This window comes from Anguilla rostrata, chromosome 1 (assembly GCF_018555375.3).
Source record: "Anguilla rostrata isolate EN2019 chromosome 1, ASM1855537v3, whole genome shotgun sequence".
Taxonomy (NCBI): domain Eukaryota; kingdom Metazoa; phylum Chordata; class Actinopteri; order Anguilliformes; family Anguillidae; genus Anguilla; species Anguilla rostrata.
The window spans coordinates 67,951,967-68,066,245 of record NC_057933.1 but is presented as its reverse complement, the minus strand read 5'-3'; the positions used below and the strand labels follow the sequence as shown (position 1 = coordinate 68,066,245).

General features: G+C 42.6%; 5 protein-coding genes across 13 annotated transcripts; 4 read left to right on the top strand and 1 right to left on the bottom strand.

Moving 5' to 3' along the window:
* Positions 1–23,732: 23,732 nt before the first annotated feature.
* On the bottom strand, positions 23,733–30,456 carry creb3l4 (cAMP responsive element binding protein 3-like 4). Of its 3 annotated transcripts, none has more exons than XM_064352473.1 (10): positions 29,998–30,456; positions 28,369–28,500; positions 27,932–28,193; positions 27,523–27,659; positions 27,056–27,145; positions 26,399–26,505; positions 26,135–26,203; positions 25,927–26,011; positions 25,648–25,744; positions 23,733–24,925 (listed from the first exon to the last, which is right to left on the bottom strand). In XM_064352473.1, the coding sequence occupies exons 2-10, from the start codon at positions 28,495–28,497 to the stop codon at positions 24,588–24,590; spliced, it is 1,314 nt and encodes a 437-aa protein (XP_064208543.1). In that variant the 5' UTR covers positions 28,498–28,500; positions 29,998–30,456; the 3' UTR covers positions 23,733–24,587. The 3 variants fall into 3 exon arrangements, with proteins under 3 accessions (XP_064208543.1, XP_064208555.1, XP_064208535.1); XM_064352485.1 differs by having other exon boundaries at positions 30,129–30,456; XM_064352465.1 differs by lacking the exon at positions 29,998–30,456 and adding an exon at positions 29,803–29,988.
* A 2,967-nt stretch (positions 30,457–33,423) lies between these two features.
* LOC135263934 (zinc transporter ZIP1-like) lies at positions 33,424–37,770 on the top strand. 3 transcript variants are annotated; one of them, XM_064352452.1, is made up of 4 exons: positions 33,424–33,702; positions 36,232–36,424; positions 36,660–36,790; positions 36,969–37,770. In XM_064352452.1, exons 2-4 carry the CDS (start codon positions 36,244–36,246, stop codon positions 37,692–37,694), a joined length of 1,038 nt encoding a protein of 345 aa, XP_064208522.1. In that variant the 5' UTR covers positions 33,424–33,702; positions 36,232–36,243; the 3' UTR covers positions 37,695–37,770. The 3 variants fall into 3 exon arrangements, with proteins under 3 accessions (XP_064208522.1, XP_064208513.1, XP_064208504.1); XM_064352443.1 differs by having other exon boundaries at positions 33,425–33,702; positions 36,136–36,424; XM_064352434.1 differs by having other exon boundaries at positions 33,426–33,702; positions 36,176–36,424.
* Positions 37,771–39,636: 1,866 nt separating this feature from the next.
* On the top strand, positions 39,637–65,083 carry LOC135263913 (CREB-regulated transcription coactivator 2). Of its 2 annotated transcripts, XM_064352391.1 has the most exons (15): positions 39,637–39,857; positions 47,297–47,398; positions 47,900–48,013; positions 48,473–48,534; positions 49,611–49,679; positions 50,296–50,396; positions 50,728–50,754; positions 51,718–51,797; positions 51,953–52,002; positions 52,690–52,922; positions 56,595–57,058; positions 57,422–57,943; positions 58,567–58,653; positions 60,132–60,336; positions 61,177–65,083. In XM_064352391.1, exons 1-15 carry the CDS (start codon positions 39,690–39,692, stop codon positions 61,377–61,379), a joined length of 2,487 nt encoding a protein of 828 aa, XP_064208461.1. In that variant the 5' UTR covers positions 39,637–39,689; the 3' UTR covers positions 61,380–65,083. The 2 variants fall into 2 exon arrangements, with proteins under 2 accessions (XP_064208461.1, XP_064208470.1); XM_064352400.1 differs by lacking the exon at positions 49,611–49,679.
* A 566-nt stretch (positions 65,084–65,649) lies between these two features.
* Positions 65,650–104,799, top strand: LOC135263896 (DENN domain-containing protein 4B-like). Of its 3 annotated transcripts, none has more exons than XM_064352368.1 (29): positions 65,650–65,946; positions 78,800–79,117; positions 80,210–80,462; positions 81,936–82,005; positions 82,477–82,646; positions 83,390–83,631; positions 84,502–84,568; positions 85,118–85,176; positions 85,484–85,628; positions 86,774–86,949; positions 87,357–87,457; positions 88,559–88,774; positions 89,321–89,466; positions 90,798–90,931; positions 91,280–91,394; positions 92,833–93,039; positions 93,894–94,022; positions 94,146–94,290; positions 94,431–94,586; positions 95,529–95,757; positions 95,898–96,183; positions 96,990–97,085; positions 97,632–97,807; positions 98,174–98,330; positions 98,829–99,076; positions 99,338–99,441; positions 99,699–99,864; positions 100,914–100,972; positions 101,243–104,799. In XM_064352368.1, exons 2-29 carry the CDS (start codon positions 78,822–78,824, stop codon positions 101,386–101,388), a joined length of 4,494 nt encoding a protein of 1,497 aa, XP_064208438.1. In that variant the 5' UTR covers positions 65,650–65,946; positions 78,800–78,821; the 3' UTR covers positions 101,389–104,799. The 3 variants fall into 3 exon arrangements, with proteins under 3 accessions (XP_064208438.1, XP_064208429.1, XP_064208448.1); XM_064352359.1 differs by having other exon boundaries at positions 65,651–65,946; positions 78,803–79,117; XM_064352378.1 differs by having other exon boundaries at positions 65,652–65,946; positions 78,803–79,117; positions 98,829–99,068; positions 99,342–99,441.
* Positions 104,800–105,324: 525 nt separating this feature from the next.
* Positions 105,325–110,298, top strand: LOC135263923 (protein JTB-like). 2 transcript variants are annotated; one of them, XM_064352423.1, is made up of 6 exons: positions 105,325–105,475; positions 106,027–106,167; positions 106,288–106,328; positions 106,553–106,641; positions 107,047–107,126; positions 107,430–110,298. In XM_064352423.1, the coding sequence occupies exons 2-6, from the start codon at positions 106,094–106,096 to the stop codon at positions 107,584–107,586; spliced, it is 441 nt and encodes a 146-aa protein (XP_064208493.1). In that variant the 5' UTR covers positions 105,325–105,475; positions 106,027–106,093; the 3' UTR covers positions 107,587–110,298. The 2 variants fall into 2 exon arrangements, with proteins under 2 accessions (XP_064208493.1, XP_064208483.1); XM_064352413.1 differs by having other exon boundaries at positions 105,397–105,568.
* Positions 110,299–114,279: the final 3,981 nt, after the last annotated feature.

Genomic DNA, 114,279 nt, shown 5'->3' with positions numbered 1-114,279 from the left:
ACTTGCACAGAATGTACACCATTCCTTGACGCTCAACAATCCAGACAGCAGACAATGAAAGATCTGAATTCGGTCTTTTACAGTGGTCTTCATGATCTAAAACACAAGGTGAGGCAAAGGGGCAGGAAGGTTATTCAGGTTTATAGACTAATAAAAGTGCTGAGGACTTATTTTATGATGGCCACTAATAATTGGGATGGGGTGAGAGTAAGGGACTTGTAAAGATAACTGATAGGATTCTCCCCAAGCAGAGACACTGATATCATCGATCCACGCTTTTGCATGTGTGGGTGTGTGTGAGTGCATGCATGTGTACTTTAATTATTTCCCATTAGCAAGCTAAAAGGGAACATCATGCAACATCTTTAAAGGGCATCGCCATTGTCCTGTCATTACTGTAAAAAATCTACCCCAGGTAATAAATAGGTTAACGAGCACCATCAATTACATAGAGACATTCATTGTGGAATGAAACACAGAGGCAGTTTTCCTTTTGATAGATTTTTCCAGAACAAAATTACCTCAACTTTGTCATTTAAGCCCATCACCTGACACCTAACTCAAGTTAAATATGTTGTGTAGACCTAGTGCAGAAAGTGCAGTTGTGATTCTTTTTTTAAAAAAAGCTATTTTTAGACTAACACTTTGTGAAATGTGTTCCAAGCCTTTATTTATATTCCTAGATTCTGAGAAAATCTGTAGCTGAGTGTTTTATATCACGCAGTAAATTTCATACCATCATTAAATGAGTATCTCTTTCCAAATCAATAAAAATGGCATATTTCTCAACACAGGAGACCCCTAATGAGCCCTCTGAGATTATGCATGCAAACTAGTGTTCAAGGCAAAGGAATGAAAGAAAATTAATAACCTACAAGGAGGCCTTCTTCCTTGCAAATAGCTCTTGGTTTATATCTCTGCCATGCCTTGACTTTGCGGCAACCAGCCCCTCATTTGCTTAATAGTGCCTTAATTACAGCCGAAGATCAGTCATGTTAATTAGGGATTAACGGGAGAAGAGCACCCTGTGAAAAAGCGGCGATCGCTCTCTCCCTCCCAGCGCCGGCCCGCGGTACCGCGCCAATGGGAGCGAGGCCGTATGAAAGGCGATGGGAACCACATGGAGGCCCAGCAGAAAAGTGGGACACGGCAGACACAGCGGTGAGGCCGTCCCCTCCTACGGAACGGCCCCAGCGCTGTGTCTGCTGGTGACAGCTTCATTCTTGGGAGGGAAGAACTTTGTGAAGAAGCGAAAAAAGCAGGAGACAACAGCGCAGGAGGGGGCCCCCCAAAATGGATGGATGGCGTTGGGGACAGGGGGCTGTTTGAGTAGATTTTTCAGGGTGAACTTGCACTTGACATTCCCTGGGCTGATTGATAGCTCTGTTAGTGTTCCTCTCTTCTGTGCAAGATCTACGGCACCCCCCCTTCCCCGACTCCCCACCCTTTCACAATGGGGCAGAATGCCATGGAGTCATTGATCCAAAGAGGGCCACACAATACAAGAGTTTTTGGAAGAGGAGAAAGGGGGGTGGGTTGGGGGGTTATGTTGGGATGACTTCTATTGAGTTGGAGCGGAGGAGTAGTCTAGTGATGGCACCCCATCCCCCAACAACCCCAAAGTGTCTCCCCCAACCACCATCCACTCTCAGGGAACCATCTGCCCCCCTTTTACCAACCCCCCCTCACCCACCCCGCCCCCCATCTCAGTCTCCCCTTTTCACTCGAACTTGGAGGTGACTTTCCCATGCCACCCGATCACTCAAATCATGCGCTCGTCCCATCTCATAGTCCACCCCGCCGACACGCCCGTCTCCCCATTCTTCTCCCCATTTCAGGATCTCCAGACATGGTCTCCCCGCCATGACCTCAGTAATGTCCAATACCCCCTCTCCCAGCTGTTATAAGGGGAAAAAAACAACACTGGGTAAATCAAAATTCGCACTTGAACTTGGGTGATGGGATGTGAAATTGAGACGCTTTCAGCCACCGCATCTGCCTCAAAGTCTGCGGCATGTGAACGCCCTGACCCCACCCCCCCGTCTAGGCTAAACTTCATAACGTTGTCTACGACCAGCAACCTGCTCAACCACAACATACTAAACTCATATGACCACATCAGCCCTACCTCTGAATCTCAGTGTCTCCATCATCGACTGTCCACCATTTTCTCCCATGTACAAACACCAGCCCATCAGAGGCCTTAATCTCCCACATTTGGCTCTTCTCCAATGCATGCTGTGTAGCACTGATTGCCAGAACTTACTCAGTGTGCCAAATTAACTTCCCTTTTCTGCCACACCACTCTTAATCCAGTGTCATGGCTTTATTCTAAATCCAGCAAGGTTCTTATACAAAAGCCTTCATGGTAGCACTACTACATGCTCATTTTTTGCAAAGCAGCATGTCAAGAATGAAATAATAATACCTTAAAACTGTCCAGCACCTCAGCACTAAATTACAACCTTTATAAAAAATGCAATAATTTTACTTGAATTGAGATTTTCATATAGCATATAGTGGGACTAGGTGCCAATTTTAGGACCATATTCAAATATTTACCTTGCGTCAAGCACCAGAAGCTCATATTCACAAATTTACAATGTGTTAATGAATTACCATTCACCTCAAGTATTATTTTGTTGTTTTTTCACCAAAGTGACTCTATCCAGTTGGAAATGGTGATTGTCTACTAGACAAGCCTAGAACAGGACAAATGTTATATTGTGCGTTTGCTTTGTTTTCGCATTTTGAATTAATGGATTTTATTTTTTAATGGATTAAATGAATGGATTTTATATTTCAGTGTAGAACATTTATAGTTAACAAAATCGCCGCTTTTATTCTGACCTGAGATTTTAATGTATCTGCCGCTGAGGAGTCAGCATTTAGCACTACACATCCCACCCTACAGTCTGCACCTGGAGCACACTGCTATTCTGGGGGCAGAAAAAAAATCTCTGCTCTGCTGTGTTCTAAGCCAGAGCGGCTTCCCGTGTTTCTGTTCTCTGGGGTGATATCCAGCAGATGGAGGGGCTTTGACTCAGCAGAGACCCAGGCTGCAGACTCCCGAGGTGCTAACGACAGCCTTTGTGATTCAGCGGTCCCAGAGGACGCCTGCACCACACGGCAGACACCGCAGACTTCAGCGCACCCAACGCCTGACACTGTGAGGCCCCAGCAGCAGCCTCTTGTTGAGGAAGTGTTGGCTTTGGATACCTGGAGATCTCAGCACTTATAATACAAGCAGAGTGTACAGGGAGCAATGAATTACAGGGGTTTTTTCCCCACACGATGGCCTTCACCAGACTATAAAATTTCTATTCTTAGATATATAGAAACAAAGCAATGAACTCAGCAATGATCCTTTATAAAGGATTGGTATGAACCACGGCCATAGCAGGTGCTTTCAAAATGATGAAAGTCACCATTTGAAACCTATTACTTTTCCCACCTTGATTATGGAAAAGCGATAGAGCACTAGTTCATTGGGTTTTTAGGAACCTTTGCTCAAGGATAACTATAACAAAATCAATACCACTGGTATAGCCAGCCTAGAGCACAGGAAAAGGCAAAGGGTTAGATGGGTTCTTCATTAAATCAGGCCTTTTCAGTTGGCTTTCCCAGATGTATTTTTGCATCACGAATGGCGGGCCATCTCTCCCAGACTTTCTAGTAAAGTATTGTGGGACCTCTGTGCCCTTGGGTGTGACTGAGTGTTCAAGTTTAGGGATGAATTTGCACCCCATCTGGGGATGCATAATGAAAAGACGGGTTTGGAAGGCTGTCCAGAACAGTGGGACCCACCACCCCCCAATCCCCAAAAAGGCCATCCTTCCCACCCTACCCCCAGACTGTGACCCCAGCCCCTTGGGGGTCATGAGAGAGTTGGCGGCGGAGCTGGGGTGGCGGACAGCTTGCGTTTGGCCACCAAAGCCCCCCGTCACCGCCCCCCTTTGTCTATTGTCCCCACGGCTGCCCGTGAACTTCACAGTCCATTGTGACCGTTGTAGTGCTAAGCCCCCCAAGAAAGCAAAAGGGTTTTGGGGAGACCAGGATAAGGCAAACACAAGCAAATCCCTTCATTGATTGCATTCCCTTCTCTCTCTCACTCTGTCTTCCATGGATGTTGGGGGGAACCAGTAAACCCTGGATGCAAGTCAGGACCAGAATCCTAAATTGAAATGTCCCGTCCTATTCCGCTCACCCTTGAGTAGTGATGCATGGAGAGAAAGGCGAAAGAGTTCTCGATCTTCATGCTCAATATACAGAGACCAAGACAATCCCTATATGAGCAGTGAAACACTGTTGGGATGTTCTTATATTCAAAGCTTGGTCTCAAAATATAATAGCAGTGTGCTATTAACTTCTCTTTGGGTAAATGCGTTAGACAAATGGGATGGTCAGGTTTACAGGTCCATAAAACTTTCAGGGTGCAGACTGAAAATCAACGCATGCAAAAAGAACACTGTCCTTTTTGGCTTTAGTATGCTGCATATGGCATTTAACTGCCTTAGCACCTATATGAGTGCTCCAACTCAAAAGTGTGGGATGCAAGTATCTCAGCATCCTGGTCCCAGAACTGGCTGCATGTATTTATTCACAATATAACCCCTCCCCCCCCAACCTCCTCCAAATAAACAAATAAATAATAGAACAAAAAATGAGAAAGCCTACGTTGAAAAACTTTTCTCCATGCTTGGAAACACAAGGCCTTTGTGCAGGATTACAAATGTATACGCGGCCAAAGAACCCCTCCCCTCCCGCCACCCTATTATCTCCAATAAAGCTGGAGAATTGGAGGAAACAATGGCTGAATACAGACCATGCAGGGAAGACACTGAGAACCCAGGAGAAGGATTCGAATCCGGGGGCAGCATGAAGCGCAAAGCCCAAAGCTGCTCCTTTGTCCCACTAATGGGAGTTAAACTCGCTCACTTTTGGGCAGCCATGAGCTCCTTTGAGGCATGCAACGCAAACATGCTAATATCGCCCAACCGCCTTTGTTTAAAGATTGATCGTCATTAACTGGCGTCTGCCAAATTAGGAGTCATGTAAACATGCAACCGTTTCCGATTGGGAGCTAAACAAATGGTTCCAAGCCATACATTTACCTCCCCCATCCCCACATGAAAGGGCTGGCTAATTTCTCTGTTTAGTACAGTGCAAGTGCTGCTGTTGCTTCACATGATATCACCAACAAACAAACAGAGCTGTATTAACTTTTATTATTAATATGCTTGAAATGCCAATTGTCCTGTTCTGTGGTAATATTTCCGAAACCGGCTAGCCATCCTGTTAACCAGGATTTCTGCCCTAACAACCAAGCATCAGAAAGTGTAAGATTATGGGTTTGCTTTTTCTATCAGTCATTATTTATCTCTCATGCCGTTGATGGTCTCACAAAACTCATTTATAAGACAAATTAAGTTGAAACGTAGAATGCAGGTGTATTATCCAAGATAATACAGACAGCATGAGCGACCTGCATTTGCAGATTGGATGGCCCTTAGTGTTCAATACTCAGAAAATTTACCGGCCTGCCAAGCCTGTTACTTAGCAATCAATACCCAAGGATGTCTAATATGAGTGAGAGAAAACCACATCTCTCGCCCCCTAGTCCTTAATTATTGAAGTGATGAGCACCCTAAGGGACAGTTATTATGCCATTAAGGTTTAATTAAGAAACTGAGGCACCATGGGTCAAAGTCCCACTGAACCAAGGACTAAGAAGGTCGACATAGCCAGTGCATACTGTTCTTCCCATTTCTGTCGCCTATACTTTAGCTGGGTAATTTTAAACATTCCATAGCTTTTGAATACCACATTCAGACCTCATTCAACCTTTTTTAAAGGCCAATATCGGTTGATCAAACTGCATCATGAACCATTTTATCATTTAAACTCAGAGGACCTACATGATTGGTTTGAGTGTCAATGCAAGAAATATCCATTTGATTTGCACTATGTTTTTGTTATTTGTCAAGTGTGTGAAGACTGATGGATTTCAATTCAAAGAACATGGAAAGGGGTTTGACTTTAATTAAAAACAACACTGGTATAAAGGTTACTCAAGTTTTTTTTTCTGATCACTCAGGGGACATAGGTACTGTTTTAATTAAAATATCTGATGTATTGCAGTGAAATGGACATGTGTTCTTTAAAATGGGATTGTGTGGATTAGCATTCAATCATGTAGGCTTCTTTGGAAATCTGTCAATAAACACATCCATCAATAAACACACACACCAAGACCAATACAGTACATAAAGGAACCTGAAGGACAACTGATATAGCACACATGGGTCTAGCCCTTAGAAAGGCTGTGTTGTGTGTCTATCTACTCTACCCACACAAGACACAAATGAAAAGGTGATTTAGAATCATAATGATTCACTTCAAAAAATGGCTTGTAATTGTGTTACATCGATACTAATGACAGCTTCTGAAAAATAGATGTTTGGTGATGTTATCAGCCTAAGGGGTTGTGACTGTAAATTATGTCTCCATATCTGACATAACATCCACAACTACCACAGAAGATGACAAAAATAAAAAATGTGTTTAGGGTCAGAGACGGAAAAAAAGACACAGATATGTTGTCTACCTTTATATCGAAACCTGAAACATTAATCCACAGATGTTTACCTGTATCATTGGTAAACAAGAACATAAAAATATTGTGAATACCAGCGTCTCAGCTTGCCTGGTTATGGTCTAACAGTACCTTTAGGGCCAATTCGTCCACTGTTCAACTGGTGAATGAAAACCCTTAATTGCACCTGTTGGAAAATCTCCTGTGTTCATGTTTAAATACTTTATAATGTTGAAATGAAGACAACACCCATCTTCACCCCACTTCATGGTTATATTTTCTAAACTACAAGTTCCAGTTCAACAACTTATGATCACTAATCAAATCAGTGATCACTGGCTCAGAGAAAGACATGCCAAATAAAGTGGACTGCAGTAAAGTGGAGTTTTCTATGTGCTCCAAGGTGGTAATCAGACAAAATGGTCACATTTGTCAGCAAATTCACCATGTGGATAGTTATTAGCATAGATATTTAACATTTTAAAACACAAAACGTGTACTTCACTGTCTGTGAAAACCTACCACACACAGAATTTTGGGAAGATTACCCATGAAGCTACCATTGTTACTTCTACGATATTAGAGCAGTGAAAATAAATGGGTTTTTCTGTGGGAAAGACACTCTGCACCCCTCATGCATATGCCCTCACAGCCATTCCCACACTTCAGGACAAAGTTTAGCCCTGATTGTGTCGCTACACGGATCCCTGCCATGGCAGCACACAGTCACATCAGCTCATAAATGTAGTGTCGCTGGGTTCCCCCTGTGCCGACATTGAAACTCTGGCTCCCGTCCTGGCAGGATTCAATTTGACTTAATTGCAGATCCTTCGGATTAGCCCCCTAAATCAGAGGGGTGTCTTGCTGGATTAAAACGGTCCTATCTGTGCCAGGACAGGGTGTGTGGAGGTGTGAGCAGGGGGTTTGGTAGTCAGGAGCATGGTCCCAGGCAGCTGTGGAGGGATTAGTGTCCCCCCATTTAATAAGATCTCAATCAGGGGCGCTCCGCAGAAGGCCAGGCCAGTCTCATGGAAATGAAGGCATGAGGGCTGGTCCGTGTGGTGGCTGGGGTGGGCTATTGTCATCGTCTACACGGCTTTTCCCGGCTGGTCTGTTGACCACGAGGGGGTTATAAGGGTTAATCTCCCCAGTCTCGGCCCCCCCACCTCTGTCTTGGTCAGGCCCCCAAACCCTAGTTTCTCTGGTCCCCATCACAGTGGGTACACTGGTTCTGTCCCTCTTGGTTCTGAAACTACAATGGGAATTCCAAAAGGTCTGTTCTGGGGCTCACGGCAGCTACGGGACAGCACAACGGCTTTTGAGAGTTACTGGGTGGAGGTGTCACCAGGAACCAAAGTAAATGTGCTAAATGAGCTCATATATTGCCTTTGGTTGGAAATCACAATTTTTTATTTATACCGGTCTAATCATAATGTGACTGACAAAATAATCATTTGAAAAACTAAGATGGACAAAATATCAGTCAGGATGTTCTAAATGATTAGGGGAGGACTTAAAGTCAATCCACAGTAAAAGTTCATTCAACTCTCGAGTACTTATGAGAATAATTGGGACCATGTGTACCTTGTAAAAGTGAAATTAACACTGAACATTTTACTGTGTGCCCCTTCCTCATTCATAACTGGGCATAAGGAGAGGGGGATGATAAGACACATTTTGATTAAAGTCCTGCCCAAGACAGAATTAGACTAATGTAGTCCTTTAAACTTGCAGTCTGATCATTAATGTGTGAATGGAACTTGTGCATGCCTTGCATGCTGTCCTAACAACCCTGCAATTATGTGCCACAGCTTGATCAGTTTGGGTCTCATTATTTACTATGAGCATCAACTCGCCCACAACAGAGCTGATTAGAATCTTAACAAGAGCTGAAAAAACCAGGAGTTGGATCATTGTGCACTGATATTTCTGGGGGTGCACTGTTAAAAAGTTATTTTATAAACGCAATATCAATGCCCAACAACATTACTCCCTGACTCAATCTTCAAGTGAATCTAATTTTTAAAAGAAACACTTTTGGAAAGAGAAAAGCCGGTGCATACTTGAAACATGACTTGGCCACTGGTCACAGATAAGCCTCTAATTGGATAATATGGGGATGGGGAATGAGTTAGACATATGATGTTATGATATTTGATAACTGAGCTTTACTGGCCTTGACTTACACAGACAATTGATTCCCTGGAACACATATGCCTGGTCAGGTGGGCAAGTAAAAATTTGCCAATGCCATTAAAAGATTGTTTTGAAAATTCACAAATATAACTGGATATTTCTCTACAGAAATATTGTTTGCCCACTATGATTACTTGAGGGCTAGGTTTATACCTCAGGAAATAATCTCTATTTGCCCCTGCATTCATGATAAAATTAAATATTGATATTCAAACTATAGTTGCCAATGTCATTGAGTGTAGGTTCATTAAGCTTAAGTAATAATTATTAAAATATTTAATAATTTAAATATTTAACTTAATTCCGCAGTTTGAGCTTTAAAAAGTGCAATACAGACGAAAATTTCATTAAAAGGTTATATAATTCGCTGTTTAAAAAACGGGAACTGACTGCTTTTTCAATGCCCATTACAAACCATAAAAGGTCAAAGAAATATGCACGCCCTGTCTAACCAAACTAAATAAAAGCCATATAATTCATATGAGAAGAAATTGGCGACTGCTCCTGATTGCTAGTGTTCCTGCAAGTCTCTTGTAACCAAAACAATGTTGTAAATAAATAATGACCCCCGTGATGCCATGTTTATCTTCATACAGGTTTAATTGCCTCGTTAATTGGGTCAAATAAACTTCCTGGTTTCCCATGGGTTGTACACAAAGCATATGCAGTATTATCAGCGGTAATTGGGTTTTATACAAGAACAGCTTCCACTTATTACAGCTCCCATTGTTGGAAAAACGTGGAAGTTACAGAAGTGGTTCGGAGCAGTAGAAGTATTTTCACGTCTCCAGGTAAGTTGGAACGTATCGGTCAAACAAATTTGAGAAAGAATTCTTCAACTACTTACGCATTTTCTGGTATCTCGAAAATCCAAGACATAACTAATATTCAAAAACTAGTCTATCATATGAACAGTTTCTTGAGACCTGATTGTCCCTAAACGTCTGACAAAACGTAGCCTACCAAGTGTGCACAACTTAATTGCGTAAAACATACTGCCAAATTGCGTAACTCCAATGTAAAGGAAAGCGCAAACTCCAATCCAGCGATTTACACCTGACAAACGGCACAGTTTTCCATTTAAACTGAAAACAGAAACAATTTAAAAATGTGCACAGCGTCAGTCTTAAAGGGTTGTCTTCAATAAAACAGAAGGAATAATCGGAGCAATAAACGTAGTACAAAAAAATTCGTGCGCAATTACACATGAACTTGAACTTGTACTTTGCCGGACAGTATGGAGGATTGGTGAACTTCAACATTGTGAAAGCCACGCATACGGTGCAATTATTTGAGCCCCCACATTTCCACATATTCCTCAACATTTCCAAATATTTTCACCAGATACAGCCTACTAATTACCCGGTGACAATGCGATAGATATGTGCACGCGTACCTTCATTTGTATTCCAAGCAAAAGCAACGCATCTTGGATGCTCATGATCACAATGAGATTCTCTTATAAAGCATTATAACTCATACTTCACACACAGAATAGACTTCAAAAGTACACACTCACTTCTTTCATTATCATTTTTCAGAAAGGTTATATTGCATGCAACATCTTTCAACACATACCCTAAACATACTTCAGTTTATGATGTAGCCTAAGATCAAGTTGGACTCAATCAATCTTTAAAGTTTACATTTAACCCATTACGTACTTCCCAGCATAAACTGAGCCTTCCTCTTATTCTTGTTTTACGTCGGCTGCAGTGGTAAACATTTAACTACGCCACCACTTGACTCTTAGCCTCGCCGTACTCTAGTCTAGAAGTTGTGATGTCGATGTTAAATCTTTTTAATAGCCCATTGCCATACCCATACACCGTGAAAATGTCTTGTTCGCCGTGATAAGAAACAGGGTTCACTGTACTATCACGTAACACGCGGTCAATCACTAGGCTACTACCTGTAATACTGATATTCAAACCTTAATGTCGGTTATTCGTGACCTCTACAGTGAACAAATATAGCCATCGGTTTGGGTTAGTTCATAGAGCCATAGGGCTTTTCAATAGAGTTATAATAGCTAACATTCAAGGCACAAATCAAGAGCTTGCTGTGATGATCTTCAAATAGCAACTGTCTCGTATAATCACTGCAAAGCACAACCTGACACAGTCAACGTGACATTTTAGCCTACATCTCAAAGATGAGTAAAATAAAAGTAAAGCATTTCAACACACTGCGTCGGTAAATTTAACAGAATCGTATCCAAAGATCTGTATAGGGTGTTTCCCTTTACATATGCTTACCAACATTTTCTTAGCTTTTAAATTAGGATTTTCAGACAGCCAAGCATCACTAATCAGCCATCTCCAAAACTAAAAAGTTTCTGGTTCTAGAGACCATCGTAGCCCGCTAATCAAGATGGTATTTTAAAAAGCACCCTTACTTGAACAGGTAAGCATCACCAAAAAGGCAAATAAAATCCGTGCCATTTTCAAATAAATCCGTTATCAATTCGCGGGGTGAACAAGGACCTGAAGAAACACCGGATGTATTTTCATTTGCCCAGAGAAAGTACAGAAAGATTTGTAAAAAAAAAAAAAATAGAAAAAAATATTTATCTGATATTTCCAGAGGCGAAATGTTCAGTAAACTTTCTTATCTGAAGAATTTAACGGTACAAACTCAAAGAGACATATCAGCTTTTGTCCAAGTTTTCTTGTCCAGCGTACGCCGGGACAGTGAACTGGCCTCGTCCAAAGCTACTTTGAGAATAGTGCTGGTTTTTTCGTTATTCTATAGCTTAGGACCCTCACAGAGGACAGCAGGGATTAGTTATGCGGCGTTATTGTTGTCTCCGCTGACACCCCGGTCAATGAATGGACATTGATACAACAGCTTTCGCCACAGAGGCAGGTTTGGGTACCGTGAGCCAATGAAAGGCCAGATGGACACTAAAAGGGCGGGACCGTGTGCTTCTCCACTGCGCGAAGCTACAGGGATGTAAATTCATTCATTTGAATAGAACCCAGACCGCTTTCCTGCACCAGTATCTGATTTGGTGGACAGGATTTGAAACATCAACATAGCTTTACCACGTGCAGGATATGTAATTAACCGCATTTTCCCGCGACAACAACAATAATAATAATAATAATAATAATAATAATAATAATAATAACAATAAGAAGAAGAAGAAGAAGAACCTTTTCCATCCTCACTATTAAGACATCCTGGTGGTACCTGACACAACTTTGTATCTGTTAGTTTTACCAGTTGAGTTTTATAAATATTTTAATATGAACAAAATATAAATTTGTGATAACTTGTCTGTTATGGTCTGCCAAGCTCTTTTCAATAGGCTTAAATAGGAAAGGACACTGTGATAACTGTGGCTAGGGGTCTGCTGGAGTCACAGCCAATTGGCCATACTCTTGTCTTGAGATGGGGAGTTTCAGTTGGCAGGCCAATTTCTAAGCCCATAGTGCATACTCCTTGTGCTGCAGACTGAGCAAAAGCATTGCACATACACACACTGTGCCTTAGGCTGAGGTTGCAGCAGTTGGACAGTCAACGAGTATGTATCCCAAATTGCATTCCAAATAAGTTTGAAAGTGAAAGATAAGGGGGAAAAGTAATACAACAAACCATACAAGTCTGCTGTGCTGCTTTGTCTGAAGACTAACTGGTAAACTATTCCCAACAACTCCATGAAATGTTGTCACCCAGTGAGCACAAGCCCACATCTAGATGGAATATCGACATCTAGAAAGGTGGAAATTTAGTTTGAGACACGTTATGACATAAATGGACGAGGTGAGTTAAATTTAGCTCCAATTTAGCTCAGGTTTTATCCAGACATAGCCTAGCTATGTCCTTGCTAGAAAACTTTCATTTTTGCAACCAAACTTAGCCAGGTTTTCCCCGAGTGTCTAGATGGCTCTTTATACAATATATCATCATTGCATTCACAAACAGAACTACAGAGGCTACACTGCAAGTTACAAAAACAGGAGGGCCAGTTACAGTTTGCAAAGAAGTTCCTAAAAGAGCCTGCAGATTTCTGGATAAAGGTCTTGTGGACAGATGAGGCCAAGATTCACTTGCATCAGAGTGATGGCAAGAGCCATGGGAAGTATAGTGGCCAAAAGGATCTGCCCAAGATCCAAAGCACACCCACTCATCAATGAACCATGGTGGTAGGGGTGTTATGGTTTGGGCATGTCTGGCTGCCATAGATATTAGTTCAGTTGTCTTCAGTGATGATGCGACTGCAAATGGCAGCTGCAGAATTAAATCTGAAGTGTACAGAAACATCTTATCTTCTCAGGTTCAAGCAAATGCAAAGTGAAAAACTGGAAAATTCATGACTGGTGAAGTCATTCACCGGATCTGAATTCAATTGAGCATGCATTTCATACGCTAAACAAAAAACTTAAGGCAACTAGCCCCAAAACAAGCAGGAGCTGATATCTTTTGAAGTCTGTCAAGCAGTCAAAGGATGCAAAGGATAAGTGAAAAAGTACTACACATGGCTACTTTCAATTATATGACATTAATCCCAAACATTACGGTGTACTAAAATTGGACGCTATGTATAAAAAGGGCTATAATTTTTACGTGGTGAAACCAATAAAATAAAAGCTAAAAAAGTGCGCTTTAACCACATGTGAATTGTTTGATTACAAATCTAAAATTGTGGAGATCACTATATGTCTTTTTTTGTGGGGGAGGAGGTCAAAACCCACTCCCAGACAAATCAAGTAATGTGACAGGAAATTATGTTTTAGATTTTTTTTTTGTTCTTAAAGGAATATCCATCAGAACTTATTTGAAAATTTTCTATGCTAAAACACGGGTGGCAGTGTAGCACAGTGGGTAAGGTATTGGGCTTTTAACTGAAAGGGCCGTTGTGCCGTTGAGCAAAGTACTTAACCTGCGTTGTTTCAGTAATATATCCAGCTGTATAAATAGATACAATGTAAAAAATTCTATTTAAAAGTTGTGTAAGTCAATCTGGATAAGAGCTTCTGCTAAATGCCTGTAATGTAATGTAACATTCCACCTTACTGCAATTAACATATGACAACCCTGTTCAACTGAGCAATAAGCCATGTGTCACAAAAATAAATAAGCAAGCTCACAATTTGTTTTGATACCAAGCTATTATTATCATAATTACTTATGAACAGAGCCTGATACAGTGCAATCAAGACAATTGTTTGACATGTAGCTTGCCGAAGTGAAGAATATACAAGAACATACAGGCAGATGCAAACTGCTAACCCTAGCTAAACTGTACAAATTCACAATTGGCCCTGGGGATCCGGGAATCCTGGGATTCATTTCAACTAAGCTTTTAATTAAGCTGCTTTGTCTGAACAGTTTGCAAAGTATGCAACTATTTCCCTTCATTCAATATGAATTATTTTCAAAATAATATATTGTTGGAGGGATTACTGTGTTTTCTCTGTTTCATTAAACATGTACACTCACCAGCCACAATATTAGATACACCTGTTCCACTGCACGTTAACGCAAATATCTAATAAGCCAATCATGTGGCAGCAACTCAATGCATTTCGGCATATAGACATGGTCAAGACGATCTGCTGAAGTTCAAACCAAACATCAGAATGGGGAAGAAAGGTGATTTAGGTGTCTTTGAACGTGGCATGCTTGTTGGTGCCAGGGTTTTCATCTCTAGGGTTTTCAGAGAATGGTCCGAAAAAAAGAAAATATCCAGTGAGCGCAGTTATCTGGCTGAAAATGCCTTGTTGATGGCAGAGGTCAGAGTAGAATGGCTAGACTGGGTCGAGCTGATAGAAAGGCAACAGTAACTCAAATAAACACTCGTCACAACCAAGGTATGCAGAAGAGCATCTCTGAATGCACAACACATTGAACCTTGAAGCAGATGGGCTACAGCAGCAGAAGACCAACCCGGTACTAGTAAGGTGTACCTAATAAAGTGGCCGGTGAGTGTATGTTTGCGTCTTAAACAGATTATGTCTGGCTGTATCTAAGAGCTTAAGATCAAAGGCCCCAGTGATAAATGAATTATTTTCAATCAATAAAGATGTATCTGTTAATTTTACTAATTTGTTTGAGGGGCTCTAATGAATAATTACCTTACAGAAGCACCTTTAGATATGTATTGCATTTATAAAAAGCAATTACAAGTTCAATAACACATACCTGTAGCAATAGAACAGACAGGTCCTACCTTTAAATGAGGAGTTCAGCATTAGTTACACATCCAGCAGCATGAGGGGCCTCAGTGCCAGTGTTGTTCTATATCTGGATTTCTTCAAAATCCATCTTCAGCATTTACTATATGCAGGGTGCAGCAGATCTAAGTTGAAAACTCCATTTGTGCAAGCCAAGCATTCTAAACCTGGCATTAAATTTGCCCTCACCACCTGTTTAAGCATCCAGGCCTTGGCAACCCCCCGTCGCCCCACCCCCCATCAGCATCAGTTCTCATCTAGCAGGGACTGAAAAGGAAGCCAAATTGTTGGAGGACTGTGCGCTGCCCAGCATGACACAACAGCTAATTAACAAGCATTAACATACGCAGTGGGGCACCCCCGGACACACAATGGGGAGCCCCTTAAAAAGAACCACATGCCAACGGGTGTGTTTCATTAGGTGGCCTTTCTGTTCCTTTACAAAAGCCATGCAAAACAGATCTAATTAGGGCTGAGATCAATCTGGTACAGTGCATCCATTGTGTACATTGTGTATAGGGTATCAACATGCAGAACCAGAGGCAGATAGGGATAGAGTATTGAGAATGTGTGTATGTGTATATGCTTGTGTGTGTGTGTGTGGGTGTATCCCCTCTGCTCACGCTCTGTTTTTGGAAAGGTTACAGGTTAGCTTCCGTTATGATCTTCTTAACAAACCTATTAACTTCCTGTTCAGGGGTTATTCCAGGCATCCAAGCATGCAACTGAATTCAAATGATGTTAACCCACATGTGTACAATGTGCGTGCATGTGTGAATGGTGTGTGAGCAAAAGGGGGAGAGAGAGATCTGTGCTGTTTTCTGATAGGAATTGTGCGTATATAGTTTCCATTACTTTTTGTTCAAATTAAGTTGATATATTTTGGCTTAACTTTCAAAGTTGCATTTTCTTTTAGTTAAGAGCAACCTTTAATCTGGAATTGTTCATATTTCAGAGGTTCTACTGGACAAACACACTTATGCTATCCATTTAAAATGTTCAGATCTTTATTGCGATTTATGTCCAGGGATACAGTATTAATAATTTCTCCATTGTAGATACTGTGCTTGACCTAGGCCATTGTGTTTCTAAGGGTGAAAATATGTTAAAAGACTTCGTATTAATACTCTGTAATAGCCTGCCTGTCATCAAAAATCATTCATGTGATGGATAAGGAATGGAACATTTTTGCCTCAGATATCTTTCTAATCTTTCTATTAAGACCACGGTGTGTGGGTGATTGAAAGAGGTGAGATTGAGGATTTTTGTTGAAATAGATATCTGTCACCGATGTCACAACCCTGAATTATGTAGGCCTGGGTATTAGAAAGCGTCTAGCTCATTGATTGGACTGGTAGCAGGGTTCAGTACAGTATCACATCCCCAGGCTCACTCTGACACGTTATTTGTCCCATTAATTATGATGTAGCTATGGAACACAGGCGAACCACAGTCTCATGAGTCTCTGCCTCCTCCCGTCTACTCCTGACTGTATAAGCTGGCAATGAAGCTCAGCGGCACTTGTTTAACAAACAGGCTGTCCATTACAGCCATCCTGTTCCCCTGGACTGGGGCAAAAGCCATTGAAGGCTCCAGTTTTTCAGCATGGCAGGTTTAACACTTATTGACAAGTGTATGACATGCAAATCTCACACGGTGAGTTGGACCACAGGTTTGCTGCTCAAACACAAGAGTGGGTAGGCTACTACAGTATAGCCATACATTCAGCTGCTTGTTTTAAGACATTACTTTAACATTTTGTATAGTGTGTCTGACATATTGTGGCTCCATAGTTAGATGTGTTTTGATAGGCTAAGAAGTTTACTTATAGTAAATAATTTTATATACTGATAAATTCTGGTAAATCATAATAAATACATGGTTACATGTTGTGTTTACATTTTAACAAATAATGGTAAAGCTGCTTATAAACACAAAATGAATTCTATTTTGGTTTACCATTTTGGAAGTAAACTACTTAAAATTTAATATAGTAATGTTTATTACACAATAATTCAAAATGAGGAATCTAGACAAAAACTAGATTTTAAGGTCACCAATCTATAAATGTAAAAAAAAAAAGTTTTCAGGATTGCTGTTTGTCATAAACATTTGCTTTTCCAAGTACACATTCCTAATGACATTAGTATGCCTGAGTTCTGTCCTCAGTGACAAACCCATCTGGAGCTGTGAAGTTCATTTCCAAAGTACTGGAATGGTGTCTCAGGCCTGCTGTCTTCAGCAGTCCTCAGCTGCAGATAAGGCTAATTTAAATGGCCTCCAATTAGGCTTACAAGGGCAAATTAAACGTTATCAAACCTTTCGCCATACAACTGCAAACCAAAGGTATTTCATCATGTGTGCAGTCCAGGATAATATTCAAAGCTGAAATGAAAGCAGTCAGTTAATTGTCATTGTTCCATTATAAGAAAAAGGAAATGTAGTTCAGTAGTTCAGTTTTTTTGCACTGGATTACTGTGATGCATATTGAGTGCACTGCTTCAAAAACACAATTCTTATTTTTATATTATATTCTTTTATTTATTTTTGATTGTATTGTTTTTAATTTAAATTTTTTTCATATAAAGATTATGTGCCAATATAAAAAGTTAACAATGGACAGTAAACTGTGGAAATAATGGAGTTCATATCTTTATGACAGTGTTATTATCACTTTACAAAGTGCACAAAATAAGTCTCCAGCTGATTATCTACTTTGTTTAATAATTTAGATGATTGCAAATGAACATGAAAGGTATTTATAATGATCTATAGCAATTCACTGAAATTGCTTCTGTTTATTGCAGCTTTAACTTTTTCATCTAATAATGTGTGAGGGTTTTTAAATTGATTATAGGTTTTCAATAAACCATGCATAAATAATTTAAAACATCCCTATGGATAACAGCTTATATGCTGGATGCTTTGATATTTTCATGATTATAAATGGTTGAACATAAGGACTGCAAAAGAATGACTGTTTTACTGGCCATATATTGGACCAGAAGGATTCCTCTTCAGTATTTTCATAACCATGTCAGAGAAATAAAACTGGATCAGTACAAAACCAGACAATTATGGCTCTTGGTATTGCCACCTTGGGATTGCAACAAGGGAAACTATTTGTTGTGATACTTTTACAGTTAGACAGTGATTATCCATGCATTATTTAACCCACTTATTCCTTATCTAACCTGCATACCTCTATTCCTGGTCAGGGTCACAGGGGGACTGGAGTCTATCCCAGGCATTGGGTGTCAGGCAGGAATATATCCTGGAGAAGTCACCAATCCATCGCAGGACACACACACTCACCCTTCGCTCTCATACTATGGGCACTCACATATTATGGGCAATTTAGACGTAGGATGAAACTGGAGGAAACCCACACAAACTCAAGGAAAGCATACACACTCCATACAGAAAGGCTCCCGGCCAGGATTCAAGCCTGGGACCTTCTGGCTGTAAGGTGACAGGGTTATTCACTGCACCAGGATGTGGATTCAATTAAAGCATGTCAAGTCTCGATAAAGAACTGAAAAATGCAATTGGTTCAGAGTTTAAAAAAATTTAATTACTGCATATGATAGGAAATTAACAACAACAGGAATCCATAATCAATATTTGTTACTGATGAAAATTTAAGGACATTCAGGAAAGTGTTTTAAGGAATTCGTGTAAGATGCTGACTACAGGGGGAAAACATAAGCTACTGGAAGTGGGAAAATCACTGAAGACACTTGTGACATCACACACACGCACACACACACACACACACACTGCGCTTGAGAGAAGAAGTGCCTCCTGATATTAGCATAGAGATTGTTTATACTGAAAGCCATAGGGAGACAAGCTTTCAGTATAAACAATGGACTTAATGTGTTCATGGCTATGAATAACTGTTACATAATGAGTATTGTACCTTATTTGACCTGTGTTTTGTAGTTGTTCCAATGACCTTCGGTATGCACCTATTGCACGTTGCTTTGAATAAACGCATCCGCCAAATAAATATAATGTAATGTAATGAGACAGTTCCACAGAACAGCTAATGTAAAAGAACGAACCTAACAAATATTTACACACATTAGCCAGACAAGCCACTTGTGCACACGCTCGCACGCACGCACGCACGCACAATGTAAATATCCACGTATCAAAAGTTCAATAGATATGTCTCATAAGCAAGAATTTTCCTGGCAGACATTGGACAATGCAGCAGATGTGGAGATAGAATCCTGCAGCTTCTACTATGCCCATTGGATTCAACTGATTTAAATTAGAAGATTAATGTGAGGCAATTAACACATGGGCATGTTATAGTTTGAGATACAACAGGATAACTGTTAAGAAATAGTATTGCAGAAATGAAGAGTGTGTGTTTTAATTTTGGTTAGCCCCACCTAGCATAGGTAAGATTACTGTACTTTGCACTAGTATTTGTATTGAAAGTTTCCCTGGATAATATCATCTGCTAAATAAAGTAAAGTAAAGCAAGAAATAGATGCATACCTGTCAGGAGTCTTAAAGATCTAATCACCTTTTTGGCCATTTTAATATGTCCTCTCTTTTTATGGTTTTAAAGGCTCAACTTGAAACATTTTAAAATAAGGCTTCATTTTTTGTCTTTTGTGTTATTTGATGACAAATGAGATACTGCCTGGCCTCATTATAATAAATATCTCAGTAGAACACTGAAAAAACTCATGTACAAATGGGAGAGGAGCCATCAGAAAGGAAATGCCTTTCCATACAGTTTGTGTTGGCAACAGGACCAGGGTAATGGAGCTGTTTATTAGGCCTTTAGAGTTAAACGGGCTGGGCTGCACACTGCTATATTAAGTGCCCTTGGCTGCCCATTGCCAGGCGAGCCGCAGTCCCTTATCCTATTAGCTTCATAATGGCCTTTCGGTTACCCATGGCGACGATCACAGTGTCCTAATCCGGGTTCGCAATCAGTCCCCCACACGCTTTTCACGCTATCACTTTCACAAGCTGTTGACTCAATTATCTCCAGGGAGAGGTGGAGGGAGGTGGAGGGAGGGAACAAGCAGGGAGAGCAAGAGAGAGAGGAGTGATGGAGAAGGGAAGGCTGGAGTGATGGAGAGAAACGGGAAACAGAAGGGTGGTAGAAAGGGAGGAGAGGACAATGGATGAGCTAGGAAGTATGTAGAAAGGCAAAGAAGGAAAATATGAAAGAAGGGATGGATAACTGAGAAAAAAATGTGTGTGTGGGAAAGAGAGAGAGAAAAAAATGGGGGTTATGTGATTTGGGAGATAGCTATCTTTCCCTCTCTTGACAGCTCATGTTTTACAAGAACTGCTCTACCCCTCCTCCTGGCCCCTTTATCTCCATGGTGAAAATGACAAGAGTGCCAATTGAAATGCCCTTAACCCTGCGAGTTATTAAACATGTATTTGTTAATTGAGCCCCGCTTCCCGCCCCAGCCTCCCGCTCTTTACAGCTGTGTTGAATAAATTAGTGCAGGGCTGAGTGACAGCACAAAGGGCTAGTGCGAGGGGGCGAGCTGGTCAGCCTCTCCTCTCATTCCGCTCATTAGCTGAATCCCCCTTCGCTCATGGCTGTGCAAAAGGGAGAAAACTTTTTTTAAAATGTCAGCCTTAGCACTGTTTCTCTAAAAGTGAAATCTTTCGCTCTCTCAGGAAAACAAATGGTTATCTCTGCAAGCAGCAGCAGACAGACTGCACCCTGTGCCATCCATAATATTTTCTCTAATATCTCAAACGTTGATTTGTCATTTTAGATAATCCCTTGCCTTTCAGAGAATCCTGTAACTGATGACTTCTTGTCATTACAGATCCCCCGGCACCATTCACAGTCTTTTCTTATCCAAACACCACAATCTGTATCTCCTATTTGACTGTTAAAACATCCACCAGTTAAATAACCCAAATCACTTATTTCTGGTTTACAACAGCTAGTATATGTTGGATCATCTAGCTGTGTGCCATTTCGGTGGGTGCTCTGTTGAAGCACTTCTGTGTAAAAATCTGTATAAAACTGAAATGCATTGATTGAGATTGTAAATATAATACACCATGCTGATTTTTCATGTGAAAGACAGAGCTCTTGTGTCTGTTCTGCTTACTTTAGGCTATATAGCGCCTGCCTGAGGGTAGAAGCTGGAACTGAAGAATGGAGTACCTGAGATGGGACTGAAACAGGTTTTTTGGCCTCTGTGATGATTGTCTGTTCATAGATAGTTTGTTGGGAAGGGTGCTGCCTTAACTGTCACAGCCATCTGAACCAGGTGGCCAATTTATGCGTGACCCTCAAATTGCCAAACCAGACTGTGATGCAATAGTATATGATGCTTTCTCTGACTGCTGGATGGAAAAGGAGCATGGCTATGGTAAATTCCAAAATCCCTGTGCACATGTAAAGGTGTTGCACAGGCTACTATCAATATGTACAGTACACCACAACATTTGTAAGAATGTACTTGTGCTCTGCCTACATTATGAATAGCCACAGTGGTCCCCAATAGATTTTGGACAAAAATCATTTTTCTTTACATTAGTACTGAGGTGATGGGCATCGCACTCCTGCACACACATCTCTATCTCTGACCGATACACAGTAACAGCAGACTCCTTATGCATCAGACCAAGGTTGGCAGTATCAGTAGTAAACATGACAATGTAATTATCAGGATAACTGCTCACACATTTGTGAGTGTAATATTTTCCTCCTGTTCAGTTAATCATAAAGGCCAGCAAGAATGTGGCAGTCTGATATTTGGCAAGGTACTCTTAAATTAAATGTAGCAGTGCCCCATCACTTTTTTCAGTGCACTGCAGCCAATCAATGCACAGAATGTTGTGCCAGGCATTCCTGCAGTTGGTGGACCAGCTGCAACCTTGGGAGAGGTTGACATGGACCAGGACAGCTTGCTCAAAGTTAAAGTTGGCAAGGTATTTTGACATGACTAAAGCAGTGTATGGAGTTGGTAATTATTGCTTATTAAATCAACCGAGTGCACGTTTGATTTTAATGTGCTAATTTTGTTGAAAACATACATTACATCAAACATTGCTATGTAAGAAATTAGGCTTGCTAAATAGCCTGGCATATTAGTTTGCTAACACTGACCCATTTGAATGTATGCTGCGAGATGGTAGTCATAATTCAGCTACAATATGCCAGTCCACTATGGAAGAGACCAGGCCTACAGTTCATCAGATCAATCAAAAATAGTGTAATGGCTTTTACTGGTGTTTTTTGCATATTCATTTTTAACATGGTTCACTTGGTGACCCATGTAATTAGAATGCATGATTGTAACAGACGGTAAAATTAAATGCCCATGACCTGGTGTAGTATTATAAACATCTAACTATTGTAGACATCTATCTAGCTAAAGTAATGTACTAAACAAAACTGTCAGAATGTATTATTTTCTTGTATTGCCTTTCATGTTGTAAACACTGTCCTGAAATTATCCATTGACATATACAACTTGCTACAATCACGGCAGGTATAGAAGTGATCAAAAGAACAAATTTGGACAGTGGCTAAGACATCAATATCTGTGGCTTCTCCACTCTTTATATCCTTCAATCTAATTTGAAAGTGTGTGAATGAAAATTGAACAAAAAAATTTCATTAATCCCATCAATATCACCCTATCGATCAGGGATGCAACAAAGACAAACAGAAAAAGCATAATTCAGGCTTTGAGACATTTAAACGGAGAGCATGCGTTTGATCAAAAAATATTATTATATTAAATTACAATTGAATAATTTCTTTTAAATTATGGCTCCTTACTTCATCATAATGTACAGATTAAACATAACCACACAATATTTAGCCAAGGTGAAAATAAACAGTAAATATAACACTACAGTAAAGCCTATTGAAATTTTGCTAATTTAGTTCAATGTATGTTGCTTAATTGCACCTTTGAATCTATCTATATAAGGTTTGACAGTTTTGCTACAAGCCAACATGCGAGTGGAAGATCATTTTAGGGATCCTACTTTCTTTCCTTAAAAAACAGAATTTTGTATTTAAAAAGTAAGTTTCACCACATACAACTACAAGAAATTACACAAAATGAGGCCCCACTGAACATGCTTCAAGGTCACTTCATATTATCAATTCAATTTTTGCATGATCTGATACACTGTAAATATTTGCAAGATGTTTCATAGAAAGTCTACCTGTACTGGTTACATTTACATCGTACAAGTAGAATGCGTTGATTTCAGGAGCGCACGTCAATGTAAAAATCTTGACTAGCGCTGTAAGAACTCACTTGTCAAACAGTTAAGTGAACGATCCTCAGTCTGTGAGAAATGGGCGCCATCTGGTGGAGATAATGTTATCTGCAGTAACAGAACAGTTGGAGCATGTTGACAATAATATGTTGACAAACTGGACTTTCCACTTTCTCATAGGCAGGCAGGGGAACAGGGCCTTCATCTCGGCACTCTCTATCAGGATGAAAAGTGGACATACAGCTGATCCCCAAGCCTCACTATAGCCCAAGCAGGCACTTGAGCACATGCCTGACAAACAAGAGGGCAACATCATCTATTTTCCTGCCTCTAGTTCTGGTTTGCAAGTAATTTTTTTAGCTACAGCATGATATAGCTGATAAGTAAAGCATGTTTGCCCAGAATGTTACTTTATGTTACAGAATGTGACATTTCATGTTTTGTCTGTTTTGCTTGAAAAGGGATACACCTTATGGACAATAAACACATAAAATCAATGATACAGATTCCAAAAGGAAAGTTATTTAGAAATCTTTAATTAGAAACTGTACAAGTACCATTTCAAAGAGAAACCCCCCAATTTGATTCTGCAGTACCTAACTTACAAAGTGCTCACTAGGAAGCAGTTTAAAAAAAATTAAATTAAAGCTTTTCTCATATTCTTCCCTTTGTTTATAAATACAAACAACATAAATAATAAATTCAGAACAAGATTACACATGAAAGAAGCCACGTGTAGCACAGATCCATGTTTTTGATACAATGTTGTCAGGGAGATAAGAAATGGTGCCAATCATGAACCCGGTTTGACCAAATGCCTTCTTTGAAAAGCTCTGAAAAGATAAAGATAGTTTGCTTACAGTTAATAAACCTGTCTGAATTATGGTTATGTACTGAAACACCTACCAGTATTCAAACTACATAGATAATTTCAATTATCTACAGATATTGTCAATTAAAGCTCTGCAAGTGTATAAACTATTTATGTTCTGACTTGATGAAATCCTGTAGGAATCCTTATAATCTTGTGAAGAACAAGATAATGATTTCATTGGTGAGAAAAGCCACCGTCGGCTTAGTTTGAACCATATTTCAAAGCACTTCCTGCCACATAATGTTATGATTAAGGAACTACGTCAAACAAACATTTGGCATGATCGGTCATGCTCACTGCAAAATAGACAGCAAAAGTAAATTGGGCAAGGCAGCAATCAGCCTAGTTAACTAAAGCATCGAACAGTACCAAAAAAAAAAACCCCAATGTGCTTTCACAGTTCCCTACAAAGCTTGGCCACCATTGTTCCAGAACTCAAAATGGTTCCAGAATATATGCTGATTTCTGCCACTGTACAACAGCCTACATCAGCCGTCTACATCTCGTCAGCATGGGCTGGTTTAGTAGGATCAACATTGGCACTCCCTTGTCCTTCGGCTGATATCAAGCCCAGAGCCAGCGGGTCAGTCCTTCCTTCAACCAAGTTTGAGACATTTCTGGGTTCACTCTGCTCCTGGGCCAGTCCCTCATTGATAGCCATCTCTGGGCTATCCATTATCTGCTGCTGTAGCCCTGAGTTCAGTTCCAGCGAATCAGCTTTGCCCGGGTCAGGATAAAAGGGTGGAGTATTATCTTGACTGAGGGCAGGGCTATCTGTATCCTCTGACACTTGCACAGATGAAGCAGGGTCAGTGAGGATGTTTCTGGAGATAACTGCACCAAAAGACAACAGGACACATTATTCATACAGCAACTATGGCCCGCAGCACAGCAGAACAAAGACCAGAGTGACATTTGAATCCCCGACAACCTCTCTCCTAAACAGCAGGAAGGACTCCTCTGAAAGTCTAGGTATACAAGCAGAAGAGAGCAACACCAGTAGACCCAAACTGAATGCTTACTGTAGATTTAGGGCAGGGGTGTCAAGGTCAGGTTTGGAGTCTAGAGTAAAACCATGTGGTGACAAAGCTATGAAATATGATGTTTCATTGAAAAATCATTTGTAATCATTTAAATTTTCCTTCTATGTGCAATACAACGAAAAAGATAAAATAATTTCAAAGTTCAAAAAGGACCTAAATCCTAAAGTCTCCAAAACAGAACCCTCAAAGCTTTATTCACTCTCATGTTGCACTTTCCCCTCGTCTTGCTTTTTATGGAGAAGAAACTCAAAACTGTAAGTTCACCTGTGTCCCATGAATGTGCTACAAAACCACATTTTTGATGCAGGAAATAGACCTGCTTAACATTATTGGTAACAGTTGAAGTATGGTTTAAGTTACTGTGTAATAACAGTCAAAACTATTTCAAAGAACACAGACCAAAATGACAAAGGCCACTGTACATGGCCATACTCCAAGACTTCCAAGATAAGCACATTCGTCAAACATTGTTTTCCAAGTTAAGAAAAGGATAAACACAGAACAACTTCTGACCTCCAGTTGGTGCGTAGCCCTCCTCCACCGAGACAGCATCCCAACTGAACGGGCTGTAACTGGGAAAGATGATGAGAGCCAGGGAGAAGAGGAAGATCTGACCCAGAAGAACACATGCACATCCAGTTAGGTTAGTCTCTCTTTCTAATATAATACACGCAAGAGCCCTTTGTGCATGTGTAGTTAACATACGCTACAGTGATGCTGAGACACAGTGATCGGGAGGTAGACAGAAATAGTGTAACAGAGACAAAGAGAGGCTTGCTTTGCTGCTCTCACCAAGATGCAGGTGCTTGTCTGTGCAGCTTTGGTGGCCGTCTGCTTGATCAGCGACTGCAGCCTGCGCAGCTGGGCCAGCAGGGACCTGCACCCAGAGACGCCGCTTTAATACGCTCTCCTGCCACTGCGTGCAAAATCTCATTGCTGCAGTCCACCCGTAGTGCATACGAAAGACCTTTCAGAGTGGCTGCGGGTGTGTGATACCTACACGTTGTGTTTCTCCAGCTGATCCACAGTCTTCTGCAGCTCCTGATTCTGCACAGAGCAAGCTGCCACCCTGGGGAACAGAAAGAAAGCAGGCAGCTCACCCAGCGGGCTGGGATGCAGATGCACACAAATGCCGGCAGCAGCGTGAAAAGTGACATGATGTCAACAGTGAAGCAGCAGCGACATGAGCTGTGACGAGTAGCATTGGCGCAGGCGCAGGCACAGGCGATGCCGCGCGCGAGAGAGCGCAGGCAAACTGCTTCACCTGCTCTCCAGCCCATCGATGTACTCCTTCTTCCTGCGCCGACTGTCCTGGGCCGACTGCTTGTTGCGGATCTTGCGTCGCACTTTCTTCAGTATCCTCTCCTCTGCCTGCAAAGTTGCCCTGTCAGTCACAGCTCCAAACGCTACACGTTCTGGCCCTCGCTACCACTGCGCACTGTTTCATTTCTGCAAAGATAGGATCTACAACTATCGAGTCAAAATCTTTCGTGATATGACACTTAAATTCAAACTCTAAATCTAGCCACATCCTGCAATGATGCAATCACACTATGTGCATGCCAGTTTATTGGACTTTAGAAGCAGGACATCTTGCAACTGACATGCAACATGAATTGGGGCTCCTAATTTTGGGTCTCTACACATTTGTACTTTACAAAGCTAAAACAAATATATTCATTGAATGTAACCGACTTGCACTTTTTCATGTAGCTCAATAAAGAAACTTGGCATCCAACATGAAATGAAATTATTATCATTATGCCTGTATTATTTCGTTTCAGACAAACAGAGCAACTTACACCATTTACATGGCATGCTGTATTTTATGCATTGTCTGAAACAGTCACACATGGGAACTGGCACTGCAGTATAACCCGCGTTTGGTCTGTGAGTGAGAGCGGTTAGAGGACTTTTGTACCTTTGTCAGAGGCAGGTTGTTGGGTAAAGATATGCCTTCTTGGTTCAGCAGCTTCTGTTCCTCCTCAGTCAGACGGAGTTCAGGGTAAAGCTATTGAGTGCGAGAGAGAAGAACCTATGACTTGTACTGTTTCAATCACGTAGAGCCAGAGCAGCTGAATACAAAGTCTAGGGTAAAATACAGAGCATTCAAGCAGACTGGGAATAAACAAGTGCCAACTGATAAGCCTGTATCTGTGAGAAAAGGTGCACTTAATACAGCCGCACAAGCATTCCCTGGACAGGGTGGAGATCTGTATGTATGATTATAAAGCAGGCGAATCCTGTGATTACTAATATTGCTGGGCACAGGGAATCCCATCTTTTCTGACACTTTGTTTCCTGCTACAGGATAAAACTGGAAAAATATGCCTTTGTTATGGTCTTCAAAATGGCCACTACCCCTTTCTGCCTCCTGCGGTACTTAACCGGTATGTCGTCCAGACTGTGGTCATCTTTGGCAATGGTGGCGGCAGCAAGGACACTTTCAGATTTTGCAGTGGGAACCACGGGAAGCTCGTTCACAATGCAGGACTCTGAGATCAACATCTGTGAGCTCCACTGATCTGTCGAAAAGACCCAACGTGTGAAAAGCAGAGTCTCCCACTGCTCAAAGCCACACACTAGCATGGCAGAGGAATATTAAACACATTAAACACGACAGGAATTAGGATTTCAAGAGCTGGCATCACTGGGCCATTACAGAACTGGACCTCCTCACAGGAGAATTTGTTTTATTTTGCAAATGCAATTTTCAAATGTATCACCTGTGAGTTCCGTTACATACCAAGAACCACGGAAGTTTCGAGAAAGCCGGCCGTGCAATCATACGACTCACCGAGCTCTATAGATATGACATCCACATTGTGTTGCTCTGGTTCAGCCTTGATGGTGCTCAGACTGCTGATGTCATATACCACCTGGTAGATGGTGGGAGGGCCTTGGAAGGGCTCAGAAGGCCCTGATGGGGGTTCAGAACAGGGGTCCTCAGAGATACCACTGTCACTCTCAGACAGGGACTCCGCAGCGGGTCCTGAAGGAAACACGTCATTTGGGTTGATTGCATGGAGGACGTCTTCTGTTTCACTATCATTCAGACCCTATAAGAGAGAGAAGTTATCAGCTTTATTGAAATGAAAGAAGCAACTAACTTCTGAAATCATAGAAGACTTCATAGAATTTGAAAACCAAAAATTTTGATAACAAAATACACTGAGCACATATGGCCTATTCTAACTGGCCGACTTTACTATAATACTATACTATAAAACGTACACAGTGCGGTTCCAGAGCCCACTCCTCCAAGGTTTTAGAAGAGAACAGCTCTTCCACACCCAAGGCACCATCTACTACCCCTTCCTCATCCCTTTGCCCAAAGAAAACTTCTCCATTCTCTGCATCCATCTCCTGGAATAAAAAAAGCAGAATGTAAGGAGATCGAATGAAGCTTTGTCCTTCAGAGTCCTGTTGTGGCAGTCTTTTCATCTCCCATTAATCTGCCTTTCTGTCCTTGAATATGAACACATATGAATGTATCAGAGCTGATGTACACTACCGAGGTCTGAACAGAAAAATAGAGTGGTGGAGAGATAGCTGGATAGCTAGCTCCTCTTTTATGTACACAAGGTTTCATGTCAGCCAAAACAATATAAAGAGGTTAACATATTAACATCTCACACTGAAATTCAGCTTCATTATCCCCATGGTGAAATTCTTGTTACAGTTATTCGTGTCCTTGTATTAATTCTATATCTGAATTATACGACTGGTTGTTCCTTAGTTACAAACAAATGTGCTAGACTTGCTACTCTACGCTTCTGTGTTTATGTAGATACAGTATGGAACAGGTGCGCTGAGTTTCAGTGTGTGTGGGTGTGTGTGTAGGGCGTTCCTTTAATTTTCTATTTGAACACTGCTTCAGAGAGGATGTCTGTATCCTGGTGGGGGAAGGGGGGGGTGGGCAAGGTGCTTCAAGGATTCAGTTCCACAGTATTATTGTTCTCAATATACTTTCTTAAACCCCACACCCTTTTGGAACTTCAGCCCACATTACAGCATTTCTCAGGAGCCCCCCTGAAGGTGAATCCACACACATGCCCCATCCCCCCCATCCCCCCATCCCCCCCACCCCCCCCCCCCCCCCCCCCCCCCCCCCCAACAACTCAAGGAAATGAAGCCTACTGATGTTTTCATGCACTCTGCATCTCATCTGACTACAAGGTTGTGTGTTCAAGGAAACTTCAGTCCGTAGTGAGTCAATGCGGCAATGCGTTTGTTATCATAATTGTCAACCTCAGTAAAGGGTTTCAGTGACAATAGAAAATTACGGGTGTATGAACATAAAATATTCGAACGGCAGTTTAAAAGAAAAATGTTACACTGTGCATGCCACAAATTATCATAAAATCACAAATCATAGCATTAACACAGAGAGAACAAGAATTGATTATTTCAACACATTGAGAATTTCAGATTGAACTAACTTGACGAAGGTAATTCAAGAAGCATAGGTAGGAGACCATTACCCCCTTAATCTACAAATCCGCTGTCATTCCCATGCTAAATGTAGGCTAATCGCTGTTAATTTGTGCCATTTGATAAATTATTAAACGGCACAATATTACATTGTTACGCACATACACCTAATAATCGCCGCTGTCATTGTTATCTGTATCAGAAAATGGTCTGTAAAAGTGAGCAGTAGCCTACCATAATGTAGCCACAAACATCCATAACCTCGTTTCCTTTCTATTGCGCTGTCCCTCGATTTTCTACCATTCCGTCCGGTAATAGCTTTCTTACAACATGCCCGCACAGACTGTGAACTCGATTATCTTCTCAGCATTTTTCTATCTAACCCCTCAACAGGATACAAACCTTAAATTGCGACAGTAGCATACCTACCTCACTACTCCACTTCTTTCTTGCCTATATGTGGGTGGAGCTTTCGTTGAGCCGGATAAACAAGACTTGCATTGTAGTTTGAAAGCTTCTCAAGCTGCTAATTATGTTTAATATCAGCGCGTTCTACTTACTTGTTATGTGGTTATGCTGTATTCAGACTTGATTGTATATAGTATATATGCATGCCGTACAATATGCATTCAAACGGATTATTTTCCGACACATAAAGTCTCTCTCTTCGCTCAACCGGCTGCAGGACAACGCACTTCAGCCTCTTTAATCCAGCTGGCAATTCCTATGTCAATCATTCCACCAACATCTGCGTACACCTCCCACTTCCTGATCCTGGTTGGTCACAAGCAGGGCTCTGGTCCGAACAATTTTATGTAACCAATAAGCATGCGTAAAATGGTAATAGGTGGGGTGTGAATATTTTCTTTAGTTTACTGTCTGAAGAGCAGTGGTTAAGACGGCCCGGAAGCAAATGAATTATGGGTGTGGCAATAGTGGAATTCTCCGTAATGATTTTTTTCTAGATGTCGCTGCTACGCTGCTAAGCATTTTATTTTTTTTAAAAAGGCTGATATCAAAATGAATTGTTCTTTTTGTGATACAATATTTACTGTACTTCATATTTTTTGGTATTGTTCTCACACTAGAAAGCTTTGGCAAGAGCTATCTGCATTCATGATTAACCACATATATTCAGATTTTAGTCTGTATTACAACTACGTTCTGTTTGGTTTCTTTGATTGTGATTAAATAGGTCTATCACAGAACAAATCATATTTAATGAGTCTTATTATTATTATAGCGAAGTAGGCCTACCATGTACATAAATGTACATTTTCAAACAAGAGACCTCTTTTTCTGTTTTTATTAAGTAATTAAAACATTTTTTGGAGTTTTCCTCTAATTCAAAAGCTGTAAAAACTATAAATGTATATACTCTTTTCAAGGCCTTTCTTTAATTCATTTTCTTCTTTTTATTTTATTTTCATCTCATTGCTATACATATCAACCCACTTGCCTTGTCTGTAGTGTTCGGGATCTTTATGTTCTCCTGAACCGATCTGTAGCCTACGCAATTGTCTTTTAATAAATAAATAAAAATAAACATTTTTATAGCATTAACAACTTCACACTTCAGAACTACTCTTGCATTTCTTGAATAAATGATTGAGCAACTTGTTCCCGTAGTTTCACTTTACAGGCCGGTCCAATGAAATTGTTCTCATTGTCAGGTATGTTTCAAGAGACATGGAGCCGGTATGACCTGAACTAGATAACCTGCAGGCATGCGAGGTCAGAGCATTGTTGGGGCAATCCAGAGACAAGTCAGGAATCACATCCAGGAACACGTACATGAGACATATCAGGCAACACATCCCTTGCCAGTCTGTGTGAGGACAACCCAGTAAATGGAGCCAGGCAAATACAACATGTTAGCTCATTGCCATATGTCTATAGATTGTTAAGATAGTTGTTTTCTCCACAAACAGTGAGGAATAAGATCATGGGAACATGCTTTATCTTTAACATCAAACACATATGTACCAGCCATAATTCCATGGAGTGAAATCAGTGCCAAAATATGTATGTGAATTTAACATTTATAATTTTTATCCCCAAGTAATGTTCTTGAATGCACAATTTTAATCCTCAAATGTACTATTTGAATATTTCATATTTTCTTATTCAAGAATTCAAGTGCAAAAAAGGAGGAAGAAAACAAGTCAAGGCTATAGTGAATGTTGATTTCATATTCAGGTATTGAAATAGTACTTTAAAATCACAATATTCAAAACTTTCACATTCGGACAGTTCTGTCAAGGATGAGCTGGAGAAAGATGGCTTCAAACCTCAAGCAGCGAGGTTGTGTGTGTCATTGTAGGAATGACTAGAGTTTATCATTTTCACCCAGAACCGCTACTAAAAACTTCTTCTTGGGCAGAGTTTAAAAGTTATTCCAGCCAAATATGATGATACTATAATTAACTATAATTAAATATATTTCATAATATAACCAGTTTGCTTCCACTTAAACATGTAGGACCATGTAATATATAAATAAATAGTAGTGAGCTATTTTGACACTAATTTCACCCCATAAAATTATTCCTGATATTATAGAAAAACCAAAGAGGCTGCCAATATTTTGTAGCCTCAAATGGTCAATACATGCCAGCATTTTCAGAGAGCACCATTAGGAAGGGGACCTAAGTACCTGTTACCTTGTAGGCCACATTGTCCCTGTGTTGTGACATTGGTCCCTTAATCGTGGAGTTGCCACAGAAGCTGGGGAAGCAGTGAGTAGCTTCCAGGGATGCAGTGGTCCTGAGCCAGGAGGAAGCAGAATGGCTGATCCTCAGTGATCACATGATGTAAACCTCGCTGCCAGGTAGCACCAGTATCAATTACATGGGAACCACTGAAGCCCATTGGGGCCAACCTGGAGGTCCCTGTGCAGGAGGGGAATTACAAAGCAGCGCTCAGTCTGTGCAACCCACTGTACTCCACTCCACTCCACGTGGTGCACTGAACTTCAACATCAGAATGTTTTAGTGATCTTGGCCCTCTTGGCCCACCCTGTGCTGTTTTCCTGAAGAAGCTCGTACTACTCCAAGCTCAGCTGGATATCTCATCTTCCATACCTATGTTTACCCCAGCATCTTGCCTTGTTGAGCCCCGTCAGATTTCAACCAGTGTCTCATAATTTTGGGACTATTGGGAAGAGCTGGAAACTGATAATCTGAGTGGAACAAACAGTCAAAATTCCCTGGACACTCCCTGATGGGAGTGTTTATTCTATTCAGGGGGTGACATAGCTCAGGAGGTAAGACCAATTGTCTGGCAGTTGGAGGGTTGCCGGTTCAAACCCCGCCCTGGGCGTGTCGAAGTGTCCTTGAGCAAGACACCTAACCCCTAACTGCTCTGGCGAATGAGAGGTATCTATTGTAAAGCGCTTTGGATGAAAGTGCTATATAAATGCAGTACATTTACCATTTGCCAGATTATCAGCACACACCTTATTATTATTGTTGTTGTTGTCTAATTAGGTTCTACTATAACCCTGTGGGAAATATAAACATTTTTAAAAAGGCTAAAACAAACAAAAAATCAATGTGTCAATTACTATGCATATATTGCACTAAACATTACCATAAAATCAGGGTGCATACATTAACAGAAATATCTACATTAATCTCAAATCAAGGTTCTCTTTTTTCTTTCTTTGAACATCGGAAACGGATTATGTTATTATGATATACTTTGGTGTACCAATCAGCCACTGTTCTATTGGAAATCCCCTGAGTTTAAAACCGTCCAATGCCCCTGATAATAGGGGAGGGGCCTGGAAGAGGTTGCTCGTTGCTGAGCAAAACTCGGAAACTGGCAGCTCAAACCTCCGTTCAAAACTTTGAAAAAGAATAGCTTTGAGCCAATATGGTGGATGTGCAAAGCTGATTTTGTATTGGATACATTTTGTTCCGTTTCCACCTATCAGCTGAGTGTTGTTGATGGAGGCGAGTGAGTCACAGACGCGAGTTCCCGCATAGGGAACAGCATGTTTCTCGGCACTATCGAGCTGCTGACATTAAATTACAGTAAAGTTTACAGCTCAGTGGATCGCTTCAGAAGTGATAGATTTCACGAAACTGAAGTGCTGTGACCTGTCGCCGATTGTTAATGAAGATGTTCAAGGTAATATCGCCAATACCAGAATATAACATTAACGTGGCTAACAGCTAGCTGTACCGGTGTTTGAAATGTATCTGGTGGGATTCATTTACAAAATAGTTAGTTGGTTAAGCAGGCCTAGCCATTACGACGACGTTTGCTCGCTATGTTACCCAGGAGACAATTAATGTCAGCTAGCGATTGACTAGTCAAGAATTGGTGTTTGTAACTGAAAATATTGGCTAAAGACAGTTACGGAGCATTCTTTGCAGAGTTGTGAAAAACCACAGGAAACTGAAATAACAGCCCAAAATGTGTGTGAGTGTTTCTTAAAATAAAAAATAAAACAAAAAAACATTTAGGCTATTTATTGTATTAACCAGTAGGTCTCACGCGCAGCATTGTGGATTTAAATAGCATGTGCAACTTTTTCAGTAAAAAAGGGCTTGAAACTTCAGAAAATTTGTGACAAAATGCAATGCCTTTTGAAGTAATATGGTTAAATGTTTAGGCATACAAATCGCACTGTACACTAATTGGTTAACAGTTACCATCTAAAACGGTAGAAAAATCCAGGTTCAGAAAGTAACGTTAAAAGTCCTACCCACTATTTTGTTAAAATCACATGGATTTAGTAATTAGCACAATTCTTCAGACATGAGGTAGAACTAGCCTAATTAGTTAAATTAGCTGGCTGTATTCATAGGTGGAAGAAACATGGCTGGAGGACGTTTGCTTTCTAATCCCTAGACTTTCCATCTCTGGAAAAATCACGGAAATCACTGGAGCAAATGACCAAAATGGCTAAATAAACAAACAAATAAATAACCAAGAAAGTCACGGAACAGCAATAAATGTAGTCAATAGATGTTTGAAAACTATTTAGAAACGCATTTTAACACTATATATGTATTATTATAGATAACTTATTTTAGGATTCCATGCCTGTTTGCTAAAAAAATTCTAAATGACAGATATATCCTTTTTCGTACTTATGGAAGCACAGATTGTTTCCCCCCGAAGTTGGATTAACGTTAGATTAAAATATAATTAAAATATAATTCGTTCATTGAAGAAGATAAGCCAACGCTTTTCCTGAAACTGCTGTTAACGGGAAGCTGGGGGCTGCAAGGCTGGTCTTCCGCAAATTTGGAATCATGAAAGCATGTGGTTCGATTAAGCAATTACAAGTTGTGGAATCGAGCTGCGAAATTAATATCATATAAACAACTTTCTATAAGACACGACAAAGGCGATGATGATGATTATTATTATTGTATTGTTATTCTTGTTGTTGTCGTTGTTTTATTTTAGGCTATTTTGTCGTTATGTTAACGGTTGAATTCAAATTGGGAAAACGGTAATACTATATTTATTCTAGGGTTTTGTTGAGTATCATACTGTAAATATTTAGGCATGATAAAATAAATTATTAGTATGACAAAGGTGAAAGTGCAGGCAGGTTATGGGTTTATCATGGTATAGGATGTTTGACTGTGCATTAAGATAATATTGTCCTATAACCTAATTTGGCTGTAAGAGAGAGGCTGGTGGGACATGGTTGTTGTTGTGTGTGCCGCTGTATTGTGGTGTAGCTGTGTGATGCAAGTGCATGTATGCGTATGTCAGTGCCTCTTAGTATCGGCTATACATGAATGAGTGTGCTTCTTTTTTTAACAAAATGTTTTTTTGAGAAAATGACGTTTTTAATAGAATAAGCTGTGGATTGCCTCGAAAGGGTTTTGCATCCCTCTTTAGGGTACCTGTATGTTATGATTGTTTTTATTTCTGGAGTCATGTGATTAGCCTGGTGGGCAGTGTTGAAGCTTCCCAGTGGTTTGTATCAATTTGGTGTACTAGAGTATGGAGGGCGGGAACTTATTGATGTCACCTCAGATCATGCAAGAAACTGTATTGGGACATTTTAAGTGGATTTGGACTCAAATTACCTTGACCTCTAAGGTTTTGAGATTTGGATCACAGCCTACTTTTTTCGAGAAACTTGCAAATCAAAGTTCTCATTTTCGGGCATTTTTAACCCTGTAGGTACATCCTGTAAGACACCATAATGTTTGATATGTACGTTGCACCAACAATATCTTTGTATCATTGTAATCATTTTCTAGGTTTTCTACTGTTAAGAATGATGATGAATGATAATGATTCTGTCAATTATTTTTGTACAATAATGTATTACTTTGCATTGAGATAGGGTATTATTATTACATACAAGTATGTACATATAAGTATGTTATTGTTTAAAAGGGCAATTTTTGATATGTTGTTCTATATACTGTATTTTATAAACACAGAAAAATGCAGGGTTGGATCTCTGGTGCCTCTTAAGATACATCTCATTGTATGTGTGGGAGGAGCCAGGGTTTCATCAGATAATGCAGACTGCAAAACATGTTTTTATGTAATACTGAATAATTATTAATTTAGAACCTATTTCAGGATTACATTCCTGGAAAGCATTTTTTGTGTTTTGTTCTAGACCCCTTTGTGATTGTGTTAGCTTTGGACTGATTTCATGGATGTGGCTGTCTGAAGGGAGTCTGAAAGATGACTGGGACAAAGACCCAGGGGAATTCACTAAGATGGGAATCGGGGGTGGACTACAGCCAGGGCCTGATGAATGGACTAGAGGTCAAGCTGGGCTCGCTGGTTGTACTACTCTTCATGACTCTGTTGTGTGGTTTTGCCCCATTATGTATTGTGAGAAGGAGGTGCAGCACTGGCCCAGGTGAGATCTTTAAACTCTTTAAGGCCGTTTAAACTATGGTCAATTACTTATTCAATGTATGTGTAACAATAATGATAATAAGTATATGCAAAGATCTTTTGTATTTGTATCTGAGATTTTTCTGAATTGTATAGTTTGCATGAGAGGCCTGTATATTTTTTATTCGTTTGGCTTATACCTGGCTGCTCATTCAACTGTACATTTCTTTCCTGTGTGTTGCATGTGAATGGCACAGAAACAAGGCACAAAGTTCTGAGTTTGGTGAGCTGCTTTGCGGGCGGGGTGTTCCTGGCTACCTGTCTCTTGGACCTGGTGCCTGACTACCTTGTGGAGATAAATGAGGCATTCAAAAGCCTTGAGATCACAGTAAGGATTAATTTTTGACATGTTAATTTATGTCATTACAGATGTTTTTGATCTTCTCCTGTCAATTGCACGGCATGGCAAACTTTTAACGGTTTCAGTAAACTTTCAAATCTTGTTTCTTTAATGCCAGATATGAGTTATTGTATTGACTTTCACACTCTCTCCTTGTTTACTCTAGCTGAAATTCCCACTTCCTGAATTCATTATGGCTATGGGCTTCTTCCTGGTCCTAGTTCTGGAACAGATTGTTCTGGCCGTCAAAGACCAATCAGGGCGATCCTTTGAGGAGAAGCGGGCCCTGTTGGTGGAATCTAATGTCCAGTCCCATGAAAGGGAAAGCCAGGGGTGTGCCCACCTGCACTCTCCCTTTTCCCAGGCCACTGAAGAGTTGGGCCGGTCAAGAGTCCCAGGCAGGGAGCATGTTCACCTTCACGTGGACTTCAACTCCCATTCAGCTATTCGCTCCTTCATCCTGGTTTTCTCGCTGTCACTGCATTCTGTGTTCGAGGGACTGGCCGTGGGTCTGCAGCGGGACAGTCAGAAAGTGCTTGAGATCTGTTTAGCCCTCCTACTCCACAAAAGCATCATTGCCTTTAGCGTGTCGCTCAAGCTTACCCAGGGCCGGCTGAAGCGGACGGCGGTGACTGCATGCATTCTGCTATTCTCCATAATGTCACCTCTGGGCATTGGGCTAGGTATTGCCCTCACAGCAACTGAGTCCACGCCACAGCACCACTTAGCATGTTACACCCTGGAGGGCCTGGCTGCAGGCACCTTCATCTACATCACATTTATGGAGATCTTGCCTCACGAGCTGGGTGCCCCACATAATCGCATCCCCAAGGTGGCACTTCTGCTCACTGGTTTTGCAGTGGTCACTGGTATCCTCTTCATAAAGGTCTAGGCCACCCACGTCTGTATTTTGCCTGTATTTGTGTAAAGCAGATGTCCAAAAAATAAATAATAAAAACTTACGTATACCAGTGTGTTATGTGATCTGATATTATCTAATTTGATAAATTGTATTTGAGATAACATGACCTATTTACTCATTTACATATGATAATATTTTTGTATAGAAATTGTTAGTCTTCAGCTTGATTACACTTTCTTAGTGAAAACCTTTTTTCAGAAATTCTATTTTCATTTAAGTGTATATGCCATTGGTTTTGGCAATGTACATATTAAAAATAAAGGCATAAAAGGACCAGCTACTGTATTGCTGAACAAGCATTAATAGTACAGAGTACAGGTTAATGTGACCAGATAGGTAATTGTGGCTTAGCCTTGTAGGCTTAATATTACTAAACTGAGTCTGGTCTATGCCACTACCTAACTAGTACAGTGTACATAAAGGGATTTCTTACTACTGTATATGAAACTTTTCCATGTGGATAATCAAAATCAATAACTAGCTAAGCACTGCTGTGTTTTCAGGTTTGTTTTATTAAAGTCTTTCACTGTTTATCACTTGATTATTTTACAAAGGAGAAATGCATCCCTTGCAGCTTTCCAGCTTTTAACTATATAGCTCATCATTTTGAGTTAGCAACACTACATGACTGATATATACACTATACACGTCAACCTAGAACTAGCGTTGATCAACAACTTTTTTGGCAGCAAATTTTGTGGCCTTTTCGGCTGGTTTCCCTTCTCTGCCAGCTTTGCACTGCTGAGACTCTTTAGAAGTAAAAGGTTATTTTATTTTTAACGTGTCTACTCCAAAACCAGAAGGCAGAAGGTGCGGTTAGCCGCTATTATCTTAACTTTGCTGCCCATCAACTGAATTTTGCAGTCATTGCACCAGTGGAAACTGGTTATGCTTGTGCAATGACTGCAATTCAGTTGCTGGACAGTGAGTGTAGATGTGTGATAGCTGACTGCACATGCTTAAAACGACAAGCTAGTGCATTCCTGCTTGCCCAGGCAGTCCCGATTGTCTACATAGGAACATAAAGAATGGATGACCAAAATGATCATACTTGTGCTAAGTGTCATGACTTAGTTGACAATGATAACATGCTGGCTAAAGAAAATGTAGGCCATATTTAATGCATGTTAGTATAGTGATTTATGGCAAGACGAGTAGTGTTGAGTACTGTATTTCAGAAAACATCTTGATGGGGAATAATCTTTTTTTCACTGGAATCAATTCGGATTTCACACACCCCTCAGGTATTACCTGTTCTATTGTGACACTCAACTGGGTGTTTCCTGCTGACTTCCTGCAGTCTAATGTAAGGAAGTGTATAGAAATACACCTCTTTGGATAAACACAAATTGCATGTAAATCTTTGATATCCCAGTAAATAAAATCTGTATCTAAATTTTGCACAGAAATATTACAAGGTCACTCTAAAAGTCTGGCCTGGTAAACCAGACTGTGGTACTGTACACTAGTTTGCTTTCAATGGCCAAGAGACTGATAAAAAAACAGATTAAATGTTTCTATGTTCTGATAAATCTGCTTAATTGAATGATTTGAATGGATAGACATACAATTAACCTATATACTTAAGTATAGTCTAGTTCTACATGTAAATATATGTATATTTATCTATATATATACGTCATTTATAATTCCAAAACAAAGGAAAAAGTGGGGAAAACCTGTTAAAAATACTTGTGGAGTTCATTAGCGCATTCGAAATGTAAATAAACTACCTTTCCCAGTATTATAGACTGTTGTTTTAATGCGTCAGTGACACCGCCTTGCGGAAAGCAGGGAACTTGTAGTTTATCATTTTATGACCTTTGACTCTTGAAGCCACGCTCTCTCTGGTAAAAACTACACGTCCCAAATTGCGTTCTGGGCAGATGTCCAGAATGCCCCCCCAGCCCCTCCCGTTTTGCCCTCCTCCCATCAAGTCAACTCGGTTCACCAAAGTAGCAAAAGATGTCTGCGACGGGCACGGGAGCGGGCGGTTGCGGAGCCGGATCGGGTGCCGGCTCCGGTGCCTCGAATCCCAGAAAGTTCAGCGAGAAGATAGCCTTGCACACTCAACGACAAGCTGAAGAGACAGCCGCCTTTCGAGCGGTTATGATGGATATCACATCGACCCGGGTAAGTCGGGGTGGGGAGAAACCCAAAGAGGACAGGCCTCTCGGGGGATATGACTGGCAACGGGACTCGCTAGCTTGGTTACCGATACCAGGCAACAACTTCATGACTTTAGGTACTTGGCTAATGTGCAGAGACAGTCTGCATTTGTGACTTGGCCGACGCTAGCTGACTAGATATTTGGCTACCTAGCTACACCGCAACAGAAACTACTCAGTGGACAAATTGGCCATCATCTGTCATTTGACAAGTTTGGCGATCTAACGTCACCTAGCTAGTTAGTTCTCTCTCGGGTAAAGGTACTTGGTTGCCAGTTTGCTAACTAGTTAACGTCTAGTTAATGAATGTTAAATTGAATTTTGATTACGTGGCTATCTAGATTACATCATACGACACAACAAGCTGATTAGCTGAAGAAAGCCTTGCAGCCGGCATTAGCTTGCGAACTACCTGAAGTTCATCACTTAGCTAGCTAGCTAGCAAGCTTGTTGAATAAATGGTGTAACTGCGTTGCATGGGCTAACTGTACAGTTTAACTGATTATCGTATATTTTAGCTAACTGTTATGTTAGTGTGTTGGCTAAGCAGATGCATTTGACGTTTTTTCATTTGTTGGCTAGTCTACCGTTAGCCAGAATTACAGCCAATGTTGGCGAGGTTTTGACAGTGTAATGTATCTAGTCTAACGTTACTGCGTGCCGTGACAAGAGTACATTTTGCAGCCCACACAGATGAGTGAGTAGCTAAACTAGAACAGCTAGTTTATCGTCTTCTTCGAAATGTAATTGTTGAACGCCTGGTGATCTTGCTGGCACGTCAAAACTAACGTGACTACCTAACTACGAGTTAATGCTTAGTCTTTAGCAATGTTTACTTTTGGTCTTGCTTACTAGCATGTTAGCTATTAGTTTTCTTGTCAGTTCCTTGCCAGAATGGCACTGTAGCCTTCTAACTAACTCAACAGGATTATTTTCTAGTTCAGTTATTTTCGATTAGTATTAACTTATGGATTCAGGTTGCTGGCTAAAATAACGCAACGATTGCTTGCATAAAGTAACGTTGACCGGTTTAAAAGTGCATTCGACTGAAATAATTATTTAAAAAACTGACGATTTTCTCCTAAAAAATGACAAAACAGCATTGGGTTGGTTAATAATTTCCCGGAACATAAGATTTAGCCAAATTGTCCGATGTCTGAATGATGATAATACACACAAGTACCACTCAGGCACTCATGGATAGGCTTCCCCAGAGGATGTGAAGGACAATGATACAATTTGTGAGCCCATTCTAATATTCAATCATTTTGTTACAGAGACTAAGCTTTAGCATACACTAAATTGACTTACCAGTAAGCACCTGGAAAATGCCACCTGCTCTGCTTTTCTGACCTTTCCAAACTATTAAGAGAAATGCATGAAACAATGGTGCCTGTGATTTAGTCGGTTTACCTATTTATTTTGAAGTGTAGCCTGATTTGGCATAATGTATGCATGATCCATTCATAAGGAAGGTTTGAAAGGGAAATTATGTTTTTGGGACAACAGTAGCCTGAACTTTGCATAAGGCACATATTTTGGTAGTTGTAGACCCTGCTTTCTTATACCCTCACCTTTTCTCTTTTATAAAAAAAAATCCCCAGGTTGACCAACTTGTATACCTTTTAGCATGTGAGGTGTTGGAAAACAGACACTCAATCAAGCTAAGAGCATGTGGCATGGGATGGGGGTGGCCGTGGTTATCGGTAAATGATAGTCAGGCTGCTTCCTGATCTGCTGACAAGGCAGTGGGCCGTTACATGCTGAGACATAATTCCATCACACACAAGGTTGTATTGGGAGGTTTTTAGTGGATACATGCCTCCTGTGCAGTTACTCTTCCGGATGTTGATTTGGTGGGGCTGGCTTTTCACGGTGGAATGGTTGACAAGAAAATATCAACTACTGTGTGCATTATGCATTCAAATGGGCCAGTTGTGCTGTATAGTAGATGATAGTGGTCGATGCTTATCATCTCCTGGGTTTGAAACCAGGGTGGCTCGCTGCAGTTTATTTGACCCTAGCTTAAGGTTGCAGCAGTAAAGACAGCATTGTAGTAGGTCAAGTGGATGTTTGAAATCTGGCTAACAGAAAACCTGCTATGTAAAAAGTTGTGTAAGTGGCTCTGGATAAGAGTGTCTGCTAAATGCCTGTAATGTAATGCATTGGTTTGGCCAGCTGTGATAATTTTTTGCATGCAGATATGAAAACAGAAGCAAAATTAGCTGTCTTAAACTGAATGAAGCATTTTCATGTTGGTGGAACTACAAGTGTAATATTAACCTAACAAACAGCAGTTTGTATTGTAACAAGAAGGTACAATACAATACTGCCTCACACAGCTGTGCCCATGATGGAATCCAAATAGAAATCCATGGAAAGAAAGACGGAAAGGGTATATAAAGAAGGTCTCTGAGTGAAGTCTATGCTAGTTTCAGTGTCACATCATTCTGTTGTGGTTTACTGATGTAAAATTTGTCACATTGGCAGCAGTACAAAAGGCTGTATTGTCACTCTCATTCCAGAAAATAATTCATGCAAGTCTCTCAAACTATGGAATGCTTAGTAAAATGGGTCTGGGATGTTTATTACAATGATTTGTTTGTGATGTGGCTTGAGGCGGCAAATTAAGGCCACGCAAGAAAACTGGGGTAACAATGGCACCCATTTCAAGTATTGAAAGAGTGACATCCGCCACAGGGGAGGATGAAAAGGCAGTTGTTTTTGATTGGAGAAATGGCCCATACATCCAGCCTTTTGGTCGACACGAATCCCTTTCACATAGCGGCTGAGGCCGCCCTTTTGCTGGAGTCGATCCGCTGTTGCCATAGCCTTTGGTGCACTTTGTAAAGGGTCTGCCCGCAGCAGCCCAGATGGCGCGTCTGTTGCCTATTTTCATATTCTCTCCGAGCTGGTTTAAAGCTGCCTACAAGCTGGTGATTGTAGAGTGTACAGGTAGAGTTTCTGAGTCCCTGCTCAAATACAGTTTCCCATACATCTTTAGCTACCAGTACACTTGCTGAGCTGTATTTATGCAGTGAAACTGCTGCTTCCTACACCTTCTCTCCGCTTTATTCAGCCTCCCATTTTAAAACTCACTCTCTCTGAAGGAATCTCTGTTTTCTGTGATTCTGTTCCCATTATTCCCCAAATTGGAATGGCCAGTAACAGATGTAAGACAAGCCAACGGCATCGTTTTCACATCCTACGTCACTTTGGTAAAAACACAGATAGTGCATGAGTGCTCCAGAATGTGTGCAGCCAACAGGTGATCGTCTCCCCTGCAGTTCACTTTCAAGGATGGTACATGTTGCAGGTCTTATGCAGGCAGACCACAGGCGTCCAGTCGACCAGAGGTGCTGCTATTTTGTAAAAAGGTGGGGATTACCCTGCTGACAGTAGCCCTACCTCCATGGGTGATTCTAAGCGCACGTTGTCCACAGGGCTCCCAACCTAGAATCTTTTCCACGTTATCTGACCTACCATTGCTTAATGAGTGCTCGTTTTTAACTTGCATATTATAAATGTTACTTAATCCAACTATGATCGTTTGTGTTATTCAGCAGTTCATGGAAGAACTCACCGGAGTATCTAGATGGTCGACAGTTGATTGGGTGATGAAAATACCTGTTTAAGAGTAAGAGAAAGGGGAAACAAAAGACAAGAAAACTGCATAATTTACCACACGTATAGGCCTGCATGCACTTATACCCATCGAATCTGTCACTACAGCTGCTGTCCAATCTCTACAGAATAAGATAAGGAAAAACAGCGAGTCCTTCCTGTAATGGTAGTACTAGAAAGGTGCAGGATGCTGGCAGCCAAAAAATCTGTTGCTCTCTGTCCTCAATATAATCTAGCAGTGGGAACCACAATTTTACTAATATTGACTGTCTGTTACGCAAGTCGGTAAGTTCCTCTAATGATATAAATACAGCTAATTTATTAATCTTCAGCCCTTTATTCAGTAGTCAGTTTTCCTGTTAAGCTTATGGTTATGAGTTTTGAGTTTTTCAAGTTAAACATTAAATTTTATGTGGACATAAAAGCAGGTTGTTTTGCAATATAGATTTGTTAATATCGTGAATAGATTGCTTTATTGTTACATATTAAGCCATCACTGATTCTGCTTGCTTTCCCAAATGGTTTTAAGTGGTTGAGATTTTTCTCAAATTGTTGTTTTTCTGGAAAGTGAACAGATTTTTCTACTAGTTGGAATATGAATAGGAAGTTATTTTTAGCAATGTGTAAAGTAATCTAGGAAAATCAAAAATATTTGTTGTACGTATGTTAAATTCAGTCACAATTTCATTAGAATTATTTGTGTTTTTTGCGTCACTATGAGATGAGTCTGAATATAATTTCATTACAAAAGCGTTCAGTTTTTGGAAGTCTGTATTAGATATGGCCTTTTGCTTTTAGGGTTAGCGTTTTACATCTGGGTTAAAAGATAACGCGAAGCATATATACTTTTTTTTTTTTTTTTCCCAAAATGACCATTATTTTTCCAATCCTGCTATGCTTATAAGCCATCATAAACTATAATTGTATTTGATATATCTTAACTATTTAATCTATTTAATCTTTAAATAGTTAATGGAAAAAACACAGTTAAAGGTGACAGGTTTAAAAAAAAAAAAAAAAAAAACTGAACTTCACACAGGATCCCATTGAGATTCTTAGCCTTCCATAGTCCATGTTGGTAAATTTTGAAGTAGAATAGTGTTGGAGGATTGGCAGAGAAAGACCTCCCAGTCCCTTGGGTTTTTAGTTTAATGCTTATTTTTTTAGTTCCTGATGAACCAACAAATGTGCCTATAGCATAATTTAAAGAAATTGTGCTGCTGAATGTTTACTGAAGCTTAGGTAATGTGCCTACTACATGTACAGCAATGGTGCCCCTTGAGAGATTTGAACTCAAAACCTTCTGGTTCCTAAGCTTTCTAACCAATATGACATGCTGGTGTTTGACATTGTCTTCCCTGGGGCTGGGCCGTGCTGTTCAGGTGGGGCCACTTCTGTATAATGCAGCAGAATACTGCGATAATACATTGGGTCTTGCAGGTTAATGCAGCCTCGCAAACTAATTTTAGTCCCTGTTCTCAGAGGGCAAATTCATTTCCCTGTGAACCAGAATGATGCAGAACTGTGTATGTCCTTTCACCTGACTTATGTGATTTATGTAGCCTACTTCTATCATTTGGCCTGTTTACTTTCAGCTGTTTGTGCTTTCTCATGCTATTAATGTTTGTGGTTGTTTCATTAATTTCTCAACAGCAGGACTGTTACTTTGGTTTGCTGTAATAATGATGTAACAATGAAAAAGGAGAACTGGTGAATGCTCAGAAAGTGCAAAGTCTTAGCTTTTTCCTGTCTTTCATAACTTATGTCCGGCTTCACCTTATCAAAGAAACTCCTCCCCTTCTAAAAACATCCTGTGCGGTCCATTATATTTTGAGGGATTGGTGAGGGCAGGGCCTTGTGTTGATACAGCTACCTGGAGGAGCCTGCTAAAAGGCACTAATTTCTAGGAGTAACAATAGCACTGCGTACTGCTCGTGGAATTTTTTGGAATGGGCTTGTTGGTTGGACACTCCTGTGAAGTTTCTGTGAATTTTAAATGTATTCACAGATATTGTGTTTCTGGGCCCTGGTTTTAAGCTTTTCTTCTGTTCTATCCCATCCCCCTGTACTGAATTTTACATGGACATTTTTTGAGCTGTATAGCAGTAACACCTGAAGCTGAATGCTTCTGTCAAATACCAGTACTTAAATCTGTCCAAATGTACTTTAATCTCACATGTTTGTTAGTTTGTGCATCTCAGTTTCAATGTACATTAAATCAATCAAGTATTTCTAATTAGTATGCTACTTGAAGAATTCTGAACATTTAATGTGGGATTTGGTTGATGTCCGTCATTGCACAAAAAATCTATGTATAATTATGTTAATGAACCTATGTTTTTTGCAGTTATCACTTATTAGCTTATGTAAATCAATCAATTTTATTTATATAGATGGACAACTGTCACTTTACGGAGTAGAAGAACAAGGGCAAGAAACACAGCAAAAGAAAGAGCAAAAAGAGCAAAAACCAGGCCTGAACCCCCAAATAGCAAGCACATGAGGTAAAATAAATAAATAAATAAAAAACCTCCCTGTGGGGAGAAAAACCCTCAAACGGTGGCGAAAAAGAATTCCCTGATGGGAAGAAATCTCAGGAGGAACTCGGCATGAGCCCCTCCTCCGCAGGCTGGCCTGCTGTAAAGTAGTGGTAGAATGGAATGTAACAGAAATAATAAGGGATCTATGACAACAAGTAAAATGGGTTGAGAAGGTTACAGTTGAGGTAACTGGGATAGGAGAATTGTATAGTTCAGTCTAGTGCAATTTAGAGGGTCCACGGAAAATTAACTCTGGTCAACACACAGAGTAAATGTAGTCTGTGCCAAAAAAATAAAAGCTTGGATAGAAGCTTCATCTGGCTACAGTTCAATCCTTGGCTACCAGTGTATAACCTATGATGCTAAGGCAGTCATTTTTGAGAGCCCTCCTACTGGAGCCTCGACTTGATTTTAGTTTATGTTCTAACCCTGCAGGGCTAACTCAGACCATACATTCATGAACTAAGCTAAACTACCAAGTGTCAGCTCCTTTAAGACCAGCCTGACACTTGACGCTAAGCTACCTTGTGTGTAAGCACCGTTAAGGCCGAAATTGACACTTGATGCTAAGCTACCTTGTGTGTAAGCTTCATTAATGCCTGCTTGACACATCAGATATGTATAAACAGATGATGATACTTGACAATTTAACAGGATATAGGACTACAGGAGTGGCTAACTATAGGATTGACTAAAGAGTTAGGTTTTATATCCTTAAAGACGGAAAGTGTGTCATAAGCCTGCACATGTATTGGGAGATTGTTTCATAAGACAGGAGTTCTGTAAGAGAAGGCTTTACCTGTCATTGTCATTTTAGATATACATGGAGGAATTCATGTATATCATTCATCATGAACTTTCCACTTCGAGTCCATCCTGCTGTGTGCTCCCTACATCTTTTCCTAGAAGTTGGGATGTCAGCTGGTTTCAAGGTCCACAGCTGTGCTGCACTGTACGGCACTGGAGCTGTGTGTCCGGTTTTTTTCCTCATTTAAAGAAGGGACTGAACGTGAGGATTTCACCCAGTCCCTGTGCGAGCAAGGTTGCCAAGAACGATTGACTCTGGGTCAAGGAAATGGTACAGTGTCCTTAGGAAAGAGGCGCAACACAGGAGCACTGTAGGCGGCTTTACTGTGCTTTGTTTTAATCTGTTGCCTTTCATAAGCAATGACGTGTTGAGAGCAACACGACAGAGATGTCTGTTAAACCTGTAATGACTGGTTTTTCCCCATATTTTCAGTTACAGGCCCAGAAAGTGCGCTTGGCTAGAAGCCAGGGCCCATATTATGGAGGCTCGTTGCCTAACGTCAACCAGATTGGGAGAAACGCTTCTGATCTCCAGGTATGTCCCTGAGCCCCGCCGCTGTTGTCAGTGTCTCTACTGTGCTCAAGTGAATACTTCACCTCCAACGGCAAGTGTGGATGTGTTCTCACACCACATTATATTTGATGAGATTTAGGATATGCAGCCTCTAATCGTTCAAAGATCATGTGCAGTCACCTTTTAAATCACTTTTTATTCTTACGTGTAGTATTCAGTAAGACACCAAGTAGAGACATATTTCCTTTTTCCAAATGAATCAACAGGAAAATAATTGTTTCAGTGTTTATGTAGCTTTTTCTCACTTCTGATTATCGCAGAAGTTTTTTCACATTGCATATTATGTCTCATAAGAATCACATCCTGAACCCTGATCTCCTAAATCGTGAAGTTATTGTTGGTCTTCTGTCTTTCTCTTTCCATTTGACTCTATCTCCTTTTCACTTTCTCTCTCCCTTTCACTCTTGCTCTCCCTTTCACTCTTTCACTCTTCCTTCCGCCCTGCTGCTCACCCCTTCGCAGGGAGCGCTTCACTCCAACCTGGACTCGAGTCGATCCACGCGGCACCATGGGCTCGTGGAGAGAGTGCAGAGGGACAGGAGGTTCATGTCCCCAGTACGCCCCTACAGGAGACAAGTATCCTTCCTGGTGCTGCGCTGAGCGCGCTCACCAGCTGGCCCTGCTGGTGCATGGGATGGAAGTGGATTGGCTCGTGAGGCAGGCTGTCACACCCTTCCATCTGCCAGCTCCAGACTCAGGGCATTGAAAAACACAGCCATGCAGTTCAGAACTGAGGAATGACTGACAAAGTGACCTAAGCTACAAAGCCACAAAGCTTTTAATTAATTGTTGAAATAATTATGCATTTAAATCATTTAAAAGATCAGAACATGTGTTTTAAATATTGTGGGCAAGTTTTTAGTTTACACCACACTTGCATTTAATGAGAAGTGCACTGCCAAAGTCATTGTCATAGTGAACGGTTAGGGGGGGTAGGTGTATTTCACTTTTATAGTTGACATAGTTTTATAGGTGTCTGTGGCCCTTGCTGATGATCCGTAATATCAACATTTGTACCTTAAACATGGTCTGCAGATGGAGAGCTCTCCATATAACTCAGCGTATCTGTCTCCACCCCCCGACCCCAGCTGGAGAAGGTAACGTTCAGGTGCCCTCCCGGCAGAGACACTGCTGCTCTTCGGGGCGCCTATTTTTGTCTTATATTTGCTTTTCCATTTTAACCCTGGTCACTGGTGCATATAAGCTCTGTCTTGGGTAAATTTCACACTAACTGGACTAACACAGGGAAGTTTGTTTCCCAGGCAATAGTCTTTTCTGGTCTGGTATCCACCTCTTGACCTCGCTTGCTTATTAAACTTCTGGCACCTTTTTTTATTATTATTTTATTTTTTTTAATGGTTTTTGCACATGCTTGAGTTCTTTCACTCATAGGGCAAGAGTCCTTTTTTTCCAATCCACTCTCAGTTTTTGCTCTTCTGCCAAAATCTTCCTGCTCCTTAAACTAAGAAGAATGGTGGCAGTCTCAGAGGTGGGGAAACTGACGTGTGTGGGCCGTGTGAGAAAGGGCTGCATTTGGCACGTCTGTGTCTGTCACCCCGTTGCAGATTCCTGCTTGAGACCTTCCCTTTCATTTGCTCGATTTCGTTTTTCACTTAATCTTTCTACACCAGTTGGGGAAGTCCTAAACGGAACATGCCTTTGGATTAAAAGAAAAATGTTCATGATATACCAATGATGAAAATATCTCCACTGCACAGTTCTGCTTTACTACATTAGATGCAGCCTAATGTGTTTTTGGAGATGGGTGATACCAATCCGATTCATTGAAGGAATCCCTGCTGAACTGTTTTCCGGTGTCAGCAAAGTCTGTCCATTTTCTGAAGTCAGCGCTGGGCTAACACTCGATAAACAACACTGTAAATTCCACTTGCATCGATCAATAGCTGTCTAACTGATGCTTCGGAGTCTGGATGGAATTGGATTCCACAATGTTGTGTAATTGAGAGGCCTCACAGGAAAGAGAAGATTGCTGCAGTATTCCTAATCTAAGGAATTGCAGCCGCGGCAAGGTTTGATTTCCATTTTGATGTCAGCCTCCCTCTCTCTGACCCTCCTTCTTCTCTGCAAACTGTCTGCTATCAGTCATTTATGGCTGCCGCCATTTTTGTTTTTATTTGGAGATTAATGGGAAATTTTTCTGTCGATCATGAAGGAACTGGTCCAACAACTTCCCCATGGACAAAAACCAGTCGTTCCGACTTCCCACTACTGCACTCAACAGGTGAATCCAGACCTCCCTCATTCCCCCCCGGTTAAGTTACCATCAGCACCTTTTGTAGTGTGGCAGTGACAGATCTGCACTTGACTTCAAGGGCTCCGTTCTGTACAAGATTAAGGAGTCCCTTTGTCGTCATACCATTGATCTTTCAGATGGTCATGATCAATATGTCTCCAGTGATTGGCACTGCTCTGAATATATTGCCATGTGTGTCAGAGATGTAGATGTTTCATGTGGGATTTGACTGCCTAGTGATGCATGACGTGCCATTTCTTTGGATCATTCATTGGAGGTGGACTGAGGAGTGTGCAGTCGCTGGCTTGGTGTGTAAGCTCACTCTTCCTGGTCCAGGGAAGCTATTCAGTATAATGTCTATTTACTGTTATTGTCTGAAAAGCTATTGTACATCTCGGTAGGGTTTTAACTGGGTTTGAAGGCATGAAGGCAACTCTCTCCAGATCAGCTTGGAACGTTCCATCTGTGAGAGATGGCCTCGCACCCGTATTTTGCGCCATACTGTTTGGCCACTTCCAATATCAGTGGCCAAGTCTACACGTGTGTTCTGCCTTCCCGTTATTGTGTCCTCATTCCTTCTCCATTTTCCTCTTCACCTCCACAGAACAAACTCAGATTCCGCCCTGCACACCAGCGTCATGAACCCAAACACCACTGAAAGGTTTGGCTCGGGCCACTCACTGACCCCTCAGAGCAGGCTCAGCGGTGAGTACCGCTCACCCACACACCCCTGTGATGGCCTTAAAAATCATGGGTGCAATTAACATGAGATCCAAGAGCAGCCTTAGGAATAGAATTTCATTGTAAATCTGTTCTGGTTTCTGTATTAATTAAAGTCGCCCATGGTGGAGAATCATGTGTGGCCTTTGAACTGCAACATTTGTAGTCATTAGACAGATGGGATATGAGCCCATAAACATGTATTCGATTCTCCTACCTGAACCAATAGTGTCACGATTTCTATGCCATTTTGTTGGAGAACGTTGGGTCCCTTTTGTTTTCTGTGGTCTAACCGCGTTCATTTTCTGTTTTGTAGGCATGGCTGAGACAGAGGGCAGAAAGAGTGAGTCTACATTTAACTCCTGATTCCATGTCAGTGTCATGCTCGATAGGGGTGTAACGGTTCACGGTTTCATGCTGCACTGCCACTTACAGCATATGTGTTTCTGTCCTGCAACATGGTTCTGATTACGTCTTTGTCTCTGAGTACGTGAAAATATTTATCTGTGAGTACATTCATATTGTTATGCTTTACCAACTGTGCAGCAGACTGCTGCCCTGGTTTTTAGCTTTGAGGTCAGAAATTCCAGTCTCCTGTATGTTGTCTATATGGCCGAAGGTCCATCTAAATGATCAATTATTTAAATAGCCAACCTGTAGGTACATTTGATATCTACTTTTGTTTGTGCTAGTGTTTCAAATAGGATGAAATTCCAGTGTGAAGTTGGTGTTTTGTTAATCCAGAATGGATTGCTGGCAAGATATTCCCTATTAATTGCAAGCTTATCCATTGTTATTGTTGAAAATACAATTTATAAGCTCAAAAGCCGTTAGTATCACATTCACAGCAACCGTTCCTCATCAGTACAGAGACTTTACCCATATTAGTTCCTCAGTAGGTGACCTTAAGTATTCTGAGGGAAATGTTTGTGCAGCCAAATGTTTGAAATTTATTTTTAAACATTTCCTTGCAGCATTCTGCAATAGAAATCCTTTATTTTCTGTGTGTAGACAGTGTACTGTGTATCTAAATAAGATGCATTCATTGTACTCCCAGTGTTGTTTTTTTTTAAACGGTGTTTATTGCAACAAGACCAGACATATGAACCCTAAAGCATGACTCACAAACTGAGAATTGAACCGTGGAGTTCAGGAACCCTGAAGTCTGGTTATGAGTGTAATGGCCAGTAAAACGCACAGAATAGTTGCTGTTTTTGGTAAATGTAGGTTGACCAGGTTTTGACCTAGGTGTGGATCTCCTGAGCAGTTTGCTGTACCAGGATTCTCTCCTTCTGTCTTCCTCTAGTGTTCCCATACCCAGTGCCCCCAATTGAGGAGAACATTTTAGATGAGGGGAAGCTACCGAAGCCCTGGGACTCCAAGAAGGTACCCTTTAGCATGTCATGCTATGTTGGGCCATATGTACTACGGTCTAATTACAATCCTTGTAATCACAATCAAGTCGTTAACACACTGCTTGCACATGCTTAGTGTTTTTGAGCTCTGTAAAGAATGGACCCTTGGTTCTCTCTTGTTTTTAGTTACCAATCCTTTCCTCGCGACCAAAATCCTGTGAAGTCCCTGGTATCAAGTAAGTTGATGTCTGTGTGTTCCATCCTTACATTTCACAGTAAACAGTTCCATAACTGGCTACAGGTTGTTTGTTCTGTACAGAATCATAATTCCAAAGATTTGCATAGGGGATGTTGTCATGGCCTCATCTGTTGGGTCGTATTTGGATTTTGCATGCATGTAAGGCAAATTTCGAGCAAGGTGTTTTGCCTGAAACTGTGTGGTGGATTTTTATAAGCATGCTGACATAGGAGCCACACACAGTTCTCATTAATTCAATTCTGAAGCATTTGGTTATTAATGAACGCTCTCCCAGTCATCTATGACCTTAGTTTCTCTTTCAGATTCATATTTTGCCTTGCCTTAATGGCATGACCAAACATGCCAGTTTGCCAGAGGGTTGCCATAATGCTATCACCTCCCCTCCTACAACCTTCTGTTGTTTACCACGTCCATGCTTATCAATTTCTATCTCACGTCCAGTATAAATATGAGTTTTATTTGCTGTCTGCAGGGCATTTCTTCCTTCTGTCTTCCTCTCTTTACTTTCCATCTCTCGCCTTGTCTCCAAGCTGCTGCAGTATGAGTCACCTCACATTACAGCACAGAAGGCACCTCAAATGTTCTGCCTTTACAGGATATTGTCTCACACATCTATTCTCTCTTTCTCTCTTTCTTTCTCTCTCTCTCTCCCCCTTTCCTTCAGTGTCTTCCCCTCCCCGGACCAGCAGTCCAGCAGCCCTCATATCCCCCTGGCCATGAACACGGGGGGCTCCCTCCCAGACCTGTCCAGCCTGCACTTCCCCTCCCCGCTGCCCACGCCTCTGGACCCGGAGGAGCCGGGCTTCCCCTCCATCAGTGGGGGCTGCAGCACCGGCAACCTGACCAGCACCCTTACCCAGCTGGGCATCACCGCCGGCAACGCCTTCCCCTCAGCAGGTACCGTCAGACATGGAAGCATGCGATGACAGCTTCGCCTTCTGGGAAGCTTGTTTATGCTGGAAGCAAGGCCAAATGCAACACAGGTGGTGGAAATGGTCAGGTTCACCACTCATACTGTATTTGTTTGGTGTGAGAAGCACACGTGAATGTGTGGTGTGTGTTCATTTTGGAAATAATGTCTCAATTAAATTGTCATATTTAATTTCACCTGAAGATGGGGGGAAAAAATTCTATCTTCTATTTTTATGTTATTTTTCAAATTTAAAGACTAATTAATTGCAGATTGAACACTGTAAAGTATGGTCACACTGATAGAATGATCTCGTTTGAGAGATTTTGGCCGAATACAGGGATAGTAGTATAAAGAATAGGGGAACACATTCTGTGGCCTTATTTACACTAAACCTTCAATCTAATTTTCTGTCATGTTCTGCATTTTAGGTAGTGAAGTAGTGCACTGAAGAAGTGCAAACACAGCCCGCCGTCTTATCTGTGCTGCTTGCTTTACCGAATAGTGCGTTGATGCTATCAATACTGGAGTGTTCCACTTTGCATTGAGCAAAAGCATCACTGCACCACTGCAAGATGTATGGGCACCATTACTCTAATACGCATATTGCTATAATGTCTTTAGAAAATAATGCCTTATGTCAGTGTCTTTTTAAATTTTCACTGGTTGCACAAACCAAAACTTAGCCTGGGTGGAATTTATTTTTTTAAATTAAGCAGGCAGCAATTAGTATCTAGCAGCACTTGTTTTTTAGCTATCAGCAATATCATCAGAAAACCCCCACTACTGATATGATCACTCTCGTTTCCCCCTGCTCCCGGGATAACATGCGAGGGGAAACCCTGTATTATATTAACCCAAAGAGCTCTTTATGCTCTCTTGAGTGACAGGCTGGACATAGACACTTAATAAGCATTCTCAGTTTATTTATGTAAGGTTGTGTGGATTCTGGTGGTATCGCTGTCTTGAAAAAAATCTTTCCAAAAACCCTGCTTTGCAGGGAGGCGTATTGGCATTTTTCATGCCAGATTTACTTTTAAAAGATGTTGCCAAAATTTGTTTCCATCTCTTTTTCCATCTCACCAGCAAATGAGCTGTCTCTTCCGTTTGCTGGTGTTTTTCCAGAGTATTGCTGTGGGCGTGATGTACGGTGGTGGCCAACGGGGTCGGTTCAGGCTGGTTAATCAATGCAGGATCAGCTTGAGGGAGCAGTTCTTTCTCTGGCTTCAGACAGGGATGGCTAACAGATGTGAGAGCAGCACGATGAAGTGGTGGCAAGGGGCTGCCTGTTCATTTTTGAAGTCCTTGAGTCAGGTCTTCAAGTGAATGCTCCTGCTATCAGTTAAACTGTCTAAATGGATTGTACATACAACACAAGCAAGGTTAATGGGAAATTTGATGTCTGTTAAGCAGGTCTTATAAAGTACGGTGTGGTGTGGTTTGCTGTGGACCTTCTGAAAAGTTCTTAAACTTGAAATCTTGTGGCCCAGTTCCTGAAAGAAGTTTGTGGTTGCAGTGGAGCATTTTTTTCTTTCTTTATCTTCATCATGTGCCAAGGCACTCTAAACAGGAAGTAGCACATCCACTGAAGGCTGTGTGTAGAGGCTCTTAGTTTGAAACCCAACCCTGTTTAACTGCTCTTGGCTATTCGATGGATGGCTATTCACTTTGGCTGATTTTAGTTACCAATGTGCCGCATTTGCACTTTCACTGCACAATCAGCAAACAAAACAGCAATATCACCCATGTGAAAAGGTAATTACCCCCTTAGTTACTCAATCAAGCAATTAACAAAATTTAATAGATAATTAGATTAAACTGAACACATCCAGGATTGATTTAACACATCCTCATTCATATTGAACCTTGCCATCAGAGTGAAGTAGTCACCATAAAGTTTTTAGAAGCACACTCTGCCACGATCAGAGAAAATTCCACAAGAGCTAGAAAAAAAAGGTGTTGAAATATGTCTGGAAAAGGTTTAAAAGCCATTTATAATGTCTCTCACCACAGTGAGAGCCATTATTTGCAAATGGAGAACACTTGGAACAGTGATGAATCATCCCAGGATTGGCCAGCCTGCCAAAATTTCTCCAAGGGCACAGCAACAACTCATCCAGGCAGTTCCCAGAAGGAGAGTAGCAAGGCAGAAACCACTGCTAATCAAATGAAACATCAATGCTCGTCTTGCTTTTGCACAATTGGATGATCCCCAAACCTTTTAAAATAATGTTCTATGGACAGATGAGTCAGGAGTGGAACTTTTTGGATGACGTGAGTCCCATTATGTCTGGCGTAAAGCAAATACAGTATTTCACAGTAAGAACATCATACCAACAGTGAAACATGGTGGTGGTAGTGTGATCGTGTGGGGATGCTGGACGACTTGCCATTATTGTTGGAACCATGAATTCTGCTATGTAGCAGAACATTTTTAAGAAGAATATCATTTCATCTGTCTGTGAGCTGAAGCTGATGTGTAATTCAGTTATGCTGGAAAACAAATAGAAAAATCCACATCTAAATGGCTCAACATAAACAAAATGAAAGTTTTTGAGTGGCCTAGTCAAAGTCCTGATTTGAACCGTATAGAGATGCTGTGGCAGGACCTGAAACGAGCAGTTCTTGCTCAAAACCCTACCAATTTGTCTGTATTAACAGTTGTGAAAAGAAGAATGGGATAAAATTCTTTCACAGAAATGTAAAAGACTGATATCAAATTATAAGAAGCATTTGATTGCAGTTATTGCTACTGAAGGTAGTGCAACCAGTTATTTTTAAGGGGCAATTACATCTTCACATGGGTGATACGGGTGTTTGATAACTTTTTTTAATTAAATAAATGTGTTTTGTGTTTACTCTGGTCTTTGCCTAATATTACATTTTGTCAAAAGAAGATGTGCATTAATAGAGGAAATCAGGAAGGGGGCAAACATCCTTGCTATGAGGAGAGACTTAGCTAAGATGTTGCTGCCTTCATGAGATAACTATCAGTGTTCATGGCTTTCCTGGTTTTAATGCCTTTATGTGGTCACCAACTACAGATTCACCCTCTGTACTTTCCTGGTATTACAGCAAGCTTCCAAATCAAGAAGTGAAAGTTGGCTACGTTGCATAACACACTTTACTTTTTTTATTCAGATATTCAAGTGCACATGTGTATAGCGCATATGGTCAGTATTACATAATGAGATTTATTGAGACAGTACTTGCCTTTCATACTGAATTGCACCGATTTATGGAGGTGCCATGAGTATTTTATGATGCTTAAACTGAATACAAACTGGCTTTGTAGGACCAGTTTGTATTCAGTTTAGTTGTTCTTCACATGCATTTGCTGTTTTCATGCGAAGGCAGGCTTGCCAAACAAGTTTTAAACCAAACAGATTTCTGCACTCTAGCAAATGTGTGTGAAAAATCAATAAATTGTGTTTTTTTGGCATTGTCTGCAGAGGTATACAGCTTGTAGAGGTTTTGAGTGCTCTGTCTTTGTTTCAACATCACAGTCTGTCCACTCACTATACTTGAATGATGATGCATCTAGAACGTTATTTGTTTTTCTGGGAAACCAGTTTCTGCCACAGTGACAGAGTGAAAAGTAGATGAAATAAGTTACCAGACAATGTGTTTTTTCTTATTTTTTGTCCCCCTCTGCATAGGTCTGTCAGCATCTCTACAGGGGACTGCATGTCATTCCTTCCTTCAGTCATCGCTTAGCAACCCCAACATCAAATCATCTCTCAGCAGCCACTCCTTCCCTACGTCCCTTAGCTCCACCTCCCTGCACTCCTCCCTCAGCAACCCCTCCCTTCAGTCCTCCCTCAGCTCCTCCCCTTCTTTACAGTCTTCTTTCAGCAACCAATCCCTGCACTCATCGCTCAGTAACTCCTCCCTGAGTAGCCAGTCCCTCCCATCAGCAGCCAGTATTACTAGTTACAGCAGTGGCGTGGGAGGATCAGGCTCCTGCTCCCCCTACTCTCCACTTCAGCCGCAGCTCAGCACGTCGCCACGGAGACGGGCTCAGCTCAGCCCACTCTCACTGCCCTTAAGTGGAGAGTCGCGACGCCACCACCCCAAGCAGTTCTCACCTACCATCTCCCCCACACTCTCCTCCATAACACAGGTAATGTTATCAAGATCCCAAACTGGTACAAATAACTGCACAGAATGGCAATGTCTGTAATAATGAAATTGTTCAATTGCATGTTAAATCTTTCATTTGAAATATAACTCCTATGATTGCCTATCAGTGTCTCTTCACCAGTGTGTTAAACAGTAATTTAATATCATCCCTCTTTGAGATGTCTTGGGGCCATGAAGTATTTTAACTAAGACATTGTATTTTTGTTTGGTATTCTTGAGGGTTTGACCTAAGGTGCAGCCCTAAAGATACGTCTGTTTAGCATCTGGTCTTCACTGGTGATTAGTCCTGTTGAGTTTAGTTTTCATCACAAGACTCACCAGATCCTCCTCTTTTCATCCTCAGGGTGTTCCTCTTGACACCAGCAAATTGCCTATGGACCAGAGGCTACCTCCTTATCTCTACAGCCAACCCCAACAGCCACAGGCTGGTCCTCCAGTGTCCCATCAGTCCATGCAGAAGGGTCCGATGTCCTCTCAAACAGGTCAAACAATGCAGCAGCCGCAGGCTTCTCAGCAGGCTATGTTACACCATTCGAACCAGCAACAGCAACAGCTGCATCATCATCATCAACAGCAGCGCACTCACATGCACCTTCAGAATATGCAAGGCCTGCAGTGTGCGCCAATGCAACACATCCAGAGGTCGACCCAAAACCAGAACCAAAACCAGAACCAAAACCAAACCCAAACCCAGACCAAGGCCGAGGTTTCCATGGACACACAGGGCCAGAACTCTCAGCACTTGCAGCCGCATCTTCGGGAGCAGAACATGCAGAACCTGGGCACCCAGGAGCAGCAGCTCCAGAGCCTTCCACAGCTCCAGCACATCAGCCACTCTCTGGCTGCGGATCTGGGCCTGTACAGCGTGAGTCACTGGCTGTTATAGCGCATTGCCCAGGGATATAAATAACACCGCTAATGTGGGTATTATCATTTTTGTAGCGGTGGATGTAGCAATTTAAATGAATTATTGCTATAGAGGAATACAGTTGTGATTTGTGACAAAATTCTGATCTTATCACAGTGTAAAAATTTTACAGGAAAATTTAAAACTAAGAAAATTGGTAAAGGCTTGGCCTGAACTTGCAAAAAGCCAAAGATGGGGTTAAAAAGACCCTCTCAGGAAGATCTTGGCTGAGAGGAGGAGGAGGAGCCCATCCTCTGCTGGCCAGCCCACTGTCAGTACTTCTGTGCTAAATTGTAATGGGGAAGTCATGGGAAATCAACTAGGTAAACAATCATACTGTTGCGACAGAATACGGCCAGGTGTGTATTAATAGGCCGGTCAGAAGAGCAAGATGAATCATCCAGGCCTCCAGGATGTGAACCTACGTTGGGGACAAAGGGCAGAAGCCCCAGGAAAGGGAGAGACTGTCCTAATGTATACACAAGCAAGCTCAAAACATTTTAGTCTGTGAATCCAAAGGAATGCCAATAAAATTTAAATTAAGCTGCTGTGCTTAGCATGCTGAATATCGTCTCTTGCAGGATTCCTCGCTGTTGAACTCTCTGCTCGATGACCCATATCTGAGCCTGCAGCTCACACCCAGGCAGAGCCAGACCCTCTCCCAGCAGGTAGGACATCTCTAGTACAGCATCCAGACCACCGTCTAACAGATAAATGTTTTAGTTTTAGAGCTTCACTAACTTTTAGGGATACGAGTGTTTAAATGAAGAAAACACTTTGGCACGCTAAGACGATTGCAAGTCTCTTTCAATGGAGCTCAGCTTTCAGCCAGTCAGAGCACCTGTGTGTATCTGGATGTCAGATGTAAGGACGCTTACTTTATCTCCTTTAAGGATACGAGTATACCCAGTGCTACATTTTTAAAAATATGTAGTCATTTCAGTTCTTGTATTAGAGTGTACCAGTTCACGATTCAATCTTTATGTTTGTACAGTTAAGTTGAATTTTTACAATGGGCATAATCATTGTGAAATTAATTTGTTATGCATGACATTGTAAAACAAATGTCATAACTTGCTTGCTTTCAAAACCTATATATAAATTCAATCTCTAAATGATTTTGAAATAAATCTGAGTATAATGTAGCAATGGATATAAATAAATCATTGCTTTATTCTTTCACAGCTGTAAAAATATTTTTATTAAGATCTGAATGGCAATATTATGCCGTGTAATAGCTCAATCTCTGATGCTTGCTTAAACCCTGTGCATTTCAATATTTTTGAGGATGGAGAGTGTCCTGTGGGTGAACCTATAATACTCATGAGTGGGTGACTACAGAAGAGGAAATCTGGGTTGACTCACTACACAGATTGTGCAAATAGGGAAGTGTAGTACAGTGTGTGTCACCACAGTTTGTCCACAGCTCCAGAGCCGTACAGTGCCTGGCGTTGTTCACTGTCTTCCGATGAGGTCTTGGAGCTCTTGTACCTGAGGTCTGCCAGTGTTTCAGAGATGCTACGCAGCTCTTTCAGCCCTCTCATTGTGCCACATGTTGTTTCAGCTTTGTCTTCAGATCTGCTTCTTTCTTGTTCGGACGTTCTTGTCGATAACTTCTGGTAACTGTTTTTGTTGGCACGTTTTGTTACTGAATGGTTATTTTTCATCGGTTGTCGACTATCCTCCTCCATTTGTGAAACCCATTGTAAACAGGAATTTTGGGGATGGAAAATGCCTCAAAAACACCTCATTTTGACTTGAAGCTGCACTGTGGCTGCACATGAGAAAAGTCAAAAAGAGGGAAATAACATAGTGTGTAATATAGCCTACGTGGCTTTGCATTAATGATAATTCAGTTTCCTTTGGCTGTCAGGTGACTCATCCAGATTACACATTGGGTTTGGGTAGTGCAACCTCGCTGTCTGGTGTCGAACCCTAATTCATAGTATGCCATATTCATACCAAGTTACCTAACTGAAAGGTGTTCAGTGTTGCATTTTGGTACAAATACATACTGTTATTTTCATGTCTTGCATAACTGTGACTCATCAGAGTTGGAGTGCCCAATAACGAGCTGGATTTTGCACGTCTCTGTTTCTCCCCCCCCCCCTCCTCACTCGCCCCTCACTGCTTCTCCATTGGGTAGTTCAACATGGAGCACCAAGCAGAAGGTCTGTCCTTCACCCACAGCTCGGGCTCCAGGCCCCTCCCCAGTAAGGGACAGGACGGGTCCTCTGCTGACCAGGGCTCCGTGGACTTTCAGAATTTGGGCGACCAGCAGCTCCTGAACACCCCAAACCAGAACTGTAGAGGCGGGGGACACCACAATGTTCCTAACATTATCTTGACTGGTAAGATGAAAGCTGTCAGCCCAAAGGGTTTTTGCAAGCTCTTGCCAAAATAAGCATCTCACTTGCCTTCTATTAGTCCGTGGTTGGAATGTTAATATAGCAAAGGTGATTTTTTTAAATGCATTTAAATTTTCATTTATGCCATTGTTGGCTTGAATATGAATTTCATATACGTACTGTTGTTGGGTATGTTGTAGCTTCTGCTAGAAATGGTTTAGCATGATTAAAATACATGTAATAGCTATCTGCAGCAGATACCGCAAAATACTTCTGAAATTTTAGAAAAGTACTTAATGTATTTAAAATGCAAGTCCCAACAACATCTGACCACATGCAGAACTAGAAGTTCAAAAAACTCATGAAATTGTACAGGGAAAAAACCTGGAAAACTGATTATAAGAGACTTGAATGCATAATGAACTCCCCCCCCCCCCCTAAAAAAAGTGGAATGAAATGAAGGAGCAGGGTTTAAAAGCAAAAATCATCCCATAGTGGTGAAGAAGTGAATGTGCCAAATTAATTTATAAAAACATTTAAAGTAGTCTTAAGACCTCTACTAAATCATTTTTGAAAATTAATCAAGTGCTCTTTCAGTGTCCACTGGGATGCAGATTGCTCAGTCTAACAGTAACTTGATTTAGATTTAGGGCCTTAGGTTGAGTGTTTTTTCAACCTTAAACATGGCTTGTGAAAATGTAGATGTACAGTATTTGTTAAAGCAGCTTGTGCGACTTGACTGAACAGAGGTGGTGAGGACATATTCCCTTCTGACGGATGGGAAAATGTAATTAACTTCCTGAGTGCAGCCCCGCCCTCACCCCTCTTCTCTCACTGGCTCAGGTGACTCCCCGCCTGGGCTGTCCAAGGAGATCACCAGCGTCCTGTCAGGAGTTCCGGGGTTTGAGGTGGACCCCTTTTCCCTGGACGACCCCCTGCGGATGGACCCCTTGGCACTGGAGGGGCTGGGCATGCTGGCCGAAGGGGACCTCATGCTAGCCGACCCGGCTGTGGAGGACTCCTTCCGCTCTGACCGGCTCAAGTGACGGAGGCGGGAGGCGTAGGACAGGATCGGGGTTGGTTAGGGGAAAGCCTGGCTCCTCCCCGATTGGCTGTTGCAGGATCCGTGCAGTATGGATGTTTGGTGAATGTTTGAATCTGTCTGTTCGGAACAACAGTCGTTCTCCGAACGGAGTGGCCAGTGAAATGACTGAACAATGCAAAAAGAAATGGGACCTCAGGAGGTTTTTCAGCCGAGAAGTTGGATCCTGTTGAGATTTTTGTATGCCAGCACCGAATTTAATTGTCCTTGTGTCGCTTGAAAAATATTTAGGCCATATGGTATGCGTTTAACTGCATGTTAACAAATGCACTTGAAGCAAGGCAGAAAATGGTAATTATACAGCATGTGATGTTGGCTTTTTATTTATGAGTCTACATGGGGTAAACGCACCACTCTGACTGCTATGCGATTAATCTTCTTTCCAACCCTATCAAGTGAGGTCTGTTATCCGAAATGTTCTCTTGCTGCTGGTTCTTGCCATTAATAATTTCGCTAAACGGAGATTCAGAGCATAGCAGTGAGGCTGAAAGACAAGCAGACATTGTCTGTTCCTGGACCAACAACAGGATTGGGATGAGTTCTTTTGAACATGCCTGCTTATAGCACCCCTGCTCTTGCTATACAAAATTAGCTGGTCTTCAATGCATGTTTCTAGGTTTTTCTCTGGGAACCCCATCTCTGACCTGCAACAATATTGATTCGTCAGCCCCTTCTGACAGATCGGCTGAGCTCGTCAATAATGATGAGCTTAGGTGGGCTGAACAGCTTGTTCTTGCCATTATGTATTATGTTCTGTTCTTATTCAGAGAGCCAGTGACAATATGTAAAAGTTGTGAAATGCATACAAATGTAATTGTGTATGCTTTGGAATCGATAGCATTGTGGGTGTTGGCTTGTCTCTTTCTGTCTGTGGAGATGGGACCTTGGGGGGGGGGGGGGTATTGGGTAATCCCCACTACTGTGACCTGCTCCAATGCTCCCTTTCATTTATCTGTACATTTTGCACTCGGGTATTCCAGACTGAAGGCCATAAAGAGATAGTGTAACATTTTTTAAGTAACAAAATAGTAATTATTATTCAAATCTATATTTTTTAACAAAGTTGGATATATACACAGTATATATGTAGAGATAGATACAAAGGAAGAAAAGCCTAATAATTTACTGTTGCGTGTAATAACTACACAACCAAGCAACTGCCTTCGAAAACAGAGCTTTCGTCTGTGGTATTTAAAGCAGCCGTTTTGAATGGCTGCGTCTGCTATGTCAGTTCCCTGCTATGTATGTTGTGTGAACACATGTTTTGTGATGGTCCTTTGCTGTTGTGGCACAGCGCCAGCCTAGACATTCTCAGTAGTGTCACGTCCCCATGGCTCAGTGGAATTGCCTAAGAAGAGCTATCAGGGGGATTGTGCTTTCAAACTGCATGACCTCACCGCTGAAGCAGCGAATGCATGTTTTGAAGCCATTCCTTTCTTTCCATGTTTTCTGCCTCTGGAATATATTAAAATGTGCTGGTGGAAAAGCTTGCATTCAATTGAAATGTCAGACAGTGGCATGGAAATGTATTAAATTCCCTGTCATTTAGAAACGGGATGAGAATGGGCTATGGCCCTTCATGTTTGGCTGAAGAGCTAAGTTGGCACTCGTGCAGAAACACAATCCATCCATAAGCTATTGTGATCGTACCGTACCATTTCTTTCTCTTCCATCAGTCAGTCAGATGAAAAAAAAAAACCCTGTTCAGTGCAGCAATTAATGAAAAAGTACCTTTAATTACCTTCATGAAATCCCTGCAACTAGTGACCAGGAACTGTGTGCTGTTTCTGATGATTGTCTATAATGAATGGGCTCTTGGAAAATAATGCCAGTAGCAGTAATGGTCGTGGCATTAGAGTGCCAACTGAGCTCCACTGTGCAGCCCCTCATCCCTTCTCCATTCTCCCAACACTGCCACCACAGTTGTGTTCCGCATAATTTCATGTGAAAACCAGTATTGCCCCCATTACCCCTGTGCATCCCTGTGTCGCTGCCTACTGTGTAGGCAAATATTCTGGCGAATCATGAGTTAATGTTGTTTATGTAATGATTGTGATTTGAAATGTGTGTATGGAGCTTGAGAGAAACGTCCGAGTCATAGATTCAGCCGTCTGAGAGAATACAGATGTGGTAGAAGAGGTCAGGGGGCATGTGATGAAATGCGTAGGCGATAGAGTGTCCTGCAGTTTGTTGCTAAGTGAGAGATTAACGTCAGAATTCTGATTTTAAAAGATGGCAGATCAACGAAAATGGTTTTAAATCGAATGGAAGCCTTGAATCGTCTGCTTTACTATCTGCTTGACATTGTCCTGTTTCTCCCATGTTGTACACTGTGAGTTTTTCTTTCGCTTGTTGTTTCAATCTTAACAGCACTCCCTACCTGGAATATAGTAAATGTACTAAAGCTGGGAGGATTAGCTTAGCATAAAACTGTGGAGCCAATTATTGTTGCACTGTGTTAGTAGCTTGACCTATCCTTCATGAACAAAGTGTTCATAGTGAACTCTCTGCAGGACTAGAGGAATGGGGCATGTAGTAGAAACAGGGTTGGGATCTTGCAGGTTGTGGGGAATGACAGCGGTGTGGAAACCGAGGAAGAGGCACAGGAGAATATGAAGTACTGTGTGAGGTAGGGCTCAGCGCAGGCAGCTGGCCTCATACCTTGACTGTGTTTTGCAGCTGATGTGAAAGCAGACCCTGAGTGCAGAGGTTTCTCAGTACACTTTTATTATGCATTTTCCAGTACCGTATGCTGAAGGGTGAAATTCTGCTCCACAGAATCTAAACTTGTGGCCGTATAGCCTATTGGCCACAGGTGAAAATATAAGCATATTGCTTTACGTGATTCTTGCATGCCGTCAGCTTGTTCATTCTGTGATTGTGCTGAATGCCAAGACCTGTGACTGCTGGTGTCACAGTGCAGGTTTTTCATGGTATTGTCATTTTCAGGAGGCTGCGTATAATACAAAGTGACACACTGCCAAATTTGTGTTTAAAAAGACCTTGAATAACCTGAATGATTAAGTTACTGATTAAAAACAAAAACAACTCTTTAATGGCATTAACAATCACTCTTAAAATAGGCCATTATGTCTTGTGTAAATTTGGTACCATATTAGATTCTGGTGAATTGGAACAAGTGGCTTATAAATTTATGTGAAGACACAAGAGTACCCTGCAGTTTAGGGTTAAGTCCCCAGTAACTCCTTAGTCCTGAAAAGGCCCTAGGGATATGCAATGATTTAACTGTTTCACCCTGTACTACAGTGAAATAGAATTTCAGTACCTATTCTCTGCCAATAGATGTAGCTGTTGAGCAGCAAAAAATGTGATTCATGGGATGATAAGACAATGGCCATGTTTTCTTTTTTTTACTGACGTTATTATTAATTGCTGTAATTGTTATTTTGTATTGTTTGCTCATGTATTTTTATAAGTTTCCTTTTTGGTGGATAAGGAAAGTGCTTCTGTGAAAACTATATTTTCATTTGTGTTAATTTTTGAATTTTAATAACCAGGGAAATTATGTCTGTTGTATATAATAATCTTGAAACATAGGTGCTTCTTAAACCTAACAAATGTTTTTTTTATTAAGTAAATGCTATATTCACAATATTTTACAAGAAAAAATAAATTCGATAAAAGATATATGTATGGTTATTGGAAGTGTTTTGGAATTAATCTCTTGCATCTTTGTCAATTTGATTTTCATTCATACAGCACTTGTTCATGACATGACATTACATTACTATCATTATCCAGAGTGATGAACAGTAGTGGAGAATATCAGTGTTAACAGTTTAGAAAGTGGGGAGCCCTGTATTGAGCGCTGAAGGAGTTAAATGAACAGCGGCGCTCAAATTTGCATTATTATTGGACAAGCCAGAATGAGCGATTGATTACGTTTGTTCACATTGTGTACTCCACCCACCTCGGGGCCTCTGTTAAAATGTTTTGGAAACTTCCCAGCAGCAGCACAAATTTGGACCTTTCGATTAAAATGCAAGTTTGACACATGTAATTAATTGACCTAAATAAACATTTCACATTGACAAATGTGATCACGTCCTTAATAGAATTTCCCCTTTTAAAGAAATCGTGCATGCGCCGCATATTTCTTGGTGTAATTTTTCTTTTATAATACAGGACATAAATTGTATAGCTCATCCACACCGACAGTAGTCAGTGTTTGCTCTGCCGCAGCGCACCATGTATCTATCTCACATTATTGACGCAGGCAGAGCCCAGCTAGCTGGCTAGCGGATAAACGTTGGATGAGGTACTTTTGTTAGACCCTCTATGGTCGGCAGAAGGAGGCCCGTGACCCCTCCCAACTTAGCTGCGACCGACCAGTCTAGTCTCCCGCATCCTTTAGAGTTGAAGAAATAGGTTTTAGTGGTAATGAAGACACCATAATTCGTTTATGGACGTAAAATACTTCATCATGACCTAAACCGTTAGAGAAATGACATTTACAGAGCGCCACCGAAGCTGCCAGCAAGCATTACGTGGTAAGACGTTTGTCATTTGATATTTATCATAAGCCAGTTCAAGTGTTGTCGTCTGTAGACAGTGCAATACAGTTCGGTAGCTCGTGGTAGTATCCCATTTCATTTGCAGTGTTATTGCTAAGCTAATTTAGCGGCGCTCAAACGAGGAAAGAAGGATTTGCTGTACCGCTAACGTTACAGAAATAGCTAAATTCACGTGCAGCGTAACGCTATCTAGCTAGCTGGCTATCTAGCAAAACATACCCACATTTCTTGTTAATATCAAATGAATACCGCGGTGCCGCTCTTTATTTTTCCTGCTAATATTAGCTGTATAGCTGGCCAGGTTATGATACGAGATCGGTTTATTAATTTAATGCAAAAAGAGCAACTTACAGTTAGAATACGTTCGTGATATCTTGGATGTTATTTCAATTCAGAAATCGATAGGTAAACGCTAAAACTGTAAATATCGGCATGTAGTTGGCTTGCTTATCATTTTTTTAATTAATGTTTTTTGCTGGGTAGATATGCAGCAAACAACCTCTTATATTGTCATACTGCACATGTGCATGAAGTTAGAAATTCGCAAAATGTAATGGAATGCATGCAGTTCAAGCGTGTGTTCGCGTGGGTAGAATTACATGTGGTTTGTGCTACGCTAGTGCTATCCGTTTGCTCGGTCTGTGGTAAATGCGTCCCATATGCGTTTTAATAATGATACAGATCGTGCAACAAGCAGGACATACTTGGTGTGAGCTTGTTCAGACTAAATTTGAAATGAGATATTAGGAGCTTGCACACTGGGTTTCAAGTGAGAAGTTTGGCAAAAATAAATGTAGTTCACTAGCTAACGTAATGCTTTAAGCTAATTTATCTGTATGTTCGATCCCCATGCAAATATGAGATGCTTCTTTGATTCGGGGTAATATCGTAGTTTAACATACATAGCTGCTGTTTTTGAGCAGTATAATGCACATCGCATTTTAAATTGATATCTTAAATGAAATGTTTAGAACATTATTCACGCTTTTTTAAAATCATAGAGTATGCAGTGTTGGAAGGGATACTCGTTTATTAGATGAACCCAGAAATGTAACTAGCTTGCCTCTTATTGAAGAGACTAGCCTATAGCTTACGAAGCTTCGACGCTCTGTGTCGTTGATCAGTCCATGGAGTCTCCACGCGCCCCATTATATGGCAGGCTACTGCTTTAACACTGGATTACATAAACATAATGAAGTACTCTTCTGGTCATTGATATTTTTGAAAAAGAAACGCAACAACACGTGACTTTGTAACCCTTGTACATTCCTTGACATTTGTCCTGAATAGGCACTGTATCTGCTGGCTTTATTCCCAGTCAATCACTGTTCCTGTCTTAATGGTTTTGTTTGAACTTTTGATTGAAGTAATAGGCTAATACAGCGTGTGGTTAAAGTAGGTGAAAAAATCTGTTGCTTTAGGGATCTTCCAAGAGATGTATACCATTAAATTTGTTTTTGGATTACTTTTCAAAGTTTGGTCATGCAGACATGATGTAACAGTATCTCAGCGTTAAACAGAAACATCAAGATAAGAGAGGACTTAAATGTGAGTGCCACGTTCTGTGCATTCTTGAGATATCTTCCAGGTCTCCCTTAGATATAGTACAAAGTTAGATAAATTTGAACTGAACAGAGAATCCTAATCATCGTCATGAATACCACTATTTGGACCTGCATTTTCATTTTCATCATGTTCATTGTTAGTGTTACAATGTGAGACAATGTGTCCCATGTGAAATGTAGATATTTAAAACATTACATAAACAACATAAACAATGTGGAGAATGTGTATTTACTCTGTGTGTTTCTGCAACTAAAGGGTGTCTACAGTACATATTCAGGCATAAAATGACATTTTCGGAATATTCTGCCTTCAACTAGCCTATGTGTACCTGTTTAAAGATAATGGGAAGCGAATGCTTCAAGGAAATAGCTCTTGGTGTTATTACAGTGAATTTAAAAAGCCTCCAAGGAACAGCCTTGCTCTGGTGTGATTATCGACGGACATTTTTGACCCGCGAATGCTGTTCTGCTGACATGCGGAAAACGTAGGGGGATGGCGACTCGGGTGCTGAGCCGGTGAGCCGCGAGACTCGGACACACTTGGGCAATCTGACGTCCTCTTCTGGATGTGAGAGATGAGATTACCATTTCGTGTGTGGGGGATCAATAACACAACGGCATTATAGAAACAATATGTTACAAATACTGCACTTTGACCTGCTGGGAAGTGAATCCCATGAGTTGTAATGCAATTCCAGGGGGGAGTGCCTTATGTCAGAGGCAGTTGTAGTGGTGCACAAGACCAGCTCAGGACTACCGGCCAGCTTGTAGTTTCTGCTCAGCTGAAGCCTGTCATTACTGAACAGTGCATTTCCCCAAACACAGTCTTACTCTACTGAGGAATATTACCAGTGCAGGTTCTTAATTACAGTTTCCCCATAGTTCTCTTAATTAATCATCTACCATAATCTGAGCACCTATTAATTGAATTGATGGATTGAAAGCCTGGAAATATACATGTGGATGTTTGATTATTTCATGAATCTTGTGAAGAGAAAAATCCACCATACTCGCATCCTGCATTGTACTACAGAACCAGGACTAAACTCCACTACCCTTATTAAATTAATTGCTTATTTGAACAGCCCTGTTAATTTTCCTTGCTTGTTCTTGAGAAGCTAGCAATTAAGGATCTTGTTACAGGCAGGACTGACCCACTGATTGCACATCTCTCTGAGGCATTTACAGCCACTGTGATTCTAGCCAGCTGCTTCGTTGCAGGATTTATTTCCCTTTATCTAAACCTTATCTAATTTATGAACAACCAATCTTGTTTTCCTAGGTGTTGAATTATGAGGTGGTTCTGAAGAGGTCTGAAAGGATGGGTCCTGGGTCCTCAGGCATGGGGCTGCTGTGGTCCGAGGGTACTGAACAGGATATGCTAAAATTAGGGGGGGGATTTCATTGGGTACTTTCTCTCTGACTCGTCACCACGATCTTCGTGACAGACGAGTTGACTCGCTCTCCTTTCTTACCTATGGTTCAGATAATAGCTGTGCTGTGGCATGTCCTGTCTCGTTAGGAATTGCAACTGTACTTGGGAAGCGTTTCCTTACGTTTGATAAAGAATTGAGCCTCCTTGCCCAAATGAATGGACACATGTTGACTCAATTGTAATTTGAGTGATAATATTCACATAAGAGATTAATTTGGTTGATGGCTAAAAAAAGGGTTTATCATGAATTAGGGGCTGTAGGCCTATTTATTGATATAAGGAAAGGAAGCAAGCATGGTTTACTTATTTGTTTTAGTTCTGACTGCCAGCCTGCCATCAAGTTTTAGCATGTTTTTTGTGTTCTCTGGAATATTTTTTAGGGCCGATTGTTCATTCATTGTCCATTTTTATCATGCTCAGAAAGGCAATGTAGTTAATGTTAGTGTTAAAGATGACTGGTGGTTATGTGGGTACATAATGCAGATCACAGTGGCAAAGTCACAGCGACTGACTGGCCCAGTCAAAATAAACAGCAGTGTTTCCCTCAGAGTATGCTGTGCAGTAATCTGACTGAAATTTGATGAAGACAAAACTTTGTCAACAAAGTGACCATTGTGTGGTTTCTTGTTTTCAAAATAATATGATAACATAGTCAGAAATGATAACAAGGACACTTAAGGTAATGAATATTGATGCAGATCATTTTCCAGTACAGAATCAACAGTAGCAAATAGATTTTTTCACCTTATATTATTTACATTTTTTTTTTTTTTTTTTACAAATAGAATGATACAAAATCAAAATATTAATTCATACCCCGTGGCAGCATAATGCTTAATGTTTCTATCTAAAAGGGTCTGTATAAGAGTTTCATTTTTGATATCCCTATCTGTACTTGTTTGAAAATAGGTGGTGATATTAGGCTAAAATTTATCTTGTAAATAAAGAATTAAAGAAGTCTGGTGCTGAGTGTGCTTACAAATGAAATGACCGAATTAACTTGGATATTGTGCACACATGAACAAAAGGAAAGGAAAATGTGCAGGAGTGGCATGGACTTCAGCGGAAGGGCCAGTTTGATAAATAAGAGCTCTACTGCAGGATGATGACGGATATTGTGCTGATATTCTCTGCTGTAATTGGCTCAGCGTTGAAGGCCAGAATTGACCTCTGACCTGCCCCTCCTCCAGTTTCCCTGTTTCAGGGGCACTGGCTGTGGGACAGAGCCTCTTCCCTGGTGTGGCGAGTCACACAAGCTGGCCTGTGCTCCGGGTCCAACCATTTTCCCCAGCTGTTCCTGACCCTCACCAGCTGAGAAGGGCTTTGAGGAACTGCTTTATGTATCTGTCAGCGAAACCGCTTAGCCAGCTGTGAACTGCTCAAAAGAAGGCAAATCCAAGCCATAAATACCCCAGATCAGGAAGTGGGCGTGCAGATGGAGGATCCGAGCTGTGCTGTGCGGCTGTGTGCCTCCCCCTGCGTGGTAGAGCACTTATCCCAGGTGCACACTCAGGGGGGCGAGTGGAGAAGAACACCACTCATGGCTCCCATCACTGTCACCTTCAGCAAAGGGGTGACTGCATGCCTGTGTGACCTTGACGTCCTTTATTCTCTCTCCGGCCTCATACTCCCCTCTGTCCTCTCGCTTTTATATAACATCTCTGTTTGCTTCTCCACATAGTCTAGACCGCATATCTGTGTAGTCTTGTGCTCTGCTGTTGAGCACACAAATAAGTCACAGTCCCTTTATGTTAACCTCATGACGTTGACCGTGATAATAGTATTTTAGCTGCTCATTGTAATGTCAGACTGTTTGCCGTGACCATTAATTTTATGTTATGTGCAGTCAGCCCGGGCATGCATCCGTTTATTGTTCTTGCGTAGTCGGCCAAGTTAGCGCTTGGACATCTGCTGCTAAATAAAGGTGCTGTCTCTTATAGAATACCTGCCTACCTCCCCGGCCTCAGTAGTGAGGTCACTGCGTTTCTGTTTCCATGAAGCAGTGTTGGAGACTGGTTTGGAGTGGGTTAATGCATCACAGCCACGTGTCATCAGGTTATATGTTCTTCCTGTGTTACGCAGCTAAATTTCAATCAGTATGCACACAGTCTGCCTTTATTTCATTGTCAGAACAGTTGATCACTGTTCCTTGTTGAACTCGTATTATGCCATTTGTGTTTGCTGTGTAATAATTCAACAGCCACACAAACATTGCTTCCTTTTTTTTTTAAAAAAAGGCCTTATTCTGTTTCCAGAGGTCAGTGACCTAATTCTATGTATAGAAGCTCAGCACAACAATGCTTCTTTGAGTCTTGATTCAAAGTGCCCCAGGCCTGAAATTGCACTTTATTTGCTGGGATTTGACATTGTCTAATGCGTGAAGTGGCCAGCCCTCAAATCTGCCTCTGTTTTCTGCCATTCGGTGCAATAGCCTCTGTCCCAGGGCGCTAAGAGAACGTAGGTCTATTTATTACGGTTTTGTTATTAGTGCATTTCCACCACGCGGAGGCCTCCGAGGAGTAAATCTGAGAATGCTTTTACCTCAGAGCCGTCATCCGGTAACCGAGTGTCTAATGCATGGGTTTGGCATCAAAGCCAGAGCTCTCTCTCTCAGAGTGCTGTGTACAGAGGGAGCTCCATCGCTGCACGGGAAGCGCGCTTCTGCTGTTGGGTTTCTGGGTCCGAGTCTTCGGAATCGCTAACCATGTCCCACGCCCCCGGCAAGACTGACTAGCAAACGGCCGATTACGCGATTCTTTGTCACCGTCTGCTTTGCTCCCTTATTTCGCATCCAGTCATTGTATTTGTATCTGTACGTCGTCGCCGTCCTCCTGAGCTGAACTGAATGGTCTTACGGCCTGCTAGGGAAATTCCTCTTGCATCATTGGGTGTGTGCATGTATGCACGCGTTAGTAGAACATACGTGGACATGCATGCACACGTTCGCATGCATGCAGGCGCATGTCCTGATGGATGCGTAGAGAGATTTTACAAGCTCCCCCCTGCTCGGCATGGGGAGTATATTTATCCAGCGTACTGCTGTGATTGCACGTCTGCTTGCCACATCAGACCTGGCGACCGCTCAAAATAAACCGCTCTCCCTTTCTCTCTCCTCTTGCACTGTCTCACGGGCTCTCTCCCCCTCGCCTTTCCTCCTGTCATCCATCTCTTTAATCCCTCTTCTTTTCCCATTGGTGGCTGTGCAATGGTTTTCTCTCAGTGTGAGGATCATGGACACGCTGACAGACATATGGGCTCACATCAGCTAACACCAACACTCGCACAGGGTTTAGCAGTGATATACACACTGGGTCAGAACTGAAGGACCCTGTGTCATGGTCTGTTTTTCACCCACTACCTCCTCTTAAGTTTCAGTGGCTTCTCTGTCTCTGCTAGCTAAACTCAAGCCCTGTGCATCTCTGCCTGCTCTAGTGCCTGGAGCAGGTGAACACAATCTACCCTTTAGGCCTGATTTGTCTCTCTCTTACATGGGAAAAATTAGAGAAGGTGACTATTGCTGTATTTGTATCTTATTTTCGGCCCATTTTCCCAGCAGCTGCTCTTGACCTGGGTGCCTGTGCTCCTTGTCTTTAGAATAAGCATGACTGTACCTGGCGTGAACAATGAAAATTTAATGCCTTGCTCATGCAAGCGTCCCCTCTGTGCCGGATTCAAACCCGCAGCCTCCTGAGCGCGTGTGCTGTGCCTGAAACATTACACCATGCTGCTGTCTTGCACGGCTTGCCAAATAGTGATCTCATGAGGGCAGTGTTAGACTAAGGGCATGTTCAGCATCAACATAGGAATTGCTTTTGTGCACTGATTTGGTTGCTAGCTTGGAAGGAAGTTGTTCATTGCTACCTAACAAAACCCTGGAAATCCTGGGACGGTTTATTGGCAGGCTTCTGTAGATACGATCATCGGACTGCTTATAAATATTAGCGTGAATGACCCTGCAAGTCCTTTGAATACCCTGCTAGTAAAGGGGTGGATGTTCCGTTGTTTCCTGTGATGTAACCGTAAACACAGACTTTATTCACTCCAGCTGTTCTGCGGTCACACAGCAGGCTCCACCCACCACCTCTTACGGATGAAGAATGATCTCTTTCTGTCTGCTATTGTATTTCTGTGCCCCATTGTGTTTTGCGACGGTCTGTAAAACTGTGACGAGGCTGCAAGAGCGAGTGATGTCACAGTGGGGAAATGGAACGCTGATCAAACGGTGATGGAGCGCAGGCCGCTGCCTCGCCTCCCGTGTTTAAAGCGCGGGGGTCCAACGCAGCGCCCGTCTGCCCCTGGCCGTGTGACCCAGGGGCATTTCTGAGCGCCCTTTAAATAGCGCTGCCCGCTGGAAATAGCCCTTCCTCAGGAGCGCTGACAGCCGCGCAGACACCGGAGCCACGTGCCCCACCGAGCGCCGGCGGCGGTTTCGGGCGAAGCCGGGCCGGCACGAGCACCGGCGAGGCGGGCGGCGCTCCACAGCTGGCCTGGGACCCCGAGACCGGCGTCCTGCGGTGACACGGGGGAACCACGCTGCTGTCCTGGGAGACCGCGGGAGTCCTCAGAAGCTGCATGCAGGTCACATGGCTAGCGGCTAATTGGGGCTTTCCTTTTAGTGTTTATTGTTTTTTTTTGTCATTGTTAAAGCTTGATGGAAAGTGTGTTGAAGTTCATTAAAGAAACACATTTACTATCGGGAGTATGGGGCATTTGTGTTGTTGAGCCTGCATTACTGAACGTCTGGTTGTTCCCTGGTGTTGATATTTAATGGCTGCAGTGGGTTTTGTGGTTGTGTGCTCTGGTTTCATGTGTGAAGGAGAAGCCTTTGTTGTGGTATCATTATGATGAATGAGCCAACATTAAAATGGTCTTTTCTGAACCTTCTACCACCGGTATGGAGTGGTCTTAAGTGGGTGATTCATTGTTGACTGTTAGCCTTACCTGCTTTATGCTGAAAATGCGCCTTTGCCAGTTCATTGCGACATAAGCGAGACGATGCTCGAAGAGCGTTTGGAAAGGTCTGTGCCAAATATAGATTTAAGTGTTGTGCTTCTAGCTGCGTATGATTGAAGTGGGCAGTGTAGTTCTTAAACGGGTCAGGTTTCAGTCGGGGTGTTTTTTTTTTTTTTCCTTCCTTTGGGTGGAGTTTTAATGTGTATTAAATGTATGAATAGGTTACATTTCCAATGAAGGCATTTGTTGTCTTTGACATTGGGTGACAGGATGTTTGTAGTATTTGTTTTAAACAGGAAACATGCACTGTTTCAGCTAAATGTATAAGTATAGCTTTTGGACATTTTTTTCCCCCATTTATTTTCATTGGTGTGGACAATTGGTTTAAGGTTCACTTAGCTATAAGACTGATCAGCGGCTAGTGGCTACGTGCACATAATGGATGTAATCTCCTATACGAGTGAGCTGAATTTAGCAATGTATTGCTTTGTGTGTTGTAGTAGCCAAACATTGCTGAATGCAGCTTACTGTGGGGATTTACTCGAGTGAATCACAGGGGAGAACCCAAAGCTGGAGGATTAGATGTGTACGAGGCCTGTGAAGTGAGCCGATCTCTGGCCTGGCGTCGGGGTTGTGGACGATGCGCTTTCCGCTCGGCCTGTTAATGGCCGCCGTTGTTCGCCCCCGGGCCGCGTTTGGCTTCCAGCGCCCGGCGCTGTTTTTGTGTGAGTGCGCGCGTGATGACATCACATGCCCCGCTCTCAATGAGCCATTGTAGGCCGGCCCAGTCTCCCATGAGAGTGCCATTGTCGCGGTGCCCCCGCGTTGGCGCGGGCGCCGCTGTACCAGCTGGGCATCTCTGTGGGCACCTCTGTTCACCCCTCACATTGGCGCTCTGAATGCCCGTGCTGTCAGCTGCCTCGGCTGTGGCGTAGACGTGGGCGCAAGCGGACGAGTCGGCATCACTAACATTTACCCTGGAGAAGCGGAACCTGGCCACGTTCCACTCGTATTATACCACCATGGCAACGGTCATTACAGCAACCAGTTGGTCATCAGTTGTTGTTTTTTCTTTTCTTTTTATTCAAGATTTTTTAGATGGTGTCCTGGACTACGGACTGTTAGAGAGGCCTGATGATTGGAAAAGACGTTTCAATGAGGGGTTTAAAATTTCTGTGGTTTAGGTTTGGTTAACTTGGTTTGAATTTGAAAATCCTGACTTTCATAAAGCTTCAGCTGTGTCATGCTGTCTGGTTGAGATTGCACCATGCAGTGTGAATGTGCTCTAATTTCCTTTAAAATTAGACTTGCTCCAGGGGTAGTTCATTCGGGTTTCAGAGGCGGGAATCGCTTTCAGCCGCTGCCTTCCAGGCAGTCCAGAGGTTCTTGGCTGATTTTTATTCATGTTTTTTTTTCGGTTGAGGTTCTGCCATCAGTAGGCATTGATGGATCTGAAGGGGATGCATTTAGAAGCAGTAATCAAAGGAGATGCTCCCGGAGGCATCACGTCCATGGCTCTGTGAAGATGGATGATTCTGAGATGCATTAGGCTGAGGATGAGAAACTATCTTTAAAAAGTGGCTGATATGTGAATGACACACCCAGTACCAGAGACAACGCCAATGCTGGCAGTCCTAGTGAAGGCTTTACAGGTCCCGTTGAGTGAATGAAGGGCAGTGGACAGGGTCAGGTTCTGGAGTGGGCGGGGTCAGGCGCAGGAGTGGGTGGGGTCAGGCACGAGAGTGGGCGGGGTCAGTCTGGTGAATGGGAATGCCTCTGTGGAGGCGGCTGCTGAAACGCCAGGGACTCCAGATGGGCGCAGTGCTGAGGGGTGGCGGAGCGCTGGGTGAAGCAGACAGGACCAGTACAGGCCACTGAGGCAGCTGGGACCTGCGCTGTCCGAGGAGCGCAGGGGCTTATGGGTAACTGGCAGGCTGAGTGGCGCCGTGGTGCTCGTCTCTGCCGTTTCTGCGCAGTGCTTATCGGCTTCACACACCTGGGGGTGGATTCTGCTGCCTTTCTCAATGGGCTGGACGAGGCTTCTGTAATCTGCACACAGACAGACAGATACACACACACATATTTATACACATACCGGCATGCACATATACACACACACACACACACACACATATGTGCGTATTTACACGCACACATATATATGCACACATTTATACACACATTTATACACAGACGTACACACAAACAGTACATGGCACATATACACGCACATGCACACACACACACACACACACTCTCTACACTTTGGAACTGAAGATATCCTGGAGCTGAAGAGCAGGGTAATAATTACTGCTCTGTCAACACACGCTATTTACAGTAAATTGGGCCTAATGAGACCCTCGGGCCTCGTGAGTCCAGCTTTGCCCCCAGCTCATTTCTCTGAGTGTTCTTTTCCTGGTCGTTTCGGTTTTTTAAGGCCCGTCAGTCTGAATGAGAAGATTTAAACATCACGCCCTTTGCATTCACACACTCGTCTCAGTACATTTTCCTCTGTTTATTTTTCGTGCTCATTGTGCTAAGTATTTAGCTGAGGGAGGCAGAGTGGTTCAAATTTTTACTCTTGTTTTCATCTTCTTTGACCCACAATTGACTCGGGTTGCTGTTATGTAATTCCTTCCTCCTCGGGGCATGAATGCCAATTTATTATGTGTCGCGTAGTGGGTTTGTGTTGTTTGTTTCCATGCCAACCACCTGCAACGAGGAGGAGGCAGTTCCCAAGTGGAGGCTAAAGAGGACAGTGGGGGTGTGGCTGCAAGAGTAACTTTTTTCTTTTTCTTCCAGTGGTTTCTGTCGCTGTTTTGATCCCTTCACAGTGAATAGCTGATGTCAGTTGGTTTTCAGCATATTTAGTATGTTCTCTGAATAAATGAACTGCACGTTGAAGGCTTAAGTTTAAAATATGGAAACCTTTGCAGGTTTAGATGGTAAAAGTGACATTTGAAGGCATGTTTAGCCCACCCTGTGTTAAAATTCAGTGACTGCCTCACTGGCTCTTGATTTCCTCTTACCATATCCTCCTCTTACTCAACTTATTTCAGATGATGTGGGTAATTCTGTCATTTCTTTAATGTAATTCTTCAGCTCTAAAACGTGTTGGATTCAGGGCACATTGTCCAACCTTGGGAAGTTCCTCATGTTACTTCCTCTCGCGCTGTTGGCGTTTTTCCGTTTTGAATTTCTGAAGTGCAAAGAATGAGTCAGATTGCACTAACCTTCATCCCAAATTCGGATCAGCAGAACATATGCAAATGTACAGTCTGACTGCGTCCTGACGTACTTGGTAATCACATATCATATTTTTAAATGCCCATTTGTAAAGTGTACTGTCAGCAAAAAAACATCTTGACCAGTGCCTTGGCAGACTCACTCTCTAATCTAAGAAGGTTTGCTTCAAATCAAAGTGTTAGGTTTTCTCAGGCATGAACTGGAAGCACTTAAGTTTGCATATATTTGATCTCGGATGTTTAGCTACCATGATCGAGACCATGAAACAATTTCCTCCCTTGGAAATTCAACCGGCAACTCTGAATGTATCCATTGTATCTTTGAGCACCAACTTCTGTATTTTACGGTCTCAAATTTTGATGCCAATCCTTCCTGTGTAAGGCGGAGTCGCCACAGAAGAGCCATCATCCGTTTACCGCTGCCTCTAGGAAGTAGTTCATGAGAAAATGAGTGTCAAACGGGAAACAGGTTGCTGGTGTTGGTTTCCTGTTTTGACGTTAACCTCTCACTCTGAGCTTGAGTTCCTTTGCTTTCACTTTTGGACACGTTTTATAGGCCCTGGTTGCGTTTGAGAATCACCTGCTGGCAGAATGAGCTGATGAGAGGGGTCCTGGGCCTAGGGAAGATCTTTTTTTTCTGTCTGTTGTGAAAGCAGCAGATGAGGGAACGTGTGGCTGACTTGGGCACATTTGTTTGCCAGTTCCTGTAATGCAACTTCAGCAGGACAATTATGCAAGTGTCATTTACTGGTAGTTTATGAGCCCTACAAGAACCAGATCCTGTTTTTACAGTCTATGTTTGTTTTTTTAATTGAAATTGGCTATTGCACCAAGTCGGAATCGTTTGGTACGGTACTGCATGTGTAAAATTAAAGTGGTTGCAATAATATCAGGCTGATATGAAAGTTATGTTTTGTTTTTAAGCTTTTAAGTTATTAATGTTTTTTTTTTTGTTTTTTTTTTACTAAAGTCTTTGACCCGCTTTGACTGTAATTGATTGTAGTGGCCACAAATGTTGGCAGTAACAGTGTAAATGGATTGGGGTGTGTGGGCAGAGATGAACATTTCAGGCAGTGGAGGGCTGTTCAGAAAGAGGTTAAAAAAGCTAATGGGTAAAATGGACCAACAGCCATCCTCACTGGGGAATTGCATGTGCTGCAGCCAGCCTGACTGGGGAATTTAGTTGTCTGTTCCTTGGTAGATGCATGCTTACTTCAGGGTGCCTAGACTTTCTCAGTGGAAAGACTGAAACAGTGCATGTTCATATGGGAGAACATCTGGGGCGATGAACTTTGCAGTAAAAGCATGATTGCAGTACAAACTAAGATTTTTATTCTCGCATTAGTCTCTGCATTCAGTTATGTGTGTGTGTGTGTGTGTGTGTGTGTGCGTGTGCGTATTGAATTTTTTGTCAAATATTCTTGCTTATATAAGTCTCTCATGTCTAACCACCTCTCTCTCTCCCTCTCTGTATTTCTTTTCATTTTCCTGTCACCCTGTATCTCCCCTATACTCCTCTGTCCCTGTCCGACTTCTTCCCTCTCTCTTTACTCCTGTGTCTCTCTCCCCCTTCCTCATCTTCCCCCTCTCCTCCCTCTCTCTTTACCCTCCCCCGTCTCTGCTTGCCCCAGCAGTGGCGGGCAGGCAGGCGGCATGACTGAGGAGAAATGTCCGCAGCTGGTCGATTACTTCGTGGTGGCTGGGCTGGCCGGGAGGTCGGCCCCCCTGGACGAGGAGGGGCAGCAGAGGGGGGGCCGGGCGGTGGAGCCGGTGACGGACCTGGCGGTGATCGCCCGGGGGCTGGGGGAGGAGGTGCCGGAGGGCTTCACCTGCATCGAGAAGACCCAGGGGGGCCACCCGGCGGAGCTGAGCGCCGGGTTCATCAACAACCCCCACATGTTCCTCTGCTACAGGAGGGGCCACGACAAGGCCCCCATCCTGGACCTGGGGTGAGACTTCCCCCGGCCCACAGCCGCCGTCACACGGGCCCCACGATGGAGCGAAGCCAGCCCGTTAATGCCCAGTGCGATGTGGTGACATCAGCAGTGCAGGGTTCCAGCTGTCCTTGAAATTCAGAAATCCAAATTTTGAAAAACTCAAATCAGGGCCTTAAACAGTACAGTAATCGCGCACTCACCGTTTCAGCCTGGCTCCGCATACCGGGATGGGTGGAGTAGTTCTGTCACTTTCATTTTCATGAAGCAATGTGAAACTATTGAGCCCTTGAATTATGGGAATGGGACCTGTCATGCATTTGAAATGCACGCTACGCAGCACATTGTGGACGCAGTCTGCATAATTGCTTTGGCATAGAAAGAGCATGGGTACTGTGCTTTTGTGGATTTACTAACATGGCGTCTAACATGGCCCGTATAAGGATCTTCCATAGTTTATGTGTCCCTTCTGTATCTGCATAAATAGGGTGAGCAAAGTACACTACAAAGCAATGTTAAGACTATTATAATTCAAATATGTGCAGGTATCTGTCAATTTAAAATGCTCAAATCGGCAAAAAAAATGTTGCTCTATAAAATACATTTATAAACAGGTTAAGTGCTGAAGATGTTTTGCCCATTTAAATTATTCCAGGTGCCTTGTTTAAACATTCTGAGCGCTTCAGTGGTTAATTGATTTCTCTCCCGTTTAGCAAATAATTTTTTGGAATAAGTAAGGATGTCTTAGTTAGCAGAATTTATTGCCTGCTGATTAAATCAGCTCTTATGCTGATTTGCTGGTGTGTAATGTATTTGATAACCAAGGTAATTGAGTAACCGCCCAAATCATTAACAGCAGATTGACAGTTTGTGTGTGTGTGCTTGAGTGTGTGTGTGTGTGTGTGTGTGTGTGTGTGCATGTATGTAATAGCCACACGACCGTGCATTTTCCTCATGATAAGGTCACTGTAACTGAATTGATTGGTGTCTGATTAATTGGCCTTATTTAGCCATGCCTGATGGGCAGCCCTCAGATGGATTAGCTGTATTACACGGGATTATGCAAACGCAGCGTGATCATGTGACCTCCCGCTGCTTCCCCCCCAGGGTGCTGTACGAGGGCAGGGAGCCGGCCAAGCCCAGCTGGCAGGTGATCGAGACCACGCCCTACAGCCGCTCGGCCAATCTGAGCTCCGGGGGGCCGGCCACGCACCGCACCTTCCTGACGTACCGGCGCGCCCCCGACTCGCAGGCCCTCAACACGCTGGGCATCACCGACATCTCGCTGCTCCTGCCCAGCAAGGGAGAGACCGCGCCCCACACCTTCTGCAGGGTGGACAAGAACCTCAACACCGGCATGGTGAGACCCCGGGCCCAGCCTGAGGGCTCTCCAGGAGCTCAGGGCCTGTGCCCTTTGCTCACGCCTGGTGCGGTCGGATTTCACACGCCTGCTCATGCATCTACACGTGCTGCGTACTTTCATGCACGAATGCTTGCGTTGATTAGCAGTTATTTACGAAGTCATTTTAATTGCATTTGCAGTCAGCCATGGAGCTTAACTGAGGACATTTCAAACCAAATGACAAAACTTTGAATCCGATTCACGTTAATGGTTGTTATTACGGGTTGTTATGGTATAAAGTTGCATTTTGTGGACAAAATATCTATGGGCATGCTTCAGATAACCTATGATTCTGTGCTACGGTAAAGTGAGCTTTTGGCACACGTACGCACTTTCATTTTGAACCGCATTTGCGTTGTGGTAAACTAGAAAGTGTTGACGGGGGGGTCAGCAATTAGCAGGCGTTGCTTACAGAAATGACTAAGTACAAAAAGTCTTCATGGGCCGTGCAAATGAAGTCAACGTATGAGAGACTCTGCATTCTCAGTCAGAAGCTTAACTGAGGACATTGCAAACCAGGTGACAAAACTCTGAATCTGATTCACACAAGTGGTGATTACTCTACTGATTTATTAATAAAAGTGAGTATTATCTAGCTTCGAAAACTGCATGTGTCTACCTCCTCTTTCACGTAGTGCAAAACAATTGTACATTGAGACAGGGAATTTTGGGAAACATTTCATTCCAGTGCTGTTCAAGCACTGACTAGGAGAGGAGCACTGAAGCACTACATTTATTTGAATGAACGAAGTTAACCTTTGTGTGTCATATGGAAACGTTCATTCTGACAGGGCGTGGTTGGCCTTGCTTAACTCTCCTTATGAACAGAATAAATACCAGCAGTACTAACATCTGGCTGTATTTTCTACAACAGCCTGCTGTTCGTTGGCTAGCATACAGCACTGCTCCATTCGGCGCACATGACTAGCTGTGCGGTCACTTGACGATAGCCGTTTTGAAAAAGCTGCAGTTGCGTTGTTGCATGTCGTTTCACTCTGTGTCTCACAGTGATCTGGAAACCTAAAAACAAAGATCAATCTTCCATTCAAGGCCACGCTCTCCTGTCTTCATATTCATCCTTTCACTTTCCCTTTTCATCATCACATGCCTTTTCTTTATATAACTGGCTAACCAGTGTGCTCTGTGCTGGTGTCACAACACCCTCAGAGTTTTATCTGAAGCTGAAGCTTTTGACTTCAGCTGGTTATTTATGGTCTTAAACAGTTACAGTTACAAAGAAGTGTTTCTTTCTGCCCGTAATAACATTACTTGCCATGTCGGCGCAGTAACTGTGTATGTTGTTGTGACTGGGAGTGTAACAGATGAAATATGTTACAGGCTAAACAAGCATTATTCTGTAACAGCACTTGTTAAGAAAAGAGTTTTACCTTTCGTCTGTTTAGGCGTGATCTCCGTCTGTTTTGTCCGCAGTGGGGTCCCGCTCTATACCTGTGCTATAAGAGAGCTGTGGCCAAAGCTAACGCCCTTGTGTACGAGGCTGGTGAGTGTCCGCTCTCTGTCCTGTGACCTTTTAACCAGTTCTGTCACAGTGATGCAATACCACTTTGCTGTCTCTTGATGGCGAAATGCTGAGTCAGCTTTTTAAAGTAGAAAGCACTTGTAATTTGAGGGTGCGTTAGTAAATTCAAATTCAGAATGATCTAAAAACATTTTAAAAGTATGCAAATCTTGATCTAAAATGTCTCAAATTCCAGAGCTCCCAGCTACTATTCCAGTCTGAGAACTTGAGATTGGTTGATTAAGGAAGTTGGGGGATTTATCTGGTTAGCATACCAATGACTGTTTTGGAAGAACAATTACTTGTTGGAGAGTATCAATGTAAATCTTAATTTTAAACAAGTATTCAGGCGAATCCACGCCTTTTTAATATGTAGTCAAATGTATGTGAAGCCTGATGTATGACTCTGTGCCCCGGTCTGTGGCTTACGTTCTCACGTGTCTGAGCGCACAGGCCTGATCAGCCGCTATCCTGAGGCAGACCTGGAGTCCTTCCCCCTGCCCGACTCCGTGCCCGTCTTCTGCCTCCCGATGGGCGTCACTGTGGAGAGCTGGCCCCTCAACACCAAGTACCAGCTGCCCGTTTTCTCCACCTTCGTCCTCACCTCCGCCTGCGGAGACAAGGTATGCCCAGCAGGGCTGCTTCGAGCACGCTGCCTAAACGATGAGTCGCACATGTATAAAAGCGTCAGGAGAGCATCAGACGCTGTCTTTGAGGATGGTGCTTTCATGCTTTATTAACTGTCCTGGTAAGCATCTTGTTTGGCCAGTTCTTCTTGCCTGACTTGCCTGAAGTGGCTATCTTCAGGGTGATTTGAGGTCGCTGTCCAAAGATCACTTCCTATGCCAAACTTCCTTTCAGTGCAGATGATTCCTTCCTGCCGTGTTAACAGGCCTCATTGTGTGGTCTCAGCTGAATATTTAAGGAAAGAGATGTGTGAATTGCGGTGTGTGTCTGCGTTCGATGGCTTTTGTTATTTGTACTTGGGTTGAAGATCTGCTAATTCCTCTACTGCATTAAATGATGTAGCCTATTTGAAATGTCCTGACAAAGACATACTTTTACATGTCTTCTTCCTGCTGACTAAGACGCAGTAGAAGGATTGTATTGCTGTATGTTTAGTAGCTGTAATCGCCACTGTTCTGTGTGAGTCTATATCCAGCAGACAGGTTTTACAGTTAAAATGAGATTGGGTTAATTTGAGGAAGGGAAATTACTTTTTCTTCTGAGCCAAATCGGTATGCAGGTTCTTTTCTGATTCATTGTTACTTCCTCAAAGTTGCCAGCTCAGAAATGTAACCCGTAAAACAGTCTGAAATTCTTTGCTCTCCGTGTGTCGGATTTGACGCCTCCTGACCCCTCCCAGGTGTACGGAGCTGCTATCCAGTTCTACGAGGCTTTTCCCCGGGAGGGGCTGTCGGAGCGGCAGAGCGTGCGCCTGGGCCTGGTGAGCGTGGTGGACCGTCGGCCCATCACCAACCGCTCGGTGCAGGTGAAGAAGAGCATCTGCGTGCTCTCGCACTGGCCCTTCTTCACCGTCTTCCAGAAGTTTCTCACCTTCGTCTACCGCTACTCCATTTCCGGCCCCCACGTGCTGCCCCTGGAAAAGTGAGCTTCTGCCCTCTTCAGCTCCATGTTCAGGAAGTGACACATACTGTACGTTAGGAACGGCTTACTGCATCCTCACCCTCAACTCTGAATGTGCTGATTACAACCATACTGTGAAGTTCTAGTTGACGACCCTATTGCTGTTAGTCGTTATTGCATCTATATAGTTGGAGTTTTGAGTTTGACCAGTACAAATTAGCTCTTGTCATTCAAGGAATTTATATATTTAATATATTTAATCTTTGAGAAGAAGCATTTTGGTACTATCGATGGCCAAATTAGTCTTAATTCTGTCAAAAATAGAACAATTCGGTATCACTTCCGTTTATCTTCTTATAATTGGATATAAGACCATACTATCACTTTGTTTGACTGGTTACATTTTAGTACAGTACTTTTTTTGCAGAGAGGAAGCATGAAGGGGACACAAAATGATGTGCTGATGGGGTGTCTCTTCGCTGCACACTGAGTGAATCGCTGCTTAAAATAGCGAAAAGCAGCATGTTGCGAGCTAATTGAAATTCATTTGGCTCGCTTGAATCCTAGGTCTTTCAAGCCAAGGCAAGAACTAGGTTTCATGTTTGAGAACAGTTTTATTGATTTGATATAAAGCTGAAGTTTGTTTCTGGATGGCAATACAGTTTCATTCGACAACCCTTATTGGTGATTTGGTAGTAGTGTATAATTTTTAAACTTTTCAGACTGAACAAATAAAATACTCAGTTAAATATTGTCAGGGAGCTCACTCAAAGAGAGCTGTTTTGGTGGCACATCGGAGTGTGTAGAAAGCTGTACAGTGTCACCTACATAATGCCAGTGGGTGTCTTGCGTGCCAGTGGGTGATTGGCGTCTCTATGCCCCTGCTTTTAGGCACATCTCCAGCTTCATGCACAACGTCCCTTTCCCTTCCCCACAACGTCCTCGTATCCTGGTGCAGGTAAGACCCTGCCCCACAGCACGGCGTGCTGCTCTGTAGTAGGATGTCTTAGCTGTGCTTCTGTGGTTCTAGTGTAATAGCTGGGTGTTTTTTTTTGTGGTAGGTCATCTGCATGCACACGTTCATTTTAAGCAGTCGTCGCTTCCCCTTTCAGTATTTCAGTTCCGGAAGAGCCGTGCGTTCTTAACGAGGACTCCACTTCCTCCGCAGGTGTAGCTTTTGTTGCTGTGCAGGCGGTGATGATGATGTTAAAACTGCCACTGGTTAGTGTGGCTAAACTTTGGAATGGGTAAATCACCTAGACTACTGAAGTGCCTGGAAACCCAATCACGCAAATTCAATATGACCTTAATTTGTAACCGTCCAGATTTGCAATCAACCGGTGTTGAAAAGGTGCATGCGTCGGTGTCTGATGAGCGGGAGAAGCAAATCGGTGCATGGGTGAAGTGTTGATTTGTTCGCGGGACGTGATTGTCGTTAATTAAGGGTCCTTCTGTTTTTGGTGTGTGCGAGTTTTAACGTGTACGCTGACTGCGCTTTTCTTTCCAGCTCTCTCCCTACGACAACCTTCTTCTGTGCCAGCCTGTTTCCTCCCCTTTGCCCCTCAGGTAAAAACCCACTGCAAGCACATGCAGCTCTCTCTCTCTCACTGTTTGTACTTGAGCCCTCTCTTAACGCCCTGCATTTATATCTCCTGCCATTCCCAGTACTTCTCGGGCTGTGGCAGGATGTGTGGCCTGGGTGACCTTTGACCCCATATTTAAAGTTTTTAAAAAAGCTCTGTATATTCTATGGTGTTCTCTAGATGTCTGAATCCCCCCCCCCCCCTCCCAGTTCGCTGTGTGTTGAGCGTATCGGTTTTGGCGTGCCCGCGCGTGACCCCCCCCCTCCCGCGCCCCTTGCCGTTGCCCACAGCGGCGCCAGCTTCGTGAAGCTGCTGCAGAACCTGGGGCCGGAGAACGCCTGCGCCCTCCTGCTGCCGGTGCTGACGGAGAACAAGCTGCTCCTGCACTCGCTGCGGCCCGACGTGCTCACCTCCGTCAGCGAGGCGCTGCTCTCCGTGAGTCCCGCTCTCCTTCCGCCGCAGACAGGAAATGATAAGTGTGCCCGTCCAGTCCGGGCCTGATTGCAGTGCTTAGACATCAGCGCTCGCAGTGCATTTAGGTTTTTTTGTTAAGCTGCACAAAAGTGAGCATTTCTCTGGTTGATGTTCTTTCTGTGTCATTGTGGTAGAGAATTACAGTCAGTTTAAAGTCCGTTAGATCTCTTAAAGGAGTACCATGGTGATTTTCACACTTTCTCGGTTTTATGTGCTATTTGCACAAGAGGCATTGAAGAAACACAATGACCAAAGTATTAAATATGTCCGTTCTGTATTTTTGGAGAAATATGCGTTTTAAATTCATCGTCCTATTTTCAACCGGTTGAGAAACTGAGTCATTTTGCTACGTCACGAATACAGTAACCACTCCCATTTCCACGCCCCGTAAAGAAATCTGACCGCACCGTCCTGCTGTTCAGACAATGCAAATATTTGACTAACGTTAGGTTCACTTAAATTAGAGTGCCTTTAGATTATTTCTGGTTATATTCATTTAGCTAGCTAGCTAACGTTAGCTAGCTAGGAGGTTTGCTTTCATAAGGCAATGTTATCGATAACGTTAGCTTGCTAGTTTGCTTTTATGAGGACGTTATAGTTGTGCTTTTGTCTTAACTTGGCTAGCTAGATAGCAAAAATTATAATTGGATATAAGTCAACGTCCTTACCTTAGCTATCTATCGATACTTGATATACTACTAAGCTAGCTAGCTAGCTTGTGAAAATTCAGTCTCCCAAAGAGAGCGCGTATCATGGGGGTAGCTATGGTAACGGGGCACGGTCTGTCAATCATAGCTAACTGACAGTTCTCATTACCACGCCCATATGGTTCGGGTGAATTTTTATAGTGGGAAATTTAGGCTTAGAAAAATACGTTTTAAAGTACATTGAAATGACTGAAGAATAAAAAAATTATGCACATTTGTTTTGTTGTTGCCTGAAGACAACTGGGAAGTGTCACGTTCAACCACCATGGTACTCCTTTAAAATTTTCCAGTGAGATTTAATTTCCAACTGAACAAAAGGCCGCGTGAAGTTTGCAGACATTTTGCAAGGTAAAAGTTCAGGCCTCTCTTTGGTGACTCTCCCTCTCCCTCCCGCTGCAGATGACGTTCCCGCTGAGATGGCAGTGCCCGTACATCCCCCTGTGCCCTCTGCGGCTGGCCGACGTGCTGTGTGCCCCGATGCCCTTCATCGTGGGCGTGCACTCCAGCTACTTCGACCTGTACGACCCGCCCCCGGACGTGGTTTGTGTGGACCTGGACACCAACACCATCTTCCAGTGAGTCCCCGCAGTGCCAGGGTTGCCTGTGTGCAGAATCCCTGCTGGAGTCCTCTGTCTGTCACATTGTCTTGTGTAATTGAGTGTGCAGTTGTCAATTGCGTTACCCACAGAATTAAACTCTTCTGCAGTCTGTTCTTATTAACCTCTTTGGATGCGTTTTGCGTTTTGCTTTGTAAGTTGTTTTTGAGTGTCTACTCAATGAAAGTAGTTTGGACAGTTTTGGCAGAGCTTCAGTTATTCCACTTTCAGAATTGGTAATTGTGTCTACATTCCAGCTCATCGCTGGCATCCTTGAGCTGCGAAACTCTGGATTTGTCTGGTTTTGTGGCAGTAGTCAGTTAGAATTTGGAGGACATGACATGGCGGTTTGAGGGAAGTTCCAGCGTCTTTATGTTCTGCTTCAGGTCAGAGGATAAGAAGCCGCTGTCGTGGAAGTCTCTACCAAGGAAGCACGGCAAGACCCTGCTCAACTCCCTCACTAACCTGCATAAGACGCTGGAGAAGAGTGAGTCTCTGTGTCTGTCTGTCTGTCTGCCTGCAGGATGTTCTTAAAGAGATTCCTACAATCTAAAAAAGCCAGAAAATGTTCACTTTACCCCCAAATAAACTCAGTGACTATTTTCCCATTGTAAATTTACCTGCTAGTTATACAGAACCATGGACTTCTAAAGCTGCTACTAGGATTTGTGGGTTTTATTACATTGAATCATTGTGGCGCTATGGTTGCATAATTATCTGTCCATCTGTTCAGGTCATTTGGTAGGTAACCATACTAATTTCTTAGATTGTTTGTGCAAATAAGATGTATCATGTGTTTTTAGTGCACAGTATTCCTTAACTGCAGAAAGAGAAGGGGTGTGAAGCAATGTTTTCTTTGAGTAAGAAGCCTTTTTTAAAGAAGGCCAGTAAACCTTGCTGCTTAGAATAGGCCTTTTCTAGCTAGCTTCATAGTGTTTTTGAAAAAGGAAAAAACAGCTTTCCAACTGGGTTTCAACCATGCACAGGTTTCACTCAGAATAGTAAAAAAGAAAAGATTAACTTATTTGATAGCAATCATATCCAGTCAGAGAGTATGTTGAAACGGATGAATTGCATGTGCAGGAAACCATGACACGAAAGCTCTGTACGTAATGTCATACTGCTTACAATTACACAGGACACTGCCATGCCTGGTTGAAATGAGTGACAGATTGTGATTATGCAGATGGCAGTTACAGCTTGTATCCACCCTGGTTTTATTGCCTTATCCTCTCTGCTCCAGTTACTTGCTGTATGAGATATATTTATGCTCTCTTTGTGTCTCAGTTGCTCTTAAAAGAGATGCTAAAAATCTGTTTTATTGATGTTATTTTCTATTCAACTGCTTTGCTGTCGATCCTCTGAACATCTCCCTCCCCCTCTGCTTCTTCTTCTCCACTCCTTTCTTTTCTCTCCCTCATCCATGTCCCTGTCTCCCTTCTCTGCTTTCTCCGTCATTCGTGTCACCTCGCTTCCATGTCCCTGTCTCCCTTCTCTGCTTTCTCCCTGTCTCCCTTCTCTGCTTTCTCCCTGTCTCTCTCTCTTCTCTCCTTTCTCCCTGTCTCTCCTCTTCGGCCTGCTCCCCCAGTCTACACTCCGGGGCAGGAGGAGGCCACGCTGGAGTTCCTGCTCACAGACTATGACCTGATATACGGGCGTCAGAAGCAGCTGGAGCTGGAGATCCAGGAGGCCTTCCTGCGCTTCATGAGCTGCCTGCTGCGTGGATACAGGGCCTACCTGCTGCCCATCACCCAGGCCCCTTCTGAGAGGACCACCGACTGCAGCTCGCTTTTCAACCTGCAGGGTGTGTGTGTGTGTGTGCGTCCGTCTGTGTTTATCTGTGTGTGTGTCTGCGTGTCTGTGTGCGCATGGATGTCATGGATGTACGTGTGTGTGCGTGTGTTGGAGTTTGTGTGTGTTGAGTGTATATGAGTGTCTTGTACTATGTGGTGCTCTGCTGTTTTGAAGTTCTGCACCTCGGAGTTTGCCACTGTAAAACTGTATTCTCATACAGGGTTTTTAAATGGTCAGTGTTGGAGCTCCCAAACAGCGCCTCTGTTTGAGACACACTTTCTTGCTGACTGGGACCAAAAGTCCCACAGGGTGGCGCTCTGGGACAGAGGGTTTCCGTTGTCGTCATTTCCCCCGCTTCATCGCACAAGCGCGATTCTGGTCTGGTGACGTGCCGTCCTCCAGAGGGGACAGCTGCTCGACTGCACAGTGAAAGAAGCAGTCAGCTGACCCCACGCGTTCCAGAGGGTGTGACCGTTTGGGTGCTATGCAAAGAGCGAATACTGCGGTTGCTGCTGAGGGTGATGTCATCTTTTTTTTCTTTCTTTTTTTTTTGCAGGGTTCCTGAAGTCGCGGGACCGCACCCAGCAGAAGTTCTACACCCAGCTGACCCGCACCCAGATGTTCACTCAGTTCATCGAGGAGTGCTCCTTCGTCAGCGACAGGCACACCTGCCTGGAGTTCTTCGACGAGTGCGTCCAGAAGGTGCGGATGACATCATTAGCAGGCCGCATCATCACTGCGTATAGGGGTTTTTTTTGTTTTTTTCGGGATCACGAGCTGATCTATTTTGTGCAGTGCTGATGGAGCATTATTGCACTCACAGCCTCAAAATACAGCTTGTGTTCAATTATGTGATTCGTTTGTGTTTCCCCTCAATGTGATCTGTAAACTTCATTTCTGTGAATACATGGTGGCAGTGTTTCCGCTGGTAAGGTTTTGCCATGGCGCGGCGCCACGGCAAAATCCTTGCCGCCACACCATAACAAAAAAATAATAATTAAAATAAAATAAAACATTATATATATACTGTATATGGCCTATATATTAAATTCATAAATTTAAAATGTTAAACTTTCTAAATATTTCTGCCTAAATGCGCTTTCAAAACCATACTGTCGCGTCGACATATTTATTTTCAAAAAGAGACTAGTCCGCGCGCTCCGTGCTTGCTCCTTTCTGAGGTGGTCGGATGACTTGCAGTGCACGAAGGTCGCACGGTCTGTCAAAAGCGTCACTTTTTTTCTTCAGCGACCGAAAGACTACGAAAAGGCAGGTGGTGACGCTTCAAACATTACAAAAATACCATAGTGTTAACCAGTGTTTGAACTGGACCAAAATATGTGCCGGTACCTACTCCTCAAAATACATACCAGTGTTTCCTGTGGAATTGGTGTGGTGCTGGGTGTCTGAAGGGGGGGGAGGGGGAGGGGGAAGGGGGAGGGTAGCAGTGAAAAGTTTAAGACTATGAAAACATAACCTCTTGAGACTTCTTAAGTTTTTTAAATATCTAATCTATCTTTTAGTCTGACAGCTCTTGATACAGGAATAGCAGTTTGCAAAGCTAAAAGTAGTTTTAGATGTACTTTAAAACCATAAAAGGTTTGTTAACCCTTGTATTGTTTGTAAATATTAAGAAAAATAGGCCTGTATTTTGAGTTATGGTGGGGTGAGTACAATTAAAAGAGCACATTGTCCATGTAGAAGTTTTCTTAGAATAAGTGTTTTAATGCCAACCACATCCAGATACAGGCTTGTCTTAATTCACATGGAGGGCCACGTTGCTGCTTATGAGCTAAATTTGTTCCAGTGTTATGCCTTTTGCCTAACCCCCCCCCCCCTTCAACCAGCCCACCACCACACCAATAGGTCCCTTCCACAGGAAACACTGCATGGTGGTCTTTCAGCATGTTTTGCCATGCAGAGTAGGTTCTGTTTCCCGTCCTTTCCTCTCTCCTCTCCTTCCTCCATGTTCTGTCTCCCGCACTCACAGTCTCCCTCTGTTCCTCCTTGTCTGGCGGTGCGTGTGGGAGCAGGTGGACGTGGAGAAACCGGAGGAGGTGCGGCTGGTGGACCTGGACGAGACCCACAGCGGGGAGCACACGGTCTTCATCATGCCCCCAGAGGAGCCGCAGGAGGCCGACGGCTCAGAGTGCCCTGCTCTGTACAGGTGCCTCATTTTGGGAAATTTTACTTCCAGCACCATGTTAATACTAAAATGGTGTTTGTGCTGGCAACTTTCTTTTGAAGGAGTATGTTGACTCTTCCTCAAGGTTGTGTTGCACTCCCTTTGACTTTAACTGACGCTTAACTAACGTCCTTATGTACTCCAGCCTTCATTTAAATAAGCCTGTGACAATCCAGGATGCCTGAATCAATTACCTATCTGTCAGCATTCAACACTCCTCTGCAGGAGCCATAAGCTACTTTCCCTTCTGCCTTCATGCTCATTAATGGATGAATGTGAGTCATTGATCTTGGAGCCCGGGATTGACTGACTGTGTCTGTGTTTGTTTAGCTACGAGACCTTCCCACCCCTACAGCCAGAGCTGTTCGACCGGCCGCAGGACCAGCTGCGTGCTCCAGCCAAAGGCAGCGCCCCCAGTAGCCCCGCCCCACGACGCACCAAACAGGTACAGACTCCTCCCCCCACCAGGGACCCAGGGGACATTGAAGGCCTGCCGAGTTGACAAAATCTCTATTAGATCTAACCAAATCTATTATGTTTCCAGTATATTTTCTTTAGTGGTACACTTTTTAGCTCAATTGACTATTTTCTGAATTTTTGGTAGTGAATGTATTTAGTCAACCTGGCACTTGAAGTCATTTTCATATCCAAGAAAAAAGCACAAGTAATTCTGGTCTTCTGACACATTTAAATAATTTACTCAATCTGTGTACTTTTCCTGCTCACCCCAGGCAAAGTGCCAAATCATTAGTCATTAAATCATATTGAATTTATTTTACCATGCATAGTTTACATTTCGAGCTTCCTCCAAGAAATAGTCCTAAAAGCCAACCGCAACGACCACAAACATTCTAGCTTACAACATTTTTGTGTCAGTCACACTGTTTATTTAAATTAAATTGGAAATTTCCATGTTTTGTTCTGCGCCATGTAAAATGGAGCATTTTTTTGTGGTTTTGATGGCCAGATTTGTGTCTCTGCTGTTTCTGTTGCATGGTCTGCATCTACATTTAAATTTTTAGCTTTTATCCCATGGTAACATTGTTTAGCGACACGGGAGTGCATTCTAACAGAACTACTTGGCTACGTAGAGAGTGGATGGGTCCACCGTAGTATTGAGCCTTTCCAATGGGAGTAGACTGAAGACAGATAGGGCTCACTATACAGTGAGAGGAAGTTTTCTCGTATGTATTTATATACCGAACAAATGCTCTTTTGCTTTTACGTGGTCCAGACGTGTGCCTTATTTATTTAGAACCTCATATCTTTAGTTCAATTGAGCATCTACTTGATGGACAATTTCTGCAAACTTCATGCAGTTTATAGAACACATTTGTCTTCAGTTTAGTTTTTCCTGCTTAATTCTAAATAAGTACTTTATTATGTCTGGATGTTTTCCAGACGTTGATGTACTTTGGATTTAAATGGTTCAGAGTACTGTATGTACCTAGCAGTTCCAGACTTTCAGAAATTCAGGTCATCCTGGCACTTTTTTTCTCATTGCTCACTCTCACAGAAACCTGTCATTACTACAGGTTGTTACACCTCAGGCTGTACTCTTTGTTCTAAGTGTGAAATTAGAAATCTAATAAAGGTAGCTGGGTAGGTACTACAGATAAATGATCTTAAAGACTTGTAGTATAATTTGAGGAAATTGGAGAAGTAAAATGGCTTAGTTTGGTCATCAGGCACATCTGAACTTCAGAGGGTGATGTGCTTTAAAAAATTGAAGCAGTGTGTGTATATGAAAGCTGAAGTTTAACTCCGATAGTATCATTACCAGCATTGTAAAGTATTTTCTCATCATCGTACTAATCCTGGCTTTCTTAGGTCTGTCTATAGTGTGGCCCGATTGCCTCTGCTGACCGCTCTTTCCTCAACAGGAGATCAAGCTGGCACAGAGGCGGGCGCAGAAGTACAGCTCAGTGCCAGACATGTGGTCCAAGTGCCTGCTGGGGCACTGCTACGGGCTGTGGTTCATCTACCTGCCCACCTTCGTGCGGGCGGAGAGCGCCAAGGTGCGGGCGCTGCAGACGGCCTACGAGGTTCTGAAGCACATGGAGACCCGCAAGGTGGTGCTGCCCGACGAGGTGAGGGCGCCGTCTCGGCAGGGCCGTCCCGTCTCGTCGGTGGCCACACAAACAATGGTGTTCCCCAGCAAAGCTCAGAAGTGCATAGCGTCGCCTCCACTAGGTGGAGCCAGTTTCTTCCCGACTGTAGATGCATCGCGCACATCTGATTGATGTTATAGTGATGTGGGTACCAAAATGTAGGCCAAAATAACACGCGTCACATCCTGGCTTTAAACTGCAAAGAACGTGTGTGTTAAACAACAGAAATGCCTTATGACAATTATTGAGTTTCTGTGTGTGTGTGTGCATCTTTGTTTTTATGGGTCTAGCTAGTTAATTATTTGTTACACGCACGCACACACACATATACACACACACACACGTTCGCTCTCTCGCTCCCTCTTCCACTCAGTTCTTTTTTGTATTCTTTGTTTTTCTGTGATTTAGCCCCCTTATTCACAGTAATGCAGTAATTGGATATTGTCTGTACTGAGTCAGCTCCTGTGGAGTGGGAGTGGTAGCTGCCTTATTAAATACCTGTGCTAAAGAGGGGCCCTGCAATTATTCTACCTAAGTTTGCTCTCAGCATCGTATAGGGCATGTTCTTATATACCAGCAGAGTGCAGTATTGCTAAAGGACGTGGGCTTGTTACCAGAAGGATATAGGAATGAGTCTTGTACCTTCCTGTTTTATCTATGAATATTGCTGTGTGCCTGGGATAGGTTTGCTGCAGAATGTCCTTGCCTATACTGGGAGGCGGCAGGAATTTGAATGCCTCTCATCCGCTCACCTTCCACATTCTGAGCACTCGCGGACGAGGCATTGGAATGCAGGATGCGTGTTTGAGAAACGCTCTCGTTTGTGCGGGCAGGTGTGCTACCGGATACTGATGCAGCTGTGTGGTCAGTATGGGCAGCCGGTGCTGGCTGTTCGGGTTCTGCTGGAGATGAAGAAAGCCGGCATCACGCCCAATACCATCACTTATGGGTACTACAATAAGGTCAGTTGCCATGGAAAAGCAGTGTCCTCTATGCGCCCCATTACGGCATGCTTCAGTCTTCGGTCGGTAACGGGTGTCAAACCTGCTGTCAAACTAAGCTGCTGTTTGTCACCTAACCTGCAGGCTGTGCTAGAGAGCAAGTGGCCCTCCACTAATCAGGGTGGCCGTCTACGCTGGGCCAAGCTTCGAAATGTGTTAATGGGCGTGGCACAGTTCAGACAGCCAATTAAACGGAGGCAGAAGAGTGGATCAGTTGTATCACGACCAGGTATGGTTGAAGCTGAGTGGGTTAGATGTTGGCTCCATTTCATTAAAGTGTTTGATGCACAAGTGTTTTACAATTATAACCGCATATGCAGAATTGTTTTGTATCAACTGAGCATGTGTACTGTGCTTGGTATGGCACAGATGTCGTCAGTGAGCGCCCTCCGATGGCACGCCCCCACTCCAGTCTGGTTCGCCAGTCTAGCTGGAGTGGGTTGAGTGAAGGCTCCAGCCACGAATCCCTGACCAGCCTTCTTGTGAAGAGCAACAGTCTGAACAGCATGCAATCATCAACTGACAGTGAGTGGTGTAATGCTGAAAATGTCTACATCATCCTTGTATTTTTATAAAGGTTTTAAGAAAAATAGTAACAGTCTTGAATAATTCTGTTTCAGAAATAGTTGTTCAGTAGAGGCAGTTGAACAAAGGACATAACTGTGAAATAGTTATGCAATGCATTTTTTCATACATTTTAAACCGCTCGTGTACATTCTTTAATGTCCCAAGCAGGGCCTCTGAATCAGTAAACCAAGCACATTCTTACAAATTCTTTTGCTGTTTGAGTTTGGGGAATTAAACATTTTTGGAAATGTAAGTCATCTCCCCTGAGCTTACTCTGGCCTTGTCCTGTGGATGCTAAGTGTGCTCAGAGAGAGAGAAATGCTGAAGGAACAAACATTCCCCAATGGCCAAGCTGTAAGTGTTTCAGAAATCGATTGCTTGACTGGGCCAGATAAACAAATGAGCCATCAGAGGCCCACAAAAGCCATTACTCAGCTTTAACCTGTAAAAATGCAGCAGACCTTCAACTCTCCTAAACACAGAGGCGCTGTGCGGAGTGTGTTCAACAAGATGTTCTGCTCTGGATTACCATGTTTCATTTGAGCAGAGAAAAGGAATCAAGCTAGATTTTTAAAATAACTCCATTTTAGGTTTAAAAAAATTTTTTTTATTATAAAGTAAACTAAACTGTTCTATTTCAGAAGCACCCAGCTAATTGCCAAAACTGCATCAACAACACAGAAAAATATAACTCCCTGCTAAAAATGCAATTAGCTTTCAAATGAGCACAAAGCATGAAATAACAACAGCAGTTACTTCAGTAAACCTGCATGCTGAACACCAGAACGGGCTGCTGTCTGCCTATATGTCATTACATGCTGTCTGCTGTGGCACTCAGACATAATTTAAAGCGTCCTTAGTGGAGAGAACCTTCAATAAAAGACAGTTTTTCCCTTACAGAGTCTAAGGTATCCAAGAAGGGCCTGATCCGCTGTGCGGGCACAGACGACGCCGCTGCTCGCAAGCCCCCTGCTGGCCCGCGCGACACTGCCACTTTACCCCTGCTGCCCCCTGCTGGCGGCATGGTGCGGCGCAGCGAGGTGTGCCTCTCCACCTTCTACAAGGACTGCGCGGAGACGGCCGACTCTGAGCCCGACTGCGCCTGTGAGCCCGGGGAGAGGGATAGCAGGTGAGGGGCGGGGTGGGCTGGGGGGTCTGAGGAGCTGTAGATGAAGCTCGGGGTCCAGGCTTAATCCACAGGAAGCAGTGGTGTGCTCCCCAGTTAAAGCTGTGCAAAGACTGATGCGTGCTGTTCCGATCTCCTTTCAGCCCCGTCGGCAGGGCCGCCGCCCCCAGGGAGACGCTGGGCCGGAAGGCGGTGGACGAGAACTGCAACAACGTGGCGTCGCCCAGCCGGGGGCTGGCGGGGAAGCTGCAGCAGCTGCTCACGCCCACGCGCCACCGCTCCTCGGTCCGACGGGCCGCCAGCGTGGAGGACCGGCGCTCGGCGGGCGGGAGCGTGCCAGCGAGACGCGTGTCTGAGCAGCGCCAGTCCCGCAAAGTGGCGGAGAGCCTGCTGAAGGCCAGGGAGCGGCTCTACAACGCCACCTCTGAGGTGGGGCCCCCCTGCTGGCTGCGTCTGGAATGGCAGTAGCGTTCCCTGATTGGCTGTGTGTGTAGAGAGAGCGAAACAAGAGCAAGGAGTGAGCTGTATTGAATAATTCTTTGAAAGTGACGCAGTTGATTATTTACTAATGGTTACATTTATGTTTTGTGGCCAGAAATTTGTTTAAAAAAATAACTTGTGCTGTAAAATGGATGGCCTGTGAAATTTTGAGAAATGGCTCAATATTAGGGCCCTCTTACAAATAGTACTGTGTATGTGACTCATTGTGGTCCTTAAAGATCCCATGACACTATTCGAAAAAAGAGTAGGGGGTTCCCCGGTGTCCTGGCTAAAATTTGCAAAAACTTGCCACCTAATCATCCCCTGATTTAATTGGCTAAAAAATGTTCTGTTCCTCCAGTGGAGCTGCTCAGTGGCCAGCAACAGAGGATTGTGGTTGTACTGGGCATCTCCCAGGTGTGAATGTATATGAGTGTGAAGCAGGGCGTTCCTGCAAAAGAGCATCCGTGCTCAGCGAACCTGCCCTGGGTAAATAAAGGTTAAATCAATAAATAAATATTAGTGAATGATTAAAGGTGTCACGAACCCTCACTGTGTCAAATTGCAGTGAGAGTGCAGATGCCGTTTTTTCTTTAATTTTAATACTGAGGTCATTGTAATGTTTTCCACTCAAATAGTCAGTTTGGTATGTCTGTGTAAGCGTGGCCTGAAAATATGAGCGTTTCCTTTGTCACCTCTCCCGGAGCTCTTACCCTGTGCTTAATTTCGTGTCGTTTTTGTCCCCCTTTCCCTAGAGTTCCCTCTCAACCAGCAGCGACATCGACACCGCTAATTTAACCTTTCAGCTCAGAAAGTCCTGGGATTCCACCCAGGAAGGAGCCGGGCTTGAGGTGATTTGGTGTTGTTGTTTTTTAATATCCAGCTCTGAGACGCGGCCGTCCGCGGAGCGGGGCCCCTGCGGTGAGACGGGGTTCCCACGGGGCGCAGAGCGCCGGTGGCAGCCGTGGGAAAAGTTTGTTTTTCCCGGGCCGGGAGCGGACGGCTAGGAGGGGAGAGAGCTGGGTACTGCGGCGCTGCTGGAGCCCTGCTGTGGAATCTGTGTCCCAGGAGACTCGGCCCAGTAGTCACAGACGCGCCATAAATGTGCTCTGCTGGGGGCGGGGGCGGGGGCGGGGTGGGGTGGGGGTGCGGGTGTGAGGATGGGGGTGGGGGCGCGTGGGTGGGGATGAAACGGCACAATGTACGGCTCTCCCGCACAGTCTTACTTGTCAGCAGTTGCTATGTGCAGAAAGCTGCAGAAGTTGTATGAAATGAAGGCGTTCTTCGAAGTGCGCTGTGCTGTGCAGGTTATGTTGTCGGGCCTCAGTGTGACAGTGCTGTGGGACTTGCGTGCTGGGGCTTGTGGCTGACTGTCACCGGCTGACGCTCGTGCTCAGGTGGTGATGTCCAGCTGCTCCCTCTGCCGGAGCTGCAACTCGCTGGTGTACGACGAGGAGATCATGGCCGGCTGGACCTCCGACGACTCCAACCTCAACTCCACCTGCCCGTTCTGCTCCGCCACCTTCGTGCCCCTGCTAAACGCCGAGATCTGTGACCTGGGGCCCGTCTGCAGGTGTGTGAGCCGAATCCCGGGGCACCGCCCTCCCACCCGTCTGCAGCCTTGGGACTGAGGCCCTGTCAGTGCCCGCAGGCTTTCCTTCTGCACAGTAAACGGGCACCTTTTCAGCATGGAAAAGGCTGTTGCCTTACTGGAACTTGTTTAACATTCAGCTGCGTTCTGAAAGGATCATTGATCCAAAGCTTATAAATATTTGCGCAGGTCAGAGCGGGCTTTTCCCCCCGAGGCTGATAATCTGTAAAGTTCACAGCGCCTGCTCCAACACAAATTAGCAAAGCAAACATGAGCCGTGCTATTAGCCAAACAACGACAGGTTCCCGTGTTAAATAAAGACAGACTCTCAACATTGTGTGTTCGCAGCTTGGAGCGCAACAACTGGAACCTGGAGGATGGGCCAGAGGCTGGCACGGTGCCACCCGGTGGACAGGAGGGGTTCCTGCGGCACCTCCATAATGGTGTGAGCGAGGACTCCAGCTCAGAGACCAGCGGCTATTCAGAGAACAGCAGCACCACCCTGGTACACTGTTTATTTAACTATGACTGCCTACGCACTCCATATGCTGCTACCTGTCACTTACCTGTGTATTTGTTTTTTTCCATTATGATTCTATTTTGTTGTCAAACAGGGCAAACATATGAAGGGCAACATAGAAGGCAAAAAGTTCATAAGACAGTGTACAATATGAAATGCAAATAGTTACATGTAGCTAATACAATATAAATTGTAATTTATTAAATAATTATGAGCTCTTTCTTGCATATAGTATGCCTTGAACATAAAGACTGGCCTTGGTTTTTATGCACAGAAGCAACCTTTTGTTTATATGGACAGTTTTTATTATGAATGAGAGTAAATGTGGTAGAATGTCTGTGCACTATTACACAAGCGAGTGTACCGTTGTGCATGCTCGTGCAGTGTCATACCCGCACGTGTACCCGGTTAGCTCTGTGCTCTAGCTGCCTGGCATTATGAACGCAGCGTGCTCATTAGCGTACCGGCCGGCTCTGCGCGCAGGGCTCTTCGGTCGGCGGGCCGCCCCTGGTGACGGTGGCCTACCTGAGCCCGCTGGTGCTGCGCAAGGAGCTGGAGAGCCTGCTGGAGAACGAGGGGGAGGCCGTGCTCTCGCAGGGCCTGCTGCTCGACAGCCACTCCATCATCTTCTGGAACCTGGTCTGGTACTTCCAGCGTCTGGGCCTGCCCAGCAACCTGCTGCAGCTCATCCGCTCCTCGCAGCTGGCCTCCCAGCTCTCTCAGGTGACCCCACCGCACCTGTGTCAGAGGTCAGAGAGTAAAAGCCCTGCCATGTGTTTCTTCCACCCATGAACTCAGCCAGCTGATTTAATTGATTGGTTCTCCCTGATGGTTGAAGAATTCTGCTAATTAGCAAATCCAGGTGATCATTTGGGGAGGACTTTTAATTTCTGAACCTGGATTTTCCACCTCTGGTCTGTGTACGTGTTCACTCATGTCTTCATTATTTCAGGGGAGTTTCCTGTTAACTTACGTGTTCCCTTTATGTCTCCTCAGGGGCAGGAGAACTCAGCAGTGAGGGTGCGGTTGCTGTGGGACACTCTGACCCCCGATACAGACCACTGGCCACCCCTCTACATCCTCTGGAGGATACACAGTAAAATCCTACTCTTCCCATGCCTGTATAAAACACAGTGGTCCCAAGTAATTTCATTCTGTCTGGAATAATTAGCTTGACAGATGGAATTTTGGAGGGCAGCGATTAGTGTAATGCTGTTCTTAGCTTGAAGTACTGGAATCTGTTTGATGAGAACTGAATTGACAGTTGGAGACTTTGCTGCTCCTGTACTGTGATTCTGTGTTATCTCAGTGTCTTTCCCTCTTTGTTTCCTCCTGTCTGTTTGTCCCTGTCAGGCGGGGTGCCCATGCGTAACCACTGCTGGAGGAGACACAACCACCCCTTCACCCTGGCCTTCCTCGAGGAAGTGCTGCGCTGGGTCGGCATGAATGAGGTTCACAAGGCCATCACTCTCTTCCTGGACACCGTCGCTAAGCAAACCGCCACTCCTCGGATACAAAGGTGAGGGACGGAAATGACTGGAGGTACGGCACATGTACATAGCCGCTATTAAGCATGCGTTCAGTGTGTAAACCTGGGGAGAGTGTGAAGGCTCTGCATCATTAAGAGGGAACGTGCTGTACAGGCATTTTTTTGTGGATGTTTGTCAAAATCCAGTCCCATCTATAGAACTGAGAAATGATTTCTGAAGAACATTTAGGGGTCGATCCACTGAGGAAAAAATACAGAGTGCAGTTGGTGCCGTTTATTGCACAACAGCTGTGATGGCTATACACGCCATTTTAACAACTGATTCATTAGAGCATTCATGCATATCAAGTAACTGTGCAATCATGTCCAAATAGATAGCAAGCGCGGTTCACAAGTACAGCTATCTGACACATTTTTGGTTACAGAATATTACATTTCGGCCGTCAGATCAGCCTTCATAAGTTATTTGAGCAAGGGTGCATAAAGCTTCAGATTCTCTGCTGCCTTGTCTCTCCTCTATGGTTGTTGTGTCAATTATCTCCAAATGCGCAAAGAAATTAGAAGGCTGCTTTTCCCCACACCTGTTTTTGATTCAAGAACATTCCTTGGAAACGTGCCTGTCATTTACAAGATTCATTTTCATTTGGCTCACAGATTATGGTTCAGGAATAATAATGACTTAAAAGGGAACATTGAACAAAATTGACCTCTTCAATGTTTCTGAACGGCTTATAGAATCAAATCATTTTGAATGAAATTATTTTTGTTCAAGTAACATGGTTATTGGAGTGGTCTATATATTATGTCCTGATGAAAAATTTTGTCATTTTAGCACTGAAATTGTGGTAGATAGCACAGTTTAAATATGCATGGGCCAGGCAGTGTCCCTATTTTAATGGTAGTGCAGTTGCTGGCCCTTTGTAAAAACTGAAGTTGCTTTGTGAATCAAAATTTGTTCCCGGTACTTTTGATGGATTAATGGACGCAAAGGCATTGCGGTCCTTTCCTGGATTCCCCCTTAATGAAGTTCTGCTGGTGCACCACTGCGTTTGACCTGAGTCTGACCTGTTTGTCTGCAGGAGTCTGTACAGAGAGATCCTCTTCCTCACACTGGCTGCTATGGGCAAGGATCATGTCGGTAAGCAGGCTTTCCCTCTGGTCACGTCTATGCAAACCCACAACACCACCTGGATGACTGAGATTCAGTGTCCACACGCAGATTTTCTTCCTGCATTTTCTTGTTTTTTTTTTGCTCACCTACCGCCAAGAATGGCTGGCAGCTATGTGAATGGCTGGCGTCTGTGTGAACGGCTGGCCCTTCCGTGTAGAGCCCTCAGTGGCATCATAAGCAGGGCGGTGTTACCCGGGAGCCCCAGTGACCCCACCCTCCCCCTTCCTGTGCCCCCAGCCGCGTTCGATAAGAAGTACAAGGCCGCCTACGCCCGCCTGAGCAGCTCCGTGGGACGAGAGGAGCTGCGCAGGAAGCGAGCCCAGCCGCCCAGCCCCAAGGCCGTGGACTGCCGACGCTCCTTCCTGGTTCCGCTGGAGTGCTGATCCCCGGCAGCGGGGGGCGACGCTGCGGCGCACACACACACACACACACACACGCATGCACACGCACGCGCACTCACACAATAAGACCAGCTGTCTCAGACATCTTCCCAGTGCAAGCTGCTGTTACCATTGCTATAGCCTGGCCATTCAATACGAACACATCTGCCTGTTATGCCTTATGGTGCTTTGGCCCATATACCCCAGTTCACCCTTAGGTTCTGTTGACCCAGGAAATAGTCTGTTCTCTGTCCACCCCTGAGCTACTGCTAAAGGCTAGCCGTACTGCTGATGTAGCCTGGCTCATATCTTATATCCACACTGTGCACCTCATGTGTCTGTTCATTTCCTGCCCTGATTCATATCCTGCTCTGAAGTTCCATTGCAGTCAGCCTGATATGAAGGTCCTTAATGGTGAACTACTGTATGGTGTTCATTCATGACCTTCAACCCCTCAGTCCAAAAACAGCTTTTGTCCATTGTGGAGAGCATATTTAAGATTTGAGGGAAATTTTAATTGCATCGCTCCACAATATATGTTTTTGATTGGATGGATGTGTCTTTCTGTTTTGAAATGGCACATTTAAAAATGATGCAGGTCGTGTAAGGGGCATATTTTAAAGTGCATATGAAGTGCTAATTATACGATCTAAAGATATAAAGTGCACATAAATTACTAACCAGTATACAACTGTATTCCAAATATGAACAGATGACTGTGTTTTCCCCTCAGTAAGAAATGCATGCATGACAGAGACCTGCAGTCTAACTTAATGTACCCAAGTAATATTATGGTAACCAGTCATTACAAACCTGAGACCTGGACCCAAATGTTAACTCCTTTTCCCATAAAGCATAGGAACTTACCGCTGCACCAGGTCTGTATGACCAGGGCTGAACATCGCTCACAGATTGGAAACACAGCACTCGGTACATGAACCAAACGAGGTTTGTTTTGGGAGAGAATGGGTGCAAACTATCTTATACTTCCTTTACAGTAAATTACTGTGATCTCGATTATTTTGTACTCCGCCTCTCGTTATTGCCGAACCCAGCCGGCTTTCTTAATTTGCGGTGAAATGGTGAGGCACAGTCGTTTACCACTTGGGGAGCTTGGTGGCAGCCTGCATTGGCTCATTGCTTGCGAGATGCAGTAGGAATTTTGGATTGATTCGCTTGTTCATTAAGGGGAATGTGGAGATGCGGAGAGCAGCCCACAGGGCTCAGGACAGGACTTCCAGCCGGGGAAAGGGAAGGACTCGGCGGAAAAGAAGGGATACTTGTGACAGAGAGGCGCTGCGGGGTGGTGGAACGGTGGAGGGCTACAGACACTGACGGTTGACCTGGTCAAAAGAGTCTGTCCATCTCCCCCCGCCAAGGACACCTGCCCAGCTGGTGTTAACCAAACGACTTCACGGACTCATTGAAAAGATTTACGTCTTGTTTTTGTATTATATTTTTTTTTTTGTTGATGGAACTGTTTCTGTATTGGGATTTTTATGCCTGGTGGAAGAGTGGGTGTGCTCAGAAGAACAAACAGTTCCTGTTGAACTGTTTGCGGGAGTAATTTAAGGTGATTGTGAGTAAAGAGGAGCGTTGATGTTGATGTCATGTTTTACCCACATCGTATCCCTAGTTACCTCGTTTTACACTTATTGTCCCCCGATAAATGTGATGGGTATGTTTGTGTCTTCTGCAGATGTTTTTATGGGATTTTTAAAACCATCTCAAAGTGTAGTAACTTGGGAAATGTCTGTCAGATGCTTTTAGAAAAGGTGAGCCATTAAAGGAAACCTGCAGAGCGTGAACCACATGCTATAATCTCCACAGGGCTGTGAAATGTGTGGCCCTCTGACTTGCTGAATCACCAGACCGATCTGTTTATTTTACATCGACCTCATATCACCCAAAATTCTGACAGTAAATTATTTTAACTGATGAATCGGCTGACATTTTTGTTCCCCTGTCAGATAAATACTCAGATTCTGCTAAATATGTAAATAATTGGTATTTTCACACACTCAATCTCATTAAGTACAGTAGTTTATTCTCGCTAAGTGCTTCTCCCTCTATGCTTAAGAAAAATGCTTGGGGAGAGTGGTTTGAATTTTCAGTCTCTTCACATTGTTGATTGACAATTTTGGGCAAGGCCATTTTGTGCTGCTTGTGCCCTAGAAGCATAGTTTATTCATTAATTCTGACACATCACACAACATATCAAGTGACAGACTTTAACAAGTTATCCTGCATTGTAGGTTGGAATAAATCAGGCTAGATCTTATTTTCATTCACTGAAGGAAAATGTATCTTAACAGGTCCCTAGCGGTTATTACCATTAGTGAAGATACTACATGTTGCAATAAATGTTGGTTGAGATTACTTCATGGCACCACGGCTAAAGTGTGTTCCACACGAGGTCTTGGCCCCTATATCAGAATACCTGACTATTTTTGACTCAACTAAAACTGAAACTATATTTTAAAAACTACAATTGAATTTCTAATTGTACTTCTCCTTGAAGCATGGCTATATAGTCTGCAATAGCACAGAAGTAAGAACTTTTCTGTTATCAAGGGTTCCTATTTGAATCTGTGAATGATGCTGTTGTCAGGTTGAAGAAAGGGTGAAGTCAAGCTAGCAGTCATTCATTGCCACAACATTCTGGAAAGAGAAAAATATATTAATTAGTGGCTGTAACTGAGTAAGTGGTCAGTTGGAGACATCGCTTCTAGACCATGCCTACTTAAGACATGCAATAAAAGACCAGATATATATTCAGCACATTTGTTTGCTGCTTAACAGCTGAGCAAGTAAAGTCAGTCTCTCCTTCTGTATGAAGGCACAGCTGCTGAGAGCAGCTATGAGGTTGGTTTATAATGGTCTTAAAGAAAAATAAGACCATTTGAAATTCCACCAATGTTACTGTATGTTGCTTTGATGTATGGACATTGTCAAGGGAAAACGGCAATTTTTTTTCTTGTCCAAAACTGTATAGATTAAATGTCAATCAATGAGAAAAAATTGTCCTTCCTATACTTGTCCGGGTCACACCAAGGTTGACAAGGCTCTGTTTCGCATGGGAGAGGCCTGACCAGCAGAGGGCAATATGCCAATATGATTCAAGTCAACAACATTGCAGTAGTGGAGTGGTGACCCATTCTGGAGTCACAGAGACCCTACTTCTAAGGCTACTATTTCAAATGCAAGACTGCAATTATAAAGAGGGAATTTCAAATGTCACTTTTTATTTTTTTATGGGAAAATGAATAATGAAGAAAACAGAATTTTATTTAAGATTTACTTTTTATGTTGTGTTTGCTGTTGTAATTTATATGGCTGTGATTTCTGTTGTAAATGTCTGTTCTGTTTCGTTGTTTTTTAAAAGAAAGAACAAAGACCCCTCCACCCAAATAAGCCTGGGTCCGTGTGTTTAATTATGTTATGAGCATATTGTGTTTGCGTTGGTTTCAATTACATGTTTTGTGGATTTGACAAGCAGGTGAGATTAGCTGGCTACCCATTAAAAATGTGTGTGACATTTTTGAGGCAACATGTTTTACTTGTTTACTATTAAATGTTTTCCTGGTCTGTTGAAAAAGTCAGACCTGTCCATAAGCATATTCATTTAAGGGACTTTGTACCTTTTGATCAGCAGCACATGATGACTTAAAACACAGAGGATAATATGGAATCAGAGTGAAAGTTGTAATGATAAAGACTTTGGAGAGACCAAGTAGCCAGCAACATTGACAGTGTGCCTGTATACGAATTGTCAAAAGCTTTAGCTAGGCTAGAAAAGGCAGCCTCCTACAAGTCGTAGATTGTGTAACATATTTCGTGGATAAAACAGAATTTGCCTTGGTGGGCAGCATTTTATATGATAATGTGAAATGTAAGCGTTAAAACGTATCCCACGAAGGAAAAGGTGACGAGGATCTGTCCATGGGCATAGGTTTGCGCAATCTTTGTGAATGGACGTCAGTTGTTCTACGTAACGAATTAACTACGCTGCACGTTACCATAGAGTCAAGATGGCCGCCGCAACACGAAGGCAGTTGTGTCTAAGGACGAACTTTTTTTTAGCGGCTGGGTAATTATGTTTTGACAGCGTAAAGCGTGGACCAGTGGTAGTTGTAAAGAATTAACATCACAGTATAACATTGTTTAACTTTGGAGAGTTACGGTTAGTAGCTAATTATATTTATGGATATGGTTGTACGTTGGTTCACTAACCTAGCTAGCTAGCTAGTTAGTTTTTGAACCCTGTTGTACCGAGCTATCTGTCAGATACTGAGTTAACGTTATGGGATGATAGAGTCTGGTTTTCTATAAACGAACTCGGTGTCTAGTTTAGCGAGCTTTTAATTGAAACATAAACATATGGTACTACCCCGCGATGGAAAGCTGATCGGCGCGTTAGCTTTAACGTTAGGTTAAATGAGGAGTATGTGTCATTTGTCAACTCTCAAAATTGAAGTTTAAATACCAGCTTCAGCCGGATGGATGAAATCCGGTTGTAAATCCCTGAAGTACAGTATCCCCGAAAAAAACCTTTGGCTGTCATGTTGAGTATTCTCGCTGTAATTTAGTTAGTAACTAAATTAAAGTAATCTGACTGCTGTTATTTTGTTACTTTATTAGATACCCAAGTACAGCGCTTAGAGGTATGTAAATTCGGAGTGTTGACTTGTCCAAACGCGCTCCAGCAATGGAAAGTGGCTGCAGACTCTATGCTCGATCTCTGGCCATCTACGTGGTGTTCTGCGGTTGGATGTCTCTCAGGTGAGGCATGAAAGTGTGGGACACCCACTCGGTCAGGAAACCTACTGTAGGATATAGTTACAGCTGTCAGACATTTTTAATTACTTTCTCTCTCTCCATCCCCCCACCCCCCTTCCCTAGAGTATTTAGTGCTGCTGTATTGAAGGAAGAAAATACATCAGGTAAGGTGACATTTACCTTATTTATTTAAATGTACAGCAATGCCATGATATTGCATGTGATTTAAAATGTTTATAGTAGTCCTTCAACCAGCTTTAAGCTACTGTAAACAAACACATAAACTAGCAGGAGTGAGTTTGTTTGTGAATGAGGCAGAAGGTATTTTATGTGTGCAGTGTATAAAGGGTCCAGTTCTGCCTCATCACATAAGTGACCTGTGTTGCAGTTGCCGTTGTGGCAGAGACCACACCCTGCTGGCAGGTGGAGGAGTTTGTGGTGTTGGCAGAATGCGCTCTGTGCAGTGATTTTCAGACTGTAAGTAGGCTACCAGCAATCTTCCTTTATTTCTCCTGTTGCAAATTCTAGTCTGGCCTTTGTGCAGCCATGCTGTGTCTTCAAGTAGAACTTCCTGAGAGGAGGGCAATCATTATTGTTATTAATTCATATTCTGTTAATTTCTTATGTGGTTCTATGTTTCTCACAGTAATACAATGCACCAGAAAGCAGAGACCTTTCTTTTCTTGAATGTCATATAGCATAACCTGTGGGATAAAGGAGTTGCCAAATAATTAAGTTGATGTGAAGGATGATCATTGGAGGTCCTTTAAAAGCATGAGCTATTCAGAATGCAGATGCTGCTTGTTACATACAGTGTGCTGTGGCTTGTGGGCCAGTATAAATCCAGCTGTATAATGTAATGGTATGGTCTGGCTTCTTTAGAGGAGCTGGCCTGAGTGCAGCCCAACTGGATATGTGGAGAGGGTCAATTGCACCAAGTCACAGAAAGAGGAATACAAGAGGTGACTACTTGCTTTTGCAACATTTTTATTTTATCGTAGGTTTTGTAGATTATTATACTGTATTCTTATGGTAGATAGCTTCCAGTGTAGTTGCATTTTCATTGCATTTAGAAGAGTGGCCATCGCTCTGTCAGGGTGACTGCAAATTAATGTTCTATCATAATCCCTTCCATATTGGTTCCTTAAAATTATCATTGTAACAAGGCTGTAATCTATGCTAAGAATGACTATAGGATCATAGTTTGGTTAGAATGTAGCCCTCTCATTTTAATATATGCTCTCTCTTCTTTCTCAAAACCCCAGCTGTCGCTCTCCCAGGATGGAGGAGCACCTCTTCTGGAAATTTGAGGGCACCATGTTGGCTCTGACTGTCCTTTTTGCACTACTGGTAGTGTCGCGTCAAAGGGCCCTAGACCGCTTAGCGTCAGAGAAGGTCCGCAAGCAAATAGAATCCATTTAGAAACTTTCCTGGGATGAGGAAGCGAAGGGGTGTGTGCAACCAAGCCCACAATGTAACCTCAGTTTGAGATAAGAACCAATGTCGTATTTCTCCACCCCACCCATCTTTCAGTATTGAAATGAAGTATTTTCAGAATTGGCCATCTGAGGATAACGTTGGCTATCAATGATGATTGGCAATGAAGTGCTAGCCAATTACAGCCAATATCAAATCTGAAACTAATATTTAAAAAGCCAATCTGCCAAGCTATCTAACCAGCTTTTCCAGATAGTGATAGATGTAATTGATAGGTGATCACCCTTAATGAGAATTTACTACTCTATCAGATGGTGTTAGTCTGGTTTCTTTCTTCAGAATCATTCTTGTCAGTTATCAATAATGCATTATCTGCCACTATCTTTATGGAGTGTGTGCTCAATATTTGATTTGTGTTTGAAATCTTTTGACTATCAAGTGGAAATCCCAGAATAAAATGTGCAAACTGTTTAATGCAAGGGTTAAATGCATATTGAGTTCCAGCTTGTGATTCCTGTAGTAGCTGTGTGCTGCTATGTAATGGTATGGAAATAACTACGCACTTAGGGGTCAGATTTAGTTCAGTCATTATTACACTATGGCCATCAACAGTTCTGTGTGGTTTCATTTTGTGAGTAAAGAGAAAGGGAGTCCAGGCACTTTCACAGGTTTCAGGAGTAAGAAGTAAAGATATCTGCACACTGTATTAAATGCTTCCAAAAACGTTTCCTGGTGCAAACGACACACTGATCTGCAAAGATCTTTGTAAGGTGTAGTTATCACAAGGAAAGCTATCAACTCTGATAGCTATTCCTGGCAAAGGCCTTTGCAGGTGGAATGGTATTCACACCATTGTGCTCGTTTGGGAGAATATAATAAGGTATGTCAGTGTCTGTGTTTCTCATCAGTTCTTATATTGCTGTATGTGGAACAGGGATTGCACTTAAGAAGACCCAATGCAGAGAGTGCATAATCTCAGTGTATGTTTTGATGTTATACGGTGGAACTTTAAATGAAGAAATATGAACTGCCTGAGCCATATTGGGTCCTGTTTAGAGCTTAGTCAATCACCAGATGCTGCTTGGATGCACAAAAACATCACTTTGCCCTTTTCGTATTTGTGTTATAAGGGGAAAAATGAATTTGTCTTCCTTGCCGATAATTTTTAAACAGCATAGCACAATTCCCTGTTTTGAAGAGACAAGCTATTACAAAATGTCGTCTCAGGGACATTTTACAGTCTATTAAGCACAGTTTATGGCTTTGAATTGGTTTGAAACCTTCCATCTTAGGTATATACTGTACTGTACAGCTTACGTAGTTCCCTTTATTTTCCGGTCTGGGAATTCCATAGTCATTGGCTGCAGTTATTACCATTTTAATCATAAATATTTGGCTTTCAGAAAGGAGGAGAGGATGTTCAACATTCTTTTAAACTCCTACACAGTACAATGTCCAGTCCAATGTCCAATTCAACTACATTAAGTACATTTGAGTCTAATAGTTACCATATGTACTCTGTAAGAGTTGATTTTCACTGTAATACTGAACGTTTTACTGTGTAGTTCTCAGTTTCATTTATTCCTTTTTTAACAGATACTGTCATGAGTATGGGGTTCCTGATATCTTAACGTTTTCTTTTTTTTTAAAAATCAGCAATAGATGTGCAAAAGTCTGTTGGCTCAGGCTTTGTCTGTGTTACGATTCAGCCACCATTGGTTCTTTAGAGCCGTAAGAAGCAGGCTATGGTGGTACATTTGGTGCTTGAAATTCCAAACTTAAACCTTTCTGTCTGCCTGCTGAATTTTTCATTCTTCAGTTGAATACATGTAACAGGCCTGAAGTTTTCCACAGAATGCAAATAGAATACATGTCCATGGTCTGCTGTGATTATTTTGACAGTGAGGTGGCTTTGGAAAGGAGCATATAATGCACCTCTCTCAGTGAACACAGAATGCTCTCCCTTGGTTTATGCTTCAGGGATGCTGCTTGTCAGAGTAATGGCACTAAGGTTTTCAAGAACAGTAGTTTTGCACTTAAATTAGTTTATTAATTTTTATGTTTGAGTCTATATATTATTTCTTTACTGTCCAAACATTGTTACAGTTATATGTATGTAGGAGTTTAAATACAAAAATTTATAACATTGTTTTCTTAAACTATAAGCACTCTTGTACCATAGATACTCATTGAGGTTTAATGTATAAGAGATTACCTACACTTTGGCTTATGTTAACCCAGAAATTGTTTTAATTATTGACTACTTAACTAATTGTTTCCAAATTGTTTTCAACATTTTCAAAGGTTTTATGTCTGTGATTTCATTCCATGATTAATGCTAACTTGATTAAACCTGTAGTTTTTACTGGTTTGCAAACATAGTGCAGAGGCATTTTTATCATATTGCTTTTTAAAAGTTTTTTTTACAAATTATTTATGAAATGTGAAATTTAATGAGATGAGCTACTTTTTTACACAACTTCTGTAGAGGGTGGTGATTTAAAATGTTTTATTTTTCTTCTTGAGCTTTTCCTAAGTATTTATAGCCTGTGAGTATACACAACTGTGAGGTATCAAAGATCATAAAGAAATGCAACAGGTTGTTCATAGCTTATTTTCCAAAATATTTATTCTGTGTTTATGCATTTATACTCAGCTATTGCCAGCCTCTGAATAAAATATCACATGCTGAAATAAGTAAGGCTTTTATAGCTGTTATGTCTACATGCAGTTGATGTAAATCTAAACGCCGTGTTCACATTCAGAACAAAATGCACATCTGTATTTAAGCAAAATAAAAACAGTACACTACATAGAGCATTCCCAAAATACAGGCTGACTTCAAAATCTGAAGTAAAAAGCATCTGCAGCTATACATGTACATTTGTATTTGTGCGGGAAGCAGATGCTCACGTCCAGAGCAGCTTTCCCTTTCCCATAGTGTTCTCGTGGAAAGCACTTGATGCCAAGACTTAAAATATTATTTAAACATCAGTAAATGTTTAAAACAACCAGTCTGTCGTAGAAAATTAAAATGCATATTCTGATACAAAGAAGGGGCTGAGAAATCTATTAGGCTACTAGGGTGCCCAGAGTGCAGGTGGGGTCAAACATTTGAGGAAAAAGTAGTTGCACTTGGACCCTCGTGGACAGTCGCATAATTGGCCGAAGCGAGCACCCTTCTTCACGGAGCAGAAGTCGCCGACACTGCACTGAGGAAAAGAAAAAGCAAGTTTTGAGAGAAGTCGGCAGGCGTAGTGCTGTCCTAAAGACTGTCTTTACCGTGAATTGCGCGTAACCGCTTTTATTTCAAGGTCTCAATTTCGCATTATACAGTTGGTTGTATCTCTTGTAATCTTTGCATTTCTTAAGAATATGGTTTTTCTCCGAACTTGGTGATAACTAGACCCGCCAATACATGTGACACGATAACTTGTCTTATCTGATTTCAAAATCATCATGGCCTAGGTCATTTGTTCTCATAAATCTCGCCTTTACTTGGGTGAGTCACATAAAAAAATAATTTAAAAAACCTAAGATTGCATGATTGCAAGTGATAATGTGATAGTCTATGATATATAGACTAATATGTAACGGTTTTAAAAAGTGAATTTGATATTAATATATTATTGTGATTGTTATTTTGCGGTCCTTTTTAAATAAATGTATTGTATGTGAATCACTTTAGTTTGCAAATAGTTGAACGAAAAGTGATATCAAAGTAATACATTTTTTATGTAGCTGGTTGCATACCCGAGGGAGACGACTGTGCGTCCTTTCCAAAATAGCCATTCTTCTATTCCGAAGTTTTTCCAGAACGTCATGGAGAACATCTAGCTGCAAAAAAGTGATAAAAAAAAAAGATGTATATAATTTTCCCGCATCATGAAAAGCACAGGTCTACAAAAAAAATGTTTTTCTCTTTACCTCAACTTCAGATAAGATCGTCCATTTGCACATACTTAGTACGAGGATTTATACAGTGACCTTATTCCAGCAATACAAACATTTTCATTGGTCAGTGAGAACACACTTAATATCACATTTAGGTACAATAAAGAGTCAGGTATTCATGGTGACTATTGTCTAAAATTGCTGAGGGTACGATAAAGGTGCATTCTAGCTATATTGAATAGGTTGTTCAAACTCACAAGTTCCTTCTTTTGTTCACCGGTATCATCTGTTTTCAGGCGTAACTCATCCAACCGTCTCGCTTCCACTCTGGATGATAGGGAGTGTCCGTACAAAAAGATACACAGTGCCAGCAATAGGGCAGTGACATTTGCCATGTTGTGATTTTCACAAGCCACCGGATGGTTGTACCAATCATGTACCAATTGTACTTTGGTGAAGTCAAGCGCGCGCTTTAACAAGGTTGTGGTTACGCTGTCCAAGGTGCTGAATGAATTTCAGCTGTTCGACTGGTCCGCAGTGACTGACGAAATTGATTCACGTCTGTTGGTGCAATTAATCCACACACCACTCTAATTCGAATTAATCCACACACCACTCTGTAACAGCATTAAGAGTGCAAATCGAGAATGGAGCATGCTGTTCCTCTTCCAGTTACGTGAGAACTGTTTATGGTGTAACGCACATTATGACAAATGTATTCGATCTGTTTAATTCGCAAACTAATTGCCATAATGTCAAAACCTGATTATGTCAGGGTAACTGTAATAATCCATATTCAGCAGATTGGTATATCTCCATATAGCATGAACTATTTTTCATTTTTGGTCTAGGGCTACTTTCCAGGGTTTATGTTACGTACCCGTAACATTGTGAAAAGCCCCTCAAGTAAGGTAGTTGTAGTTTAGTAGTTGACCTGTTAAACAAATCTGTTACCTCGTGTGTTTGCCTGTCTGTTACGTAAAAAGATAAAGGGGGACCCATACGCACATAATCCTTTGGCTGCTCTCTGCTTAATCGTTTCCGTTTTTAGACTGGTATAATGATCAGACAGCGTCATAGTCATGAGAATTCTGAAAATCATGACTTGGTCAACCTTTTGGCTTCCATGAGTACCTTCACTCTCAGCGGGAAAAAACTACGAAAAAGTGCCTAAAAGAGTACAAACGTTTGTCATTGGAGTGGTAGGCTACCCTATAGATACATAACATTATCCTTGGTCAGCAACAGATAAATAATTTGCATCTTTTTTTGCTTTAAAGTGCTTATCAGTACCTAAAAAGAGCATTGTTGTATTTTCAAGGTACATTCGTTCTTCAAAGGAAAAAATGTATCTCCGTTGTACCTTTATTCCGGAGAGTGATGATCAGGCTACTTATCTACAGTAAGTTTTAGCCTTTTACTGGCCTTGATGTTGGGGCCATCGTATTTTAAATCAATGTTCTGTTTAGGGCGCCACACTGACTGATTTCTTTCTTATTTCCTTGAACTGCTTAAGGAAAGTGTATTGCCACTTTCGATTTTGGCCCTAACGTACCAATGGCAGCAGCTTACTTAACGGTCAGAAAACTATCATTGCACTAGATGGCAGCACTTAAACGTTAACTCAAATAGTTTTTTTTTTTTTTTTTTTAATTATTTGAATCTAATTAAGTTATGAAGTACAAGGATTAGGCCTACAACTGGTACAGACATCCCAGGACCTGAGTTTGAACTGCTCCACTATGGTGACCCTCATAATACCCACAGAAGAGCAGCTGTCGTTTTGTAGACATAATAATAAGACAGTAATAGAGTCCTCAGGGTTGTTACAAGAGGCCTGGGCCCAGAAGAGGGGTATCATAGAACAAACAAAAAAAACTAGATTTACTGCTCTCCCTCCACTCTGCACACTTCCAGGTTCCTACAGTGTCTCAGCTCCCAAAGCAGGGTTCCAAAGTGGAGCAGGCCAAGATAAACACGGGGGTGAGGATGTGCAGATGTTGTGGCTGTCTTTCATGCCCCTGCAGCTGGGACTGGTTTGGAGGGTGGGTGGGAGTGGGGTGGGGGGGTGAGCTGCAAGCCGTTGAACCAGTGGTGCGTGAGGCCAGGCTGAGGGGTTGAGGAACCCGTATCACTGGAGCTCTGTGGACCATCACTCGTTCCCTCAGTTGCCAAAATTCCCATCATCGCCTGAGGTTTGGTATGTCACCCCTGGCCTCCTGCATATCCCCCTAATTCTTTGGTGTTATCCACACCTTTTTTCTAGTCTGGTTCCATGATGCTCTGTGCTCTCGTATAACTGCTGTCATCTTGACAGAGTTCACGCAGTGGTTTCTGGTTTCATAAAAGACATTCCCATACTCATTTCAGTTCAGACGTTTCTCACGCAATGATCTCTCTCACCAAATGATCTTCGTGCAAATATGCTATGTAGACTGTATAGACAAACTGTATCTATACAGTGAATTACTAGAATACATTGTTCATATAGTCCTGCATACATCACACAGTTATTTTGGGGGTTCTGCCATGTGTGCCCATTCAAATATTTCTATCATTAGCATTATGGTAGGACATTTACTATTACTGCAAGGCACATGTTTTCACCATTTTCATTTACACCTGTGGCTCTTTTAAGATACCATTCTCACACTGTTTGTGTTATGACAATCAACCACCCTTTTTTATACCCATAATACATTGGCAGCTCATCAGAAAAAGATATGTGTGCAACAATCATGATAAAGGGCAAAATAAACATGAGCATTAATATACTGTAGTTGT

Coding starts and splice junctions, on each gene's coding strand:
- creb3l4 (XM_064352465.1), bottom strand. CDS start 29,826: ATGGATGTTTGTGGCTACATTATG. Junction 26,506..27,055: donor ACAACCTGCCTCTGACAAAG/GTACAAAAGTCC, acceptor GCAACTTTGCAG/GCAGAGGAGAGGATACTGAA. Junction 25,745..25,926: donor AGACAAGCACCTGCATCTTG/GTGAGAGCAGCA, acceptor CTTCTGGGTCAG/ATCTTCCTCTTCTCCCTGGC.
- LOC135263934 (XM_064352452.1), top strand. CDS start 36,244: ATGACTGGGACAAAGACCCAGGGGAATTCACTAAGATGGGAATCGGGG. Junction 36,425..36,659: donor GAGGTGCAGCACTGGCCCAG/GTGAGATCTTTA, acceptor TGAATGGCACAG/AAACAAGGCACAAAGTTCTG. Junction 36,791..36,968: donor TCAAAAGCCTTGAGATCACA/GTAAGGATTAAT, acceptor TGTTTACTCTAG/CTGAAATTCCCACTTCCTGA.
- LOC135263913 (XM_064352391.1), top strand. CDS start 39,690: ATGTCTGCGACGGGCACGGGAGCGGGCGGTTGCGGAGCCGGATCGGGT. Junction 48,535..49,610: donor CCCGACCCCAGCTGGAGAAG/GTAACGTTCAGG, acceptor TCGATCATGAAG/GAACTGGTCCAACAACTTCC. Junction 51,798..51,952: donor AGCCCTGGGACTCCAAGAAG/GTACCCTTTAGC, acceptor TCTTGTTTTTAG/TTACCAATCCTTTCCTCGCG.
- LOC135263896 (XM_064352368.1), top strand. CDS start 78,822: ATGACTGAGGAGAAATGTCCGCAGCTGGTCGATTACTTCGTGGTGGCT. Junction 86,950..87,356: donor GACACCAACACCATCTTCCA/GTGAGTCCCCGC, acceptor GTTCTGCTTCAG/GTCAGAGGATAAGAAGCCGC. Junction 100,973..101,242: donor TATGGGCAAGGATCATGTCG/GTAAGCAGGCTT, acceptor CTGTGCCCCCAG/CCGCGTTCGATAAGAAGTAC.
- LOC135263923 (XM_064352423.1), top strand. CDS start 106,094: ATGGAAAGTGGCTGCAGACTCTATGCTCGATCTCTGGCCATCTACGTG. Junction 106,642..107,046: donor TGTGCAGTGATTTTCAGACT/GTAAGTAGGCTA, acceptor TGGCTTCTTTAG/AGGAGCTGGCCTGAGTGCAG. Junction 107,127..107,429: donor CAGAAAGAGGAATACAAGAG/GTGACTACTTGC, acceptor TCAAAACCCCAG/CTGTCGCTCTCCCAGGATGG.